Source organism: Xenopus laevis, chromosome 5L (genome assembly GCF_017654675.1).
Source record: "Xenopus laevis strain J_2021 chromosome 5L, Xenopus_laevis_v10.1, whole genome shotgun sequence".
NCBI classification, from domain to species: Eukaryota; Metazoa; Chordata; class Amphibia; order Anura; family Pipidae; genus Xenopus; species Xenopus laevis.
The window spans coordinates 91,502,436-91,620,350 of record NC_054379.1 but is presented as its reverse complement, the minus strand read 5'-3'; the positions used below and the strand labels follow the sequence as shown (position 1 = coordinate 91,620,350).

Genomic DNA, 117,915 nt, shown 5'->3' with positions numbered 1-117,915 from the left:
CCCGCAGAGCCCTTTGGTTGCGACACTGGCATGCCGATCCCCAGAGCAAGCACAACCTCTGCTCTCTTCCCTTCGAAGGGTCTTTATTATTTGGGGAGAAACTGGATAACATTATTTCCAAGGCATCTGCAGGCAAATCTGCCTTCCTTCCGCAAGATAAAAGGGACAAGAAACCCTTTCGGAAACCCTTCCAGGACTCCAAACAATACAGACCAGGCAAACCCTCCTTCAGACAACCTTGGAGGGCCAGAGGCCAGGGCCAACCCTGGACTAGAAGGAAGGACTTCAAATCTGACAAAAAGTCAGCATGAAGGTGCGCGAGCCCCCCTGTCTTGCCTTGGAGGAAGACTAAATCTTTTCAAGACAGTGTGGGCTCAAAACATATCGGATTCATGGGTACTGAAGATCCTCGACGAAGGGTACAAGCTAGACCTCCTCTCCTATCCAACAAGTACCTTTGTATCCTCAGAAAAACCCAGATCCTCAGAAGCAGAAAAGAACTTAAAGAGCATCCTCTCAGACCTATTGCTCAGAGGAATAATCTCAGAAGTTCCCCAACAAGATTCTTTCAAAGGAATCTACTCTCACCTCTTCCTGAAAAGAAAGACGAACGGAACCTTCAGGGTTATCCTCAACCTCAGACACCTCAACAAGTTTCTCAGAACAAAAAACTTCAAAATGGAGACTCTGAGGTCCATATGCCAACTTATCGACCACGGGGACTGGATGGCAAAGATAGACATCCAGGACGCATATCTCCACATCCCAATATAGGAAACTCACAAAAAATTCCTGAGGTTCACGATATTGGGCAAACACTACCAATACCAAGCCCTCCCGTTCGGTCTTGCATCCGCCCCAAGGGTCTTTACGAAGATACTAGCACCCATGATAGCCTTTCTGAGACTCAAAGGCATCCAAATCTTCTCTTACCTCGACGATATGCTCATAAAGGCACCATCACACAACAGGCTTATACTACATCTAGAGATCGTCTTAAATACCCTGAGACAATGGGGATGGATCATCAACTTGGAGAAATCCAATCTCCTTCCAACTCAAGAAATTCTATTCCTAGGAGTCCTAATCAACTCCAGAAAACTCCAAGTAAGACTCCCAGAAGACAGAGTCTCGGACATAATCCACCAAGTGAGACAACTATCTCTCCATCCCATCACAACGGCGAGGATATGTCAACAAGTCTTGGGGAAACTTACATCTACCATAGACTCAATAAAATGGGCCAGATTCCATACGAGGCCTCTCCAAGAGGACTTCCTAAAAAAATGGGACAGGAATCACGAGAGGGACTCGCAACTGATCCACTTAGACCCCAACACAATCTCTCAAATGTCCTGGTGGCTCAAAAGAGAAAACCTGGAAACTCCGGTATCCTTAGCCCCCCAGAAATGGGAAACAGTCACGACGGACGCAAGCCACATGGGCTGGGGAGCCCATTACAAACTAATCCAGATCCAAGGAAAATGGACCCATTCAGAGAGCAAGAAATCCTCCAACTGGAGAGAACTGAAGGCGGTTTCGTTAGCCATCTACCGCCTCCAAAAACACCTAAAGGACAAGTCCATCCTAATCAGATCAGACAACTTAACCACAGTAAGTTATATCAACAACCAGGGGGGGACCAGGTCCAGACAGTTGTCCTCCTTGACCACAGCTATTTTCGAATGGGCACAAAAGAACGTGATAACCATCAAAGCTTCCTACATCCCGGGCCCTTCGAACTCCCTAGCGGATCATCTCAGCAGGAAGTTCCCAGCTATAGGAGAATGGGAACTGAACCAGGATGTATACCACACGATCTGCAAGAAATGGGGCAACACATCCATCGACCTAATGGCAACTTTCAAGAACAAAAAGAACAAAGTGTTCTGCTCATGGCAGAGGGACCCCAGGACAACATACTGGGACGCGTTCTCCTTCCTATGGAACTTCCCCCTAGCATACATTTTTCCTCCAATATCCATGATAGCGAGAACTATCAAGAAAATACAAGAGGACAAAGCACATGTGATCCTCATCACACCCTGGTGGCCAAGGAGACCCTGGTTCCCTCTCCTCTTCCATCTATCCCTACAGAAGCCATTCCGTCTTCCCGTCACTCCAGACCTACTCCATCATGGACCAATACTACATCCAGATCCAGGGAACTGGGCCCTAACTGCCTGGAACCTGAAAGGATGAAACTGAAGGGACTGGGGCTCTCCGACGAGGCCATCAAGACCCTCACAGCATCCAGAAAAATATCAACATCCTCCAAATACTACAAAATTTGGGAAAATTCTCCAGCTGGGGACTGGGAAAATACGGAGAGGCCTTCTCCATTTCTGAAATCTCCATCATAGAGTTCTTACAGTCTGGGGTAGAGGCCAGCCTCAGCACCTCTACCCTAAAAGGGCAGATCTCTGCCATTTCTGCTTACACAGACAACCAATGGGCCTCCCGTCCACTCATCAAACAATTCTTCAAGGCTCTCTCCAGACTTCGCCCTCAAAACAGGGACTCGGTTCCCCCATGGGACCTATCTCTAGTCCTAGACGCTCTGACCAGAGCTCCCTTTGAACCTTTAGAGGATGTTCCCCTAGAAATCCTCTCATTGAAAACCACGTTCCTGCTGGCCATCTCCTCAGCCAGAAGAGTGGGCGAACTCCACTCTCTTTCCGCCAGGGAGAGCAAGATAACCTTCCTCCATGACAAAGTCATCCTGAAAACCAGGGACAACTTCATCCCCAAGGTAGTCTCAAAATTTCACATGTCCCAGGACATAATACTACCAACCTTCTTCGACAATCCCCAAAACGAAGAAGAAAACAGACTTCACCACCTAGACGTCACCAGATGCCTGAAAATCTATCTCCAGAGAGTCGCAGACTTCAGAAAGTCAGACAACCTCCTCTTAATTGATGAGGGTTCTAAGAAAGGCCTTGCAGCCTCCAAAAAAACCATCTCTACATGGATTAGAGACTGCATACAATCGGCTTACTCCTCTCAGACAGTACCTGGGCCTACTTCTCTAAGAGCACACTCTACCAGAGGAATCGCGGCTTCCTGGGCCTTCCATGCCCAAGTATCGGCTGATACCATATGCAGAGCAGCTACCTGGAAGAACCTCCACACCTTCTCCAAACACTACTGCTTTGACATTTTCTCCAACGATATAGCTGAATTTGGGCGCAGTGTCCTTTCAGCGGGCTACAATAAAAGCTCATAACTAATCCCTCCCTAATGTGTTGCTTTTGTACATCCCTTTACTGCCCACTGCCATGTGTAAGGACAGGAAAGCAGAAAATCTATACATACTTACCGTGATTTTCTTTTCCTGGACTGGAACATGGCAGTGGGCAGGGGTTCCCTCCCTAAAATGGGGGTATTATCTCCAGCCATTGAGATGGGCGTGGGTGGGACCCGGAAGGGCTTTTATTCTATTTCCTGTGCCTTCCTACGTCAGGGGGATTTAACCCTTTACTGCCCACTGCCATGTTCCAGTCCAGGAAAAGAAAATCACGGTAAGTATGTATAGATTTTCTGCTTTGTGAGTGAGCAGAGACTACTCGTGAATGAAGTTTTCCCATATGGATTAATCTGGTAAAACAGCTGAATGACCAACTGGCGGATGTAGTTCAGCAGCACAGTCTTGTTGAAAAATTCTGAACTCACTCTAAGTAAAATACTGTTTTTCTAATTCTATTATACCTCCTGGCCCACCCTGCAGCCGCAGGGTCTACTTCCTCTGTAGTTACCACCCTGCTTCTGGTACATTTATTACAACATGGCAGGTAGGTGTGGCCTGTCCCATTATTGCTCTCAGCTTAGACAGGAAGAGGGAAACAGGAACAGGAGTGAATCATAAGACAATGGCAAAACAGCAGGAATGCCCTTAACCAAAATGGCCACACAAGCAGGTTACTACAATAAGAATAGCTATATCACCTAAAATGATCATATTTTTATTTTGCATACTTTTCTTTCTCTACAATCATTATAAGTGCAGCATTATATTTCTCAGCCATTTGTAAAAACTTCCAATTAGGAACTTGTAGTGTTTAACAGCAGCCCTTTTAGGAAATGTTTGTTCATGTTTATTACTATACAGCACAGAGGACATTAGAGGGCGCCCTCTATAGCAGGCCACATACTATGCCTTAGGGATGATGCAGCCATGTGGAGCAGAGCTGGCAACTTTTCATCTTGTTTGTTATATAGCAATAAGCTTTGTTCTTATTGGTTCAGGAATGTGACTGACAGTGTTGCTTCACAGAATGGATATTTTATCTGTTTTGTGAAACAAAACTTTCATTTTGTGGAAAGAATAAATCCTGTACTATAAAATTTTGCTTTCTGTCACAAATATCTATTTTGTCAGTCAAATCTAGCTTGACATGCACTAGTTAGTTACAGTGTTATATATTATGTCCAAGTTTTTTTACATAATTCATTCTGTAAGTAACTTTGCACATAAGTGTGTCCGTTACATGGAGGTTATACATTTGTACGACAGATTGCTTGTTAAAATGTACAGAATAGAGTTTGTGATATAATGACATCCTTTTGTGCATTAACCAGATTTTGTTTTCATTCTTTAATAGAAATAAGTCTTTTGTATATTTTTTTATCTGTGTATGGTCACAAATACTTGAGAAACATTCATTCTGTGTATTAGAGATAGTTTTGTATACAGAATGTATTTGGGACAAATGGCACCCCATACAATATGTGAAGTGGAAAAAAAAGTCTAAGAAAAATAAACGAATATATGTTAAAATACGCCTTTTTCGATTTTTCCCTGTTCCACAAATTGGGACAGATTTGCCCGTCACCAGGGGTGTAACAACAAAGGGGGACTCAGGAGGTATAGGGGTTCCATGAGGCCCTAATACAGTACATATACAATTTCAATAAATATTGGTAAAAAAAGACTCTAGACATTTTGGTCGGCAGGAGATTTTTGCCCTAAAATTGTTTGAAATTGAAGAAAGTCACCAGAAAATGTGAGAGTGCTTAAAAGGAATATGAGACTGGGGTACAGATAAGGTTGCCACCTTTTCTGGAAAAAATACCAGGCTTCCTATAAATCTATGTTTTTCCCCCTTTTAATAACATTGGGATCAACCATCATTTTTACCGGCCAGGTCAGTAAAATACCGGCCAGGTGGCAACCCTAGGAACAGAGCCCAAAATCTGGTATTCTCGACTTCTACACAAGTCAGGCCCATTGCATGCTGGGTATTGTAGTCTTACATTAAACTTGGAATTTTGCAAATTGTTAAAAAAAACTACATTACCCTACATGCATTGGAGACTCAGGCTTGGCACATTTGGGCAAGAAAAAACTTTGGCCGGTTTCTAAAGTATAAACTAGCCAAAAAGTAGCCCAAATCAGTACCTTGGCTAGTATGTACTTTTAAAACCCGCCTGGGCTTTAAAATAGCAGCCCAATTTGGCTGGAAAACCGCCAACCTGGCAACCCTGAGCCATGTGTTTATACTCATTATATAACCTATGAACAGGAACTGGTCAAAAGATGACTGGGACAATTGCGAAAAACCTCTCTCCCATAGGCCATATGTGACAATATCTGGACTTCCTGAGCAGTAGCAGAAGTTAACCCTTAATGTCTCCTGTATGTACATAGCACTATTGCACATCTAGGGGTTCTGTAATAAAATACATTAGCTTTCCCCAGTAGCAGTAACCGATAGCAACCAAACAGAAGGTAGGATTTACTGGTTACCTGTTTAAAAGCAAACATCTTATCGGTTGCTATGGGTTACTGCTACTGGGCAAACTAAGTTCCTTTTATTTAATTTGGGGGCTAGTCTTCAAAGCACAAATTCTTCAACAATGTCCTCAATGAAAATGTAACATACTTTTTATACAAACCGGTCACCTATTAAACAATCCTATCAAATTGGCTACAGTAAATACTGTCCAGTAAATTCTTTTAAATTGAGCCAGCATTTTTTTTTTAAGAAATGTTTTTTTATTAGCACCAAAAAGAAACATACAATACAGATTGAAACATGCCATACAGTCATGAATGGGGTTACATATTTAAATTAGAGTAGGTCTGCACACATTCATCAACCTACCCCAATGGTTAAGGTCACACAGTAATCATCAAAACCCCCTAGAGAGCCAACATTTTTGTGATATTTTGTGTGTCACTCATTGACCACCTGACAAGAAATAATGTGAATCCTGTATCAGGAATACACAAGGACCCATGTCTGTCCATTCTTTAGCTCAAGTCACCTAACATATGTATGTTTGGCTTGTTTTGTGGGTGAGTACAGTGCTCCATATTAGCCACAGGGTCAGACTTTATTAAAGTTTTCACCATTATCCAGTAGTTCAGGTTCATGTTGGAGGCCATGCTACCCACCCCACCACATGATGACTTACAGAACAGGGGGAAGAAATTTGACTTGCATGCAATGGTTATTATACAAATAGATTTCTCATGAAAAGGCTTTATGTACTAGACATAAAACTCTTATAAAAGGCTGCAGTTAAAAGATTATGAATCAACAAAGAACTGGGTGCTCTGTAAAATTATCTCCCCTGTTGCACAACTGCTCCACCTATTCACTGTGTAGTAGCTATTTAGGAATAAGCTTAACTTGTAATAAGACAGCATTCCTTAAATGTATATTTTCCCAGCAACACTGGTTACTAACAAGTGAAGCAAAGCATGTGGGGACAAAAACAGGTCATATGTTTCTCTAAAATAATGTGATAAATGTTGATGGATATCGAGTAAATATATTCTATTTATGTGAATGATTATGTCTTGTTGCTGCTCTTAGCCTTTCTCTTCTAATTGAGTGTGAATGCGACCTGTGGTCGGCTGGGTTATGTGAACTGCTCACTAGAATTGCCAGAAACTTTGGAAAATTCCATCCAGTCGCCATTCTCACACAATTGGATTTTTTTTCAGCACCATTTGAACAGTGAAGTGTTATGAGGGTGCAACCATCCTTTGTGCAGCTATACAATGCACACATAAAGGCTTTGTGAAATACACTTACTTTCTGGATGACTGACTAACAGCCATATAGACAGAGGGGTTTAGCAGCAAGGAAATCATATAAAAGTAACAGCGCATAAAAGTGCCGGCAAATACCTTTTTCAAATCTCATGCAGCTGCCAAGAACACAAGTGGAACCGTAACAAATAAATTATGGCTTGTGACTTTAAAAAAACTAAAACACAAGACAGGATTTTGATATGACACATGCCTTCACAAGCCAATGCAAAAAGCAATGTTTATATTCACAAACACCAATTTATCCTTATTCGGCATTGATAATAAGAATGATAATTTTTCATGTCAAAGTAAGTAAACTATTATACTAGGGGATTTGCTGCACTAGAGAAAGCATGGGATAGATAGACTGCATAACTAACCCATTAATGAAATACAATAATAAAAAACACAGTACACTCCGAACCTATCCTGACTCCATCATAACTTAGCCAGAGCCATTTACTTATCTTCTTACTTATCTACTTATACTTAAAACACAAACTGCGACCACTAAAATGTTTTAATCTATTTAAATACCATAAAGTACTCACATAAAATACTCACATAAAATACTCACATCAGACCACTCCTGGCTGACAGCCGGAACTGTTCCCGGCTCTCCTGATGAAGCAACGACCATGGACCCCTGACTAACCTCTATATATACCCTTAGATTTTCTGACACTAGATTACAGTACCAATTAACTGCTGGAGTGCCAAACACTGCCTGGTAACATGCTGCTCCTACCTTCTACTTTCAGGTTGGACTGTACCATCTGCTTACACCATCCCATGTGCTCAATTGGAGCCATTATCAACCCCTTTTTCCATTCTATATGCTAGTGTATGGCTTTACTAAAGGCAAATGGATTGCAGGGTTTCCAGCAAAATGTTTCACAGAAGGTGGTATCAGATTAGGTACGGTAACTTCTGTAACCAAGAATAAAATGGGCAAACAAAGGAGCCTGTTTACTAAACCGTAGTAAATTTTTGTGCACAAAAACTCAAATAAATTATCGCAAAATATGCTACTTCTTCATTACTAAATGGCAAGAAATATAAACCTTTGTCGTAGAATTATTTGATCGCCACTTATCGCATTCGATGTAATTAATGCAATGTAATGACTTAGGTTTACTATTCAGCAAAGTAGGCCAAAGACAAAAATGTTGCTATAATATTCGCAATAATTTATCGCAACCTTTAGGGTAGGACTCCATGAACGATTTTGTCGCAATCCAACGCGCTGTGACTTGTCGCATGCGTTTTGAAAATAAGGTAAGTAATAGAATTGTCGCATGGTGTCGCAGTGTTGATCCGACGTGACACGACTGTCAGATGCAGACGCTGCACGCTACGTCTGCATCCGACAGTCGTGTCGCGTTGGATCAATGCTGCAACACCATGCGACAATTATATTACTTACCTTATTTTTGTCGCATGCAACAAGTCACATGCGGTTTTTCGCAGCGTGTTGGATCACGACAAAAACGCTCGTGGAGTCCTACCCTTAAAGTGGTTGTTAAATCCATTTTTGCCACAAAATTCTTAGGGTCAGGACATATCCAATCAATCAGTGGGCTGTCTTGTGTGAAATGACAGGTGTCTATTGGCTGTATATTTTTGACTTCTGTATATTTACAATTCTATTTTCAGGGGATTCCATTTCATTGTAATTGGCTAGATTAAACTGTGCATTTATATGATACAAACCGACTGATTGGCAAAACTTCTTTATGATTTTTTATTTATATGATTTTATTGGTAGGGGTAAGGCTTGTGACTGGATGGACTGAACTGTGGATTTATTTGATGCATACACGTTTGATTGGATAAAATGTGTTTATTATGTTGTTGATCTTCACAATCACTCAATAAAGTTTATCACTTTTGAAGATCTGGCCATAAATGTGTCAGTAAAAAATGCCATAAACAAGACTATTTTGTAGCATAAATATTTTGTCTACGGAAAATTTGAAACTTGCTGAAATTAACGCTAAAGAAAGCTGGTAAGTTAATGCCAGTGATTGCAATGATTTCCGAGCGCATTGCCGTTTAGTAAACTTCGTCATGGCGAATATTTTGGCAGGAAAATATTCACTGCGATGGACGAATTTACTGTGGTTTATTGCATGGACGACAAAGATCCATCTGTTTTGTTACTAAAGGTGGCCATACACGGATAGATCCGCTCGTTTGGCGATGTCGCCAAACGAGCGGATCTCCCTCCGATATGCCCACCTTGAGGTGGGCAATATCGGGCTGATCCGATCGTGGGCCCTAGGGCCCAACGATCGGATCCTAGCGTTCGCCAAACGGGCGGTCGGATCGCGGGACCGCATCAACGAACAGATGCGGCCGTGATCCGACGGGATTTTTAACCCCATCCGATCGAGATCTGGCCGACTTTCGGCCAGATCTCGATCGGGGAAGCCCGTCGGGGGCCCTAATACACGGGCCAATAAGCTGCCGACACGGTCTGTCGGCAGCTTTTATCGGCCCGTGTATGGCCACCTTTAGGCAATTGAGCCGATTTGTACCAGCTTTAGACTACATTTTTAACAAAGTTGCAATGGGTGCATAGAGAGGTTGGCGCTGAATCACATAATGCCCCTGTGTATGGTGAGAAGCCTCCTGCAAGGGCCCACTGAGTGTTAGGAAAGGAGAGGCTGTGTATTTATATGTAACAATTTGCTGAGCACTGAATATTTGCTTAACCCAAGTTTGGAAAGGGATGTAAGTGGCATATGGGCTGGAAGTTTATAGAGATTGTGAGGCTTCCCAGGTATAATTTTATAGGCACCTAAGATTTCAATCAAAATAAATGCATAATAGGGGGGAAAAATGGAAAACGCTATTAAACCAACAGTTGTTTAACATGAGCTCATTTATGTGGAGGAAACTAGCAAACAATTGAGCTCTTTATGTGCCTCACACTATGTGCCATTTTCCAGAGTTATTTGAAGTCATATATCATCTCAAATGCTACGGTACTCAGGCACCTGGAATATTCTAAAAGAACTACGTTTGGCAAGTTTTCCATGTGCTAAGTACCAGCCTGGCACCAAACGCAACACATCTATGCCCACCCTAATTTTTTTTATTTCCATTTATTCAGAACCTTTTCATTTTTTTCAGCATTTGAGAAAAGCACGGGTTCTTTTTACACCCAGTGCCAATAAATACGAAATTGCTAAATTATAGTAACCAGTTTCAACAAGATGATCATTGCTGTAAAAAGAACCTTTTTTAATGTTTTACTTAGTTTTGTTCGTCTCTATAGATTAAAAATCTGCTACTATGCTTTAAACCTCCGATATATATAAGCTAGGTGATTTAAAGGAGTGGTTCACCTTTTAATTAACTTTTAGTATGTTTTAGAATGGCCAATTCTAAGCAACTTTTCAATTGGTTTTCAATTGCTCCATTATTTATCTTTTTTTTATATAGTTTTTGAGTTATTTGTCTTCTTATCCTGTCTCTTTCCAGTTTTTGAATTATTTGCCTTCTTCTTCTGACTCTTTCCATCTTTCAAATGGGGGTCGCTGACCCCATCTAAAAACAAATGCTCTGTAAGGCTACATATTTATTGGTATTGCTACATTCATTCATTAAGGCTCATGGAGCCTCTTTTTCTTTAAAATAAAAGAATTAATTGGTTATGTAGCAAGTTTAGTGTAAATTAGAGATTCATTTTGCACTTAAATTATACTGACTGTGTAATGAGGCGTTAAACGTAAAGCTGACACTACTAGTGATTTTTTTTTTGGTAAATATTATTTAATTTTCAGATTCAGACATGTTTTTTTCATTGCATTTTGTCTTCTGCAAATAAGGTTGCCACCTTGCCAGTATTTTACTAGCCAGGCAAACGCTGGAGCGGTGCCTGGAAGATCAGAGAAGGTAGTCTGGGCTGGCGGGGGGGCCACCAGGTTTTTTCCCGGTGTCCCGCAGGCCCAGTCCGACCCTGTGTAAATGTTGTCTTGCAGTGTGCACAGAATTTTAAATTGTGCCACCAAGTTGTGGCATTTTTATCCAAATAAATGATTTCCAAATGCAATCCCATGCCATTATTGCAATATATATGTTTCTGTGTAAATCAACACAAAGCATTGTCAAGGAAGGGAAGGGTGGTTAAGGAAAGTGCAATGGACAGGAAATAAGAGAAAAGTATTCATTTGCTTGCTCCAAGGTCTCTGTTTTTCTGGTCTGTTCCTGACCCTGAGTTCCTGTCATCATCAGCAAATTTTCCCCAATTTTCACTGTTATAATTGGAAGGCCTTTTTCATTGAGGCATTTTAAAGGAAAACTAAACCCTAAACATGAATATGGCTAAAATGCCAAAAAAATGCTAAAATATTTTGTATACTGTACTTTTTGCACCAGCCTAAAGTTTCAGCTTCTTGATAGCAGCAATGATTCAGGACTTGTCACAAGGGGTCACCATCTTGGAAAGTGTCTGTGACACTCACATGCTCAGTGGGCTCTGAGCAGCTGTTGAGAAGCTAAGCTTAGGGGCCGTTGCAAATTATCAAGCAGAAAATGAGGTTGGCCTGTAATATAAGCTGATGCTACAAGGCTGATTATTCATTTCTGATTATAGTTATTAAATTCTGATGCTAGTTGCACTGGTTTCTGTGCTGCCACGTAGTAATTATCTGTATTAATTATTCATCAGTCATATTGTGACATTTATATTTTATGTGTACTATATTGTGAGCAGGTCCCTAAGCTCAGTAAGTGACAGTAGCACAGAGCAAGTGCATCAATCAGCGCAAAAGAAGATGGGGAGCTACTGGGGCATCTTTGGAGACACAGATCTTCACTGCTAAAGGGCTGTGGTTGCCTTGTCTCTCATCTCATCTACCTTATCTGTCACAATGTTTTGATCTTTTGTTTGTTCTAATCATATTAATACTATTCTTTGAATTTAAGTTAATGCAATACCTGATGTTAATTTCTCATTATTTTATATTATTGAACTTTTATTTCAAATAAAAACAATTTTGAAAAAAAAAAAAAAGACTTGTTATTCATAGTTAATTAGGAATCAATACACATACTGTGAGTCATTTGCTTGCTTTCATTGTTCAACGATAATCACTGACTGATTGTTATGGGTTACTGCCCAGGTGCAAATTTGCTCAGTGTTTGTAAATGACCCCCAATAATTATTTTATATTGTTCAGCACTCATTTTCCCAAAATTCTCAGGTGCCTCTGTTTTCTACCGCTAGCTCCAGTCCAGTCACTCAGTGATTATAACTATTGCCCTTACTTCCATGACATGTGTACTCATCAGAGTGGTAGGGCCGCTAGCAGTCAATGTGGTGTCTATTCTTAATCATATGGAGCTTTGCAACTGCCCTTACCAGCTAGGATGGAGTTTTTTCTGGTTCACCTTATTCATATGAGTGACGCAAATTCTAAAATGTCTGCATTATAACCGTCACCTAGATCTTCCAAGGTAAATTTTATAGCATGTACAGTATGCTACTCTTCAAATGACTAAACATGTCGGAATTTAAAGAACTAAACTGCCCAATAAGAAAAGCCCCTAGCTACTACCCTAGATATTCCCCCGCCCTCCATCACCCTGCATAGTTCATTACCCCTGAATGTGTCCCGAAAACATTGCTCATGTATCGGTGCAGAGTAAGCGCGGTGGAGCTCATGGGCACCATCTTCCAGATCTTCAATTCCTCTTCGGCAATTCACTGGACTTTTGGTGCATGCACAGTTGCTAAAAACTGGATGTCTGCTCCAATATGACAATCCCTTACGGAAGATGTAGCCCATGAGCTCTGCTGTGCTTACTCTGCAAAGATACGCGAGCAATGTATTCAATATACTTTCAGGGGTAATGAACTATGTGGAGGGAAGCAGGGAGGGGGACTATCTAGGGTAGTAAATAGGGGCTTTTCTTATTGGGGGTTTTGTTCTCCTTTAAGGTAAGCACAGGAGAGAAGCCATTGATACCTTTTGCCAAAATTCTCACATTCTCCATGCACGAATAAGCTACACATTATGGAGCAAGCAAACATTTCCTGTCCAGCATGAGCCAATATATCTCACAGTGTTCTAGAAATGGCTGTGCGGGAACTTACATTCTTAATACGTTTGCATTTGAAAAATCTGAAACAAAAAAAAAAAATGGAGGAAATCGTAAAAAAAAATCTCAAGCAGGCATTTTAATGCCAACGCTAAATAAACACGTGCATCAATATTGCCTATATAATGTTTCCTCTGGTGAGACATTAAGAAATCGGCATAAAAATTAGAAATGTAGATAGATCAGTGCCTGATTTTATAATGTAAGGGAACATTCCTGGCCATTTCTTCCTCTAGAGAAAATAAACATAACTCTCAGCAGTCATGTAGGACCTAATAGGGCAGGGCAAAAGTGCAAAATATGAGCAGAAACCAATTTTTTTTACCCCATGCACTTTTCTGAATTCCCTCTGGCACTAAGTGATTAAACCATGGGACTACTAAAACTGCTAGAATACTGAAAATCCAACAAGCTGCAGTATGTATGTACAGTAAATAATATTTTCTCAACATGTTTTCCTTTTAATACTCTGTTCCCTTAACCTGGCCTGCAGTGTACATGTGCTGTAACATTCAGGTGCAGCAAAATGGCAGTTGGTCACATGGTATTCGCACTTCCTGTTATATACCCATGATCCCTTGCAAAGTAACAGTTGGTTGCAACGACCCTGGTTGTCTTTGGTGCTGCACCAGCATTTGGAGATTTTGGAGACTTGAGCGACTTCCAAAGCGATTTTTTTTACAGTGAGAAGAAAAGAACTTATCCAGGATGGACTCTACAATCAATATGATCAAGCAAATAAGATCTCAGCTTGAGGAGGACAGCAGGATGGAAACACATGAGAGGGTTAAGAGAAAGAGGGAGCAAAGCCCAGAGATAAACAACAAAAGACCCCACCAAAAGACAGAGCGAGCAAGGGAGAGGAGAAGGAGGAAGAGGGAGAGGAGGAGACAGAGGCTCTTGTATGAGAAGAAGGAAGAGCAAAGAAGGAAAAGACCAAGAAGCAGCGACAGGGATGAAGCAGAAGGTAAAAAGGATCAGACTATCCCATAACATAGTGTAACTGTCTCTAACTGTCTCTTCAAGCTTGTTACCTATACCCTTGGCTATTAGCCACAGGACATCATATTTTGACCTCATTGGCAAAGGCAAATTCCCAGCCTGACTGTAACATGGTATTTAATGTATTAGATACAGTGACATTGGAGCACAATCACTCTAAGGGAAAGCTGTCACTGGTCCATAACTGACATAAAAAAAAAACAGTTGCAAATGCCTAGCATTAAACCTAGCATTAAACAGTTTTCCTCCTCCAGTTATCCACTTGTGTCTGTCTGACTATATATCTATCAATACCTATTTATCACTCTAGCCAAAACAAATCCTGATCCTTCCTATGAATCCCTCATTCAGTCTCACTACTGTGTTGTTCCCTAAAAAGCTGTGATGCCCATTTCAGTCCTTCTAATGGTTACCATAGTGTCTAGTATAATCCTATGTAAACACTGCCTCAAACCCATGCCTCTTCTATATTTTGTACTCTAACTTCGAGGTTGTAAGCTCTTGCCTGTTCCAACCTTTGCAATTAATAATGCTGTTTGGGTTTTCCTGCTGATATTTTGGTGCTGCCTTATATGTTGTTGTTTTATAAGTAAGTGATATCACTATATAACCTTAAGTTATGACCAGATCTTTAATAGTATATACCATATCCACCTGTTCCTTGGTGAGAAAAAAGAGGTGTTTGTGTATAGTTCCTCCAATTTAGTTTTCAGTTTCTTATTAATAGATCCTCAGTATTATTCCCATAATATATGTATTGTATATTTGCAATATATATTATTAACAGGATTTCTTTTCTAACAGAAGGAGAAAGTTCCTGGAAGAGACCACACATCGACGAAGAAAGATGTGATCCACTGGACATTTCCAGCTACAATTTCCATCACGAGCTGGGCAATGGATCATTTGGCAATGTGAGCAATATATGCATGTTTTACTTATCTGCCATTAAATAAAGTACCTATAGTTAACAGTCAAAAACAAGGGCCCTGGGTTTGAAGTGGTCATATGAAAAACAGGACCATCTATTTTTTCTACACATACAGGTGTAAAGGTCATACAGGGTTGTCACTAGAACTTACTTGGCCCCACACATCTAGGGAATTCAAATGGGAATGAGTCCCTGGCTCTCTGCCTGACTGGGACCCTTGTATGTGGGCTTGCCAAGCAGAACATCTTGCCTCTGTATAAGTTGTTAACAATTCAATGAAACAAGCCCTTTGTCCATCCATTCTTAGGTAAGCCCTACCTCTATAGTGGCCTGTGATTTTGGGAACTCTCCTGAGTGGACTCAATTCTACCCCCTTCATGGCTGCCCTGGGTCTTTACAGAAGTCAGATAGAGATGCTGATTGGTAGGAACTCAGGATGGCAGGCTTTACAGGCTTCCTAAAAATAAATAAATAAAATAAATAACTGTTCTAAAGCACTAATCAATGGTTTTTGTTTTATTTATTTATTTATTTATTTTTTTTTTATTATTTATGTAGAGCAAAGCAGTGGTCAAGGGGGATCTGTGCTGCTTATTGAATGAAATATTCTGTATATCTTTTTTTATGTCAGAATGTGAGAATCAAATACTTTCCATGAATGTTGCAATGCTAAATTTATTGTAGTGGTTTGATTAACTTTAAATATTTTTCTAGGTAGCATTTATATCATAGGTAATGTGCTCTACTGGGTATTAACTGACAAGCATGAAAACAATGAAAAACAAAACACACAGTGCATATTGTGGCGGTTATGTATCATTTATCCCTTCTCTTTTTTAGGTTATGTTAGCATCATTGCCCAACAGAAAGAAACCAGTGGCAATTAAAATCCTTAAGAAAGAAAACATCAAGCTTAAAGACAGATATGAGACAGAAGTGAAGGTGATGAAGCTGGCTTGGAAATGTCCTTTCCTGTGTAACATCCATGCAGCATTCCAAACACAGGTATAATTAAGTGTCATATTGCAGTGAGGTGTGTTGATGTAGTGGCCTCTTCCCGAGAGAATGTAGAATTTGTTGCAGTTGTTTCAAATTCCTGTTTTTATTTGAATGCATGAAAAAGTGTTTACCGGTACTGACTAGAAAATTCAATAGTTCATCTTGGCATTGTATCTACCCATCATTACAAATGAGGATTGGATCTCTTATCCAAAAACCTGTTTTCCAGAAAGCTCAAAATTGCAGGAAGGCCATCTCCAAATAATTCATTTTAATCAAATAATTGAAATATTTAAAAATAATTTCCCTTTTTGCTGTAATAATAAAACAGCACCTTGTACTTGATGGAAACTAAGCAACATGAATCCATATTGGTGGCAAAACAATCCAATTGGGTTTATTTAGTGTTCAAATTATTATTATTTAGTACAGATAAAGAATGGTGATCCAAATTACTGAAAGATTCCTTATCTGGGAAACTGTATTTGCATAATGCGTCACTCATCACACAGGGTTAGTTATAGAAACCAATAAGTAAGGAGTATTGGGGAGCACCTCCCATCAAATAATTAAACCAATATAGAAAAGAAAAAGAATTGACCTATTGCTTTGCACCTTCCCATCCCTCTTAGTCCAAAAACAGTCATATGTCTACCCCACAACATGTGTTAAAACATAACTTTTAATAAATATCATTAAGGAAGAGAAAGAAGTCCAGATTAAGACCATTAAAAATACGTTAGGTACAGGGAGGCGAGATGCCACAGGATAGTGGGTTTAAAACAAATCTCTGCGGCAATATATATGCCGAACAATCCCACAAAATAATATGGTGGCGTGTTGTTGTGTACTGGTATCAGCCTTATTTATATACATAAGTAAATAAAGAAACTGTTACACTCACGAAACTTGGTTACAATGTATGGTGGCTTTAACAGCTCAGCGTCTCCTCCAGTCACGTGACCCGACGTGATATATCCAAGTAGCAATAAAGATGAGGATGCGATGCTGTGTTGAAATGGTGTGCCAAACGGCACCTCCAAAATTTATTTGTGCGGAATATGGGCCATATTCCGCACAAATAAATTTTGGAGGTGCCGTTTGGCACACCATTTCAACACAGCATCGCATCCTCATCTTTATTGCTACTTATTTATATACATAGACAAAGGTAATCCACCATGCATAGCATCTTATACATTTAATTTGATATTACCGCAGCATTTAAATTCTAAAATATTAATATCATAGCAGACTGCTGCGTTTAGACAGAAAGAGGCACTATCTAGGTGCGACTCTTAGATTTATTGCGGCGGTAGCAGAAGTAGGTTCCGTTTCCCAACCATAACGAACCAACCCCTTCACCCACAGTATAAACCCTCCCAGGTACTGAAAGAGGTAATAAGTGAGTGCAGCTTAGAACCTACTTCTGCTACCGCCGCAATAAATCTAAGAGTCGCACCTAGATAGTGCCTCTTTCTGTCTAAACGCAGCAGTCTGCTATGATATTAATATTTTAGAATTGATATGCTGTGGTGATGTCAAATTTAATGTATAAGATGCTATGCATGGTGGATTACCTTTGTCTATGTACTGTATATAAGGCTGATACCAGTACACAACAACACGCCACCATATTATTTTGTGGGATTGTTCGGCATATATATTGCTGCAGAGATTTGTTTTAAACCCACTATCCTGTGGCATCTCGCCTCCCTGTACCTAACGAATTTTTAATGGTGTTAATCTGGACTTCTTTCTTAATGATATTTATTAAAAGTTATGTTTTAACACATGTTGTGGGGTAGACATATGACTGTGTTTTTTTGGACTAAGAGGGATGGGAAGGTGCAAAGCAATAGGTCAATTATTTTTCTTTTCTATATTAGTTATAAAAACACATGAAGTAGGTCCGACTTGTGGTTCCAAAGATAATTAGTTTGACTCTACTGTACCTGCCCTATTATGGCTGAGCTACACAGCGGGGTTGGAGGTTGATCTGGTCCTGGTTCCAGGGCAAATGCTCCTATTTGCTGATCAGCACTAGGGAGCAGAATTGAAGCTGAAGAATGTTTCAGTCACCATGGTACTCAGCTATGTATAGGAGTGCAGGCTACACTTGGAATATTGTTGTACAGTGGTACCTATGTAACATGTGCTTTCTTTTTCTAATTCTATCCAGCTGCATGCCTTCATTGTGATGGAATATGCAAGTGGAGGAAGCCTACAAGATCTTCTCAACAACAGAGGCTATCTGGACATGGACTCCGTACTGTAAGTGACATACAGCCTGGGGAGGTGCTTTTCTTAATGTAGCAGCCATACATTAAATGTGTAGTAAACACAGATTGGCAACAACATTTTTTTAGATTGTAGCAGCAACACAAACACTATACCAGCCCCTGACACACACCACCTTGTCACTAGTCCAGGGAATCATTTTGGATGCCTTGGCACATGCACATTCCAGAAGAGTTAAAACTAAACTTAGATGCTAAAAGCGAAACTTTTTTCACTAATGCACATGCAAACAGCACAGGGCAGCAGCAGGGATCCCCGGGACAGAAAGCAAGATGGCAACACGACACTCACTAGCATTGTCCCTTGGCTAATGTGATTTTTATTGTGATTATAATATGTGCATGTTTTACTCATTTTTTCAAAGGTTCTACGCAGCTGAGATGGTGTGCGGCCTGCAATTTCTGCACTCTGAAGGAATTATCCATCGGTAAGAAGTTACAGTTTTCTGTGTGATCTTTCTGTAATATGTTCAATAGCTGATATTATTGGGGTCCTTGTATTGCAAATCCATTGCAGGATGCAGAGTGCAAAAAATCTGGTGCAATCTACAATGTTTTTTGCACTTTGCATCCTGCCATAGGAGGGAGCTGTCATCCGTTTGCCCTCACACAGAACCTTTGTATATTTTGTTTGAACAAATGCCCATTAGATTTATTTTCTATGTAGAATTGAAACAAACAGAATTATGCAGTGACACCTGTACTTCACTTTACAGAGACTTCAAACCGGAAAACATTCTGTTCAGCAACAAGGGACACATCAAGATTGCTGACTTTGGATTGGCTGCTGAGAACGTATTTGGCAACAAAACCATCTCAGGATCAATTGGGACATTGCACAACATGGCCCCAGAGGTGAGAGACTTATTACTAATATATGTAAAGCACAGAATTTTACAGTATGGAAAGCAGTGGCACATTCCATATAATGTCCATATAATAAAAATAATAATAAATGCCCATATAATAATAATAAATAATAATTTTTTTCAGCTGTTATGTTTTTAAGAGCATCTTCTTGAATCCAAGCATCATTTTTAACCCTTAAATCCCTTGTGAAAACAAAGGCTTTTGATAGGCTCTTAGCTAGTTGTAGCACCTATATATTTCTAATTTTTTTTGCACACGGAGAACTGAGTTTCTTGGTAGAACTTGAACCACAGATTGATCGCAGCACCCTTGAAGCCTAAATTTCATCAAGGCATAAACACAAACAAATGTTTGTAAACTGGAATTTCTGTATTTGATGGGGAATGATCTGTTCTTTGTATTTCAGATGGTCCAGTGTCAAATCTACAATTCAGCAGTAGACTGGTGGGCTTTTGGGATTGTCTTGAGCAAAATGGCCACTGGAAGATCACCTTTTTATGAAGGCCGTAAAGCAGAGAAATGCATTAATTTCATCCTCAATTGTCAGCCCAGCTATTCAGAACAGCTCAGTACAGAACTGCAAGATCTTCTGGAAAAGGTGGGTGCCAGTGCATCTGATTAGGATATATATATGGCATTTATATGGACTGTAGTTTTGGTTTCTATTAGAAGCAGTAAGTAACTTTTTTTTGTTCCCTTAGCTCCTAAAGAAGAAGCCATACCAGCGGCTTGGGTTCAAGGGGGATATAAGGAGACACCACTTTTTTAAATCCATCAACTGGATCAAAGTAGAAAGTCAAAAGGTCGAACCACCTTTCCAGCCAGAACTTGTAAGTATATGACTGAAATAGATATTGTGAAACCATGGATTACAAGCTACACTCTTTAGTTTATCTAACAGTTCAGCACACTAAGGGGGTTAATTATCAAAGTCCGAATTTATCTCAATATTTTCTGAAAAAAAGTCAGACCACGGGTTTTTTGGGCTTATTTATTAATACACTTTCCCGAAAATTTTGTTTGCGGGGAAAACATTTTTTCAGATTTTTCACCCGAAAATTCAGAATTTTGGCCGAAAACTTCATTTTCAGATTCTGACTTTTCCATCCTATGGGTTTAATAAATTCTGAAAAATTTGTGATTTTTTTAAAAGTCTGATTTTATACAAAAAAATCACGAATTTTTTGTGTTTTTTGTATTCGGAGTTTAGTAAATAACCCCCTAGATATCCAAGAGACTTCATTTAACCCAACAAATACCACATTCATGGTCTTATCAACTGAAGTCAATGGCTGACTATGTATGTATAAGGAAAGTAACAGCTTTATGGTTTTTTTTCCAGAATTCTGATGTCAGCATTCCAGTAAGTGCCTTGGAGGTCTTGAAGAGTGACACCACCTCAACTTACAACTATCATCTTCAAGACTTCACATATCTGAGCCCCAGCTGGCAGGCATAAGCCCACTCACTACAACTGTGGGAGAGGATACACCAAGTCCAAGTTTCCATCAAAACTAGAAAACAGCATAATTTTTTTAAAATCCCACCAGTCTGCTGTATGAATTCACAGATCCATCTGAAGCTCTACCATCAGCTTCATCTAATGCATCGTTGCTACATAAAGCTCAGCAGCCAACTCAAAGTCTTCAGCTCCACTATCAAATCCATCTCTGGAACTACCATCAAGTCCATCTTGCATTTCCATCAAAGCTACTTCATCACCTTTACTTCCATCTCCATCTGTGAAAATCACCAAAACTACCATCAGCTTCACCAGTCCCTTCAACGGATTACTGGCTCTACTTCTTCAGGTGAAAACATTGGGTCTGGCCTATCATCAGTTGTATCTCTGTATGGACTTACTAAGCTACCCTCTCTAACCCTCATATAAATGTGTAAGAGGAGATGATGTAAGTACTTTTAAATGGTGGTAAGTATTTTAAAATGATTACAAGAGCTGGGATCCTTTGGTTATATAAGTTTTGGCTAAATGATATAACTAAAGGGCTCTTATAAAACAGATTAGAACTAGAATTAGGGTAATAGTAGAAATGTAAATGCAGAGGATAGTTACAAGCGGATAATAAGGTAAAAATAAGATAGGATATAAGATATGATGGAAATATAAATAATATCAAGGATAATATAAGGAATAACAGTAGCAAATATAAAAAAAAAAGCTACCAAGAAATAGATTACTTAAAAATAATAGCTAACAACATAAAATGACTTAGAAATATAAGTGCAGAGGATAGCTAAGATAATATGGTAAAATAATCTAGGCTAAGATAGAATGGAAATATATATAGAATAATATCAATTTATAAGCATAGCAAATATAAAATAATCTATCAGGAAATAGACTACTTAGAAATAAATTCAAACACCATAAAATGACAACAGTCATATAATATATGTGATAGGATATTAGAAGATTAAATATGATCGTTCACAATATAAAATAAAATGCTGGAAGATCATATAAAGTATGACATACATAATATAAAATACGGTAACATATTATAGGATAGTATAGCAACACATGATAGGATTGGATAAAAGCTAAAATGTTAGAAACCAAAGAAGAGAAGAGAAAATGTAGAATATTTAATAAGAAAGGCTAGCGTGATAAAATAAAAAGATGTTGGAAGAAGCCATAAGAGAATATGATCAATTACACATAGAATAATAGAGTTTAAAGTAGGACTAATCATTTAATACATTTATATTCAAAAGTTAGTGGAATACATAGGACATATAGATTGAGCAGAGTTTGTTCCAGGAATAATAGGAAGGATTTTGTTCCAGGAATAATAGGAAGGATTTTTTCCCTGACAGAAACAAACTATTGAGTTGTTTCCGTTGGGTTTTTTGCCTTCCCCTGGACCATATGTTACTAGAAGTCAGGTTAGCACAGCAGATAGTATAATAGGAAATAATAAGATGGTTAGAGTAGTTAGGGACCTGCTCAGTGAGCCTACCTTGACGTGGTGGCAGGCTTGATATCTTTTAGCCAAATCTAGTCTATGGGCTTCTTCTTCCAAACACTTTTTTAACTTCAGATAATTTCAGATAGTACACCAAAGTCCCTACATTTGTCTCACTGCTGCTAATTTCACCCTTACAGTTTTCACAGCTTTTATTTATTTCTTTTTCACACAAATTGGCATAAGAAATGCCAATTATTGTATAATAAAATGTTGCTCACCTTCTGTGAAAAAACAAGATCAAGATGTTTCACTGATAGCAAGAGGGCCACCTTCATATATATATTTTATAAAGGCAAATAAAATATTCCCTGTTTAAAGAGGTTCCTGCCAAGGGGAAAGGCGGGTGTAAATGCTCTTTGGCCCGTATCCTCTGGCATGTATCAGGAGCTGTCCCTCCAGCTGTCAGCCAATCAACAAGCTGAAGCCTTGGAAGCAGCCGGTGTAATTCTGCACCAGCTACAGTATGTGACCCTCCACAACTAAAGAAACATATTTTTTTGTTGTTATCCTCTGGCACATATCAAAATGTGTTCCTCCTGTTGCTATCAGCACACAACTGCCCACACCCTTGAAAGCATATATAGTAGAATAATTCTAAGTGCAATCCAAAAGCCAAAAGTGTGAATCAACTTAGATGCTTCTCCTCAGTACAGACCCCCGCCACAGGTGTAGCTGCATATACCACACATGTAAACTGCTTAGAAAGAGCCAAGAGGCAGAACTTGCTGCAAACAGTGTTTTATTACCACAACATGTTTTGGGCTATGCGCCCTTTATCAAGTGTAATGAATCATTCACCAAGTGCAAATAATATAGGTAGGTACAGGAAGGGACATCACCACCTCTTAATTGTGTAGCCACATACAAGTCATATATTATTTAATATGGCAAATAAAAATTGAAAATAAATTCCAAGTAATCCATATACTGTGTGACTTCACATTTCAGTTTGTGGGCAAAGTCCAAAGTGCATTGTTGTGTAGCATCCTTAAAATTCATACATATTAGAAGCAAAACAACTAATGATACTGCCATGAAGCGAGCCTACCAATAAGCTTGATATTCTAACCAATACAGAAGAAATGCCCAATACATTACCATTATTTGTAACTGTACAATTAACTTCAAGAAATATTCTGGTTTTCATAATTGGGCTCATATACTTATCTGTAACAGAAAGAATGCATAATTAATATCGAATTAGCCATTAGAGGGGAAATCACAGGAAACACTTAATGCTCCAACTATCATTTAGACCATTAGGTTGTAGCTTTGTAACCTAAACGTATTTGTCACCTCCTTTTAATAAAGTTTGTATTACTTCTAGTACTGTCCATTTTAACTGAGATTGGTTGTGATTAGCTGCATTGAAGTATCTGTGGCTGTCCCTTGTTTAAAGTTCTGTAGATTCCCCTCTATGTTCTTAATGCGTGTTTTTATGTCCCTTGAGGTCTGGCTCACATAACCCAAGCCACATGGGCACTTTAGTAGGTAAATCACGTTACTCGTGTCACATGGCAAAATGTCTCATTTTAATAGGGTTACCTTGTGTGGGATGTCGCAGTATTTCTCCTTTAATAATAGACGGGCAGCAGATACAATTCAAGCATGCAAAAGTACCAACCTTAGGTTTTCCTAAAAATCTTTGAGTGCAATGTAATGTAACCAGTAGACAAGGTTACGAAGCTCAAAAATGATCAAGAGATATTGTTATTACTATAGACTAAAATTCGAAAGTTAGTGCAGAGTTAAAATGTAGATATTGTGGTGATTATTTATAAGCAGAAGTGACTCTAGAATGTACGCATAGCATTAAATGAGCAAGCACCACCACAGAAAGAGGGGGCGAGAAGCAAAGTCAGTTAGAGGCAGGTCCGGACTGAGAATTAAAATAGGCCCTGGCATTTCAGGTACACAGAGGCCCAATCAGTCCACACAGAGGCTCAAACAGCCCCCACCAGCCCACTAAATACTGACTTTCTATGGCACCTTATAGCAGCCCCTCTGGTATTTGCCAGAACCCACAGATTGCTAGTCCGAGCCTGGTTAGAGGGCAGATCTTCAGCTCTTTTTGGACTTTTTTACTTAGGGGGTTATTTACTAAACTCCAAATGCAAAAATCCCGAAAAATTTGTAATCGTTTTTTTATAAAATCTGATTTTTTCTGAATTTATTAAACCCAGAGAATGTATAGGTCCGAATCTGAAAATCCGGCATCTCAGACCTGTCGAGGTTGCATATAAGTCAATGGGAGAAGTCCCAATGATTTTTTCATGTACACTTGGTTTTTGGCAATACGAAAAATCCGAAGAGAATCCGAAAAATTCATACAATTCGTTTGTAAAAATAAGGGAAAAAAAATCAATGCTGATTTGGTCAGAGTAGTTTTCAGAAAATATTGAGATAAATTCAGACTTTGATAAATGGGCCTCCCCGTGTATATATAATTGTTGGGAACAAACTGAAAATAGAAGGTTTATATCCCCTTTAATGTTCCTTTCTCTGGGGTTTCAGTCTGGCAGCTCAGTAGTCCAGGCACACAACTGTTACATTCGCACCATTATTTTATAGATTCATCTACGTTTTATTTGTGGAACATTAGCAACGATTGTATCAATTCTAACAGCTAGTTTTTATGTGCAAAGAGCTGATCCGGCAGAGTGTATGAAAGGCCCTGCTCACATGATGGTCCTGATTCCGTGTGAGAGAGAGGCTGGATCAGATTGTGTGTGTGAAAGAGACTGATGGAGGCTATGTGTGTCCGTGTGGCCTTTGAGTTTACCACTTTACAGTATCCTAATAAGTCTCACCATATAAAACCATTTATTATTAACCAATGTTATGTTGGCCAGCCTTCTACATACACTATAGGGCTCATTGCACATCAATAGGGGAGCAGGCGTGACCTATGGAATCTAAGTAAAATCGCATCTGATCCACAAAACGATTGCAACCTCAGTTGTCTTTGCTTTTTAACACATTTGTTCCGCAATTGTGCTGAACAACCCTGACTGCAATTATGATGGAATTGTGTGTGTGTGTGGGGGGGGGGGGTAGGATTTGAACAACTGTCATTTGCCAGTCATTTACTAAAGGCACCCACCTTACAAACATGTTTTACACCTGCCCATAAAAAGCAGTCAAAAACAAACTGCTGTGTTAATCGACTTGACCCCCTCAGACAGGGACTGATGTGAATAATGTAAGACTCTCTGGGGCCGATTCATGAAGCTCGAGTGAAGGATTCGAATTAAAAAAACTTCGAAGTGTTTTTTGGGCTACTTCGACCATCGAATGGGCTACTTCGACCTTCGACTACTACTTCGACTTCGAATCGAACGATTCGAACTAAAAATCGTTCGACTATTCGACCATTCGATAGTCGAAGTACTGTCTCTTTAAGAAAAACTTCGACCCCCTACTTCGGCAGCTAAAAGCTACCGAAGTCAATGTTAGCCTATGGGGAAGGTCCCCATAGGCTTGCCTGAGATTTTTTGATCGAAGGATATTCCTTCGATCGTTGGATTAAAATCCTTCGAATCGTTCGATTCGAAGGATTTAATCGTTCGATCGAACGAATAATCGTTCGATCGCAGGATTTGCGCTAAATCGTTCGACTTCGATATTCGAAGTCGAACGATTTTAGTTCCTAGTCGAATATCGAGGGTTAATTAACCCTCGATATTCGACCCTTCATACATCTGCCCCTCTGTGTTACACTGCAGAAGATATCAGAGAAATACGTAACATAATAACGGGTGCAGCTGCAAATGAATCATTCTATAGAGGCTATTCATGATGTGTCTATCTTATATAGTGCATTCAATGATCAGATATATCAAGATAAAAACCAGTGTCGGACTGGGATGCCAGGGGCCCACCAGAAAACCTTAAACTGAGGGCCCACTTTACAAACTATTATTCCTCCTCTCCTCACTCAATCTCTTTATTCTCCTAGTCTTTTATCTCTACATACTATTCTCTATTCTTCCATTATTAAGCCCCTTAAAGAAATACAGAAATGACCATGAAATAAGCCAAATGTTTAGCAACATGAGGGCCCACTGACACCTGGGCCTGCCGGGAGTTTTCCTGGTATCCCAGTGGGCCAGTCCGACACTGATAAGAACTGGCTGAAACTTACAAAAATGATGTTACAAAAAAAAGAGAAGAATTGTACAGCAGAAGTGGGCAAAAACTCTGGAATATATTGTAAAGGAACTGATGAAGGTACACGTGTTGTGTTTTGAGCAGCACGTCTATAAAGGATAGCTTTAAAGTAGCTCTTTCTACTGATGTCAAAGCAGCAGAGAGCAAATGATGGATTAGAAACAAGCTCAGTAAACAGATTCCAATGATCTGTGAGTAACTCACCATAGGCTTTTGTCTGTATCCACAGTGAAAATGTATGATGTATTCCCTACGGGTCAGATGTCAGGGAGCTCAATGCTCCAACTTGTTTTGTCTAAGGCAAACTGATGTGGCACAACTTCTTGGTCTTCTTTTTAATCTTGTTTTCAGAAACAGAGGCTATGGAGGTTTCCATTTCCTGGAGCACTCAGAGAGAGGATGAGAAACAAGCAGACAGTGGACTGGACTATTAGGCTGGACCTCCCAGGGCCCATTCTGATAACAATTACATGGAAACAGTAACAAAACATATAGGCATTATATAGGTTTATGGTGAAATAAAATAGGGTTAATGGGCCTGCTAGGAGATATTCTAGTATTCTGGCAGTCAAGTCTGTGGCTGCAGGGGGGGCCCAGGAGGTATAGGGGCCCCATAAGGCCCTAATTCATATACAGTTTCAATAAATATTGGTAAAACAGGTAAATCTCTAGATATTTGGGGGCCTGAAAAATTATTTGCTGTTACGCCGCTGATGGCAGGCTTACAGGTCTGTAATTACCTGTGGAAGAGCTGTATTACAGTCAATGCCCCTATCTTCCAGTAATGAAGTGCATCTCCCAGCAGTCTCATACAGCTCTAACATGTGTTTTCAACATACAAATTTATTTATGCAAACATAGCAAAACTGAACCATTCCGAAACACAGAACATTCCTCTGAAATCCTGGGCCAGAAAGCAGCCTTACAGGATTCAATTCCATTCGGGCAACTGGGCAGGCACGTTCTTGGAGATTGATCCAGTCCGGTTAGATCTGTCCAGCAATTTCCCTCCCCTCTGTACTTTTGGGCTAAAATTGTCTAGTTTCAGACATCGCTAAAAAGCACATGCCTGCAGTATCATCATGGTCTTCCTGGCTGCATGTTCTAAATGTTATCTACTAATACAGAGACTGTGCAGAGTGACCCTACACAGGGTTAATCAAACCATAACATATTTAAGGAAGTGTAATGAGTGGCCGCCCAGTAGAAAATAAAATCCTATTCCACGGTTGCTTGACTTCCATTGCAGTGTGCTTTTTTCTGTGCTCCTTTATACCTGGATTCTAGGAACAAGGCACATTACAAAAGCCTATTTAGAAATGATCTGCAAAGTAGGTCTACATGGAAGATGCTTATAATGAAGAATTAAAGTTTTTAAACTTCCCTTTGCTTATTTTTCAGATGGCTCTGAATAGTCAGCTTTGTGCTTGCCCAAAAGACTTGCATGCTGAGCCCTTAACCAAAGCCTTGGAAAGTTTCAGATAAATGTGCAGGCTGTCCTGTGAGTTATGAAAGACCCCTTGGGTCACTCACAAAAGCGCTTTTCTAAATTAGCCATGCTTTGATGCGAACTGAGAAAAATCAAATAATTTTACCAGCCTGCAGGTTCTAAAATGAATTCTTGGTAGAGCTCACTGGCCTGCAGTCTCCTCTGTAATTACAGAGAAACATACAATTTGCACATGAGGAGCTTGGTTGGAGCTGCACTGACCTTGATCTTTACACAGTTAAAGTGTTTAAGGAGAAGTAGAAATTATCATATAAATATAGAGACATAAAGGCCTGGCCGTCTAAAATTTTGGAAGCACATTGCAGAACGCATCCAAGGTTTCATCTGCAGTTCCTTTTGGAAACGAAGTGAACAAACACTAGGAAATATGCAAAAGAAATTAAGATTGTTGGCAGCCGGCAATGCAGTATGACAGCTCCAGTTTGTCTTGTCCATAACAAAGAATTAGTATGGGGGACAGAAAATACAAAGCAAAATTAACCCCAAATTTATTATCCTGAATCATACTTTTTTCTATCTGTATTTGAAAACGGAACTCTAAAAAATAGGAGGCAGAGCATATGGCAGATGTGAAATTGCTGGAAATAGGTGAGTGCAGGAAAAGAGCAAGAACATGGATTAAATACAGGGATTGGCCATTATAACTTCTGCACACTGCAGCAATTATGCCATACAGTAAGGGTTACCTATTGTTGGGTGAATGTAATGTACAAAATGAATCATCTGCTGATTAAAGCACTTGAGTTCACGTGAGGATATCATTCAAAACAAGTCTGTGTCACCTCATTGTACCCATCAGCTACACAGAAGAGCCCTGAGAAAAGAAACTAGAAGCATATACAGGTACGGGATCCATTAGCCGGAAACCCTTTATCCAGAAAGCTCATACTTACAGGAAGGCTGCCTCCATTAGACTCCATGTTGTCCAAATAATCCATATTTTTAAAAATGATTTCCTTTTCCTCTGTAATAATAAAACAGTACCTTGTATTGATCAAAACTAAGATATAATGAATCCTTGTTGGAAACAAAACCAGCCTATAGGCTGTATTTAATGTTTACATGATTTTCTAGTAAATCTAAGGTATGAAGATCCAAATTACAGAAAGATCCCTTTCCATCTAAATATTCAGAAAGGGTTTTTTTTACAGTGAGAGCTGTGAAGATGTGGAATTCTCTCCTTGAATCAATTGTACAGGCTGATACATTAGATAGCTTTAAGAAGGGGATGGATGGCTTTTTAGCAAGTGAGGGAATACAGGATTTTGGAAGATAGCTCATAGTACAAGTTGATCCACGGACTAATCTGATTGCCATTTTGGAGTCTTTGGAATTTTTTCCCCCTCTGACTCAAATTTGAGGCTTCAAATGGTTTTTTTTTGCCTCCCTCTTGATCATCTAGCAGTTAGGCAGGTTATATATATAGGGGCAAATTTACTAACACTGGCGAAAATTCGCTAGCGAAGGAGATAGACTGTAGCGCTACTTGGCGAATGGACGTAACTACGCTAATTAACTAAAATATGGATTTTACTGAACGTTACCTCTAGCGCCAGACTTGCCTTCGCCACCTCAGACCAGGTGAAGTGCAATAGAGTAGATAGGAGTTCCTCAAAAAAAAAAGTCCCGAAAAACGCTGGAGTCTTTTACTTTTTACAGGGTGATAGGCTGAAAAATAAATCTTTTAAATTTTTTTTATTAAGGTTCCCTGGCCTTGTGTAGTGTAATGTAGTTGCTGCAGCAGAAACGCCCATAGTACTTTAACTGCACGCCGTATGCTAATTAGCCAACGCTAGGATTACTTCGAACTGCTGAGCATATTTTCGTTAGCGCAACATCGCAATCGTTTGGTACCCTGTACGCAACTTCTGATCTTCGCGAATTATCGTTGACCAGGCGAATTTATCCCTGGCGAAGTGTTGCGATGTGCGCAAAGCCGGCGATTTTTTTAAAAGGTTGAATTTGATGGATGTATGTCTTTTTTCAACCTAACTTACTATGTTACTTTGAATCTGAAAACCCCCAGGTCCCGAACATTCTGGATAATAGATCTCGTACCTGTTCAAGTCTATACAAATTACAAAGTTGTGATTTTCAGCCATTTTCACAGGACTCATACGTAAAATAAGCTGCTTCAAAAAAAAAAAATATATATATATATACTATAGGGTTAAATGAAGTTAGTCCTCGCTATGTTGATTGGGATCATCCTGTCTCACATTAGGCATCACAATTCATCTCACTGGTGTTGTGTTTGGTTGAGATCAGGTCTCTGTGTTGGCCAGACAAGTTCTTCCACTCCCATCTCAGCAATCCTAATGTGTTTGGGCCATGCTTAGTTTACAATTGTGAAAGAGACCTTTTCTGTTTTACAGTGATTATACCAGCAGCCATAAATCATGCCTGTAACATACCTGTATTTTATGTCTTTTCTGTACGAATGTTGATTCTTACCTTGCCGTGTGCGCCACCATTTTCTTGCTCTAAAGAATGTTCAGTGATGAACTAGACAAGGCACACTCACCCTTAGGGCAAATTTACTAAACGTCGAATTGACTAATGTATTTTTGCCAGCGTGAGTTCATTTCGGTACTTCGCTGAATTACTAATGGGCGTTAGCGAAAGAGACTGACGCTGGTGCTCATTTGCACTCAATTGCCAGGTGAAGTTGCGCTCTGGTGAAGGGACGTAACTGCACAAATTCACTAAGATGCGCATTTTACTGAACGTTACCTCTTGCGCCAGACTTGTCTTCACCACCTCAGACCAGGCGAAGTGCAATAGAGTAGATAGGACTTCCTAAAAATTTAGTTGATAATTATTCTAAGTCCCAAAAAACACTGACGTCTTTTACTTTTTTCAGGGTGATAGGTTGCAAAAGAGCGTAAAACTTTTTTGGGGTAACCGGCTTCCCCCCTTACATTTCCTAACATATGGAACATAAACTATACACTGGGCTCATGTATAGGGCAATATAACAACTCTATTTTATTTATTAAGGTTTCCCAGGCTTGTGTAATGTAATGTATTTGCTACAACATATACGTCCATTCAACTTTAACTTCCCGCCGTATGCAAATTAGCCAACGCTAGCACAACTTTGCTCTGCTTGGCGAATTAACGCTAGCGCAACTTCATCAGAGCTCTGCGCCCTGGACGTAACTTCGCATGTTAGTGAATTAGCATTGTCTGAGCGAATTTTCGCCTGGCGAAGTGTTGCGCTGGCTGCGAAGCCTTGTGAATTTTCGCTGCTTAGTAGATTTTCCCCTTAGGGTTGCCACCTCAACCCTTTAAAACTGAACACATATGGAAATCTCCCTACCGCCTACACACCCACTATTACATTTTATAAAATGTTTCTGTTACTTGCTCCATCATACAGAGCTTTTGTGCTGAGCCCTTGCGAACCCTTAACCATACCTATTTATTTTCTTCTGGAACAGTGTGTGATTTTTCTTTTTTATTAGCTTTACAAAGTAGTGTTGTAGTTCAGTTATGTTAAGTATCTATCTGATTATACAGGGGAGTGTGTAAACACTTACTATATATTTATATGTATGTATATAAAATAAAAAGGATATGATGGTGCAATACCAGAGCAGATGGGAGACGTCTGTGCTCCACCCTGTGATGGGACTGTGTTTCGCTCTGGCTCTGACTCCAAAGCATGGAAATGTCACAGGGGCTACTTTTAGCTCAAATGTTTAATGTGAATGTTTCAGAGAACGGCAGTCTGTAATTAGAGCTGTTAGGTGCGAATGGAATTACAGGATGCACAAGGAAGAATGCTAACAAGCCTAGAGGAAAATGGCAATTCAGCCAAGTATGGCCCTGCTCTCAGGATTGGCAAATGATGACCAGCAATAAAGAAGGAATTGGAGGAAGCAAATATTTAGCACAAAAAGACTCTGCTGCCAAACTCCTAGATCACTACATACAGCTACCAGCTTCTTCTTTGTTGCTGTTTTTGCTTTTTCCATGCTAGTAGAGAGACGTGTAAGGAGTATTTAGAGCCGGAGTACGTCCTCTGCTGGTGATGGAGGAGACTGAGCAAAGCATACTCTGCATTCATTCTATCCCACAAAAGCAGTTTCATCATCCCACTTCTCTGAATGATGTGCTTTCTGCAGCCTGATCTATACTGCATTCTGCATACACCCCCTCCTTCTATTTTCCTTTGCTCAAATGTCAGTGCCCTGCCAGAGTAGGGAGACTCAGTATTGTCTTGTTTCTCCTCCTCTCTCTCTCTCACATTCCCTGCCCTCCTATTGCCCCCCTCCCATGCACGTCCCTCCTTTCCCTGCATCAGTTGGAGGTGCACTGAGCTCTGCTGCTACCTTCAGGGTAGGAGCTCATGTCTCTCCCTTCTACAAGGAGCTGTGATTTAAGACAGGGACTGCTTTAAGAAAAGTCATTCTTCAACAGGTAAGTCCTTCTCCTGTAACAATGAGTTAGTGCCAGTAGATGGAGCGCAGACCCATCACCTGTTGCTTGTAAAGCCACTTTATGCCAAGGCAGTAAGAAGCAGAAGGGTATGCACCTGATGGCCTCCAATGCAAGAGCAGGGTATCCTCTCATTTTAATAGAAGGATCTGACAAAGCCTTGGCTTTATAAGGGACATGTCATAAGTGTTAGTTAAATTTCCCATACAGGATAATCTGTTTAGGATTAAATAAAGACAATTTATTTATAAGATTTAGCAGTGTTTGTAGCCAAAAAGGGGCAGTTTGTAATGATTTGGGCTTTAGATAAGACATGGTAAAGAGTGTAGTAATTGAGAATGCTTTTATATGTAATAACTGACAGACTATTTTACCCTGCTCAGTGAGCTGTATGTACATCAGGTAGGTTGTTGTTTAATAGGCTATAAACCCATCATATGCAAATAGCTTCAAGTCTCATTTACAGTTTTTATTCTTTAAACGGGTTGTTCACCTTCCAGACACTTTTTTTCAGTTCAGCTGATTTCAGATTGTTCCCCAGAAATAAAGACTTGTTTCAATTACTTTCCATCTTTTATTTTTTACCATTTTTCCCAAATCCAAGTTTAAAGTTTGACGTTCGTGTCTCTGGTGTTTGAGTCTGGCAGCTCAGTAATTCAGGGGCAGACAATGAACTGTTACAATTTTGCAACATTTACTTGATACATTTAGTCGATACATTTAGTTGATACATTTTCAGCAGCATCTGTGGAGTATTTGCAATTATTGTATACATTCGACCAGCTGCCTTTAATGAAACACAGAGATTCTGCTCAGCAGGGACAAAGATAAGAAATGTATCAATTAAATGTATCAATTTAGAACATTTGAAGAGTCTGCGACCCCCCCTCCCAGAGCTGCTTTGGAAGGTGAAAACTCAAACTTTACACTTCAATATTAGAAAAACAGTCACACAGAAAATAATTGGAAAAAGTCTTTATTTCCAGCGAACAATCTGAAACCAACTGTACTGAAAGAAGTGTTGTAAGGTTAAGCATTTAAATAAAATTGCCTGTGAGTGTGCCGAATGGGCAATATGGCTCAAATATTTCTAAATGAGCCTTGTGTCTTTTGGCAACACCCCTGTTTGCTATTGTTTCTTCCTCTAACTCTATGGGCATGCACACACTAGCCTTTTGGGGGCACATCTGTTGCAGGGTATGTGACAGGGCCCATACATTATATGCCAGAGCTGGTTGGCTTATCAGGTGCTGCTAGATGCACTTGGTTCCAAATGTATGCCTGACATGGGCAACATGAGGCAGATACCTGCCTTTATGTATAGTTTATATGTATATTTTATAGCCCTTTGTTTGCTGTATACTGGCACCAAAAGACAACTGAAGCTCTGCATACCTTCCTTATGTCTGTCACTCTAGACAGTAAATATTGCAAGGGTGTATGACCCTAAAAGCCCATAAACTTCCCATTTAACATTAGAAATAAAATAGAAGGTGTCAGACATTATCAGCAATAGTGCATAAACCCTGTGTTTTACATAGTAGTAGATAAGCCCCCAGTAGGACAAGCACCATGCAGTGTGTGCCAGTGGAACCCAGCTGTTATAATACTATATCCTCTTATCTAGATCATACCAGTCAGATTCAGTCAGTTCTGCCAGACTGTACTGTCTGTGGACTTGCCTTAAAGGCAGAAAGATTAAATATATATATACATATATATATATATATACATATATATATATATATACATATATATATATATATACATATATATATATATATATATATATATATATATATATATATATATATATATATATATACTGTATATTTCCAAGCCTTTTCTGCCACCTGCTGGATTCACTGAACATGACTGTGCATATCTGCACTTAAGATTTCAGCAGCTATAACCCTTCATTCATAGACAAATCCAGCATTCCAAAAACTATTTTAGTAATGATCCTCTACTGAAATCTTTTAATGGGACAATATACTTATTTGTCATTAATACACAGGCAACAATCCCTGCATCTAGAAGATTGTTACTCCATTATCTGGTATATTTATTCTCTTTATTATGTGGAGTTTGGACATTAGAAGATTCATATAAAAAAAGGTGTAAGACAGAACTTTTCTGACCTACAAGTCAGATCGCAGTGCGAGATGGAATGTATCACTTAGTTTTGTAGCCCAAATCATGAATTACCAGCACTTGTCATTTTCAGCTTAGGGCATTATTGATGGTAGTTCTAAACTACATGTCACATCTGCCTCCCAGAAATGCAAATAAAAACGGGTATTTGGGCTAAGCAAAGCAATGTAAATCAAAATAAAATTGCTACTTTTTCCACGTGACATATTGCTCTTCAGGTGCATAGTGAGATCTTTTTACGAATATTCCCAGAACATTCTGCTACAGCTTAAGGGTAGTGTTGTTCATATCCAAAACATATTAATCAGTGTAAAAAAGCAGTGTAACATGTAATTTCTAGTCTGACCCATTGGTTGAGCATCTGAATGCATCTGATCTAACTGAAAACACAAGATCATGGTCAGATGAAGATGTAATAGATTTATATCCAGCAAACACTTTCCGGGTTGACTTCTGTTATGCCAAAACATAATTATTGTAAGACCTACTCTGATGACATTAGTCATTTTAACAGTGGATCAGCCTAAATGACACAGGTACACACTCAAGACCCAGATGTATGATTTTCTTAAACATACAACCTTAATTCTGGTTATTATTTGGATTTATGAAATACAATTTGTAACTTGTATCCATGGAATACAAAACTTGTAAATGTATTAGTGGTTCAAGATGTAGACCCTACTAAAATTTTCCTCTTTCATGTTCTAGGTAAAGACAGTTGGATGAAATGGATACCCTACAGCTTGTGCTCGTGTTCGTCTCCATTGTGGCATCGCCTATTTGTCAAGCAGATGAAATGGATCAGGACTATACGTGGCACATAAAGAAAATACCTCACATTGTTAGTTCCAATATTGTAAATCTCAAAAATCCCTCGTATGAAGCAGAACTTCAGCTGGAGCTGAATGGAACATGTGGAATTGAATGCCAGAGGAACTTACCCTCACCCAGCCTAGCTGACCTTGAGGAGTACCTTTCCTATGAGACAATATTTGACAATGGCACACGCACAATGACAAGAGTTAATGTCCAAGATTGGCACCCCGAAACGGAAACAGGAAACAATAAACCAAAGCACTCACGCAGAAAGAGACAGATATATGGCACTGACAGTAGGTTCAGTATATCTGATAAGCATTTCATGACCAATTACCCATTTAGCACAGCAGTGAAGTTGTCTTCAGGGTGTAGTGGCATTCTTATTTCACCCAAGCATGCTTTAACAGCTGCTCACTGCATCCACGACGGCAAGGACTACATCAAAACTGCCAAGAAGCTACGTGTTGGCCTTCTTAAGATCAGATCCAAGAGTGGTGGCAAACGCCGCAGGGGATCGAAAAGGGCAAGAGAAGATGCATCAGAAGACTCTCCAAAGAAAGACGGTAGAAAACAAAGGCGAAAGTCAGTTCAAAAACGATCAGCAGCAGAAGAGCAGACAAACAAACTTTCTGGGAAAGAAAGAGGGTCGGGAGCTGGGAAACCATCATTCCAGTGGACAAGGGTGAAGGCCATTCAGATCCCCAAAGGATGGTTCAGGGATGTGTCTCACAACATGAGCCTTGATTATGACTATGCTGTTCTAGAACTCAAGCGCCCACACAAAAAGAAATACATGGAGCTTGGCATTAGCCCAGAAGCGGAAAAAATGCCAGGAAGCATGATGCACTTTTCAGGTTTTGATGAAGATAGGCCAGGGCAGCTGGTGTACCGTTTCTGTAGTGTTTCAGAAGAGTCTAAAGACCTATTCTATCAGTATTGTGATGCAGATCCTGGTTCCAGTGGATCTGGCATTTACATCAGGCTTAAGGAAGCCAACAAAAAGAAATGGAGGAGGAAGATAATTGCCATCTATTCAGGACATCAGTGGGTAGATGTTAACAACCAACAGCTGGATTACAATGTAGCTGTCAGAATAACTCCCCTCAAATATGCTCAAATATGTTATTGGATACACGGCAACCATGAAAACTGCAAACAAGGCTGATCTAATTTGGAAGGAGGTCAACCCCCCACCCCCCTCCAATCAATCCAAAGAGAGCGGCTTAAAAAATATTCTGCAACGAGGACAGCCAATGGGAATATGATGCTGAAAAAACTCAACTACTGTCATCATATACAAACTGCTAGTTGGACCAGAAATAGATCATAATGGTATAAACAGTTCTTGAAGAAAGTGTTTACAATTCAATAAGGTAATTAAAGAAAACAGTTCAGGAAATGTGATTCCAAAGCAATATGGGGTTCCACGGCAACATGTCGTTCCAGAGGAGTTCTGAAAGTAAATTTATCATTTCCAACATGGCAATTCCACGCTATCAACTGAAGAGCAAGTAACCAATGTTATATGACATAACTGTTTAGCTGCAAAACATCAGTTAAGTCATGGGTAGAGGTAATACTGTATTTCAAATAATAATTACAAAGTATAGCAAATGAAAGGCTAATATGCTGTATGCTTGCTCACTTCTCCCAACTTTGTAGGGCACTGCAGCTTATGGGATGCACTGATTTCACTGTGCACTCTTGGGCAGGTGTACTGTTTGCCAGAGGCCTTAACATTGTAGCCTATAAAAGCATTGCTATATTGTACATTTCTTGTCATTCTTTTCTTAAAATACTTACCATGAAGTATCTGGCAGTGTTGGACTGGGCCTTTTAGGGGCCACCAGAGAAGCTGACATCAAGGGCCCCCTCTCATAAAAATTAGATGTTGACAATGTAATAGGTGTTATACTGTATAAACCTAGAGTAGAAATAAGAAAGGGCTGATGGGAATTGTCCTTGGCTAAAGGACTCTCTTTGCTGTAAAACATATATTATAGGGATGAAAATATTAGGAAGAAACAGACATAACAATACATTTATCTAGACTGAACTCCCCCACATAAATAAATAATACATTACCAATGCTAAAAGAGCAGAAATATTTTTAAGTTGCAGTTTGGATTTCTCTGAAAGAAAAAAGATGATCTCAAGTAAAAGATGGGTGATTATTGCATGTTATTCTTCTAGCTAATATATTTACTTTCCTTTTTCTTTGTCACATAGACTGTATAATAAAGACTGATGTTTTTAAGCAGAACCAACCTTTTTAATAGTGAAGAAGGACAATGCCAAGCTATGAGGTCTTGCAGGATTCAGCATGTGGCAGGTCCATTTTTATTCAGGAACCTTCAGCCTAGTTTTGTTTGGGCTGACACTGCTTGTATATCCCTGGCCCACAGGTCTTGGTATCTCTAGTTTCATTGCAGAGTGGGTGTCTCTCAGTGCTCATAAAGGCAAGCTTCACTTTTGCGACAGCATGAGATGAATAAGAATATTTATGGGATAACATCACAGTGCGGAAGAGGATCCTCATTAAGGTTTCAGACTACGAAAAGAATTGCTTCTACACTGTCTAACCATGCAGATTGGTGCTAGATCAACCACTGGGGCGGTCCCACCATGGGATTATCATCTAAACCCCAACATTGCCTTCCCATAGGCACATCAACAAAGGAAACTCAGGAAAAGACTCCCAAATCCAGTTTAATATAGAGCCTAGGTGACTTTGCTCCCAGGGCGGCTAATAGTGGCTGGACCCTTGAGTGTAGTTGTAGCTCTCCTTCCGAGTACTGTTTTGCACCACTGAAATCTCGTCTCAGATTAAGTTAAGTAGTATGTTAGCCGCCTCCCCCTTATTTATTTTGTTCTTTTTTTACTTTTATTTACGCTCTCATTTCATCTATGGATGCCACAAGGTTTCTTCAGGGATCGCAATACCTTTAAACTGCTTTAATGACAATTACTGATCAGAAAGCATTTGTTTCAGTACAATTAGCTGTGTTACATACACACTTATAGCTGCCATATTGCTTTTTTCTAAGTGTACTTACATATCTAGATCCAAAGACAATCAGTCTTTTGACCTTCTGCATGAAACAAATACCTAAAATGTGGCCGCTCTTCCATCCATTATTTCACTCGTATGATTTCTTTTATGAAAGGCTTTGTGTTTTATAATGTAAAATGTGCGAAAAGCAGACACATACAATTCTATAATCATTTTGTATCTATGAAAAGAAATGGTTACGGTGCTAACTAGGTATAACCATTTCAATGAACAGTTCCTCTTAATTGGTTAGACGATGTTAGATATCAGGAAACCTGGTCAGAAATAAATGGCTGAAGCCTTTGTGTATATGTTACATATGCTTGTCAATGGCACAAAGTCCAGTGCTCACTAACTGTTAATTAGTCATCGGGTTGTGTTCATTCGATATCTGATTGGTAATAATTGGTAATGACTTCAGATTTAATTTATTGTACTGTACAGCAGCCGTTAAATAATAAAGATGAGTGAACAAACTTGCTCCATTTTGTCTGTCTACTTTGAAGAAAGAACTGTAGTTTTATAACCAATTGTAATTTTATAGCTAATCTAATAATGACTTTACAGAGCCTATGGTAATATTTACTGGGGTTTATTGTTGTGTAAATATATATATATATATATATATATATTAATAAGGATAAGTCACAGAGAAGTTCCATGACCATAAAAGGTTGTGGAACTCCAAGGTGACATCTAATACCCTCATATTTTCCAACAGGGGGTACATTATTTATTACAGGTATAAGAACGGTTATCCGGAAACCCATTATCCAGAAAGCTCCAAATTACGGAAAGGTTGTCTCCCATAGACTCCATTATATTATTATTTTCTCTGTAATAATAAAACAGCACCTTGTACTTGATCCAAGCTAAGGTATAATTAATCCTTATTGGAAGCAAAACCAGGTTATTGGGTTTACTTAATATTTACATGATTTTCTGGTAGACTTGAGGTATGAAGATCCAAATTACAGAAAGATACGTTATCCAGAAACCCCCAGGTCCTGAGCATTCTGGATAACAAGACCCATACTTGTATAATATATAAGTTTCAGTGAGTCATGTGACACATCTTACATCCCTGAGCACAGATTATAACCGATGACATCACTAAGCATCATTTATAAGGATATCATTTACAGGATATTCATGGCTCTTGTGTATAATGGAGAGAGAGAGATGACTGCCTTGCCTTGTGATTTTGGATCAAAAGCTCAAGTAAATCATTACAGCTCACGTTTGTTGTATTTTCCTACAACAGATAGACAGACTCACTATATTCCCACTCATCTAAATACCTCTGTATAACAACCTTGGATTCCTTGAACAGTTACTTATAGCTCTGTGGGAACAAACTAATGTTTAAACTAAATTTCCTTGAACATTCCATATAAATGAAGATAATTCCAGGTTAGGAAATGTGTGTGGCTATAGAATGGACAAAGTTGAGACCAGATTTGCAAAAACTAGCAAGTTGTTCCCACTAAAACACTGTACAGAAGCTAGCAAATAAATGTTGCTGTGCTGATATCTTTAATAGACACCGGTCCTCAGCTGCCCTTTGCCATTCCACCATTTTTGATGATTATGTTTCTGTTTAATACATTTGCCCTTCACCTTCAAGGCAGCTATTGTTCATGCCTAGTTCTCCTCAGAAATCTAGGGCTAGAGAAGAAGCAAGGAAAAAACATGAGGCGTCAAGAGAAGAACTGTTATTGAAGTGGCTCCATGCCCCAAAGCCATGAAGGATTTTGTTCTACTTTAAAACCTTTAATCTTCCTTCTTATCCATCTGCTTAGCTTGACCACACACCATAATACTCCATGTTTCTTTGTTATAATTTAGGGAATAAGGGTTCTCCATTCATTTTTAATTCTTAAGTCACACATTGGGTTGATAAGTCGCAGCTGAATGTGCAAGTGTAGTTTTGCAATAGTAGATTTCCTTAATGACACAGGCTTCGGAAAGTTCCAAGGAACGAAGTTAGGGACATGATGTTTGGCACGCAGCAGGTAAAGGTTTAATCCTGTTCTACCATAGATTTCAGACTAGTGCATAAAACAATTACATATAGCAAACAGGCATTTATGGCATTTAATGGAATTCAGTTCACAGGTAGCTAAGTCTTTCTGGTCTCTAGAAAGTATTTCTAACTTTGGCTATGAAAGAACCTAAAGAGAAGATTATTCTTCACAGTAGCTGACCTCAAACAGATGTGTTATGAAAGCGCAGAGAGAGAAACATGGACAAATATAGACTCAAAGGCACCCAGGAATAGTTTCAAATGTCTTTTTATTGCACCATATATGTCTTTTCTGGGACAAATATAGTGCAAGAATAACCATCTCCTGCACCCATTAAATGATCTATTCCTTCTGAATATCCCATTATGCATTTCATTGCAAGCCCTTACCACGGGTCTAGTCTTCTCTCAAATTCACAAAACCCACAAACCTTTACTGATATTATTACTGCTTTTACGTAATGATTTTTGCACTCCAGCCTTTTTAAAGGAACAGTAACACCAAAATTAAAATATAATGCATTGTTGCAATACAATGGTAAATGTTATGCGTTTGCTTTAGAATGACAACAATAATTTATGTAAATAGGCTACTGTGGAACCATGGGGGCAGCCATTCAAGATAAAATTGAAGAAAAGACAGAGGCTACTTAGCAAATAAGAGATAAGCCCTGTAATAGAATACAATGGGACTCTACAGAGTACATCTGTTATCTTCTACGTAATCTGTGCTTTGAATTGCGGCCCCCATGGTTACACAACAGTTTGTTTATATAAACTATAATAGTCTTTCTGAAGCAAACACACCAGTTGTACCAGTGCAGGGAAACTCTGTACACTGTACTGTATCACTTTAAAACACTAATTTAATTTGATATTGTACGAACAGTTCCTCTTATTCCATGCATCCAGTTAAGGGCAGAGACATATGTGGAGATTCGGGGAGATAACTTGCCCAGCGACAAATCGCCTCTTCTTCAGGCGACTAATCTCCCGAAATCGCCGGCGGGATGGCACTCCTTGTGAGGCAACTTTGGAAAACTAAGTGCTCCGAGTGCCATTCTGGCAGCGATTTAGATTCTAGCCGGCGGGAAGGCAGTTCGGGGAGATTAGTCATCTGAAGAAGAGGTGATTTATCGCCAGGCGAACGAATCTCCCCGAATCTCCACGTGTCTCTGCCCTAATTGTGTAAGCTCTTTATGTTTCTTGCTAATGCAACTGTTTATCCATCATTAAACTAAGAATATATTACCTGTAATATATACTTGCAGTGGAACCTGACTGATGTTGATGCTCTCACTATATATGATGCTGATGATAGCTAAACATGAACTTTACTCTAAATATGGGTGCAATATTCTGTACATAGTACCATTCATACGTGAATAGAAGGGACATGTTGAAATGGACACTGCAATGAAACAGAATCTTTCTTGGAGTCATATTAACTTCTATCATCGGCCTGGGACAAATATTACATAATGTCTTGACATACCAACTGCAAACACATTGGCTTTTACATTCGACAGATAGAAGGCCTTTTTAGGCGTTTCAGCAGCATTCTATAGCCATTATTCACCTTATAACCAGTGAGGTTGGATGTAATTATAAGGTTGGTAGTAGCTGAGCAGACGCTACAAAAAAGATAGCAATGTGTAAATCTGATGTTTATTACTGTTGTTGAGTGCCCATAATTATTCATTTTTCTTCTGTTGGTTGATCAACTACTTATCACTTTTCCATAAAAGTCTTAAAAGAACAGTAACACCAAAAATTAAAGTGTTTAAAAGGAATGACAATATAATGTACTGTTGCTCTGCACTGATAAAACAGGCGTGTTTGCTTCAAAAACACAACTATAGTTTATATAAACAAGCTGCTGTGTAGACATAGGGGCAGCCATTCAAGCACAGGATACACAGTTGATAACAGATACATTCTGAAGAATCCCATTGTATACTACAAAGATTATCTGTTTTCTGCTATGTATCCTGTTCTCCTTTTCAGCTTGGCTGCCCCCATGGATTCACAAAAGCTTGTTTATATAAAGAATTGTTGAGTTTCTGAAGCAAATACACCCGTTGTACCAGTGCAGGGCAAAACTACATGATGTTGTCATTATTTTAAAACACTTTCATTTTGGTCTTACTGTTCCTTTAAATAAAACAGCTTAAATGTCACCTCTTCAGTTGAGCAGAACCAGAGAGACAGAACATGAGTGTGATTGCTTTAGTTCAGGTGTTTATTGCATCTCACAGGGCATACATGCACTGGGTCTTTAAACCAGGATACAAGGGAAAGCCATTTTGAAATTGATTTTAAATACTCCCCTCCCCCCATTTAGAGTTTATGTTTTCCCCACAGTAAATTCAGTTACAACCATTGATTAAATAGTTAATTTTGAAAGACAACAGGTGAACATCCTCCCTATCTGACATAATTCTACATAGAGCTGCCAAGCCACTTGTAACACTGATCAACAGTGACCTTTTTCTTTGCGCCGAAACCGGAAGCCAAGCCATCAGCACAAAATGGGATGAGAGTGTGTGTGAACAGAAAGCCAAGTTTGCACAATATGCACAGTAAAGGGCGCAACTCGCACTCACAAACAGTACAAAAATCAGAGAAGGACGGGGGATGGGGACATTATGAAAACAACACAAACCAAACACACAAATTAAGTGACTTTACAATAAAACTAATAATGATTAAAAAAAATAATAAAACAAATACTGCGGCTGACTACGGATACTACAAGCTGAATTACAAACGTAAAGTATGCCTGCTGCTGCTGCTTCATACTCCAGCGAGAGCACATTTAACCCATTAACTGCTTGATAGCCCAACAGGGAAGAGCAAAATGAACAAAAATTTGAAAAATATTAAAATATATATATAACTTTTTAAATAATAAATGATAATCCTGATTTTGTTCTGATATATCATTTCCTTTTAGATATGTTCACTTTCAGAGCTCTATATGGGGTCTATTTTGTAAATATATTACTTAAAACTATAAATATTTAAACATGTACAGTATTACAAAAGAAAAAACTATACCCCCCCAAATTGAAATTCCTGTGGGTAGGTCACAAGCAAACGCACACACACGCACACAAAACGGGTTTGTATTGGAGCGTTTTCCTGCATCACACAATATTTTATAACAGAGAGAATGATAGAGGGGTTGTTTAAACATTATGTACATTGTAACCTTCAATACACAGACACATTGCACCAGACAGCTCAGCATTCAATACAGTAGCTGCATATCCTGTTCCCAGCAGAGATAATTAAACTCACTAAAAGGAATGCGCAAGGTACATCCAGTGGTAGAAACGGGCAAACAGAGTGAACCCAAATGCACAAAAAATGATATTCAGCAGCAGAGAAGGACTTAGGTAATACAAATGACTAATGTTTACTTTCACGGCTGTGCTACACATTTCAGAAGAGAGAAAAATCTAAGCACTGGGTTTGGTACTGGTGGCTCATTTAGAAACCCTGAGCAGCAGTCGGTTCTTCATAGGCTCCAGACTCACATTTTCTTGTCACAAAAAAAAATAGCATCTGTGTGAGAAAAGGAAAAGAAAATATATTCAAAAAATGGTTGATTGACATTGCAAGAGAGATGGAGAGCGGTGGGGCAGCAAGGTTGGTATAAGGAATTTTTAGATTCTAAAAGAGGAATTTGTGGGCATAATGTGACTAAATTAAATACATTTTTGTACATTCTTTTTTTATTTTTAAATTGCAGTTCTTTATGGCTTGGGCTGTACTTTTACATGCTAAGTGCTTAGGATTGCCTCCAATAAGGATTCATTATATCTTAGCTGGCATCAAGTACAAGGTACGGTTTAATTATTACAGAAAAAAAGGGAAATCGTTTTTGAAATTTGAATTATTTAATTAAAATGGAGTCTATGGGAGATGCCCTTCCGTAATTCAGAGCTTTCAGGATAACAGGTTTCTGGACCCATAACTTTAATACACATTTCTGAGAATCATGTGACACCACAAAGAACTAATAACATCCCTAAGGACTATTTAGAAGGACATGTTTTACAGGTAATTCATGGCAGGTTATACAGGGAAACCCGTTGTCCTGAAAGTTCTAAATTACAAGAAGGCCATCTCCCACAGAGTCCATTTGAAGCAAATAATTCTAATGTTTAAAAATGATTTCCTTTTTGTCTGTAATAATAAACAGTACCTTGTACTTGATGGTAACTAAGATGCATGGAACCATATTGGTGGCAAAACAATCCTACTGGGTTTATGTCATGCTTAAATGATATTTAGCGACTTAAGGTATGGAAAGATCCCTTATCTGGAAACCCTCAGGCCATAAGCATTCCAGATAACACATCCTAAACGGATATGGAAGTTGAAAAAATTCTCAGAAAGTGTATATATGAGGGGATATATGCCACTATGTATACTGTATGTTGTACATACAGAACTACATTTTCTCCTGTTTGTTCCCATATGGATTTGATTAGGCTCATTATATATTCACAAATTATTTTCTCATTACATAAAAGAAATCCCTTATACACTAATTAAGGGCATTTTAGGGAAAGTTTTAGGGAAATATGTAATTGCCATTGTAGTCTCTTTGCCCATCGACGTGAAAATCTCAGACCTCAGGGGCTCTAATTATAATTTTCACCATCAAACTACCTGTGCAATGCTCAGTGAACCTAATATCTGCCACTGGCTGTCAAACCCTCTGTATACTGGTGAACAAGTGCATTGTTCTGTGGAAAAAAATTGTTCCCCCAGTTCTGTATAACATGTAACTCAAATACATTAGCCTACCTTAAATGATTACAAGAAATCTTTGATGTTGAGATCTGCTAATGGATCCTTTGATGGGGGTTTCTTGGGACTTTGAGAAGCAGGAGAAGGACTTGGTGAAAGCTAGAAGAGAGCACATAATTATGTATTTTATCTCACAGATCTAACACATTGAAGCATCACATGCACTGAATGGAAGAGTGAGAAACATACTGGTGCACCGGGAACAGCAGCTCCACCAAATGACGGTCTTATCATAGGCTGACCATACATCATTGGCTGCTGGGGCATCATTGGCGCCCCTGTTCCAGATGAAGCCTGAAGGCACAGAAAAAAAGGCACGTTGTGAAAAACATGCCTGAATACTTCCTTAGGAAGAGCTATGATTTAAAGGGGAACTAAAGTCTAAAATAGAATAATGCTAGAAATGCTGTATATTTTATACTACATATAAACATGAACTTACTGCACCAGAAGCCTAATTAAACAAATGATTTATGCTTTCAAAGTTGGCCACAGGAGGTCACCATCGTGTAACTTTGTTAACAATCTTTGCAAGTCCAAGACTACACACATGCTCAGTGTGGTCTGGGCTGCTGTTGGGAGTTTAAGCTTAGGGATCAAAACAGCACAAGTCAAATAATATCTGCCATAGTTAATAAGTTAATACAGCAAGACTGATTAATAATTAGAATATGCAGAATGCACTGGGTCTGCGGATACGAATCTCTACACGGCCGCCGGCTGCTCTACAGGGGAACAAACTAAGCTGCTCGAGTTCTGGGAAGTAAGGTGGAGGGAGGTCCCCTCTGCCGTTTGAAAGTATGATGGTTTCCCTGCAGAACAGTTAGGGACCGCCTGAAGTTTACTGTCCTCAGCAGTCAGAGCAAGTAAATCAAGGGGGAATTTCACTGCATACATTCAGGTTTTTAATAAAAACGTTGCAAGTATATTGGAGGTAGATTTCTTTTTCATTAAAGATATTAAAAATTGGATTTTATTTTTTTGCTTTTACATCCCCTTTAAAGCATTCCTTGTTGATTCATACAGCACATCCTTATGATAGGAAAATTGTTATGTTATAATGCACAGCTGGCTTTTAAGGCATAAATATAGATTTAGTAAAGAGATGTAGCACATAGACAAAAAACAATGGATAATTTGAACTTTAGACAAAGACTTATGACAAGGATAAGGGTACACGTACCAGACCAAGCCCTGCAACTGGCTGTGCACTGGGTGAAGCACTTGCTGCTGGGGGGACACCACTCACAGGAGGAGCAGATCCTTGCTAGAACCAGAAATGTAAAAAGTTGTTATATCATCTGGAAAACAGTTTGATCCAGAACACTTTTATTTTTAATTTGTAAATTTACATTTATTCATTTTCCCAATGCCCTTTTGTAATCCACACTAGGAACATCTAAATGACAGGGTTGCCCTGTTGTCATTACAAAGTAGCAGACGAGTCACATATATTATTTTTTATTGTAATGTTCCAAAAATTTGTCTCTTAGATCTTCTAACCAAACACTGACACTATAGCACAATCATAGTGTAACAATAGCTAATAATTTACTGCAGGTTTACGGTATGTCTGCCACATGGAGGAACATACTGGCAATGGCAAAAATAACACTGGGGGGGCAGATTTATCAAGGGTCGAATTTCAAAGTGATAAATACTTTGACCATCGAATGGCTTTACTTCGACTACGAAGTCAAGGTTTTTTTCACCGAATTTGACAGTTTTGCGGTCGAAGTAAAATCGTTCGATCGAATGATGAAATATATAAATAGAAAATTGCCATTTTAAAATATATGGGCCACCCTGGGATCATAAGATTCACAGTGCACACAAATTATCCAAACAAACCATACATGTTAGGTCACATGAACCAATTAACAGACAGAGTTCCACAAAGTAAATGACATACTGTTACATAATTCACAACTAAACCTTTTAGCTATTTAACAAGCTAATTACTTTTGCCAAATGAAAACATTCAGCATGGGCTAAATGACAAAGATTACTTACCATAGAGGAACTTGATGGGCTACCAGTTGACCATGTGGCTGGCGCTACCTTTGGTTGCCAATTGGCACCTCCAGTCAACTTCTTCTCTCCAGCATTCCACTGAAGATCACCTCTAGATAGGTCGCAGAATAAAAATCAATCAGCAAAAGAGAACTTTTGTACAGGGAATTGTCACCTTTAACATTCTATAAGAAAATTAATAGAGTTTGCATTTAAATAATATTTGTAATCGCACCAGCCAATCGGATCAGTGATATGCAAATGAAGGAGGCATGCACAGTAAAGAATGACACCTGCACTTCCTTTGGATGTGATTCCTCTAAGCAGGGTTTATTTAAATGGAAACATCTATTTATTTCAATATAATGTTTTAAAGGTGAACATCCCCTTTCAGTTTCAGATTCAGAATCGTGTAATCATTGAACAAATCTCTAACAAATGGTATAAAATTCAAATACTGTGAATGGATTGGTTGTCAAAACACACTATCATTAAAAACAATAATAAAATATTTACATTGAAGAATTGCAAAACAAGACAAGACTAGATTCATACAATGATACTGTATGATGCCCTCTGAAGCACTCTGAAGCACTGTATGAAGCACTCTGGCCAGGTTAGCCATAAGAAGATATAGAACAGCACAATGTGCAGCAATACATAAAACAATATACAATACAATATACTTGAAAAAAATTAAACAGGCAAACGGAGACAAACTATGTGTCTCAAACTGGGTGTGCACAGTCACAAATGTAGGCATAGTTAAAGACGAACAGTGGCCAAACAAGGTGTTTTGGCTTTTTAAACTGTCTGTGTGTGGGTCAGAATCAGAAGAAAAGCATGTGTTTTCAAGCTAAATTATTTGTTTACACCACAATTTATTGCAAAAGAAGACAATACATTGAATGGTCTAGAAATCACTTACTTTTTAACTGTGGTCCCAGAAATCCCAAGATCTGGAAAAGAAGTAAACCATAGTTACATTCTGTTGTGCTACGGCAGTAGAGAGGTTTTAGCCAAAAGACTGACAATGCCTCATCAGCTCCCAATATAATATCATGTATACTATAAAGAAACATAAGACAAAACAATAGACTGTAAATTGCTTATATCATGTATGTAACAGCAACTGGCATTAGATTTTCAGAAGGTATTTAGTAAACTGCAGTAGAAAATATGTAGCAAAGCACAAATGGAGCAATATTCTAGGTGTTTTTTCTGTACCATAAAATAAAATTGTCTCTAAATATTATTGTGCAAGCTGCTGCTATTCATTGCACTTACATTTATTATATTATCCTTATGCCTAAATATCAAGTGTGAAAATGGTCCATCCCCTTGCACTGCTCCAGCCATTGTAGAAACTTCTCTCACAGGACAATAGTTTCCAAACACACCGGTCCTATAGGCCAGCCAGGCAAACAACAAGCACCTGAGACAGTAATAGCCCCCAGCCCCAGATAAATGTATAGCTACATCCATAAAAACATACTGGAGCGTGTTATTCATTTACCAGTTGGTAACCATTGATGTACACTAGGGGGCACAAATAGCACTTGCTTTTGCTTGCCTCACTCAATAATTTCTCATGTTTCAAAAAAAATGCTGCGCTTTTATTAGAGGTGGAGAATGCCTTGTATTACACATAAGGTTGCCACCTGGACGGTATTTTACCGGCCTGGTCGGTAAAAATTATGGTTAATCCCAATGTTATTAATAGGGAAAAGAGATAAATATATAGGAAGGCCGGTATTTTTTTCCAGAAAAGGTGTCAACCCTAATTACAGAAGCAAAATAGTTGCTGGCTCCAAGCTGCACAGAAATTATATTCCATATACGCTCATAGTTAAAAGTCTACTGGATCAACACTAAATGGAATATAATCTATACATGGTTTCAGATCTGTTACTAGAGTAAGGCAGACGAGGCGCCTAGGGCACAAAGCTTGGGGGCGCCAGGCACGTACCTCATAAGCAGTCTACCCCTAGTCTGCCACTGAAAAAGTTAAGCGTGTGCAGTTCTCTGATGTCATGTGCAACGTGTCCTCGTTTGTGCACATGGCTGCTCAGGGGCACGACGTGGCCGGCCAGTCGCCTCAGGCCCGGCACTGTATGTTTTTTTTTCTTTCAACATAGCAGCATAGAAAGCAAAGGCAGACAACATATATTGAAGGCTCAGAACGAGGCCAGATTACTTACTGCCTACTAAACTTGCAAGAGAAGAATCCAGATCACTTCCAAGACCTTTGCCTGCTGCTGCAGAATTCCCTGCTGATGTGATTGAAGATGATAGTGGATGGGATGTGGGGGTCATGGTTGGTATGAGAAGGTCTTCTAAACCATCAAACACTTCAGAGCACAGGAGAGAACAAGAATTAAAGGACTGAATATTAACAACACAAGTGTACAGAATATGCAAAGTGTCACTACCTCATAGACTATCCTGACTTCATTTAATCTAATTGACTATAAGAAATATACAACAGAATTTTAAAGCTGCACAGTCCTATAATGGAATGTTTTAATAGAAATATATAAGTATAATCTAATTGGATGAGTGGAAAACCTCTCTCACCCTGTAACGGACTTGACCTGGGTGTAAAAACCCCAGGTCCGACACTTAAACGTAGAGTTCAAATGAAAGTCGCTGATGAACAATGGGAAAAACACTCACCCAAAGTCTTGAGTGGTCCAGGTGCATCGCCCCGAACCCGTAGCAGGGGGTGTGTGTACTTTCAAGTATAAGGAAATCGGCAAGCACTTCCGGACGCCACTTCAGATAGATAAAATTCAACTTTTATTTCAAATGCATTAAAACCATAATGTCCTGACGCGTTTCGTATCTATGGGATACGTAATCATAGGCGTAGCGCATAGATACGAAACGCGTCAGGACATTATGGTTTTAATGCATTTGAAATAAAAGTTGAATTTTATCTATCTGAAGTGGCGTCCGGAAGTGCTTGCCGATTTCCTTATACTTGAAACTATAAGAAATATATCATACCTCAAGGGATTTGTTTATGTACATCATCATAAAGGCAAAGGTGAGCTGATATACAGGTTGCTCTCACATAAAACATATTTGTTTAGATTAAAATCTGCTTGCAGTTTAGTGTGCAATTCCATGGCAGCTAGAGGGAGCCATTTAGCTCTTCATTTGTTTGTCAAGGGTCTTTATTCTGATAACAGGAGAAAAGTAATTACCAACTTATTGCTCATGTGTAATATTAAACCGGCATGATTTTCTCTCTTTACTAGAACTGGAATCTGTTTTATACTTGAAATTCTCCCTTCTGTACCTTGGGAAAAGCACTATTGCACAATTGCACTATTGCACAAGTGCACTATTGCAAAGCTTGCCTGGTACTGCAAAACCATCACAATTTGTAATAAAAGTTTGTATGTAAAAGAACTGTAAACCTAAAAATATCATTCTGACTGATGAAAGGAAATGTAATTCTTAGCAACTACCCAATATCCTGTACAGTAAACATGTTCAGTTGGTTTAAAGTTATTAGTAAATGGAATTTGAAATGGTTAACTCTTGAAACATTATACAAGAAAACAATTCTACTTCAGCCAAGACTACATTTTCTACACTGAACTGCATGCTACGGCATGCTACAACTGGCTTCTGCTATATTATTTCAATAGCCACAACCAGCAAGAATCAGAAAGGGAATATATTCTTAATAGATCTACCCTTATTATGTATTTTAGATTTGCTGCACCAACAAATAGAAAGTTCATGATACCTAACTGAGATTGGTAATTTGTGGTATGTCTTCACCTGCACTCATTACTTGAAACCACAAAAGTATATCCAAGAATACAAAAGTTCAGTTAAGTAATCTACTAATTTCCTTACAAGCTCATATTAGTCCTCTGGCAGTGAGATACAACTTGCAGCCCTCCAGCTGTTGTTGCATACAACTCCATGTATTTGAGAGCTGCACTTCAAGAACACATAAAAAATGCATAGTATGCTGGACATTATTGTTGTCCTATGCCAATATGTTATTAAAGGTATACTGTCACCAGAAAACATGTTTTTTTTCAAAACGCACCAGTTAATAGTGCTACTCCATCAGACCTCTGCACTGAAATCCATTTATCAAAAGAACAAACAGATTTTTCAATTTTGAAATCTGACATGGGGCTAGACATTTTGTCAATTTCCCAGCTGCCCCTGGTCATGTGACTTGTGCCTGCACTTTATGAGAGAAATGCTTTCTGGCAGGCTGCTGTTTTTCCTTCTCAATGTAACTGAAGAGTCTCAGTGGGACATGGGTTTTTACTATTGAGTGTTGTTCTTAGATCTACCAAGCAGTTGTTATCTTGTGTTAGGGAGCTGATATCTGGTTACCTTCCTATTGTTCTTTTGTTTAGCTGCTGGGGGGGGGAGGGAGGGGGTGATATCACTCCAACTTGCAGTACAGCAGTAAAGAGTGATTGAAGTTTATCAGAGCACAAGTCACATGACTTGGGGCCGCTGGGAAATTGACAATATGTCTAGCCCCATGTCAGATTTCAAAATTGAATATAAAAAAATCTGTTAGTGATCAATATAACATAGCAGCATGCAGTAACACAGCAAGTGAATCTGTACATAAAAATGAAAAGGTGCAGCTCCTTGTGCGGTTATCTATAGATCAGTGCAAGACTCACCATTTATACAGTAATATTGCAGTGCAGCCCCAGCATGGACAGTGCCAAAATGAAAGAAAATACAAACAAAATGATAGCATGGTAACATCTCATTCTTAAGAATAAGCAAGTAATCCATATGCTCTTCAATTTTAACATATTTCCATGCAGACATGCACAATTTTGCAGATATGGCGTAAACGAATTCACTTTGTTTTATGTGTGATAGAATAAAGGGAAAAGCTCATGCAAGTACATCAAGCAAAATAAAGGTAGGTGACCCTACAGTCTGAGGTTACACATTACACAATAAAAAGGCTTATAACACAATGAGTAGTGTCTTTTATAATCAAAACATACATCTCATTTTTCACTCAACAGGAATGTAGATAGATATACCCTTTCCAATTGCCTCCTCAGTTTTTATAATAAAATTACTGTGCATATTTTTAAGGTGCTTGATTCAAAACTCCATGCATTTTAAACATACACAGCATAAAATACGTGTCTCAAAGCAATATATGCCTAGAATTTTACTAAACTAGGATTTGGTTACGTATCCCCCATTCTGTCCACTAACGTGCACATCATTTAGTGCAAATGCGCCCTATCCTTACCATGTGGCCCTGCATTGTATTCACCAGCATTATGCTCTGCACCGTGCACCAGATTTTTGCTCAAACAAGACACGTAAAGTGTAGCTAGGCCACAGCACAGTTGCTGATTAAATGAGCTTCAATGGGCACAATTTTGCACCTGTTAGTACTCCTTGTACTTGTGTCTGGGGAATAAGTAAATGTCTCCTTATATTTCTGAAGGTATATATTGCCTGTAGTTTACTAAAGTTTGCAAAGGTGACATTTGCATGTACTGGACATAATCCTAAATCTGAGGTGTTGTTGCCACTACCCTATCCTAAAAAAAATATTCGCAATGGTTGTGCCAGTTTCAAAAATTGTTATGACTGACCTCTAATACAGCACATTCAGAAATACACATTTAACGTGGGCATTAATATTAGGCCATGCCTGGCATGGTACAAGTACTATAGATCAAAGCCCTGATCTCAATCCAAATAAAAATCGATGGCACTAAGTGGAGGTGCCCAAGTGTCATGTGACTAACTTAAACAGTCTGGAGCAAATACTCCTGGGAGAATGGACCAATGGAGCATCATGAAATGCATAGTTGTACTTGGTAGGGAAATAATTTGCAATTCCAGGTCAGCCACTACACATAAATATGATGCCCAATCAGATTTCCAACGGTAATGCCAACGTACCTGAAGCATCGAAAGAGCTGGCAGGAGCAGCAGGCTGGCTTGCACCAAAGGCTGCGTCAAAGCTTGGCTGAACAAGGTTATTCTGTGCTGGAGTAATCGGCGTAGGAGAGGGCGCCATGAATGAGCCTCCAAATCCTTTAAAATGAGTAAAACAATGTAAACAAAGCTATCGAGTTCAGGTAAATTTACTAAGCTGATCACAACTGATGGACTCCAATCTTGTAACCCAAATACAAGACAACAGGATACCTGGTTTACTGACAAACTTGTACTAAAGGGTACTTCAAGTCTTTTGCATCAACCACAGAAAAAAAATGACAATGACAGAATGACAATTTATAATTCACATTTTTCTGTTAGTACAAACTGTAGGAACAGAGGTTTCCCTATAAAGACATTTTAGGGATGAATCTGAAATATTAGGGTCTCCAAATGTAAAGTGATTACTCACCACAAAAGGAAAGAGGCCCAGGTGCTCCGCCCTGAGCCCTCAGCACGGGCAGCAGACAAACCGAAAAACCTTTTGGAGCAGGCACTCAATAAAGGCAAACTTCCACCAGGCAAATAGTTCTATAGAGTTTATTGTGTCCACAGCCTTACGCGTTTCGTGTCATAAACACTTAATCATAGCCTATGATTAAGTGTTTATGACACGAAACACGTAAGGCTGTGGACACAATAAACTATCTTCAACTATTTGAATGGTAAAAATTTGTCTTTATTGAGTGCCTGCTCCAAAAGGTTTTTTCGTTTTAAAGATCGAAACATATTGTTTACACAACAGGAAACAATCTGCACACACACAGAAAAGGAATTTGTGTAGAAACTGGGTTTATACCACTGTAACATATATCAGAAGAAAGGAAATAAAGGAACACATTTAGTAGGGCACACTGAACCTCTCTTACAATTCACCACAGTGGTTTCTTACAGTGTTTCTTACATCTGCCACTGGGGTGAATTGTAGGAGAGGTTCTGAGTGCCCTACAAAATTAGTTTATTTCACTTCTTTTGAGATAACTTGCTGGTTCAATATGTTTCCATATATTTCCATTCATTTATTTGGGTTTCCAAGTCTGGGAAAAAGGCTAGGCATTGGAACACCCATTGTAACCTCATGATATAACACTTCAGTCTTGGGATACTGCATTACCACAGTGATTTTGATGCATGAGTGTGTATGAGGAATGCCATTTTTTAAAGTGCGAAAAAGATACTCCAATGTATGTGTGTGCGTATGTGGAGATAGAGAATGACATAGAGAGAGAATGACATAAATAAGCAATTTACCAGCCAGTAGGTCTGCAGAAGATGACAAACTAGTAGGTGCCATAGCTGCTGGTTGTGGCTCAACAACTTCTCCAAAAGCATCTGCCATGTTATCCAGTTTGCAGCAAGGAAGTTAGAGAGAGGTTCAGAGTACATTTTATTTAGCCCTATGTTCATGGGTAATAAAGAAAAAATTCAAGTATCACAAAGCCTAGAAAGATAAAGACGAGGGGTACCCTAATATGTCACCATATATGTCACAACACTGTCCCATTTGATCCTTCTCTCATAACTGCCCCAAAATGTTCTGGTTATTTATCAATTGCGTTTTAAATTTGATTTAGTACAGTCTCTGTACTAAATTATATTAATTGAGCAGAGAGAAAAAAGAAGTATGATGAGAGCACGCTGGTGTGGACATCTTGCTTGACTGAAGTTTTGCTGTAGCATTCATAAGGAAGGTGTCGGTATATAGTTTTATATTATTTTGTGATCCTGTTCTAATGGGGTAATTAAAGGGAAAAGAAAAGGCACAGATGATTTTTTATAGTACTTTTCTGTAATCTACTCTATATCTATAAACATATTTTCTGATTTATAATAATAAAATAATATAAGGGAATGTATTATTTGTAAATAAATATATTATCCTAATATTTAGTTAACAGCAATATGGACAAGTGCATGAACATAAATTTAATTGGGCAAAATAACTAAAAAAATGGATGACAATAGGTATCACCCCATGGCAAGTGACACACTGGGGGTGCTGGAAGCTGTAGTCCAACAACATATGAAGGACTGGCTGTTGCTATAACTGATCTATATTCTATTCTTGCAAATGTATATTTTGTAATTAATATATTTACATATGACACACTTGATCATTAAATTAAAGAGAGTACTAATAATAAGATGTTTTGTGTTGAAGTTAATAATAAGCATACAGGTGAGATGAGGAAAGACACTATTTGATAAAAATATTGCACAGAAGAGTAAAGACAGTCATATACCAACCCCCAAATAAGTCGAGTACAGCTGAAGATTCCACCTTTGCAGGAGAAGCAGTGGGGGCAGCGGAAGAAGCTGCAAAAGTGTCCACTATAGCGGGTACAGAAGAATAGAGCATGACTCAAAAACTTAGCACAATTTTTAGCATCTGGCATTATAATTATATTTATGGACACAATGCTATAAACAGATCTTGGCAAATATATATCTGTAATAATAAGCATACATGTGAAAAGAGGAAAGACACTATTTGATAAAAACTTAAAACATAAGATATAAAGTCATATAACAACTCCCAAATCAGTCGAGTGCAGCTGAAGATTCTGCCTTTAGCATTATAATTCTAATATACTGTATATAGGAGCATGACGATGAACCTCCCAAATGAATGGCCGTCATGCAAGTGAGAGCTACAGAAAAATGCAAACAAGGCTTTGTTTAGAAAATGTTTTGTAGGCTCGCAAGTCTTGGAGTAAGATATTGTACAGAAGATCAGCATGCAACAACTGGGCAATACCGTACACTTTTGCGAAGGGTTTATAAAACCCAGTGCTGTAATATTACAAGGAAACAGAACATTTTTAACAGCATTTTATGTATCGCTCAAGTGCTTTGAATAAAAAGCACTCACCAGACAAGAGGTCTCCAGTGAGGGAACCCTCTGGCACAGGAGAGGCCCCATGCGGTGGGGATGAAAAAGCATCTACTCAAAGCAAAAGGAAATAAGAGCCAAATCAGTTTCTTCAGCAATAACACAAATCAAAAGTGCAGCAACATTTTATGGAGCAAAGGACATGAATGTAAAGGATACCATGCATTACCTGTGCCAAACAGGTCTATGCTAGGTGCAGCATCAGGCTTAGTTGCAGCAGGAGCCTCCGAAACAGAGTCAAATAAATCTAAGACCAAACACAGGCAATGTTATTTCTGCTCTGGTGAATGAATAAATGCTTCTGAGATTAAGCAAAAAGATAAAATCATGAAACAAGGTTGTGGATGTTAGCCACCTGATAATGCAGATTTCCTCTGGACATTAGAACATTCAGATGAATTTAGACAATTGCAATCCTATTTTTCCAGTTTATTACATGAAGGGGCCTGTAGTACAGTACAGTACTATTTGTTCCAAGTGTTAGCATACAAATGGCAGGAAAAAAATCAGATATTTTCTAAGATATTTTTTCAGTAAAGCTAGTCAGTTCCCTAGAATGACCACTATAGCTACAGTATATTAAAACAAGTCATTATGGAATCCTCTACTCATCCATATAGAGAGAGGGTACAGGTTGAAATAAGAGTAATATGTATCTAAAAGCATAGGGAAATTTATTTTAGCAAATTTCAGCAAGTTTTTCAATATATATATATATATATATATATATATATATATATATATATATACCGTATATCACTATAAATTCACTATAAATGTATTAGTTGGATAGATGAAAGCAGTACTTCCTGATAATTCCTGTCCTTCCAAGAGCACCCACAGGCACAGGTCCATATGCTCAACTTGCAGTTCCCTCATGAATGTTGTATTCATGTGGCATGGGTGAGGGTTATTCTTGCAACACTGGGTCATGGTAAATTACTGCTAAAGAGTTTTGGGATAACAGTATGCCCTTTCTCAAATGAGGAATGAAGGCAATGCTGTTCCAAAGCATTTGTTTGAACCTTTTGTATACAAAATGCCTTAATAAACTTGGAAATGACTTTGATAACATCATGGAAGTAATACCATTTTCTTCTTTATTCAACATATTGTTCACTGGCAGTGGAAGTGGTCAATATGGTACCCTGCTTAACCCAGAGACAATTATTTTGTCATTATTTAAAGGGCGCCTATCACATGAAAACTGTTTCTCCCAATAGAGATGTAGCCTAAGACAGCCTGCACTACATATATGGGGAAATAATGGTATTCTTTTAATAAAAAGCACCCTAGCAAGAGCTGTACCATAGCTCACTCATAATGCGTGTGCATGTGATTGGTGATGCCCCCTTCCATCCTATGTTGCATACAAAAATGCGGGAAGAGTCAAACCTACGCAATTATGTGATCCAGATGTTTTAGAGATTCATTTTGACTTCAATACCTGTACAAAGGTATTTTAGGACGTTTTTTGATCCTGTGATGGAGGAAATTTAACATGGGAGACAAATGTCCTGTGTGATTTTGTTAAGTACTGCCTGGGAAACAGCATGTACATTTCTACCATCTTTGCCTCACTATATCTATCTGGGTTAAAATGTATGGAACGTTAATTTGTCATTTATTATATCTCATATTAATGTAGCATACACAATAGTTATGTTTAGCCGTTTGACAGCCTTATGTAATATGCCAGAAGCTGGGATTTTAGTGTCAGCTTCATCAATATGTTCCCATAAGGAAATGATGGTGGAAGGTCTAATGAAAATTCTAACGTTGAAAAAATCTGTAGAGCAATGAAACTGGAGAATTTACCTAAATATAAACTTGGAAAAGAATAAAAAAAACACAAAAAACATTTACCACCAAATATATCTAGAGCAGGAGGAGCAGTAGTTGTAGTGGTGGTGCTGGCAAATGTGGTGGCAGCAGTGGTAGTAGCAGTTGTAGTAGTGGTAGAAGTAGTAGAAGCAGCAGCTACTGCAGCAGGAGGAGGAGGAGAAGGAGTAGTTGCAGGAGCTGTAGAGGCTGCACTAGTTGTGGGGGTAACTACAGGAGCACTGGTTTCTGTTGGCTTCAAAGCAAAAAGGTCCAGCTCAGGAGCAGCTTCTGCACTACCTTCAGATGGGGCAAAAGGGTCTTATAGGGAAGAAAGTGGAGAACAGACAGGATCAGTTAGGAAAGGAACTCAGTAATCAATTAATCTACAAACATAGAACACTCAAAACACAGGGTATACTAATCTAATATTCTTTGAGTAGGAAGTCCATACACCTTCATCCGTATAGTATAAAACCTCTAACACAGGTCTTTGCTACATAAAAACAGAAGGACACCTTAGCAAAGAAAGTACAGAAAAGTTGGCTGATAATTATATCTAATAGTGCACATAAGACACCAGTAACCCAAAAACAGTACAGAGCTAGTCTGGGTTAACCTACACAGATAAGTCTGAAATAAAACCCTTATGCATGACAGTCATGACAAGGCATAGTAAAGCTGGCCATAGACGCAAAGATCTGATCATACTAATTGAGGATTCGTACGATTTTCGAACCGTGTGTGGAGAGTCCCGACATTTTTCGTCCGGCGGAGATCGGTCGTTTGGTCGATCGGACAGGTTAGAAAATTTCTGTCGGCTGCCGATAATATCTCTGCGTGTATTGCCGATCGTACGATTTTCAGTGGGAGACTGTCACTAGCTTTGGTTGGACATAGATATCGTACGATTGCTGTCAGGGGCAGAACATTGCTGATCTGTTCTTTAACTAATCTGACTGGTAAGACTTTGATCTGAATGGTTAGTGGCGGGTCGGGAGATGGGAAAGTCCAATCGTACGATGATTCGTACGATCAGATCTTTGCATCTATGGCCAGCTTAAATGACCGAAACATTTAAAGTCCTTTACATCCAGCCAATATTTAGTAAGTCACTGAACAAAAACAATCCATGCACAAAATTAAAGAGAAAAGCGCACTCATGGGAAGAAAAGAATGAAGAAAGAAAGGTCACATGCCAAAAAATTCTCAGCAACTTATGTGAAACCCACCGTGTCCCGAACATGCATCAAGGGCAGCCGCAACAGGGGTTGGGGTGGGCGGAGCAGCAGCCCCATCTAGTGTTGCAGTGGCTTCACCTGGAGAAGCAGCAAAGGCATCTGGGATGCAGTTTTAATTAGTTTTCAGAAAACAAAAGAGGGGAAAGGAAAGAAAAAAAGGTTTCAGTTATTCTCTTGTGTTACCTTTTCTCAGTGCATATATCAGTGATTTCATTTTTAGTCAGGTGGCATCTTTATTGGATGAGCAGATAACAGAGAGCAAAATGGCAGCACTGAGAATCCAGTTTTGGACAAAATTTGGTAATTATGATCTTTTATTAGGTCAGTTGCCATGTTCATGTTTAGAGTGCCCCAATGTCTCAGCAATGGGAGTTTTACTTTTGATTTACAGATAGGGCATAACTATTTGGGTAATATAAGATATTCTGATACATTCTGTAAGATACTTCCAGATGTCTCATTATAATTACAGTAAGGCATAATTACAGTAAATGACCAATAGATGATTATGGGTCCATCTGTATTTATGTTTAGCCATGCTGCCCGAGCAATGAAGACATCTAGATTTCCATATAGACTGCAATAAATATATCTGTTAAATGCACCACCTAATGTACATTTTGCTCCACCAATAAATAAAACATTGCCACTCTATCGGTACACAAAAGATAAGAGGAGCTCGGTGAATAAGGGCTACGTGCATTTAGGCCCTAGAATGTAAGAAAGAAAATGCAAGCATATAAAAACAAGAAATAAAAGGGATATCAGGCAAGAGGAAAAAAATCCACGATTGCTACAGGTCACTCAGTGCTCAGGCTATGATTAAAATCGAAGAATTAGGTGGATTTTTACCTTTTGCCACTTACTGCCAAGACAATATGTTCCTATAATACTCAGGAGTAAGTGTTATACAAGCATAGTATAAGTATTATAGGGACAAAATCAACACACTGTATTAAAATTAACTGGATCGATATTCCTTCTCATTTTTTTCCTTTATTTTAGTACATTTAGTACAATTTTAGTGGTTTTAGAGGTTTTTGAAACCATGGCTAAACTCACTTTCTCTAAAACCAATGTCATGACGTATCTTAAAAGCTCTGAACTGAAAGCAGGAAAAGTCGCAAAAACTGCAACTTTTTCGTACTGTCACACAAAAGTCAGCGTCAAAAATATCCGAGAAACACTATCAAAGAAAGATCTTCTAATTGTTGTAAGGGACATCTGCCATTGACTTCTACGTATTTCCAACAGGTTTTAGCTGGAGTATCTTCGTATTTGGAATTAGGCATTTGGAATTGTCACATTTTGTTGCATAATAAAGTCACACTTTTTTCCGCAAATTTTTGGTGTCAAAAATCCTGATTCTTCATGTGCTTCCTGCAATTAAAATGCTAATCCCTCAGAGATAACAGAATTGGATCACAGAGTGCTTTTATTTGCAGCAAGTTCTAGATGCCTTAACAAAATATTGTAGCTATTTCCCAGAAAACTGCCTTGGAAATGCCCTGCCTACTGCACATATGGAATAAAGGAGCATATTCCATTCAAAAGAATGGTGGCAGGCTGCAGCAAAGACCTACTGGAATGGACCCTATTCTAATGCTGAGATCAGAATGGCCCCTGCCCTAATGCTGTGATTGCTAAAGTTACAAGTACAAAAATTCACCTCTTACATAGCATGAGAGCTTTGTGAGTGACATTGTAGTCATTGCAATGGAAATATACAGTATGTTACATTTCAACATAATAATGTACATATTCTATATTTTCTTTAGTCAAAACAATGGTTTTGGCTCTAAGTATATAATTATATATACAGTTGATCCAATTGGTAGACCAGAGCCAAAGGGGAGTTCTGACAACCTCATGCCACATATGTCTGAAGATGAAAATGCCTTTTGTTCTGTTTCTACTGCATATGATAAAATAAATCTAAAGTCTAATTATCAATTAACACTCTGCAATATACATTGGACTACCAGATTAGAAAATAAAATGGGGTCACTTTTGAAAGCATCACAACACAACCAATGAGGCTGGAATTTGACATGATACGTATGTTAAACCTGGACATAGTGTCCAAACAACAAACTTCTTAGAGAACAGACTTAAACAAAAGGATCCATGGAAATCAGAACATATGGGATGAAAACTCTGACCGTAATTTTTATCTGCAGTGGGTTTCAAAACACAAAAGCTTTTTCCTCTGCTGCAGTGTTAAAACTAGAGAGTCACAGGGCCACCAGCTTTCTAGCAAGAAGATCAGAGCGGCTCTCTGGTTTCATTCAACGATTAGCTCTTGTATTTTAAAACAGCCACAGAAAAAAATATCAAAATGCAACAGCAAAATAAGTGCAGTTTGTTTCTGACTTCAGCTCACCCCTTAAGCAGGATTATCCCAAGAATCTTATGGTTAAATTGATGTTGACTATAAACACTACCAGTCAGTTCACGTTACACATTTCATATGATGCAGACAGTAGTAATGTCAGACTATTTGCAATTAGTCTTCATTTTTTATATTCAGGTTAGAAATGGCTAATAATTCTAAAACCAATATGGATTTGCAAAATTTTGGTACTTCCAAATATGTTTGCGCTACAAAAAGATACAAATATCTTTATTTAGTAGAGATCTAAATAAAGGTCTAAAGAAGCAGAAGAGCTTTACCGAAACTACCCTCAAAAAAACAAAATTTTTTGGGAAAACACAACTCAACTTTTAATAAATATCCCCCCGCTGAGGTCTTATTGGACATTAATCTATCCCCATGGCAACACTTTCTTCTAAAATATTCCACACCTCTTTATCAGTTGTGTTGTGGATGGGAAGAAGGAATAATACATCTTACAACTCAGGTTCATGTCCTAGGCAATTTATGCAGAGTATTCACACAGCACAAGTTTTCATCAGCAAAGAGATTTATTAGTGAAGGGTAATGTGTGCCTCAGCAACATTTTCCGATGCCCTCTATCAAGTCATTTATCTAGTCAACTGATTCAGAGTTGCTCATCTGCTTGGTATTTATGTAAACCCCAACCAAATCCAAGCATTTTCTTACAGAATTTAACCAAATATGAGCACCTGGCTAAACCTACCCAAAACCTTAAAGGAGAACTAAAGCTTAACTAAAGAAGTAGGCTAGAAATGTTGTACATTATGTTTTGAGCTTCTGTACCAGCCCAAGGCAAACACAGCCATTTAACAGGGAAGACCAGTGTCTCCAAATATGCCCTAGTAGCTCACCATTTTCTTTTCTGCCGATTCACTGCACATGCTCTGTGCTGCTATTGGTTTCTGCTTGATAATTTGTGAGGACCCCTAAGCTTAGCTTCTCAACAGCTGCTCAGAGCCCACTGAGCATATGAGTGTCGCAGACACTTTCCAAAATGGTGACCCCCTGTGACAAGTTTGAAGTCCTGGATCATTGAGAAGCTGAAACATTAGGCTGGTGCAATAAGTGCAGTATATAGAATGTGCCATTTTTAGCCATATTCATTTTTAGGGTTTAGTTCTCCTATCTCCGATCCTATGACTTGAAGACTTGAAGTGGACATTTTTGGGGAGCTGACTTTTTTTCCCCATGATTTTTGAGTTCAGATTCAGTTTGGATGTTTCTTTTGTAATGGATCTGGTACTAGGACTAAACCTAAATCTGCAGATTTAGTATGTCCCTAACGGGTACATGGCCAAAGAACATGTTGCTTCAACTATAGTTGTACTGGGTTTAGTGCCTATTACTTATTCCTTTTTAAATTCAGCAAACTTAGAAGTTTTCTGGTCCATGCATTAATTTATCATCCATCTCATTTGATGTTACATCTCTCTGTTAACTGCCCTGAGACAGGTAAAATGTGCATAGATCTGTAAGGTAAGCAAATCAAGGCCAATATAAACTAAACCAGCCACAAAGAAAATAAATATCATGTGCAAACTGTTGTCAACTGAGTCCAAACATCCTTAGCCAGTCAAAGGCTGAGTATTTTACTTTAGTAACTGATAGAAAGTAATTGGTTGTCCTATCAAGTTATAAAGTCTTTCTATATAAAATATTTCCTTAGCAAAATTCTAGGTTTTGTGTTATAAGAATGTGAAACCTTACTATTCAGTCCAAAACAAACAAATGTTTTCTAGGCTGGCATACTAACCTCCGAAAAGGTCAACCTCAGCTTTGCTAATATTGATATTTGTAGCTGTTGCAGAAACTGAAGCAGTTGTAGTTTCACTGGGAGCATCACTAGATGAACTGGGTTCAGCTGAGAAAGGATCTGAAAGCTGAGGAGTCTCTGAGGTAACAGTAGGAGCAGAAGGTGCAGAAAGAGAGTCTGCATGTAACAAAGTATAGAGGTTAAAAAGGAGGCTCTGGGCCACAAAACAGAAAGTATAGAAAAACAGAGACAGAAAACGAGAATAGGTAAGACAAACGGAAAGGACTACTCACCCTCACCCAAAAGATCTGAGTTATGGTCCAGTAAGTAAGCAGTTAATAAAAAATATGAGTTAATGATGATCACAGCAATAACTGCATGCTGTAAATAACCAAATGCAGAAAATTATTCTTGCCCTTATATCTTCAGATATTAAATTATTGGTTGCAATAGTTGCAAAAGTATGAAGCCATTTTATTTCTGCTCTAAAAAATTATTGAAAACAGGAAATACATAAATGTGGATTTTTAAAGGAGAAGGAAAGGCTAAAACTAAGTAAGCCTTAACAGAAAGGTCCATCTAAATATACCAGTAAACCCCCAAAATAGTGCTGCTCTGAGTCCCCTGTCAATAGAAACACTGCATTTCTTTCCTTCTGTTGTGTACTCATGGGCTTCTGTATCAGACTTCCTGCCTTCAGCTTAACCTCATTGCCCTGGGCAAGAGCATGCTCAGTTTGCTCCTCTTCCCCCCCCCCTTCTCTACTGTAATCTGAGCCCAAAGCAGGGAGAGACTCAGGCAGGAAGTGATGTCACACCACATTAATACTGCAGCTACTATCCTAAACAAACAGAGAGTTTCTAGAGCTTTTTACTCAGGTATGGTAAAACATTCTACAGAATAAATATAGCATTCTAGCTTGCACTATTGCAGCTAATCTATTGGCAATAAAATGCCTCTGTAGCTTTCCTTTTCCTTTAACACCATCTCTGTGTTTTTCAGATACATGTATGCCTGCTCATTTGCTGTCCCTAGAATATCTAGAATAACATCCAGTCTGTTGTCAGAAAGAACAATGGTTTAAGGGCTCCTTATATCCATGTCCCTTTCACAATGTAATGTATAGCATGTTTCTTGTTTACCCAAATTCTTAATTCAGAACTTGGGAAAACTGAAAAGTAGAAACATAAAAAATGAAGAAGAAAACCTCATTGCCCTAGGAATAGTGATGGGCGAATTTATTCGCCAGGCGCGAATTCGAGGCGAATTTGCGCGATTCGCCGCCAGCGGATAAATTCGCGAAACACCCGCGAAAATTCACGGCAAAAATTTGCCGTTTCGCGAATTTCGCACGAAATTCGCACATTTTTCGGCGATACATCGCAAATTCGCCCATCACTACCTAGGAACACAAACTATAGGGGATACGCTGTTATAAAATACGTGCATACCAAAAATATTTTTGAATATTCATTCTTTCAGACACAATGTTTAAAAAGTACTTGGCATACCATAGGCACTACCCTCCTGTAAGTCCCATTTGCTAGTTGAGACTGGCATGTGCTCTCCTAAACAATAAGAACTAAACCTCTTGAAAGAAGGGAAGTTTGACATATTAAGTTAAAGAATCTCTGTGGGAGGGCATGTAACTGCTCCATTATTTATTCAATATAGCTGTTTTTGTTCTTCCCTGATGTCCGTGTCCTGTCCTCATTCTCACAGTTCTTCCCACCTTCTTCCCTCAAGCCTGATTCCCACGTCCTAATGCTCTCTCATTATCCCATCTACTCCTCCTCCTTATCTATTAACTTGCTACTTTAATGGGATACTGTCATCGGAAAACATGTTTTTTTTTCAAAACGCATCAGTCAATAGTGCTACTCCAGCAGAATTCTGCACTGAAATCCATTTCTCAAAAGAGCAAACAGATTTTTTTATATTCAATTTAGAAATCTGACATGGGGCTAGACATTTTGTCGATTTCCCAGCTGCCCCTGGTCATGTGACTTGTCTCTGCACTTTAGGAGAGAAATGCTTTCTGGCAGGCTGCTGTTTTTCCTTCTCAATGTACCTGAAGGAGTGCGACATGGGTTTTTACTATTGAGTGTTGTTCTTAGATCTACCAGGCAGCTGTTATCTTGTGTTAGGGAGCTGTTATCTGGTTACCTTCCCATTGTTCTTTTGTTTGGCTGCTGGGGGGAAAAAGGGAGGGGGGTGATATCACTCCAACTTGCAGTACAGCAGTAAAGAGTGATTGAAGTTTATCAGAGCACAAGTCACATGACTTGGGGCAGCTGGGAAATTGACAATATGTCTAGCTCCATGTCAGATTTCAAAATTGAATATGAAAAAATCTGTTTGCTCTTTTGAGAAATGGATTTCAGTGCAGAATTCTGCTGGAGCAGCACTATTAACTGATTCAATTTGAAAAAACATTTTTTCCCATGCCAGTATCCCTTTAAGTACGGTGTTGTCTACCTACTACCTAATAACGGCAACCATATACTGTAAACCATATCACCATGTCATGTAAAAAATCTTTATCAAGCCATGTATACACTGCTTGACAATGCTATGTAAAAAAAACCTCCAACAAAAATAATGGCTTTTTGTGTTGCATTTTAAAAACAGGAATTTTCTTGCCACCTAAACTATTCCCATTGACTTGAATTGGTTACGCAATAATATAACTTTATAGAAAACTTTATAAATGCACCATTTGTTTTATAGAGCTTTTTACACCATTTTCCCTGTGTAAATCCCTCATCATTATATTATAGGCCCCTAAATGTACAAAGCAGTTATTGTAATAACATGGTATAAAAGAATGGAAGCTCAGAAAAGAGGTCTCCCATTCAAGGCACAGGTAAATCTTGCCAGTTTATTGTAACATATGATCTGTGTCACCTCTTCTGTATTCGCAAGCCAACATAATCTGTTGCAGGAAATTTCCTTGAGATTCTGCTTAGTAGTTATATTGGTATCTATAGTTTATATATGTGAGTGTATATGAGTTTGTGTACTGTATACAGTATACTGGGGTTCGTTTGGAGGGATGACCTTGATGGACTTTTGTCAACCAAGCTTAACTATGTAAGTATGTTTGCTTTCACCTTTATATTGTTTTCTAGTTAATTTTCCCTCTGGTATTTTTTCTATACTGCTAATAACTGAAATAATTACTTCCCATCTTTACCAAGAAATCCAAAATCCTGCAATATGTTGAAACCCAACTTTCCTCTCCTACAAACACACACAGGCAATTCACTTACAGACATGTATGCACATCTGAGCAGGTGTTTCAGAGAATTCAGAATTCTCCATAACATTTACATCAAGTAGACTAGCACCCTTTTAGACATCTAGTTGAACAGAGTATATTTTTATTTTTGTTTTCAAGATATTAGCAGTTTTAACATACTGTAATGAATCTTAAACAATGCAACCCCCTGCTGCTTAGAATCAAACTTTAATCCATGTGTGGAGCTGTTGTAAAATTTGTATAAAGGTGGTGCTCTATTTGGTATCTATGCTGCTTGTGGTTGATACACTGCAATGTGTATATTGATCTCCTGTTGTTTACTTCTGTTGACTGCACACAGCCAAATAAAAGAAAAGTCTTCTGAGGCTGCTCTACTAAAAAAATTAAGTTTGTGAAACAGAGTTATCTGACATTTCTCTGGTCAGTTTTAACCAGAGAAACAGCATAAGATTTTCTTTTCTGTTATCTGCAATTAAAAGACTACTATAAGTTTGCTTGGTTTAGGGGCACTATTTGAATATGTGTTTTTAATTGTTCAACAACGGTGAAGGTTTGTTTAGACAGCAGATAAAATATAGATTTTAACGTTACAGGAGATAAAAAAAAAATGTCAAATATAAATATATCTGTGTATTATTGTGGGCAAAGGCATCCTGAGAAAACAAGTCTTTACCTCCCCATGCACTAGCACCTCCAGTTGCTGCTGAAGCAGATGCTGTAGCAGAGCTGAAGTCTGGTTGCAAGTCCAGAAGATCATTGGACAGTTTTGGAGAGCTGCACAGGGAAGCAGAAAAAGTATCTGTAAATAGTACTATAATCTTGATTGATTTGTTTCACTGACATCAGTGTGGCACAAAGAAGAAGCATGGTTCAAAGACACATATTTTAGAAGATTATGTCTCCTGTTATATAGGCTCACCTTATTGCAGCTCCTGCACATGCTGTTGCAAAAAGGTCAACAGGCGATGAGGCATCTACTGTTTTAGATGGGGTTGAGTTAGGCGATGTGACATTTGTAGGAGATGACTGAATAGATAAGCATAAAAGAAGACTATATTTATATATATTGTATACAGTCTTATTTCCTCATTGTTACCTAACATTTTTCTCAACAGTTAAGCTGAAGCCCAACAAATTCTGTTCATGAATTGTTTTCAAGGTGATGTAGCCCAAGAACCCAACTGTGCAGCTCTGCACAGTAAAGCTGGTCATAGACGCAAAGATCTAGTCGTACGAATCCTCGATTCGTACGCTTTTCGGATAGTGTGTGGAGTGTCCCGACATCTGTTGTTCCATGCTGATCGGTCGTTCAGTCGATTGGACAGGTTAGAAAATTTCTGTCGGCTGCCGATAATATCTCTGCGTGTATTGCTGATCTAACGATCTTCAGTGGGAGACTGTCACTAGCTTTAGTCAGACAAAACTTTCGTACGATTGCTGTAGGGGCAGAACATCGGCTGATCTGTTCTTTTTCTACTTTTTTTGATGTGAAAGGTTAGTGGCAGGTCGGGAGATGGGGAAGTCCAATAAGTCCGATCGTTCCAGGATTCGAACGATCGGATCTTTGCATCTATGGCCATCTTAAGGTTCTTGAGGTTCTCAAAAATGAGGTTACGGAAGTGGCCTAAGGGCCAGTGTAATGATGCTAAATGAAAAAAAAATTGGTGAGGCTTTAGTTCTGATTTCGAGTTAAACCCCTTAATCATCGGCATAGGCTACGGTTTTAACCTTCAATGCATCTGGCTTTAGTCTCCCAAAGATGCACTTATGTTTTTTAATTCACTTATAAACATTAGTCTCACTTTGGACAAGGAAGTAAAGGATTTTTTTCCCTTTTTGTATTGGATATTCAGCAAAGGATCACTGCTTTGGACTCAATCATGCCTAGGGGTCCTTAATTGTTCCTCAAGCTCAGATGCAGAAGCAGTGGGAGAATGAGTCATCTGTGTTTTTTTCTTTTATGCCCTAAAATACCTGAACTCCGCTTGTCTCACTACCTCTACATTTGACCTGCAGGCCTATCAGCCTCTATGTTCGTTCTGCTACTTTCTGTCTTACTGCACATTGCTTTTGGTTAGGCAAGCTTTGGCTCTTTATATACACCTATCTAGCCCAACATATATACTGATTTTAGGATACTTATTGCAATCGTTTTTTCCATATCTGTAAGTGCAAAGTCCAAATGCACAGCAGATAATTAATATTAATTATTATTTGTTAGCATGACTTTGTGGCTTTTAATATTTTTATTTGGTTGTTCTCTGAGTTTGGATTTATGGCTCTGAATTATTATTAGACCATGTCTATGCTATTAGACTAGTACTTCTGGATGCATAGTTGGCTACATGGTAGAGTAAATGATCTGCCCAATTTTTCAAGTGAGGGTTACAGCCTCTTGTTGCTGGTTTAAAGAAAGCATGTTACATACAAACAACTTTTTCAGAAGGCTTATTTATAAAAAAGGGTAAAAAAAAAAAGACTGTTTACTAGAGGGAAGATTTAAAAGTCGTATACATTGAATAGTGAATAAGGAGCTGTGGGTATACACTATGGGAACTCTCCTTTCACCCCTTGATAAATAAGTGTTTACTTTTGTCTGATTAAACAATTCTTAAATTTCCATAAAGTACTGCCAAGGCCAATGGCTAAAACTATTGAATATGACAGGAAGTGAGTACATATCCTCTGGTAGGAAAGAATTGTAATTTAATAGTAAGAAGTTATTATTATAAAATCCACACAATAAGGCAATTAATGTTTACCTTCCCAACTGGAGAACCAGATCTGAAACATGAAGAAACATAGAGAAAACATTAAAAAAATAAATTAGATTACCTTTTATTACATACATTTATGTTCACATGCATATTTAACTGTTAACATGTTACCTTTAAAAAAAAAATGCTGATATGATGTAAAATGAGGAATGAGACTACAAACCTACAACATAGCCCACATTTAGGCTATATAATATAGATACTGGCATAACTACTGGTGGGGCAAGTGAAGTGACCCTGACCTCCCATCATTGGTGTCTGCGGGAAACACAATGTGTGCAGTGGTTGAATTTGGCAGTTACCAGTGTGCCTGTCCCGGGTGGTGGGCCCAGGTGCAAATTATACACACTATAACTGTGGGGTAGTGTGTACAGTAATCAGCACACTGGGTTTTTCTACGTTGGAAATCAAATGGATTTAATTGGGATTTTTAGCATTTGATGTGCTGAATATTTTTTCAAGATACCAACATTAAAACAAAAATGCAGACACTAGCTTTAGTTTTACCATTATTATTATTATTATAATTTTTATTATTAACCATTCGATTGTAAATGTAATTATTTACATTTTATTTTACATTGTTTACATTGCATTCCCAGTCAGGCAGCAAAGTCAAAATCAGACAGATTGCTGGTATGCAAACATGGCTAAAGTTTAGATATTTAGGTCAATTGTGCATTTTCTTATGCATTTATAAGGGCAGCTAAGCCCATAGTACTGAATTATTTAATCAAAGTGAAGAAAAATGTAGGCTACAACCCTAGTCTTTGCCAACCCTTGATAATATTGTGTCTAAGTACTTTATTTTGCAGTAAGCTTCTTCTGCTTTCCTCTGACCTGCTACCTGCACTGCCTTTAATTATAGATACAGAGAGTATCTTCCTATGAGACTGGAAAACACTGCATGTTCTGACCCCATGACTTGTATGTATTTGCTTAGAAATGCACAGATTTAACAGATTTTATCAATGAAATGAATCCAAGTGCATCATGGTGTACTGCTTACAATATTATAACAGGTATGGAATCTACATAAATATTTTTCTCTGTACAGGTATGGGACCTATTATCCAGAATGCTCGGGACCTGGGGTCCTCCAGATAACAGATCTTTCCGTAATTTGGATCTTCATACTTTAAGTCTATTAGAAAATCTTGTAAACATTAAAAAAAACCTAAAAAGCTGATTTTGCTTCCAATAAGGATTTATGTCTTAGTTTGGATCAAGTACAAGGTACTGTTTTTTATTACAGAGAAAAGGGAAATCATTTTTAAATATTTGGATTATTTCATTATAATGGAGTCTATGGGAGACATTCCGTAATTCGTAGCTTTCTGGATAACAAGTTTCCGGATAACGGATCCCATACCTGTAGTAATAATATAGTAGCTTGTACTTGATCCCAACTAAGATATAATTAACCCTGATTGGAAGCAAAACAATCCTATTGGGTTTATTTAATGTTTTGATCATTTTCAGCAGACTTAAGGTATGAAGATCAAATTGGAGGAAGATCCCTTACCCGGAAAACCCCAGGTCACATGCATTCTGGATAACAGGTCCCATACCTGTTTTATTATTATCATATATATATAGAATAGCAACATTGTACAATAAATGGGTGTATACATGATACATACAAAAAACGCCAATATGAAAGGTAAAAAGGGCGTTGCTCAAAAGAGCTTATGATCTAAAAGATATAACAAGGTTATTATGGGATAGGACGATTCACTTTCTACATCATCATCATCACATGGTGAGAATACTATGTCATATCAGCATCATTGATGCCAGTACCATTGTCCTGTTTTTGTGCACCAGGCACCATGCAGGGAAGTTAAGAGACATCACAGATATTATTTTTTTGTTTTGTTAAAAGAAATAAAATATAATGTAAACTGCAGTGTTTTACAAGATATATGCTTAGAAGAGAAGACATTTTGAATATTTTACTGTAGAATCATTTTGCTCTAAGATACTATGTATGGTGAGCCATTATCATTCCTGAAACAAAATAGGTTTCTTCTTCCAGGCATAGCTATAGCAAATGTAAAATAGGTCATATTGTTTTCTATATAAAGAGATAATTGTACTGTATCACCTGGAAAGCATGTGGACAGTAAAGTAAAATTAGATTAGCTACGTCAGTAACTAATTGGTACAAGTCACCAATTGTTCAACGCTTTACAGAACACAGAAGTATAATTTGTCTGTCAGGAAGTTATCTGCACATCACCAGACTTCACTAATCCATTGTTTCCTTATACTCCCTTAGAAATTGTTTCCTTATACAAGATTAAAGGGTCACTAAACCAAATACTAAGGGTAGGGACACACTGGGCGATTTGGGGAGATTTAGTCGCCTGGCGACTAAACGCAGCGACTTTTCACCCCGAATGCTTCCCCTCGCTCTGCGCCTGGCTAAAATGAAAAATCGCCTGCGCTAATCACACGCGGCGATTCGTTTTCCGAAGTCGCCCGAAGTTGCCTCACGAGGAAACTTCGGGCGACTTCGGAAAACGAATCGCCGCGTGTGATTAGCGCAGGCGATTTTTCATTTTAGCCAGGCGCAGAGCGAGGGGAAGCATTAGGGGAAGATTGGTCGTGGAAAGTCGCGGCGATTAGTCGCCAGGCGACTAAATCTCCCCAAATCGCCCAGTGTGTCCCAGCCCTAAGATTAACATTTGAATGCATAATTCCATCTATGCCTTTTCCACATATTTCATAAAGATGTTATTCACTCGGCCTGCAGTTTCAGCATGGCATATGAATCTTGTCAAACCCTTTCTTATCACCTTCAATGTTTCTCCAGCACTTTGAACGGTATGTAAATCCAAGCAACAGACTAGAGGTGGGCAATACTGTAAACTGGTGTTCTAATTGGTCATTAACTGTGGTATGAACAGAGTTTAATAATCAAACGCTTGGACTAAAGACTTTGATGTGGATGCTATGGTCAACCATTAGCAACAGGAATGTGAAAGTCTGTATTGCATAATATGTCAAATACATAATGAAAAATAGACATAATGCATGTTTCTGTGGGATGGGACTTGCATTCAAGGGCCTACATAACAAATTATGAATCCCTACCTAACCAATCTGTTCTGTCCACCGTAATGTCACTGTATGCCCTGAAAGACCACATTCTGCAATGAACACAAGAATGTCCCTACCACTATTTATTTGTTGAGCAAGCTTAGAAGTGTGCTTATATAATATATTTTAGCTGGTCATCTTCTGCAATGTCATTATGGTCCAGTGGTCACATACAGTAACAGAAATTGGACATCTCAACAGATGCATGAATATATCTTGTGCTACAATTGTCTAATGTCAGCATTATCCCATTTTGTGTTTCCTAATAGTCTTGGCTAAAAGATATTTACCCCAAAGCCCTCATTTTGAAACCCTTATTTAAGCTTTTTTATTTCTTTCCAGAATACTTTGATGATTTTTTTGCATTTGTTTATAGTTTCTGTATGTGCTGAATATGGACAAGCTTAGTTGCCATTAGTTGTAGCAATATGAAATTATGACAGAAAATGCTTAATAGAATACATTTTGGGTGCTTACCCATCACTGAAGCATCCAAAGAAGCAGGGCAATAAAAAAGAATGAATAAGGTTTGAGATCTATATTAACACAGGGTATTTATAGCAAAATAAAAGCACAGGAAGTTTGAAAAATGATATTAAAAATTATAAAACTGTATGTGGTACTCACCTTCAATAAATCTAGGGTTATTTATAGAATTTAGTTGCCAGAATGATTCTAAAGCTGGCCACACATGGCCAGATTTTGTTCTGTGAAACAACCGATTTTAGGACGATCTGATAAAATTGTCTACTCATCGTTACATTGATGTGGTCAAAACGATCAAATCGTTCCGAGAAAATCATTCCAACTATCAATCAGACATGTTTAAAAATTTCATTCATGAATGATGAAATCTGTCATTGTATGGACCAAACAGATAATAATTGTTAAACGATTGTTCACTGCACATGCCTGTATTTTGAGGGGCAGGGCCAAATGCTGAAGTAAACAAACCAACTGTCATGCCCATGCTGTCAAGAAATGATAGCAGTCAATACAAAAAATACAAAAACCAAACCCAACAGATTTATTTGGCCAAAAAAAGCACACAAAAGTGCAGTGGCATATTGAAAATGTACTATGTTCTATAGTACTATACACGGTATATGAAAAAACTTTCGGCCAAATGCCCAACGATGGTGACTGTGTAACCAAAATATACATCACTTCCTTTCTCCTGTACCAGTAGCTACATCACTTCCTACTCCAAGAGTAGACATTGCATCGTTGATGTATAATCTTTCGTACCAGTCGACAACGCACAATGAGATCTTTTCGGCAGAAGTTTGTGTACAATACAACCGTTTACGCCGCAGCGAGCACAATCTGACCATGTATGTCCACTTTAAAGGTTAAGTGCAATGACATGAGGAGATTAGTCCCCCATGATTAATCTCCTCTAGAGAGGAAACATATGAAGCGTGAAGGTGCCAGACGTTTCCTTGCGAGGAAACTTTTGGCTACTGTGGAAAGTAGCCTTGCTGCATTTGTTTCTCCAGGTGCAATTTGCATGTTAGCCACCGGAAAAGCATTTGGAGGAGATTAGTTCCCCATATTAGAGTAGAATAATCGCTAAGTGACTAATCGCCTCACGTGTCATTGCCCTAACAGAAGTGAGCAGCAGCTTCATCAGTATTTTGAGGCATCACTACAAGAATGTAATTAGGCCTATGGAAGAGTACAAATGATGAGATGTTAAGACTACTGTATTTGTATGCTTGTATGCTTGTAAGCTGCACATTTACTTGGAGAAAAACTTCCATAGAACATGATATAAAATTTCAATCAGGCAGTATTCATTGCTTAATGGCTGCCGGAAATTACATTCACATTCAAGAGCTACTACAACTCAGGAGAAGAATACTATTGTGTTGCCACACCCAGAGAGGCCAACAAGTGACCAAAGCATTCACAAATAGTCGAAACAGACATATTCAAATAAACCGGACACCAGGGTGCTGTAAATTTGTTGAACTATATGCATACATATATGCACACACACATAGTAATAAGCTTATTTAAACATACCTTCCAGGTTTCTTGCCTTCCAGTGTATTTAAATGCTGCTCTAGAGTTTCCAATAAGCTGTTTGGGGCCTAAAGACATTAAACAAAAATGACAACATTAAAGCTGTACTATTAACAAATATTAGAAGATTATGAAAAGGCTTCTTTCTGACAGCATAAACCAGTGTGCTTGATGCTCTCCAGAACTGAAATAAAAAGCCAACCACACAGGTGAAGAGGAAGTGACAGGAGTGAGATCCCACTGCATAAAGGAGTTAGTGAATGCATGTTAGCTATCATAGGAAAAGTTCCCAAATAGAATGCAAGAATTAATACAGCTGCATGGACAGAATTATAGTAATATATTACTGTACTACATTGTATTCTAAAAGAGACACCCTGATAAACAGGGCTGTGGAGTCAGTACATAAATCCTTTTGCATCATATAGTAAGAGGAGAGCACTCAATAAAAAGTAATATGCAGTAGTTGTGTTTATTTAAGACTACTCAGATACCCGACATGTTTCCCATTCTCAATTGTAACAAAAAACAGAACGTGACAACTTAATAAACTCTCCCTTCAATCACCCCCAACTCCAAGTGGATAATTAACTAAAATAAAGGTGTGACAAAAATTATTCAAGTCCCTAACATAGTGAGATAGTCCAGTCAAATTGAAGAAAGTTTTAAGTCCATGAAATAGCTTCCATTCAAAAAATGCCCATAGTGTCCATATAAAACCAATTATTCACATTAATATAAATGTGCCATAAACCATCAGTGTCCACATAAGTGCTACATAGTAATACATATTGATACAATCAAGAAGTACTTTCATATCTGATCCACTGGAAAAAGGATATCTACTCAGATACACGAGTCGTGTATCTGAGTCGTCTTAAATAAACACAACAGCATATTACTATTTATTGAGTGCTCTCCTCTTACTATATGATACAAAAGGATTGATGCATTCTTATTAAGCTAAAGCAGTGAAGAGAACTTTGTGTATTTTCAGTACATAAATCCTTAGACTCTGGGAAATAACTCAAAATCAATTTCAAGGCGATACTTAAAAGTAAGCAGATTTCAGAAAAGAACCAGGACAGAGATGAAGCTGGAAGCAAAACAATAAGTCAAAATTAAATTAAAAATTACCGGTTCATCGATGAAACCATCCTTTAAAGAAGAAGAATTCTATTATTTACAGTTTCAAGGTTAACTACCAATTCTATTTTGTTATTCCCATAGTATCACAAATAATGGAAACTGAACATTCTGTGGACAATTTATTTGGAAGTGGCATCATCATAAAACCAAAAGTGATACCATCCGAGGGTGGGAAGATGGAAGGAAGGGAGGCAGAGGAGACTATTTTGCAAGTGATCGAGTAAAACACTCTACCATTCATGACCATTGGCCTACCAACCTGCACCTCTACTGGTATATATACCTTTACTAACTGCTAAATGCCCACATTTTTCTGTGGATACCTAATGGTATCTAACCAGCTGCAGGGCTCTCAGCTATAGCTATCCTTATGCCCAATCACACCTATACTAATCATCGACTCTGTTACGCTTTCACTTTTCAGATAAAAATACCAGACCTATTATCTAGAACGCTCAGGACCTGGTGTTTTCCGGATAAAGGGTCTTTCCGTTATTTGGATCTAGTAAACTAAGTCAACTAAAATATAATATAAACATGGGTCTATGGAAGATGGTCTTCCCATAATTCTGAGGTTTCTGGATAACAGATTTCCAGATAATGGATCCTATACCTGTAACAGCACAGTTCTCTTATCTTTTTGGCCAAAAAACACTCTGTATGACTACTACTGCAATTACATCAGGTATCTATGCATCATATCTGGCAAAGCATTGGGTGACTCACAGGGGAGAGATGCACAAAGCTGGAAAAATTCCCCTTTATCTCTATAAGGCTGGAACAATACATCTCAAATTCCACATTTTATTCAGACTTTGAAGTCACACAGCATGACTGAATTTCTAACATGTTTTTGGAATATTACAGTGTCTATTTATAGTTGCACAGCAGAGGTGTTATGTGAAGTTTTATTTTTGAGCTGTAAGGAAGCAAAGGGCCTGTACAAAGGAAACTAGTGAAATACCATTGTTGATGCTACTGAAATAACATCAAACCTTCAAAATACTCTTTCAGTTGCATCAGTCCCACTGGTGCTCAAGCCAGATGATCAAATGTGATATGTGGGCAAAAAAATCTGTATGCTATTTCCTATGAGTTTTATTTTAGAAGCGGAAATGCCAACAGTCAAAGGTGCATTACATTCAATGGTAACCATTAGGGGCTGATTTTTTAGGCAAGATTACTATTTAGTTCTATAAATTGCACAGCTTAATTTAATACCATAAAGCTTTTGCATGTTATATGTATATTTATTGCACTTTCAGACATAAACCATAATCTCTTTTCAGTTATAAAACATATATAACTATAAAAAGGGTTTACATGATTAAATCACTCACTTGGGTAAGGTCTGGAATATCTCCTTTGTCAATGCCAACTTGCTGTAAACAAGAAAGACAAAAATCATTATTTCATTTTACAAATAATCTCTATGAGTGTTTGGCATAGGCCTTTGTAACAGCTTCCCATTAAGCAGCAAACTTATATTTATTTCCTGGTTTGCTGCATCACCAGACATTTTGCACTCATGACCGCAGCCTTGAATATCAGCAATTATTACCAGTCTCTAGAGAGTCCTTCAAGGTACAGGCACACTTCCCATTGTCTAGGTAGATGCGAGACACAGTGTAGAATATTGAAATTTTTTTAAATATAGACTTGGTCTTTTTATATTGGGTCTTTCTGAAAAATTATTTTTAGGATTTTGGCATGAATATTCTAGCATTCTTGCATTGAAATCTGCTCCATGTGTCTGCACCCAGACCAACACGTGCCTGCACGTGTGGAAACAACATGGAGTGGAGGTAAGTGTTCTAGCTGTTTGTCAGTCTGCATTTATCTGTAGCAGTAACCAGCACAGGTGACAAAATAACAAAAGTACAAATTTAAAGGGGCAGTATACCCCCTCTCTTGTATAACATGAACTTACCTCTGCCACTTTCATGAATTCAGACACCCGGGTCATTCTTGTTAAAAATCGCTTATAGATTTCTAGAGCGTCTTTGCACTGACCCTTCTTCATTTCAAAAAATTTTTCTAAGAAAATAAAAAAGAGGAAAAGTGACTATTAATTGAATAAAACAAAGTTTAATACATTCATGTATACAGAGATCAGTGCAGTCTGTTTTAGAAGATAAGTACCAAATAAAGATACGTGTAGAACTTATTCCCATGCACCAGGCATTGCTTTGATATTTGAGATAATATAAATACAAATGCCCTCACGATTTTTAGACTTGTAGTAGTGTCAGACTACTGTTGGAGAATTCTCTAAAAAAAATTAGACAGAGTGAAAATGGAGGTTACAGTAGGGTAGGAACACACCCGAGTGTTTTAGCTGTAGCTTAAGAGAAAAAGTGATGAATCTTGGCAATGTAGTGAGGGGAAACGTGTCAAAGGTTACTCCCAGAAACAAGGTTATTGTTTTGTGATGTTCAAATTGCTTCTCAGTAGGGATGCACCGAATCCACTATTTAGAATTCGGCCAAATCCCCGAATCCTTGGTGAAAGATTCGGCCGAATACTGAACCGAATCCTAATTTGCATATGCAAATTAGGGGCAAGAAAGGTAAAAGTGGGAAAAAAATCTTCTTTTGCGACGAAAAGTCACATGATTTCCCTACCCGCCCCTAATTTAGATATGCAAATTAGGATTTGGTTCAGCCAGGCACAAGGTTTCGGCCGAATCCGAATCCTGCTGAAAAAGGCCTAATCCTGGCCGAATCCCGAACCGAATTTTGGATTCGTTGCATCCCTAATTCTCAGACTACTGTTAGAGAATTCTCTAAAAAAAAGTGAGTGAAAATGGAGGTTACAGTAGGGTAGGAGCACACCAAGTGTTTTAGCAGTAGCTTAAGAGAAAAAGTGATGAATCTTGGCAATGTTGTGAGGGGAAAAGTGATTACTCCCAGAAACAAGGTTATTGTTTTGTTATGTTCAAATTGTTTCAAACTGGTTCATTCAGAAGAGCTAGGATTTTTTTATTCCTGGGGATGTGTTTTAGCATAATGTGTTGAGGCCAGAATACTCTTTTTTTTTTTTGCCCAGAATATACTTTTAGTAGGAAAGGTCAACAAATATCAAACTGAAATGCTCCGGTTATTGTTCAATTAGAACTCTCAACATCCCAGAATAAGAGTGGGCTTATTTTTCACCAGCACTTGGGTTTAATATCTGCCATAGTATTATAAATTCCAGATTTGGCAGTTTATTTGAAAGACTTCACATAATTTATTAATCATTACTTAAAATATGTTGGTTCTCTTTCAAATAAACTGTGAATATGCTCTTAAAATTACTATTTAATACTAGTTTTGACTAGTGATTTACCCCAATAATATTGCAGCAAGCTAAAATAACAGCACATTTGCTGTAATATTAGCCAATTACTAAACTTTATTAAACCAAAACCAGCCAGCCAGTGTAGGACCTGCCAATGTAGGACAGATGCTATACTAAGGGTAGGCAATTTGGTACAGGTATAAGACCTGTTAGCCAGCATGTCAGGAACCTGGGGATTTCAAGATAAAAAATCTTTCCATAAGTCAGACCAAATAAATAAAAAAATAATTTAAACATTAAATAAACCCAATATTATTATTTTTTAAAGATTATTTATATCTCAGCTGTGAATCTTGGATGATCTTTTGTGTTTGAAAATGTCACCTGCTGATGCACATTGGCGGTTGAAGCATGTACCGGTACTTGTGTGTAGAGTACATTGATATATAAGAAAGTAAAGAGGAACTTCTCTTCATTCAGTGCAGTTCCCAACATTTGGGCTATCTAATAGGACAATGGATCAGTGTAAGCTGGCCTTGCATGGGTATGACCATTTGTATGATGTCCCTCTATTCAGCCTACAGGCCCATCAGTTGGACACCATGGATGATTGCCCAGTGTATGGCCACCTATTTGCAAAACATTTGTCATTCTTTAAGTAAATAAGTGCTGCCAATGTATATAAATATATATTTGTATGTTATAGTTTGATTGAAATAGAGCTATACAATGTAAACATATAATCAAAACCGTTACTCACCTAATAAATTAATTATCCCATCATTATAACAAGCAAATAACTTGATAAGATCTTTAAAAAGAAGTGTAAAAGCAGCAGTTATAACACCATTTGTTAGTTCATTTGGATGCACCTGCAAAACAGAGAAAACAAAATGGAACAAATACACTGAAGTCCCCATTATACATAGAGACCACTGGAATCTTTAAAGTAACATTGCTACTAAATCTTATGCATGGAAGTCATTTTTGGTCTCAACGTGACTGAAACACCTGAAAACATGATCAATAGACTTTGCCTATAAGCTTTGCTATAGTTTTGTTTGTGGCTTTAGTAAAGCATTGTGTTGCCTTTCATCTGAGCTACAGGGACCTTCTTCACACTGAGCTTCATAAAGGGAAGGGAGAGTAATGGCATAGCTGGTACAGTAAACAACTTGCTTTGCATCTGACACCCTTAAAGACTGATAAGAATATCTTTAAAAATAATTAAATTTTTCAGCACTCCACCACCAATCACTCTAACCTGTGAGTAAGTTCTAATGAGTTGCATTAGAAAGTTTTGTCTTTAAATCAGTAACTTTAACCAAATTAATGATAGAGAAAAATGAATGAACTCTGCCTAATGTAGGGTGGCATATATTTTACCAAAACCCCCGCACAGCTTATTTTTTCCTAAAGGGGAACATTTGCATACTTTGCAAACACCACATCTCAAAAAATTAACAAGGTTATATAAATTTAAGCCTAACCCTATTTGGAACATTTTTCCTAGCTAAAGGCGATTGTTGGAGTTGCTATAAAATACATTTGTGAAATTGCTACATAATGATTAAATAAGTTCCAGTGTATGATAGCAGAGCCTATAAACTCAGCACACATCATCTCTGGTGATTACTATGTACAGTAGGTCTTCAGTGCATGTATTTTTTAGAGCTGGGTTGCCAGCTCATCTCTTTAATTACCATCACATGGTTTTCTGGTATCTGTATATTCTTATTGTATACTGGACCAGTGATCCAGAATGCTTGAGATTTGGGATTTTCCGGATAAGGGGTCTTTCTGTAATTTGGATTCCCATACTTTAAGTCTACTAAAAAATCATTTAAACATTAAATAAACCCGATAGGATTGTTTGGCCTCCAATAAGGATTTATTATATCTTAGGTGGGTCAAGTACAAGGTATTTTATTATTACAGAGTAAAGGAAATTTGTTTTAAAATTTGGCCTTCCCCTAATTCGAAGCTTTTTGGATAACAGGTTTTCAAATAATGGATCCCATACCTGTAGTTTCTAAATCATTTAGCCTTGCCTACATGTTGGAGTTGGGGGAGAAGTGAAACCTCTAAATAGCTTTAAAATAAATTCATATCAATCATATATAAGAAGGAGAACAAACTATTTTTTTCAGCAACTTTATTGCTGGCGTCATAATTCTGCCCTTGCATCAGCAGACTAACTGAAACCAAGCGCAAGATGGTCCCTGTAGCTTAGGTTAAACGAAAAACCCTGCTTTACAAAAGACATACTAAAAACCAATAACACAAAACTAAGATTATTATCTAAGAGCTATATGATGGTGGTAAATGTTCACAGACATCAGGGTCACTTTAAGTGCAATAATAGAACCTTCCATGCATTATGGTTTGTTTACATGTCTCTAAAATTAGGTTGGGGTAAAAAAAAAGAAATGCCTCTGTTTATTTCTGTGAAACATGAAACGTCTCTGATGCGGTTGCCTAAAACTGATTGCGTTATGTTTTACCTTAGTAACCAAGCCCTTTGTCTAAGGATTACTGAAAACTGCCTACTCTGCTTTTTTTATGTTCCATTTGGGCTCGGATATGAATTTCTACATTTCAATTTCCTGGTTGTGTGTGTTTGAGAAACGCCACAATGTTTCCACTGATATTGCATAGAAGTGTTCACAGCTTGTGGGCGTTTTAGCAACTGCCACTGAGCCTTAATGACAATTGACAGCTACACCATTTATTCGTTTGTGCGCCCTAGCATACATGCCGCATGACATCAGCATCACTGGGATACAGTTGCCAGTGCAATGGGCTTATTTAAGCACACGTCTTATCGCAGATTTTGCTCTGGCACATTGCAGTTCAAACATATAGAGGCATATTGAGTGGTGTTACCCTTATCAAATAAATTACATACAAAAGAACAAATCTTTATCTACTTTCAGCGGCTAGAAAGTCATAAGAAGAAAGGGTGGATCCATTTAAGTGCCAAAGAGGATTTTTTTAAACCATTCTGCTGATCTGGGTCAACCATGTCCATCTACACCCAGCCACACCACTGATCCATCAAACCCCCACCTTCTTCCTTCCTATTGGGACTTCCTGTTTACAAAAGCATTAAATGTGAAGTATACTGAAGCACATAAGAAAATAATACCTAGTGCTGTGGGCAGAAAATGACATACCGTATATACTCGCGTATAAGCCGAGTTTTTCAGCACCCAAAATGTGCTGAAAAACTCAAACTCGGCTTATACGCGGGTCATACCTCTGCTCTTCCCTCTGTCCTTCCCTCTGTCACCTCTGCCCCAGCCGGACTGCCTGTGACTGCCTGTGTCGCCGCCCGGAGCAGGTCCAGGAGCTCCGGGCGGCGCGTCCTTCCCTGCCGGCGTTCGCTTTCAAAATGGCGGCGCCCATGGCCGCCACGTGGGGCCGCTACCCACGTGGCGGCCATGGGCGCCGCCATTTTGAAAGCGAACGCCGGCAGGGAAGGACGCGCCGCCCGGAGCTCCTGGACCTGCTCCGGGCGGCGACACAGGCAGTCACAGGCAGTCCGGCTGGGGCAGAGGTGACAGAGGGAAGGACAGAGGGAAGAGCAGAGGTGACAGAGGGAAGGACAGAGGGAAGAGCAGAGGTGACAGAGGGAAGGACAGAGGGAAGAGCAGCCAGGGTGGGGAGAGCGACAGATGGGGGGGGAAGTGGCAGAGGGAAGCAAACATGAAATAGGGGTGGCAGAGGGAAGCAAACATGAAATCCGGTCGGCGACACAGTCAGTCACAGACAGTAACAGGTACCTGCCCAGTGTCCCCCAATTGTTGCGGCTGGGTCACATTCACATTTTGAAATCTGACATGGGGCCCCTAGGCTTATACACGAGTCAATACATTTTTCCAGTTTTCTTAGGTAAATTAGGTACCTCGGCTTATACACGGGTCGGCTTATACACGAGTATATACGGTAGTAAATACTACATAGGTCTACAAAAAATAGGTCTATCGGCTCATACTTATGAAATCAGTGCTCAAAGCATTACTGTATGCAAAGGTGTCGCTAACTAATTCATACTCTCTTCTGTTCTTGGAGACAAACTATTTTCACGAGTGACACTTTAAAAAAAAGTAGATTACATGCCACAAGCTAGGACATAAAATAAAATATTGCAGTTACCCTTACAGACAGTAACAATATATAGACTGACGAGGGCTGCATAAACCCTAATCCATTAAGGAGTGGATTATTTTCTAAATGAAATTTTGTCCCAAACCAAACAAGTCGCTTGGCATCTAATTACTGGAGCGCTGTCTCTGATGGATGGGAATTAATTACATTTTCTCCAGGAAGACACATGACTCATTCACCTCATGAGGCACGACAAGAGAAAATGATTGATTGGCCATTTCATTTACACAGTTGATAAAATAATTGAATAAATTGATAAAATAAGGAAATATATAGAAATGCTATTTGGTAGTAAAATGATAACCAGGGGTGTCAAAATTTGAAATGTATCAAATATTTTGTCCCAAGAAAAATATGTACATATGTTGGGGCTTGGTGCAAATTGTTTTCTTTTATTATATTGAATGGCTTACTGCAATTGGAGAGAAAACACCTGTATCTTTCACCTCTTCGTCCGCCTAAAGACTTGCATGGTATTCAATTTATCACCAGGGTGCTTTCACCATGAGGCATGTTAGCAGAATTGCCAGTTTTTATAAATGTTGCTAGTGATACTGCGCCACTGGTTTTACAGGCCAAATAGGTAAATTATGTTAAGAGGAAGGGGGGGGGTAGAGGGTTGCCAACAGGTCAGCTGCCACAGGCAATAGAATAAGTCAGAAACATATCGGTTTATCATCTACACACTTGCTCATTAAGGTTTATGGAAAATAGAATACAAAATTGGGTAAAGAGTGAAAGAAAATAAATGTATACATTTGGCTAGGGAAAGGCAGGTGAGAGAGAAGGGGAAACAGAGAGTTTCATATGGGCAGAGGGGGGGAAGGTAAAAAAATGTATCATAGAGAAAGAAGACAAAAGAGAATGGTAGATTGGAAATGGAGAAAGAGAAGCAACAAGCTCAGTGTAAAACAGAAAAAGCAGATACACTATATGCAAATCAAGGACACAAGACATAATAGGAAAAAACTAACAAAAGGAGATCAGAAGAAAGAATGGAGGTATAATAATATAATAGAGTTTCCTTAATAAATAGAAAATAATATTGTTTATACAAATTAATATATCACATGGAGTGAACTCATTGGTGGGCAGGGGTGACCATTTACTTGGTTCCCCTTACATACTAGAGCTAGAGCCAGTTAATCTTCTTGTGACTTAAGGTGGCTATACATGGGCAGATCTGCTTGTTTGGAGAAGTAGCCAAATGACTGGGTCACAAAACCTGGGAATACTGGCAGTCAAGGTGAGGATCAAATCAACGAATCAATACAGTCTTCGATCCGACAGGATTTTTAAACCTGCCAGATCGACTTTTGGCTGATTTTCAGTCGGATATCTTTTGGGGCAGCCCCATACACTGACCAATAAGCTGTTTTTTTCAGCCTGTGCCACCTTAAGGCAACAAATGTTTTTTTGAGTAGCTGGTAGTACCAGTGGCGGAACTACCGGGGGATTAGGGGGTGCGATTGGGCCAGGGCCCCCCGGCAGCTTGCGCACTGGTGTTATCCGCCCACAGTGGGCGATTTCTGGCCAGATAATCTTGTACGGAGGGGGGCGGGGGGCCCAGCTGAACGTCCCGCACCAGGACCCACCCCCTCCAGTTACGTTACTGGAAGTTACCCTTACGAATTCACTTCTAACATCTACAGGCTATCATGCAGGCCATAGCGATATTTGCTTGCTGAGCATCGACAGTCATGGAAACAAGAATGCAAATAGAACCCATCAAATCTCACACATGTGAGAGAATGCAAGAAAGCAGTTTGGCATTATTTCGTTCGTTCAGTGGGTTATGTGCTTTGAAATGCCAATTAAAATGGTTTTAGAAAAGATTAAGGTAAGCAGGGGATTACAAAGAATGTAACTCAAACTGATTCAAATTTCTCTCAAGGTAATTTTAACATTACCTAAAAAATAATAATTCCAAAACACAAACATTTACACTTTGCACAGGCATTAAAGGAGAAGGAAAGGTTAAAACTAAGTAAGCCTTATCAGAAAGGTCCATCTAAATATACCAGTAAACCCTCAAAGTAATGCTGCTCTGAGTCCCCTGTCAAAAGAATAACTGCATTTCTTTCCTTCTATTGTGTACACATGGGCTTCTGTATCAGACTTCCTGCCTTCAGCTAAAACCTCATTGCCCTGGGCAAGAGCATGCTCAGTTTGCTCCTCTCCCCCTGTCCCCTCCCTTCTCTACTGTAATCTGAGCCCAGAGCAGGGAGAGACTCAGGCAGGAAGTGATGTCACACCATGTTAATACTGCAGCTCCTATCCTAAACAAACAGAGAGTTTCTAGAGCTTTTTACTCAGGTATGGTAAAACATTCTACAGAATAAATATAGCATTCTAGCTTGCACTATTGCAGCTAATCTATTGGCAATAAAATGCCTCCGTAGCTTTCCTTCTCCTTTAAGGGCATTCCATATACAAATTCACTAATACACTGCACCAAGGATTACACAAACAGTATATTATACATGTAGTGCTACATTGACTAAGGAGCTTGGAACAATGACAAACGGGCTCAGACCAAATATTATTTAGGGTACAATTTAGGGACAATATCCATTTACTCTCAAGTCAAGCTTGATGGTCAGTTAGGATGAGATTTGGGTAAAAACACATTTGCTTTCATAGATATTCTCAGAACCATGGATATGGCATAAATAAAATATACATAAATATCTTTCTAATAAAGTAACATTCTTTTGAGTTAAATGGGGCCCTGACCAAAGTTTTGACATCCAAGGAGAGCTTCAACTGAAAAAGCCAACCATTACACTAGGCATAGCAAGCCTCCATAAATACTGTTTTAGACCTAGGGTAATGACACATAGTAAGATCTGTAGTCCATGGTTAAATCAGCACGTATTATCTCCCGAAAATGACTTGCCATAGCATAACATTAGGATTGCCACAAGTAAAACATATCACTTGAGGCTGAATTGTGGGAATTTGCCTCCCATTTTCCCATGATTAAGCCAGGTTGCAGCAAGTAATATATTTCACTTGCATCAGTCCTAATGTTATGCTATGGCATGTGATATTTAAGAGATTTGTTGCCTGCAGTACCGCAGATTTAAATGCGGGCATCTAATCGATTAAAGCGATTTTCAAGTGAATCACAACTTGTAGAGTCAGATGTTAAAACATGGCTCGCTTACTTACATCGAACTCAAGCAAGGCATCAATTTGCCCTTGTAGTATTGGCATGCCCTTTAGCAACTTCTCTGGAAGCATTGTCCTCATGACACCTTCAGCCCTGGAAACAGAGCACATGTTAAACTCATAGCATGATACAGTCTACTGCTGCAGTTAATAAGGATACAAACATACTGCATACCCCTTTTTTACTCTTGCAAAGTCAAATGCCATTTGTCTGTAGGAAAAGGCTTTTTCGTTGAGGTACCTACTGTACCGCCGTATAAATGTTGACATATCATAACCTAGAGGGAAACACAAACACAAAGTGGTAAAAATTGCATGGCCCCGGGTTGCCCAGAGACATTCAAGGTTTTGGAGGTGGTTGAGGTCATGGCTCAGGGGTTCCTTAACCACATACTTTTTTCCCCCTTCTTTATTTTCCTCTTCCCTACATCTCTGTACTTTGGAAGTAGAGAGTAAAATAAGACACTTCGTAAAAAAACAGGTATAGAATCTAGTATCTGAAAGTTTTATGTAACATTTAATAAACTTTGTTTACAAAATCTTTGTTTTAGTAAACTGTTCAGCTAGAGAAATATCTGAATGATCTGGTGTGGAGGGACAAGTAAAAAAAAAAGACTGTTTCTTACCGTGTGAGCCACTTTTATCCAAGAAATTACTAAGGTTAAAGAGTGTGTTCCGAGATGCCAGATATTGTATAAACCTCTGTAAAATAAAAATAAAAATAAAACACATTGAAATTTCAAACTGATATATCATTTCACAAGGCATGTAATATAAGGGATCATAAAACTGAGGGCACATTGGGTGTCTTCTAGGATAGTCTCCTGTGACAACCATTTGCCTCATTTTCAATAGAGACTTGGAATTGCTTGGAATTCTACCGTATTTTTTTTGTTTACACTGTAATGTAAATAGTGTATTAAAATCATATAATCAGATTAAAAGTTTTAAGCACTGTGACAAACCACAGCACAGTTAAAGATGGCATACACTATAAAATCTGCTTGTGTGGTGCTGTTGCAATAAGCTGATTGTTACCTGATTTGGCCACCTATATATATATATATATATATATATATATATATATATATATATAGAAGTTCAAAGAAAACACTCACGCCATTGACCATCAGATGTATTTCAAAGTGTTTTTATTTGTGCATGGTGCATGGTGTAACTATTATCGATTAATTGGTCAGCACCCGGCGAGAATATTTCTGAATGGTGAGTGCCGTTTGATCCTGCTTATATATATATATATATATATATATATATATATATATATATATATATATATATATATAAATATATTTCTCCAATGAGTGTCCGCACTCCAAGGCAATATAGATAAAGAGAGGGGAGCACAGTAATTTTGCATACACCAATATATATATATATATATATATATATATATATATATATATATATATATATATATATATATATATATATATATATATATATATATATATATATATATATATATATATATATATACACCAATAGTTTCCAAACCAGCACTCCCTTTAGTGAGTGCATGGGACCCTCTAAATGGCCTGCAGAACTGGTCTAGAGGGGCACAGATGGCATATTTTATTAGCTTGGTTAAAGCCAACTTTACACCATTTTTGGTGCCAACAGGAAAAATTCAGCCCTTAAAGTTAATACGCAGATATTGACAACCACAGATTAGTATGCTTCCCCACAACTTTCCTTTGGGCAAGCTACACCCTTGTACTTATCGTTGCTGTCTGGCAGGAGAAATAGACACTTGTCTCCCCATATCTTTTGAACAGTTTATTTAGCAATTTATAGAAGAGCGAACAACAAGACATTACTACTGTTGTTGTCCATGGTGCCTATGAAATGATACAGCGAAAGTTTTAAGAGATAAAACTGATTGAGCTTCTTTTTCACCTGCTCAGATTCATGCTATTCAATGCTCTTACCTCATTACCATGAACCATTAGGTGATGAGTTGTGATTAATGCTTTGAAAACAACGACCCAGCTGCTATTTGTAGCTCGTTCAAACAGTGTGTCTGCCATCTGAGGAATATTGACATTTGTCTCATTGGTGGCTTGAATTAAGTCTGTAAGAAAAAAACAAATCAGTGAAATCAGGCTACAGTTAGCAATCCTATTTAGAGCTTTTAATACCTTGGACATGTCATTGAGACCATTAACTAATGCTGGACTGCAGTTGCCATTGGGCTGCATATGAGGCAACATGTGGCACCTCTCTGAGAAAGTGTCACAATTACAGTAGTAGTAAGCGTTACATTTTTGGCACGTTAAAGAACATATGGTATTATTTCTACACATATTTCAGTAAATAAAGAAGACTTTAAACTGCACTACTGCCTTCCACTGACTTCATTAAGACCCACCTGATATCATTAGTACATGCCTAAAACAGGGGCAAGAGTTATCTGGGCAAGAACTGTTGGCACTAGCATAGTGGTTGAAATACACCAATCAAGAAAATGCCATATATTCATCTATTCCCAGGAGGCAACACAATATGCAACAATAAAATAAGTATAAAATAATACATTTCAGCTATTCTCTCTGCCAAAGAGAATACACACCACAACCCTTATGCTCTGGGGAGAAGCATTCTCTCGTGTTATTTACTATAGGGCACACAGGCAGATTCAGGGAGATTAGTCGCCCGGTGACAAATCTGCTCTTCTTTGGGGCAACTAATCTCCCCGAACTGCCTTCCTCCAGCTGTAGTGAAAATCTCTGATGGGAAGGCACTCGTTTCCTCGTGAGGCAACTTCGGGTGACTTCGGAAAACGAATAGATCCGAGTGCCTTCCCGCCAGCGATTTGAAGATCCAAATTTACGAAAAGATCAGTTATCCAGAAAACCCCAGGTCCCGAACATTCTGGAAACAGCTCCCATACCAGGATTATGTATGTGCAAAGCACTATTGCCTTCCTTAATGTATTAATTTAAACAATAAATATATTTGCAAATAACTTTTAAAACAATTTACTCTGAGATGCATATTTGCCTACCACTAGGGTTGCCACCTTTTCCAGAAAAAAATACCAGTCTTCCTATATATTTATATTTTTTCCCTATTAATAACATTGGGATCAACTATTATTTTTACCGGCCAGACCAGTAAAATACCGGCCAGGTGGCATCCCTACCTACCACACACAGTGGTCTTTTTTGCATAATGAAAGAACTCACAATACAGAATTGTTAACTGTTGATCTTTGTAACTACAATGTTTAATGAAAGCAGTATTTGTTTACTCATTTTTATTAATTGCACTGGTGGTTCTGAAATAACGTTGCACGTGTGGACAAGCATGGAAGACAGTGAATTGAACTCTTGGCTAAGAGGAGACCTGGCCTCTGCTACATTGTTTCAAGAGTTAGGTTCAGCAGCATGGAAAGGGTGGTCAGCAGCATGGAAAGGGTGGGGGGGGGGAAATAATGCTTTTAACTTCAATTACAACTGACTTTAAAAACTGAATAGTGTTTATGAATGTATCACCTTTATGAAACCTTAACCCTCCATTTGTTTGTGAAAATTTCACTTGTAGTCAGGGCAGGCCAGTTGGAAAAGAGGCCCATGAGGAGTTAAATGTGCCCTATGGAGAGAGAATGCAGCACAGGTATGGCTTTGTTAGTATATAATGCTCATCAGATCTTTTTTTTTGTAAAACTAATTGGCTTCCACGTCTTGCTTCAGTTTAGTGAGAAAAAGTTATGACTGAAAGATTCAGCAATTACACCCACACTAAAAAGTCCTTCTATAAAAAGGTTGAAAATAAAATGTGCAAACATTTCAACAAGTAACTGATATTTTCACAGCGTGGATCTATGTCTGGAACTAAATTCCAGGGAACAAACTTACAGACTGAAAAAAATAATATGCAACAGTATGCCCTATTCATAGGTACACAAATTGAACAAGTTCTGCTACAATCTAATCTAATTACCCAGTTTTTATTTTTAAATGTACTGTTCCTTTTGGACAGGCATTTCCAAAGTCAGGCCCGCGGGCCAATTGCGGCGCATTTTCAAATTTACAGCGGCCCTCAGCCTCCATCATGAAATTAATAATAATGTGCCCCCCCAGCACAGTGTGAACAAGAATTGTGTAGCCGTACCAGTAATATTTGGGCACATTAGTGAAATGATCTGCCACTTGGTCTATACTGCTGCCTGTGTGCTGAAGGTGTTAGCAATAGACACATACTGGCACGTAGTGATGCGCCGCTTCATATACTTCTTTATGGCTGAAGGTGCAATAGACGTACTGATGTGCCAGTACAGTAAAATAAAGAAGTATGCGAGAGCAGAGCGTCACTACGTGCCAGTATGTGTATATTAGTGATGTGCGGGTCAGGGTTTCCCTGACCTGCACCCGACCCTAACCTGCCCTGCTACGACCCGCGCCTGCCTGCACTCGCTTCAGGGGGTCTTTTATAGACCCGCGCCGCCGATGACGGCACAATGACGTCACAAAAGGGGCGGGGCAAGCAGACTCGAGACTTTAAAACCGGAAGTCGGATGCCGGCATTTGAAGGTGGCAAGGAGCACTGCGAGGTCTACCCGAACCGCCCGTCCCGCGGGTATCGGGTCGGCCCGCACATCACTAATGTCTATTGCCAAAACCTTCAGCACACAGGCAGCAGTATAGACCAAGTGGCAGATCATTTCACTAATGTGCCCAAATATTACTGCTACGGCTACGTGATTCCTTGTTTAAATGAGTTAAATTATGTTAATGGTTCAAAGAATGTCAGGCTGAATGTTTGGCCCCCACACATTTTCACCTCACCAAATCTGGCCCTCGTTGCAAAAAGTTTGGACACCCCTGCTTTTGGGTAAGGTCACACCTGGAGATTCAGGGAGATTTAGTCACCTGGCAACTAATCTCCTCTTCTTTGGAGGCGGCTAATCTCCCCGAACGATTTCTCCCTGATATTGGGACAGCTCCATCCACTATATATTTTCCTTTTCCTAACTTTTATTCTACAGAAATTTGAGCACTTTAATTAATTATTTTTTTCTTTTTATTTAATCAATTAGGAAAGAAGTTGATTAGCACTGACACTTTATTTAAATATTTCTGTGGTATTCAATTCAAGTATAAACACCAACATATAGGAGGTCAAATTGAGTTGATGAATTTAATTTATTATATATTGTAATGTTTTAAAATCATATATTGATTTAGCACAATTTACGCAATTGCACTTTATTTTTAACTAATTTGCCTGGAATAGAGGTTAGGAATTGCAGGGTACTCTATTTCTTATCTAGTGAAAATAATTGTACCTGCAAGGGAATCACTTTTTCTAGTAGGGAGAAGTCAGGCAGGAGTAAACAGCAACAAACATTTTGAATATGGCCTAGTTCCAATACAAAATACAAGACCTCCTTATTTAAATATCTATTCCCTTTGGGAACTTTTCTCTGAGCAAGATTAATACTGGACTAATATCCACAGTGCATAAACAGCCATTTGACACTAAATGTTTCCCCCTTCAATCCTACTCACTTGATAAATGAGATATTTTGGTACAGGTTTAGATATGTAGATGTAAACTGCAAATTTACAGGCAATTGCCATACTGATAAACTTTACAGAAACCTTTTTGACTTTGGAACAAAAGATTGTTAAATTATGCCTCTGTCGATTGTATCCTTGTTCTATGTATACTTTTCTGCAAATTAAAGAACTGCCTCCTATTATGTACTTAGAGGGGCCAAGCAGTACTGATGCTCACTGGTCTTTGTTCCTATCAAGGTTGATATGTTTACATCTGGGATTCAAAAACATGCAGGTCAATTATACACTTATATACAGTACAGTATCAAAGGTTCAAATTGTAAAGTTTGTAAGGTTTTCTATACCTCTAATAAACTCACAACCAGGGGCACTCCGCCAATGAGGCGAGCTGAGCTGCTGGCCTCAGGCAGCAGCACCAGAGAGGATTCCAGGGGTGGCAAAAAGACGCTCCTGCACCTTTAAGAGCCGAATTTCTGGTTTTTAAACCGGAAATTTGGCTGTACTATTGCGAGAGCGCAATAGTGTTCCTGCCTCCCCTCCCGACAGGTAAATCGGCGAGGGGGGGTGGCATTGCAGGAGCCACCTCAGGCGGCTCCTTCGTCAGAAACGGCGCTGCTCACAACTCAAATGTTTCTTTATTTATGTAAAAAACAGTGTAATCGGGGTGAAAAACTTGAATTCTCAAATTGATAGAGTTTTCGGGAAAAAAAACTCGAATCACTCAAATTTATCTACTTTTGAGCGAAACAAAACAAATAAAAAGAAAATCATGAAGGCTACAAACGTGTCATTGACTTCTACATGACCTTGACAGGTTTTAGCTGTAGTATTTTCTGATTCTTATTCTGTATTTTCTGACTATACAGTAGTCCAGTGCTTCACTAGCAGATCCCTTCAACAAGCATGAGAGAGCATATGATGAGATTAGAAGTAAGAAGGCCCCATCTTAAAGCAATAGAAACAGCAAAAACATAAAAGTGTAATTAAAATATAATGTACTAAGAGGTGATCCGTATTCTCCTGATTTAAGAGGGAGGTATTCTCTTGGTGCTTTCTCCACCACCTAATAACGCTTCTGCCTCACATTTCTGATTTCATGGCAAAGCCCAATCAATGCGCACATGGCTAGATTTCAGGCTGAAAAGATAAATGCATTTTTGGCTGAAATCTGCACTAAGTTTTAATATGATCTTATCCAAAGTCAGATCTGCCCAGGAATTCACTGCTACCTTTGAAATGCTCTATTTTTCACATCTATGTAAAATGTTGTTGTAACCTCAAAATGGGTTTGCCACAAAACTGATGAATCTTGAAAACCCACATAAAGTTAAGCAAACAACAGCCATGCTATATTTCGACCTTAGAAAAATGTCCTGAAGTCCATACCTGGAAGACATTATAACTAATCTACACTTTGATCTGCATAGTGAAATGAAATTAGATGGATTAGTATATCTTTAAGTAAGAAAGATTATAAAAGTAACCAGCTACATAATGGCTTCCATTCATCGGGGCAAATTCACTATGCGCCGAAGTGCCTAACGCTAGCGTCAATTCGCTAGCGTTGGGCATTTTCGTTACTTCGCAAATTCACTAACGGACGCTGGCGTAACTTCGCTGGTGTAACTTCGCACCCTTACGCCTGGCGAATTTGCGCAACGGACGTAACTACGCAAATTCACTAACGCGCGCATTGTTCTGAACGCTACCTTTTACACTAGACTTCCTTCGTCACCTCAGACCAGGCGAAGCGAAATAGAGTAGATAGGGATTTCTTCAAAAAAAGTTTACATTTTTTCTAAGTCCCAAAAAACGCTGGCGTTTTTTCTATATTATGGGTGATAGGCTGAAAAAGATCGAAAACATTTTTGGGGCTCCCCTCCTTCCCCCCTACATTTCCTAACTCATGGCAACTTAACTATACAGTGGACACATGTGTAGGGCAAAATAAAAATGTTATTTGATGTATTGAAGGTTTCCCAGGCATTTGTAGTGCTGCTACATATTCCTCCATTGAAATTTGAATTTCGCGCCGTATGCAAATTAACCATCGCTAGCGTAACTTCGCTTCGCTTAGCAAATCAACGCTAGCGCAACTTCGCAACGTTACTCTACCCCTGAGCGCAACTTCGGATTTTAGTGAATTTGCGAAGCGCTGGCGCAACTACGAATCTTAGTGAATGTCCCACATTGTCTTTGAGTTTTCTTATGAGTGACAACTTTTGTCCTCAATAGTGTGAAGACACATTTACTGAAACATAAAGTGAATGTGGCATTTCTTGTTTTATGAAAATACCTAAAAAAGAATCTGACATTGATCAAATAATATCTTTAATATTACAAAAAGAGAAGTTAGGGCAGATGTATCAAAATGTGAGTATAGAGCTTAATAAATAAAAACTCCCCACCCCCCATGTTCTATTCATTCCTATGAGATTTTTGGAATTTAATTTTTCAATGGGTGAAAATTAGAACTCGCCCTTTGTTACAAACGGTTCTAAAAATCCCGTAGGAATGAATAGAACGTGATAGTTATTAAGCTCTATACTACATTTTGATAAATCTGCCCCTTAATATCCTAATTGGAGAGTTGCCTATTCCAATTAGAGTTATGGAAAACTGTATACTTTATTGAAACTATTTAAATGCAGAATTCATCTATTTATGCGTTTTCTTGCCATCATTTTGTCATTTAGAAGTGACCATGTAGACACACACACACACACACGCAAAAACATGAAGATAACAATATATGGGATACAAGGTTCTTTGGAACTTAATGATATTAACATCATCTCCAATATATTCACAGGAATTTGAGTTACATTATCTACTGTATATTCTCTGAGATTTAAGTTTTGTATCCATGCTTGAGATTGCAACTGGTTTCTACAATTATGTGTGTGTAAAATACCAGGATCTTAAAGGAAAACTATACCCCCAAAACAAATACTTATAGATAGTTTATAGCAAATTAAGTGGCATATTAAAGAATCTCACCAAACTTCTATATATATTTAAGTAAATATTGCCATTTTACATCTCTTGCCTTGAACCACCATTTATCCATTGAACCACCATTTTGTGATGGTCTGTGTGCTGCCTCATAGATCATCTGACCAGAAATGCTACAACTGTAACAGGAAGAAATGTGGAAGCAAAAGACAGAACTCTGTCTTTTAACTGGCTCGTGTGACCTAACATGTATGATTTATTTATGTTCACCGTCAGTCCTACAATCCCAGGGGGCGGCCCTTATTTTTCAAAATTTTTCTATCCATGATTACCCAATGGCACATCCTACTAAAAAAGTATATTATTATGAAAATGGTTTGTTTACATGAAGCAGGGTTTTACATATGTTTTATTCAATATATATTTATTGAGACATACATTGTTCAGGGGGTACAGTTTTCAAATACAGTGATTCTTTTATAGCCCACAATAATTTAAAACTCATTTGCACTAGGGGGATCATATGTAGTTACTTCAAACATCACAGAGAAGTACACACACTGTGTGGGTTGTATTCTTGTTGAAGAAATTGATTGCACACAGCGGCAAACATTCAAGCAATTGCCATGTCATAGTCATGCCTCCAGCCATTGTCTATCCCATTATGCGACAACAGCAAACTCTTTCTGTAAATACAGCAAACAATCAGTAGTGGATTATCATAGGATCTATCAGCTGGATCCTATATACTATCATCAGGTAGAAAGGAGGTTCAAAGTTTGCTGTGCTTTCAGTAATTATAGGGGGTTGTTCTCCTTTAAATTACCTTTTAGTATGATGCAGAAAGTCAATTTGACATTGGTTTTCATTATTTATTGTTTGCAGTTTCCATGATATTTAACTTGTTATTCAGCAGCTCTCCAGTTTTCAATTTCAGCAATCTGGTTGGTAGGGTCCATTACCCTATCAACCATGCACTGATCTGAATTAGAGACTGGAAAATCAATAGGAAATGGCCTGAACAGAAAGATTAGTAGTGACAAGTAGCAACAACAACATACAGATACTGTATGTTGTACTGATGGCCATCCCATAATTTGGAGCTTTCTGGATAACGGGTTTCCAGATAACATATCCTATAGTAGTATTTATAGCCTTACAGAGAATTTGTTTGTAGATGGGGTCAGTGATCCCATTTGAAAGGTGCAAAAAGTCAGGACAAGAAGGCCTATAAAAGAAAAGAATGAAGGTCAAACAATAGGTTACCAGAATTTGCCATTCTATAACATACTAAAAGTTAACCTAAAGGGGAACCATAACAGCATGTTCATTCAAATACAGCGTTATTACAAAATAACTGTAATAAAAATTGCACATACCACTTAATTTTAAAGGTGAACATACACTTTGAAAAACAAAGAAGATACATTAGGTTCAGAAAAGCCGTACACAGACACCATTTTAATACTTTCACCCGAATGATTAGGTCTAGCTTTAATACAAAACATATCACCATCAAAAGAACTTGTTTTAGTTCTACAATGTATCTACAAAATTATTGTTATAAAACCATATAAATACACATTGCCTGAGCATCAAGTTTACCAGCAAGGAAACAAGACTACAACAAATAGAAGTAACATGGATAAGGTGTCTAGATTCAATATACCCTAATTGGCTGAATGAGTATTTAAGCTTTCAGTGTTTTCTATAAAGTTCAACTATGCAATTTACTCTTTGCAAATATAATTGAATGCAGCAGACTCATTGAAGCAGATCTCTTGCTGTTAGTTATTTTTATCATTGTGTACACATAAAAGTAGTACATATGTTCACTGTAAAACACTATTGCAACATTACTACTAATTGACAGAACAATAGCGGAAGCAATGCTCATGACTGTTAGGGGAATAACAAACATGCATCATCCAGAACAGAGAGACTTGGAAGAGGTGAACTCTCTCCTCGTATGTGCAGGGTTAAAATATTAGTACTACAGGTATGGGACCTGTTATGCAGAATGTTTAGGACCTGGGGTTTTCCTGCTAAGGCGTACTTCAGTAATTTAGACAATCATTCCTAAAGTTGGCAGATTTATTAAGAGTCAAGTTGTGTTTTCCACCAAAACATTTAAGTTTTTGAGTCAAAAAAAAAAAGTTTCGGTTTAAAAAAAACCCCAGAATTTTTAAGATTTATTATACCCCGAACCAAATAGTTTGAATGCGAAAATACACCATCTAAAACATGTCGAGGTCATGTAAAAGTCAATGGCAGAGGTCCCTTGAACCAATTGAAGTTGTTAATAGCTTTTTCTGCGGAAAAGTCGATTAACTAACCCCTAATTTGCTGATTCAAATTTTTCCCATTCTGATTTTTTCTTAAATTAGAAACCATCCGAGTTGTGAGTTAATTCAAATTCATTTGAGGTCTAAAAAAGCTCACATAACTCTAAAATGTGACCATTGATAAATAACCCCCTTAAACATTAATTAAACCCAATAGGATAGGATAGCTTTCTGGTTATGGGTTTTTGGATAACTTATCCCATACCTGGATTTTGCATTAGGTTATCTTTCTCCCCTATTAAAATACTAATTGATTGATTTTTAACATTAAACCGACTGTTTGATATTTCTGAGACTTTTCTGAGTTGTGTCTAGGCTTATACGCGAGTCAATACGTTTTTCTGGGTTTCATAGGTAAAATTAGGTACCTCGGCTTATACGCGGGTCGGCTTATACACGAGTATATACGGTAATTGCATCAGTAGTAATTTTACATGCCTGGTGGCAAACAAATTCAATTTCTGGTTGTAGAAGTCAGAACTGATCTCTTCTAATTCAGTGATGAGGCTCAGTCAAATGCTATGTCCGTGCACCCTGCAAAACCCCACCAATCTCACACACAGGAATCTCACTAACATCACCTCACCAACAAATCTTGAGATGAACTAGGAAGCCAACCTAGTGACTGAATTTACTGGGGGATGCCTAACATATTAGAACCCCCCAGTTAATTATTTTTCAAGATTTTTAATATATAACACTCACAGGACTATCCAAAATTTTGCTAAATAGATCAAACCACAGGAACACAAAAATGTTTTTCATAATACCAAAATACAAAATGTATAAATCAGTTTTTTCTAAACTTTAACCTAATAATCTGTGAACCTTTGCTAAAGTTAGACAACTATATTCATAAAAATAAAAGCCACAGGTCTTTTGAATACTTAAAACAACATTTACCTTTGATTACCCAAACTGTGTGTAAAATGTGGAGACCAAAATCTGAATTCTACATACATATTCTCACGACTAATGCTTCAGCAGACAAAATAAATTGTTTGCATTTTATAAGTAATAAAAGCCCCAATAAAGGAATCCCCCAAACAGGGTTGCCACCTTTCCCCCATGGTAACTCCTAATTTGGAAAACCGGGCAGGCAGTGTTGACCCGGAGAGCCCTTTAAAAAAAATGGGCTGTCTGGGTCAAAACCGGACAGGTGGCAAACCTACCCCCATACAATTTATATGTTGAAAGCAAACATTCAAAATGGATATTTTTTTAAGACAAAAGTAGTAGTAGACCTCATAGCTATCCTAAATTCATGCAACATTATTTTGGAAGTGCAATTTAATTGTACCTGTTGCAAACAGACCAAATGTGGAACCTATAAAGAAAGTGCAAAGATGTGTGTATGTGTACAAAAAAGGGCTCAATGAAGCGATGCTTTATACAGTAGTACCTGTACAGCAAGTGGGTTGTATGATGAGTATGGATGAGTATTAAACTTGTTTATTAAATGTGTTCGCCCATCACTAATATCTATATTGAAGACTCTGGGTTAGCCATATTTTTGGAAAAGAATTGGTGAGTCAATAAAAGTAATACAATTCGCAAAGTGCATAACTTTGCATGTCGCAATCTAATATTTCATTGCATTGCAAATCTTACCTTTAACACCTGCTCTGGAGTTTCGTTAAATATTTTGTCGCAAAAAATAGTTTGCAATTGTGAAATTTTACTACATACTCTGCGCACTATCGCAAACTATAAAATTCGCAATCGCTATCCAACTGTCACAACAGTTTTGGCAAAGGCAAACAATTTTCACTTTGCGAAAATGTATTTGCATTTGCAAACTAATTGAGAACAATTTTTTACTTTAGCGACCGATATTACATTCCTCCATTACTAGCAACAGTTTTTGAGCTTTCTTGAAAATTGCTTCTTTTAGGCTACCCATCCATACAGTATTTGCTTTGTTTTATTTTATTGCATCTAAAGAATACTCCTAGGTAATTGTTGGTGTTCTGCTTTAGAAGCCTTAGCATACACTTTTCATATTTTATCCCCACTTGCTAAGAGCAGCCATGATGACTCCTCAGGAATTTTGCGGGAGTCACCCTGATTAGTGCTTCTAAAGTAAATACACAGTTTTTAATAGTGTAGGGTTACAATGTATTATAATTAAATACATACAAATCATATGGATATTCTGCAGAAAAAAAATTTAAATCACAATTCCATTTCCAAATAGTCTGCATCTGGCCAGTGCCGGAGTGCTCAAGTATGCCCTTTGCCCATCAGGCAGGAGTATTCACAGTATATATAAACTCACCAAAAGTACTATACTCATGTGCCTGTCAATCCTACATGACATTGTGCCACTCTTCAGTAAAGTACCCCTGAATGGTGCAACATTTATTAAGATGCATATAGCAAATTGCAGCATGTTTGAAACTTTGTTTCAAAGTGATACAACTGCTGTTCCACTAAATACTGCACCCACCACTAGGTGCCAGCTATGCAGGGGCGATCCTGGCCCCTCGGCCGCCTGAGGCAGCAGCAGTTGCTGCTGCCCTCCCCTGGAAATTCGCTCTTAAAGTACCAGGAGCAGCATTTTTGCTGCCCCTGGCACCTAGTGGGGCGCTGCCGTCTGAGGCGATAGCCTCAACTCGCCTCATTGGCCAAGCAACCCTGCAGCTATGCAGCAATACTGGGGCAAATCATAAATGGGGAAATGTGCGCTTCATGACATGATCTGTGTGCTCTCTTACAAAGGCTTTGAGGAAGTCAGGAGTGACAAAATGCGTCAGGCGGGGCTTGGTTCACCCAGAGAGAAACATGCTGCAAGGAGAGAGATATGCTGGCATAAGTAACTGAACTCTAAATGCAGCAAACTGGGAAAACACAAGAGAACCTGGAAGACCAACAAGCACCTGCTTTGTTTTATGTGAGTGCCATTTTTAAATCTATTGATGTATATTACATTTTTTTTTATATATCTTATATATCTTTCCTAGTATATCTAGAATGGAATCTTGATACAAGAATTGAGGTGAAATATCTGAAAGGGACATAACCACTTGTGAGTACCCATTTTCCCTTGGTGTTACTTGGTTCCCTTGGTTTACTAAAGGTTAAAGAAAAGTGTGTCCAGCAACAGCCTGTAGGTTAAAGCTTGTCATGCATGGGCATGACAAGCTGCAGACTTGGTCCCTCCAGACTGGGTAGACAGCATATTTGCCCATGTTTGGGCCCCACCGCAAGGCATGTCCAACCAATACATCTTGAATTAGTTGAGCAGGTCCAAAAGCCCATTCGACAGGGAGCACATCAGCTCACTGAGCTGTCAAGCCTTCACAGCTTTATTGGATCTGTCCAATTTGGCCCTGCTTATGGGTGAGGTTGCAAGGTTGCCAAATGTGGCCATTTGGCAGTGTATTGTTTTAATCAAAAAAAATCTATTATTACCAGTATAGAACCCCCTACCTTTTCCCCTTGTTGTTACTGTTTTGTTAGCAAGAAAATTATCTACGCCCTGCTAATCAGGCTCAGCAAAGGGGAAGGTTGAGTGGTTGTATACTAGTAATCTAATCACTTACCTTGCAAGGAGCAAACATGGAGAAGCTTCTTGCCGTTTAGCTCAAGAAATAACAAAAAACATAAATTTTTCAGAACAAGCCCTATTAATTGGCCTGAAAGGGGAGTATACTGCCACTTTAAGTTCTAATTGTGGGTGCTGAATGATTCCCAACACTCCACACTTATATCTGCATATTTCCTGCACGCTGAGAGAAGAGGATCCGCTCTCTATAGCTGCACTGATAATTACAGCTTCTGCCTGATTGTTGCTACTGTATATGAAGAGGAAACCAGACTGAAAATGCAAAAGTGAGCTACAAGGTGGAAGCTGTGATTGTCACTACAGCTACAGGAAGATGCAGAAAGGAGCAAATACGCAGACCGAGAGTAGCAGAGCCAATGCTCTGTGTACCCAGGAGTTAAGGGTAATGTCAGACTGGTAAATTCAGTTAGTTTTGTCACCACAGTCATTAAGATCTCATGCGAGGGCAACAAAATGCTCCAAGTTCCTCCATTACTAGAAACTACCAGACCCCATGGTGTACTCTCATCAGTGGCAGAACTACCGGGGAGCACTGGGTGCGATTGCACCAGGGGCCGCACCTCCTTGGGCCCGCCAGTGGTTTGCGTGCCCTCGTATCCGCTCAGAAGATCGCTTTTGGAGGGGGGGGCTGCATGGCACCCGGGCCCAACGCCACATAGTTACATTAATGACTCTCATGTAAGTCTATTCTTGCTAGAAATGTAGTCAGTGTTTTAGAGCAAGAATTCCCTGACCCTTAAGTACACCTGCAGGTCCAGGCAACTGCCATAGAAAAGAATGGAGAGAGAATTGGAGTTTTTGGCACCCACCTGCCAAGCTAGAAACAAAACGCCATGAATTGCTCCACCTGCAATTACCCTAACCCCCTGTTAACTAGTCTCAGTGAATTATCTGGAATAGAGTTTTTAAGCACACCTAATTCAGTTTACTAAACATATACTGTATATGGTGCAAAGTTGCTATATATGCCTGCAGGTAGAATAGCCATTATTGAATACTTAATACAGGGATCCCCAACCTTTTCAACCCGTGAGCAACATTCAGAAGTAAAAGGAGTTGGGGAGCAACATTAACATTACAAATGTTATTGGGGTGCCAAATAAGTGCTGTGATTGGCCATTTTGCAGCCCCTATGTGTATTGTCAACCTACATTGAGGCTCTTTTTGGCATTACACCTGGATTTTATGCAACCAGAACTTGCCTCCAAGTCAGGAATTTAAAAATAAGCACCTGCTCTGAGGCCACCGAGAGCAACATCCAAGGGGGTGGAGAGCAACATGTTGCTCACGAGCTACTGGTTGGGGATCACTGACTTAATATGTGCTTGGCCTGCCTAATGTCATTGGCAAAGGCCATGCTTTGTGGCTGCTGGAGCAGCACAAAGGCAAGGACAATGATTTTGGAAGTACTCTGAGCTGATAGCAAAAACAATGGGTAAACAAGAACATGGAGAAGATAAACGTCATAAAAACTTTCATTGCACGCCTGCTTTGTCGGACAGATCCAAACAGCAGTTAAATGGGTGGCCATTGTTTTACATTTTCTCTTGGGATTTTAACAGGCAGTTTGTATTAAACAAAAACTGCAACAAAGATATAGTAATAAATGGCATACCAGAATACATAATGCTGTGTACAGGAATCCCAAAACGTCTCAGAAACAAGGGTATAATTGCAATATGCATCTTTTTAACCTTTCCTAATGCAGTACTTTTCAGTTGCATGGAATCTGGTACATTATAGAATTTAGCAAACCATAGCCTGAAAACTGAAGCAACTGTAGCAAGGTTATAAGGCAGAATGTTCCCCTAAACTCAGGACAAAGAAAAGATAAAGATTTATAAAGCTGTAATGCAGATTCCTATTGGCTGCTGTGATGCCAAAACATTATGCCTGGCTCAGGAAATTGGGGTTTAATAGCGACAGCTGGGCTTCATTGTGTTGGACAATCCCATGGGAAAATTTATAGAGGTAAATGATTTACAGGGCTGCACATGGGAATCACTAGCCTCATCTAAATAAACTAATCAGCAGGCAGAGATAAAATGCACCTGTTCTCACTGCACATAGGAGAAAGGACACCAGAAAGAAAGACACACCCATTGACCTCAGTGGAATAAAAGGTACTGACACTAACTGGCCTCCACATTTGGATATGTAAGCAGTTGCCTGCTGATGGGCACTGATGTCATGATTCCACACTTGCACAAATGATTTATTGGACTTTAACCCCCCCCCCCTTTAATTAACAAAAACATTGTGCTGCTTTTACATTTTGAGTACACGTGCAAAGAATGCAAATATATTTAGAGGAAAATGTTCTTTATTACGAACTAAGGGACAAAAGATGACAAATGAAATGAACCTGGGGTGCGGCGATAAAAATAATAAATAGCTATATGCTTTTGTCCAATCAGCATTTTATCAGTGCAACAAAGGTTGAAGGAAGGTCAGTGAAGGAGACTTTGGAAAAACCAGGCCCATGAGAAGTCTGTTCACATGCTAGTATTATTTCTTAATTACTTTTACTTCTCTGATTCCCTGCTAGGAATGGCCCTGGAGAAAAATTCATTGTGAGATTATGACTTCAGTGATGCAGAATAGAAGAATACACGCCACATCATCCTCACTGCTACTCTGCTTTAAATACAACCGCAACCTAACTGAGGTTAATAAAATTCATAAAACCATGAAGATGTCATTTGGATTTTAATAATACACAAGTCAGAAGGTACCAGGCAATTTACTTGGTAAGATACAGTTACATGATTCAATACTGTCAAACCAGATTACACAAAAGGTCACTGAGGCCCAAATACATACTGGTAAAGGGTATGTTCTCTAATCAGATAAACCCTTTCAGTCATCATCAATAAACTGAGGTTATCAATCTAACAGGCCTTTAATTGCTCTACAATACAGCTCAGAAAATTTCCCAGAAGCTTAGAGCTGATGAGGAATGATGGGAGAAATAGAACCCTACATCTGCAGAATCAGACTCCACTGGTTCATAACCATATTTGATGCTTAAATGCCAGCTAAATGATTGGAATATATCAATGCTAACATGTCTTTGGAAACTAACCAAGGGCAAAAAAACGCCTCAATTGCCCTTTACCTTGCAGTGAAGATTTAATTTCTACAAAATTAAGGACTAGATCGTTATCAATCTAAAGATATGGGGTTAGTTGGGATCCTTGAAGGGTGAATCAAGTCAGGCTTTAGGTGATAAAGGGGTGAATCATGTCAAGTATCATACGTTAAAGGGAAGAATCAAGTCAGGTTGTAGGAAGGCACTAAGAATTGAATCAAGGCCTCGGCTAGGCACTGAGTCTGAAGAGTCACTAAAGGAGTAAATATTGTCCGGTTTCTTGGAGGCACAGAAATATCAAACTAATCCCAGCTCCACAAGGTTGGAGAGGTAAAGAATACATGTACATAGCCTATAAAGGGTTCAAACTTTACAAAGTTGCTAAGGGGATGCATTGTTTTTCTACTCAGGACCTACACAAGGAAATCTCCAGAGAGGAAATAAGTGGTTATTCTAGACAGATGCAAGAGGATGTATTTTAGTCAGGATCTACTCCATCATTAAATGGCTGAATCTTGGTGTCATATGAGAAGACTGGTGCAGAACCAGTGAATTTAGCTAGGCTCCATCTCCATAATGGCTAAAGTGATGGGGTTTAACCAGTGTCGGACTGGGACATCAGGGGCCCACCGAAAAACTTTAGACCAGGGCCCACTCTCAATGCTATTATTCTTCCTCTCCTCACTCAACCTCTATTCTCCTTGTCTCTTTTCTTTACATACTATAATCCATTATTTCATCTATTTAGCCTCTAGCACTAAGGAATGGCCATGAAATAGGCCACACTTTAACATCATGAAGGCCCACTGCCACCTGGGCCCACCGGGAGTTTTCCTCGTATTCCTGTGGGCCAGTCCGACACTGGTTTTAACTAATCTTTGGATAGATGGTATCTGCCTATCAGCATAATTAAGTGATTACACTGGCATTTTCATGCAATAGGACAGTTTTACATGTGGCAGTTCACATAAGCAGCAATACTGTATAGAGGTACTTTCTTTCATGTAACTGCCTGCAGCAAATTGTTCTCCCCCCAGGCTACAAAATGACCCTGTGCCATGGCACTACATGGTACAATAAAATGAGGTTACAAACATGCCCACTATGGATTGCAAACCTACTGATGTGGTTAGTTGACATCTGTGCCTCAGCATCTAAGGACTGGCTAGATTCACCCCTTCAGCACCAAGCTGAGACCCGATATCATTCACCCCTTGTGCACATATCTAAGGTCTAGCTGTATCACCTACTTAAGGACTGAATTCAACCCTTCAACCCTTCTGACTAGATTCACCCCTTTTGGCAGCACCCTGTGTACCAGCCTAATGTGACCCCATCCCCCATTTAATGCACAGATAAAGCAAATACCATTTTAACCCATCAGTGCCGGTGATTGAGCCCAAGAATGCATTACAATTGCACGAGCAGAGATATAAAGGCCACATCAAACCGGGAAGCACATAATGAATTGGCCACAGCAGATAGTGAAAAGATAAGGATTGCTTACATTCAAGGTGCTTTTTCTTGGGCCCCATCACTTCATGAGTGGTCGCCTTGCAGACTGCCCTGGCCACTGCTGAGCCTGTCACGCTGTACTGTGCAGCTGCGATCCGATCTGTCAGCGTCTGGCCCGACATCTTTTCTTTATCTGTCACAAACAAGAGACAATACGGTAATACCCGGTGTTAAGGAGCCATTGGAACGTTCCGAGATAAGGCCGCTCGGTAACAGACGTCAGCTTGTCACACACGCGGGGTTTAGATCCACAGTGAGCAATGCAGAAAGCGACTGTCACATCCTATAATAACTGCCGTCTGCCTTCCCCATCCCTGATCATGTATCGTAGTGACAGCTAGCCTAGCAGCCTCCCCTGCACCTGACACACAGGCATGTAGCAATGGTTAAACATGGCCACTGCACATCTTGCACCTGATCACACCCTTACCCTCCCAAACCTCAAACAGCACAAATAAAGAATCCACCTTCGCAGCCCTGGAACTGAGCAAAGCCCTTTAGAACGGCAGCCTTGATCGCTTCTCACTCACACACTCACACACACACAATACAACATATCATCCTCCCCCTCCCCTCCTGCCTGCCAGGGGATTAGAATATCACTGCCCCACCCCCCGCCTCGCATCTCACTCCAGGTTTCTGCCTTTTAATTATTAAAGGGACAAAATGCCACACGAACTCTCTATAGTCCCACGTTACAACCCAGGGATGTTGTCATATTATAATCCACCCATTTTAATTATGTGTCTTCAGGCGACCAACTGCTGCCCTGCAGCCTCCATTAAACTACAAGTCCCAGCATGCGTGGGGTGGAACATTGGGAATTGTCTAGGTTGGACTTTGCTGCGCTGTAGAAAGCATCATAGAGCCATGTAGCGGCCTTTATTGCACGGTGATGCTCGAGGGAGTTTGATCCATTCATCGTGTGAGGTGGAGGGTGACTGTAACCCTGTGAGTGCCTAAATGCACATGTCGCTGCCTCACAGTCACTAGGGACATGGGGAGGATGCAGGAAGGATGTAGTCAGACCTGTTTCGGGCTCTGCGTGTTATCCTCCCTTTATATTCTTCACCGTTCTCCGCCGTGCAAACTGATGCTACAGTGATGGCCAAGGCCGTATGTGATCCCTCCCCTAGCCCAGCACTCAGGGAGGTGTAATATATTCTTCATCCTTCTGTTCCACTAAGCACACAGGGCTCACAATGTATGGAGCAGCATGGATCTGCATTTGTGGCAAATAACCTTCCAAATTCCAACAAGTACATTTAATAAGGAGGAAGGGGTTCCTAAACCCAATAAACTTAATGATGGAGATGGTGTGGGGGTAGGATATGTTGGAATAAGCCAGGCCCCTAGCCTTAAGGTGGCCATAGACGCAGGTCTGGATTTGTGCAGAGGACACCAAGGCCCGGGCCTAGGGCAGCAGTATTTTAAGGGGTGGCATGCTGTTCAACTAAACCCACATTGGTTCAGAAACACTGGGGATGTGCAGGTAGGGTTGCCACCGGGCTAGTATTTTACCGGCCTGTCCAGTAAAAATGATGGCTGATCCCAATGTTATTAATTATTTTATTAATAAAAAGATAAATATATAGGAAGGCCGGTATTTTTTTCCAGAAAAGGTGGCACCCTGTGTGCAGGAAATACAATAGTTTGTTTAATTTCCCATGCGCCAATCCCCATTGCTCTGGTCCTGATGAAAGTTTGAGCAAATAAAATGGAGGGGACAGGGGCGCCGAATGAAAACGGGCCTAGCGGTGTCCGCTATGTAAATCTGGCCCTGCATAGACGTGCTGGTTTACCTGCAATATCGGACGAACGAACAGACGTCCCCAACTCCCAATCTGCCACTAACCTTCAGTTTAAATAAAGTAGTAATAAAGAACAGATCAGACAATGTTCTGCCCTGACAGCAATCGTACAAGCGTTTATGTCTGACAAAAGCTTGTGACAGTTTCCCACTGAAAATCGTCAGATCGGCAATACATGCAGAGAAATTATCGGCAACCGACAGAAATTTTCCAACCTGTTCCGATCAACTGAACGTCTGATCGCTATGGCATGAAAAATGTGGGGACACTCCACACACGGTCCAAAAATCGTACAAATCGAGAATTCGTATGGTTATATCTAGGTCTATGGCCAGCTTTATATTGGTTTCTTTTTAGTGCTGTTATCTACTGCATCAAATATATACCAGTTCTTGTCTAAGGAGAAGAGCAAAAAACAATGTGTAATGCTAGCTTCTTAAAAGGGTTGTTTACCTTTAAATTAACTTTTGGAATAATGTAGAGAGTGATATTCTGAGACAATTTGCAATTGTTTTTCATTTTTTATTATTTGTGGTTTCTAGATTTTTATTTGGCAGCTCTGTAGTTTGCAATTTCTGGTTGCTAGGGTCCAGATTGCCCTAGCAACCTTACATTGATTTGAATAATAGACTGGATATGAATAGACCTGAATAGAAAGATCAGTAATAAAAGTAGCAGGGGATTATTTATTAAACTCCAAATGGCAAAACCCCGAAAAATTTGTGTTTTCTTACTATAAAAATCCGAATTTAGGGAAAAAATGCACCGAATCCACTATTTTGGATTTGGCTGAATCCTCTGTGAAAGATTTGGCCGAGTACTGAACTGAATCCGCACCCTTATTTGCATATGAAAATCAGGAAGGGTGCACGTTGCTAAAATATTTTTACTTCCTTGTTTTTTGAAGAGAAGTCACGTGATTTTAAGAATTCGGATTTGGTTTGGCCAGGCACAAGGATTCCGCTGAACCCGAATCCTGCTGAAATAGGCTGAATCCTGGCCGAATACTGAAACAAATGTTTCTAACTTAATTGGCTTTTGGCAGAGAGCCCAGAACAGCCACAGCTGGTCCCTTGGGAGACGTTAGAGTCACAGCTTAAAGGGCAATTCACCTTCATTAGCAAAACTGTAAAAAAAACACAGAAATATGTTCAAACTTTCATAACCTGACAAATTTTGTAAAATGGACATGGTAATTAGGGGATGTGGCCAAAAAATGGGCGTGGTCAAAGAAAATTTTCCACGCTACGTGGAGCAACTTTTTTGTCCCTCTTTTTATTTCTATAATGTTGGGAGGTATGCATATTTTTAGACCATTGTTCCGTAATCAAAACTGAAACGGGGTAATACATTAGGAGGGCCACAATCTCCTATGTTGCTAGTCTATGTCTAGCATATGTCTATGTTGCTAGTCTAAGTAAACAGCCAGTTCAATAAAATGGTTCCTCAGTGGAGCACAGTTAACATATACAGTAGATCTTTGTGCAGCTTACAGACACATCATTCTGAAGATTTAGTTCTGTTTTTGATTACACTGTAAATCTACAATAATTATGTTCTAGCAGTTTTATACAAAACTGGTGTGAATGGCTTTGCTTGACATGGACAAATATTGTATTTGATTTATGCTTTGTTAAAAAATGGTATTGTTTGGTAAGGGCTCTTACACACATCAAGTTGCAACTGATGGGGCTAGACATATTGTCAGATTCCCAGCTGCCCCAGTCATGTGACTTGTGCCTATACTTTAGGATGGAACTACTTTCTGGCAGGCTGTTATTTCTCCTACTTAAAGGACCAGTAACATCAAAAAAATTTTTACAAAAATTAGTTAGAATACAACAAAAAAAAACCACCAAGACAAATTAAATTTTAAAATAGCAAAGCATTTATTAAGAAATAACTTACCGAAACTCCATTTCCTGTCCTCTACAGAAAAGGCGACACGGCAACCATCCATACTGCAGTGCTCGATTTCTTCTCCCTGGCTATTCACTGACAGTGTGTCCTGCAGCCGGTCCCTGATCTTCACGCAAATATCCCCAGGTCCCTGTGTTTGTCTGTATGTGTATCAGCGCGATGTATGACCCCGCCGTGCTCCTGCCGACCCCGCCGCCTTGTATGTGTCTTTGGTGGAGGATCAGCGTGGGAAGCGGGGCATCAGCAGGCCCTATGCGATGCGCTTGGGAGCCGAACCGGTGCCGATACCAATTCCTGCGCAGGGTTAGTAACTCCATGCGATGCACTTGGTTTCTAGTGATCCCCAACACAGCAGCTCCCCAGGGCTTTTTCTCTGCCTGCCTTTTCTCCCAAAGCTACCGGAGAGCTGAATGAATGAGCAGCCAGAGAAGTGGCATGGGGAGCAAACGCTCGTCCACTTCTGCTGATCCATAACTTAGCAGCGACTGCAGCAATCCAGCTGGACAGCTGTTTGTGCAAACCCTGCGCTCTCGCAGGAATTGGTATCGGCACCGGTTCGGCTCTCAAGCGCATCGCATAGGGCTCTCGCACAGCAGAGGAGATCATGCAGGACGAACGGCGGGCAGAGGAAGAAGAGGATGGGTACCTGCTGATGCCCCGCTTCCCGCGCTGATCCTCCACCAAAGACACATACAAGGCGGTGGGGTCGGCAGGAGCACGGCGGGGTCGTACATCGCGCTGATACACATACAGACAAACACAGGGACCTGGGGATATTCGCGTGAAGATCAGGGACCGGCTGCAGGACACACTGTCAGTGAATAGCCAGGGAGAAGAAATCGAGCGCTGCAGTATGGATGGTCGCCGTGTCGCCTTTTCTGTAGAGGACAGGAAGTGGAGTTTCGGTGAGTTATTTCTTAATAAATGCTTTGCTGTTTTAAAATTTAATTTGTCTTGGTGGGTTTTTTTTGTTGTATTCTAACTAATTTTTGTAAAAAAATTTTTGATGTTACTGGTCCTTTAATGTAACTGAATCAGTCTCAGTGGGACTTGGCTTTTACTATTGAGTGTTGTTTTTAGATCTCCCAGGCAGTTGTTATCTTGTGTTAGGGAGCTGCTATCTGGTTACCTTCCCATTGTTCGTTTGTTAGGCTGCTGGGGGGGGGGAAGGGGGTGATATCACTCCAACTTGCAGTACAGCAGTAAAGAGTGACTGAAGTTTATCAGAGCACAAGTCACATGACTGGGGGCAGATGGGAAACTGACAATATGTCTAGCCCCATGTCAGATTTCAAAATTGAGTAAAAAAAATCTGTTTTCTCTTTTGAAAAATGGATTGCAGTGCAGAATTCTGCTGGAGCAGCACTATTAACTGATGTGTTTTGAAAAAAACATGTTTTCCCATGACAGTATCCCTTTAAATTTGTGCCTAGTTAAATAAATCTGCAGCGTATCCCTATCTTAATCACATTTCGGCCATATAAAATGTATATTGATATAGAACAGTGCTCTCTGTCAGCTGTGCATTCCTGCATGCACTTTATGATTCCAGCATCTCTGCGTGTGTGTGTATGTACAGTATATATATATATAGTCAAATACAAGAGTCCTCTGCACTCAACCCATTATCAATATATTTAAGACAGCGACATTTTGTGCATACTGCTACTAAAAAATGCCTTACCCTTTAAACAAAACAGGGATTGTTTGTCCATATATTGCAATATATTTAAGCTGGCCAACTACGTCAAAGTCATCCCATATCTGGCCAGTCCTATGCTCAATTTTATCTGATTCATTAAGAATTCTGTTGCTTCATTATACATTTTACAAAGGGACTTGGTTTTACCTGCAACTTAACTTGCTGCTTTCAAAGTAAACCTCCATACTTGGCTGCCCTTTTATTAGACACCAGTGGGATCACCTGACTATAGCTGGGAAGGGTGGGAGCTACAACATGGAGCTGGTCACTGCTCCTGTATAAACTATAACAAACAAGGGAAAGTTGTGCTCACCACTATTTTTTAAAACCATTAGGCGGGGGTGCAATGAGGCTGTGACCACAAAATACATATAGTCAAATACAAAGTAAACCTCCATACTTGGCTGCTATACCCTTCCCAGCTATAGTCAGGTGATCCCACTGGTGTCTAATAAAAGGGCAGCCAAGTATGGAGGTTTACTTTGAAAGCAGCAAGTTAAGTTGCAGGTAAAACCAAGTCCCTTTGTAAAATGTATAATGAAGCAACAGAATTCTTAATGAATCTGATAAAATTGAGCATAGGACTGGCCAGATATGGGATGACTTTGACGTAGTTGGCCAGCTTAAATATATTGCAATATATGGACAAACAATCCCTGTTTTGTTTAAAGGGTAAGGCATTTTTTAGTAGCAGTATGCACAAAATGTCGCTGTCTTAAATATATTGATAATGGGTTGAGTGCAGAGGACTCTTGTATTTGACTATATGTATTTTGTGGTCAAAGTCTCATTGCACCCCCGCCTAATGGTTTTAAAAAATAGTGGTGAGCACAACTTTCCCTTGTTTTTTATATATATATATATAGATATATACACGTGGAGCCAATGCTCCAAGTGGCCCTAAAGGAGCACCCTGGTGAGGTGCTTGTAGTGAAATGTGATTGTCACATATATGAATTAATTAAAACCCAGTGTGTATGTTCCAGACCAATAAAACTCTCTATTTCCCATAACTAGAGGCTTTAATTCACAGCTCAAGGCAGGTACTGGAAACCAGCAATAGGTTAACAGCACATCTTAGGCAATAGTGAGTAGTATAACTTGCTGATGTAACAAATCTCCTTACATTCGCTTATCACTGGATGCTAAAAAATATAACGAACAGGAACACACCTAATCAAATTTCTTTACATCTGGGCCAGAATCTATACAGAACCCAACTCACTGTTATGAGCAGATCTCCCAAGGCGCGCCCGAAGGGGCTTTCGAAATGCCACCCCAATTTACCTTAACCTCGCCGACAGGGGTCCGGAGGGGGGGGGGCATCGCTAGCGCAGAGAGTGAAATTGTGTTCTCTGTGCTAGAAAAGCAGATTTTCCAGTTTAATAACCTGACATTTGGCTCTTAAAGTTACCAGGAGGGGCTCTTTGCTGCCTCTGGTAACTTCTGGGGAGCTGCAGTCTGAGGCAAGGAACTCACCTTGCCTCATTGCAGAAATGCCCCTGGGTCTCCCCCAACAGCTGAACTCCACTGGAATGACATAAATATGCAGATTGGAAAGAAAATATTCCATATACAGTATTAATCCATATTTTTTAAGCATATAAAATAGCTGCTACCAATAGTGATAAAGAGGTGAGGGGTTGAAGGTCACAGTAGCTTCTGTAGGTGAAGGACAGAATACTGTATAAAAATATAGCACACAACATAAAATAAGTACAAATGCTTTTGATATCCAAATACACTATATTCTGTATGCGTGTTTCATGACCAATTCCTGACTACTCATGTAGTCTAAGTCCTGCCAGTTCCTCCTGTATTTTGTTTATAAGCATTCTTCTCTTTCTGCTACCTTCTAGTTTGATTATCTGGTGTGGCCTTGATCTTCTCCAGCAGGCAATATTTGGACCAGGGTTGGACTATGCCACTGCCATCATGAGCCCCACAGACCCAGGTCCACTCCCTACAAAGAATTCTTGCACCCTGGCCAATAGCAGTGCCAAGAAGGAAGGTATGTGGTGCTTATCCATGCGGGAAAGGGGGTTGATTGAATCGGGGTCAGCATGGAGGAGGCTGTGACTGGGGTGGGTGGGAGGCTCCTAAAGTTGCAGCCTGATGGACCTTGGACACCCTAGTCTGACACTGTTAGGCACCAATGCATGCAGGTATGGACTCTAAAAGAACCTCATTCACTATAACCTGGTGGCAGATGAGTAGCTGAGAGTCAGACAGTGACCAAAGGAGACAATGATGCAGAAAAGCATGCTGAAGTGACACCCGGGACAGTTTATATGCACTAAGTTCATTTTGGCTTCTCTAAACACCAGATACTTTGTTAATCATATGCATAATTGAACTGACATTCATATTTAGGATGTTTTTTTCTAGGTACTTAATGCTATGTGGGAGATATGAACTTGTGAAGTGAAAGTTTTGAGGTGATTTTTTTAGAATTTTCATACGTTTTTATAGAAACCGCTAAGTTCAGAAAAGCTTTGATGTTTGGAAAGACATAGTTACCATTTTGGATTCAGCAGAACGTGTACTTTTCAAAATATAAGGGGGCAGATTTATCAAAGGTCGAAGTTAAAAAAACTTCGAACTTCGAATTCAAAAAGACCAACAGAATGGAGGTCGAAGTTTTTTTGGGGTCGAAGTGGCCCAGATTCGGCCTACTTCGAATCGTACGATTCAAAGTAGCGCTACTCCGATCTACTACAATTAGAAGTTTTTTTAACTTCAAACTTCGATCTCCCAGACTCCCCCAATTGCCTCCATAAAGGTTTTAGGAGGTCCCCCATAGGCTAAAACAGCACCACGGCAGCTTTTAGGTGGCGAATGGTCGAAGTCGAAAGTTTTAAAGAGACAGTATTTAAAAAAATTTCAATGTTTTTTCGAATTCGAAGTTGGAATATTCGATGGTCGAAGTACCCAAAAATTACTTCAAAATTATTGTTTTTTGTTTCGAAAATTCACTTCGACCTTTGATAAATCTGCCCCACGGTGTTCTGGGGTAAACCTACTGTAAGGGGCAGATTTATCAAAGGTCGAATTGAATTTTCGAAGTAAAAAACTTCGAATTTCGAAATTATTTTTTAGTACTTCGACCATCAAATCGTATCAATTCGAAGTAGGTCGAATATGGACCACTTCCACCCCCAAAAACCTTCGACTTCTATTCGGTTGGTCTTTTTGAATTCAAAGTTCGAAGTTTTTTTAACTTCGACCCTTGATAAATATGCCCCTAAGTATGCACTATTAGCTGTAGTGCTTTGGGTAATTTACTCCTGGGTGTTTTTGATCTATAGCAGTCTCCATAAAACTATACATATCTGGTATTGGCATGTTCGACATGAGGCTTTCCAAATCAGTTGAATATTTTGCATAAAATAAAATATTTTTCTGGTACAATCTCTATTTCATGAAAAATAGCAATTTCTATTTTTTTTTCTTTGTATTTAGAATTTTTTATCCAGAAGTGGAAATACACAAAAAGTCAAGCAGAGCTCAAGCGATGTATAGTTTTCCTAGGTAAACTAAAAATCCCCCCAAGGAAATGCCACTGTGAAATGTCAAGTGAGAGAGCACAAAATGTTCAAAAACATCTGGCACTGAGCACAAATAAAATGCTAAATTCTGATGGCACTTAAGGGGATAACATCATTCTCCTTTAAAATATAACTATGTAGTGTATTTTTGTACATTTTTATAATGCTACTTATGTAAGCGGCGCTGCACAGCAGACAGAAACCTGAATGTATCCTAAATCATTTAGTATAGGATCAATTTGTAGAATTACTAGATATTTGATAATCATTTGTTTTTCTGATTAAATTGTGGGTTGTATGTAAAGGCATAGGGTAAAATATCTGATCTTTTTCCATTTCATGGATGAGCTGCCAATAAGTAGACCAGGGAGATCATGAAGGTATTCTCAATCCTCATTTTATACTTATTAAAAAGATTAGCTTTTGCAGTATGTAAAACATTAATAAGACTTTTCTTATGAAACCTTTGGCAAATAATCTATCCCTTTTTTGTTATGATAAAATCTTCCTCTTTAATGTATATGTGTCATCAAAACTGGCTGAAGGGTATGTTTCTTATTAAACAAGAGGGATGATTAGAATTTGCATTTAACATGTTAGCCAAACAATCCTTGGAATGTAATAAATATTTGTTTTTCTCTACATTAAGGAGCCAATTTACTTTTTGATGAATCAATTTACTTTTTCATGAATCATATTTTTGCTCTAAAATGTTTCTATATGTCTAAAACTGAAAAAGTTTGAAATTTAAGTAAAAAAACATTAAAAAAACTGTCCTCAAAAAAAGTCCTCAAAGTGTGACATCTAGAAAGTGCATAGCGAGTAATAGGGATTTTTATTAAAATAAATGCTTACAATAAAGAAACAAACCATAATACAATTCTTAAACTAACATAAAATTAATGGCAGGTTAAATAAGTCCACTTAAGATACCCACTACCAGAAGACTCCCTCCCCATTCCACCCATATGAGGACGGCCAACTATCAAAGTCCACCCCTTTGTCCATACTGACTGCCTCCTCTCCCCACACCCTCACCAATCCCAACAACACCCAATGGATAGCCAGTTTCAAAGTCTTGTCTCTGTCCAATCTGACTTCCATTCCCCTCCACCAAACCAAAAATATCCAGAGCCCACCACCTCCCTAACCCCGTCCCCCTCCCAAAAGATAAAGAAGACGCCCAAAACAAGGCATCCGCCATAATAATAAATAGCGAGTAATAGGAGGATGAAAGTGTGTAAATTTCTAGTTTGATGTGATAATATTTATGTAGATAGAAAAATAATGAAATCACTGGTAAGTGGCAGAACAGATGACTGTAAATAACTGTGTCCTCCCACCAGCCAAGATATAAATCAGATAAAGGAGTACATTTTTGCCCCCATTTGTGTTCTGCACCATTGTACATAATGGTTGAGTAAATGTTAACTAATTGTGTGTAAGAAGGAATTCAGTAGCTTTCAAAATGAAATTACATCTGTTAGTATCATGTAGACACTTGACTGATGAAGGATAAACGAATATATGTTGTAAAGATGACACATCTATTGTTTTTTCAGTTGCATGTTTTATCCCATTCAAAGTCTTCAAGAGCAAAAGCTACAGTACAGATGTTCCTTGTCTATTTAAAGGAGAACGAATACCATTTCACAATTACAATTCCAAAACGTAGGCACCCCCTAGTGACTACTTTAATTTACCTGACACCACGGGCCGGTGCTCCTATCAGCAGAAAACCGCCCCGGCTAGTGGTTCTTCTAGCAAACACCACAGAGCGATCCTATTCCTGCTTCTTCAGTTTTTAAATTTCCCGGGGCAGACGCATGTGCAATAGAGCGAAAAAGGTGGCTTTTTCGTTTAAGTTCGGCTTTTCGCTCTACTGCGCATGAGCAGCCTTGAGAAGACCTAAAGAAAGGAAGAGGATGGCTTTGTGGTGCTCCTAGAAGAACCCCTGGCAGGTGCGTTTCTTTTGCTGATAGGAGCAGAAGGTAAGTAAAAGAAGTCACTAGGTAGTGCCTTAATTTTGGAACCTCAATTGTAAAATGGTATTTGTTCTCCTTTAAAGTCTTATGCCACCTGGCATACATACATCTATGGAAACTTACATTACATGGATAACTATTTTAAACCTATTTTATTCCATGCAGAAAGCCTTACAAACCTGGAAACAAATACAGCGCACTACAGTAGAGTCTGACAAGTTCCCTGAAGAGCCACAACTAATAAATCTGTGTTCATCCTGTGACAGGAAAGCAGGTAAATCCCCCATGGAGTGAAAGATCTAGCTTCTGTAAATAAAATGCCAGTGCTTTGCAAGATTTGTTGTTCGAACAGAATTTCACAGATACATTCTTTTACTGAGGAAGATTAACAATATTTCTTTTTTGTTTGCAATGCTAGTGCGTCATCAATCTGGATATGAATCGCTTTGGAGGAGAGTTTGGCGGAGAACTAGGATAAGGCTTCTGCTTTAAGCATCTGGTGTTGATCAGTAGGCTCCACCTGTGATGCCCCCCAGCCTGCCACAACAACACCAGCTGCTGTAACCACACACAACTCCACCAGTGGTGCCCCCCAAAAATGCAACAGCTATACCAGTGACTCTCCCCATACAGCAGCTACACTTGCGGTGCAACAACAGCTAACCTCCCTGCACCACAGCTCCACCAGCATTGCCTGAGCACTAAAACAGTAAAAATTATTTTGTCCAAAGGATCATTAAGCCTGCCACCATATCAAGGTAGACTCTTTAAGCAAGTACCTACTCTAACTTAAATTACACTTAGTTATAGAATTTGCCAGCATTTCTAAAGTACAAATAAGAGCCATTTGATTGAATCCTTTGATTCAAATTCAATCCAGCATTTTCTTGACCAGAGCCCTCAACACAAGTAATATAACATTGCTGGCCAGGGCTCCCTTCAGAAGTAATAAATTATCATTGGTTGTTGGTGCATAAAAAAAAACATTGCTGGCTCAGACCCACCAGACAAGTTCAAAATAAAATAGGTTGCCAGTATATCCTACATAAGTTAAAAAAAACATTGGTGGTCAACCCCACATAAAAGAATCCAGGGTCCCCCCTACAAGTTAAAAAAACATGGGTAGTCTGACGCCATTGCGATCGGTCTTCTTCTTCATTCTCCTCAATGATGATGGCTTCTTCGACTTATGTCCGAAATAATCACAAATAAATAATAACTGAATTGAAATCTGTAACAAGTAGTGATGATTTCTATATTTTGTGTAATTTGTAATGCATTATTTATTATAATTAATTAAACAGATATCCAGAAAAGGTGATTGGTCATATAGGAAAGAAAAAGAAAGGGCTCAGGGCAATACACTACCTTGTCCAGTGGCTTTTAAAGGATAACTAAACCCTAAAAATTAATAAGGCTGAAAATGCCATATTTTATATACTGAACTCATTGCATTGGCCTAAAGTTTCAGCTTGTCAATAGCAGCAATGATCCAGGACTTCAAACTTGTCACAGGGGGTCACTCACATGCTCAGTGGGCTCTGAGCAGATGTTGATAAACTAAGCTTGTAAGAGAGTGAATTGTGTTGTGGGTGGGTGAAAGAGTTAAAATGTTGTTTGTGAATTATGTGATGTTAATGAGAA

General features: G+C 38.9%; 4 protein-coding genes and 1 long non-coding RNA gene across 21 annotated transcripts in view; 4 read left to right on the top strand and 1 right to left on the bottom strand.

Annotated features, from left to right (window-relative positions):
• Nucleotides 1-311, top strand: part of LOC121393717 — a 1,890-nt gene extending 1,579 nt beyond the window's left edge. The window contains exon 2 of the mRNA XM_041563052.1: nucleotides 1-311. This exon is cut by the window's left edge and continues 971 nt beyond it. Within this exon, the coding sequence (XP_041418986.1) occupies nucleotides 1-311 (311 nt within the window).
• Nucleotides 312-18,231: 17,920 nt separating this feature from the next.
• On the top strand, nucleotides 18,232-19,698 carry LOC108716346 (protein kinase C delta type-like). The gene is made up of 4 exons (XM_041563757.1): nucleotides 18,232-18,362; nucleotides 18,754-18,816; nucleotides 19,105-19,287; nucleotides 19,665-19,698. Exons 1-4 carry the CDS (start codon nucleotides 18,289-18,291, stop codon nucleotides 19,696-19,698), a joined length of 354 nt encoding a protein of 117 aa, XP_041419691.1. The 5' UTR covers nucleotides 18,232-18,288.
• A 12,333-nt stretch (nucleotides 19,699-32,031) lies between these two features.
• Nucleotides 32,032-38,870, top strand: prss35.L (serine protease 35 L homeolog). The gene is made up of 2 exons (XM_018263438.2): nucleotides 32,032-32,353; nucleotides 35,237-38,870. Exon 2 carries the CDS (start codon nucleotides 35,256-35,258, stop codon nucleotides 36,510-36,512), a length of 1,257 nt encoding a protein of 418 aa, XP_018118927.1. The 5' UTR covers nucleotides 32,032-32,353; nucleotides 35,237-35,255; the 3' UTR covers nucleotides 36,513-38,870.
• A 3,779-nt stretch (nucleotides 38,871-42,649) lies between these two features.
• On the bottom strand, nucleotides 42,650-106,413 carry snap91.L (synaptosome associated protein 91kDa L homeolog). Of its 15 annotated transcripts, none has more exons than XM_041563045.1 (31): nucleotides 106,335-106,413; nucleotides 105,298-105,438; nucleotides 88,238-88,380; nucleotides 86,915-86,990; nucleotides 86,464-86,566; nucleotides 86,289-86,382; nucleotides 79,705-79,816; nucleotides 77,593-77,699; nucleotides 77,003-77,044; nucleotides 75,651-75,671; nucleotides 74,514-74,581; nucleotides 72,963-72,968; nucleotides 69,366-69,387; nucleotides 67,523-67,629; nucleotides 67,277-67,377; nucleotides 63,635-63,649; nucleotides 63,342-63,518; nucleotides 59,182-59,289; nucleotides 57,995-58,270; nucleotides 56,298-56,375; nucleotides 56,108-56,179; nucleotides 55,483-55,566; nucleotides 54,487-54,567; nucleotides 53,197-53,331; nucleotides 49,464-49,613; nucleotides 48,191-48,221; nucleotides 47,263-47,374; nucleotides 46,433-46,516; nucleotides 45,439-45,543; nucleotides 45,247-45,348; nucleotides 42,650-43,995 (listed from the first exon to the last, which is right to left on the bottom strand). In XM_041563045.1, exons 2-30 carry the CDS (start codon nucleotides 105,425-105,427, stop codon nucleotides 45,256-45,258), a joined length of 2,733 nt encoding a protein of 910 aa, XP_041418979.1. In that variant the 5' UTR covers nucleotides 105,428-105,438; nucleotides 106,335-106,413; the 3' UTR covers nucleotides 42,650-43,995; nucleotides 45,247-45,255. The 15 variants fall into 15 exon arrangements, with proteins under 15 accessions (XP_041418979.1, XP_018118917.1, XP_018118920.1 ...); XM_018263428.2 differs by lacking the exon at nucleotides 106,335-106,413 and adding an exon at nucleotides 105,773-105,897; XM_018263431.2 differs by lacking the exon at nucleotides 106,335-106,413 and adding an exon at nucleotides 105,773-105,897 and having other exon boundaries at nucleotides 49,464-49,598.
• LOC108716891 lies at nucleotides 106,147-117,492 on the top strand. Of its 3 annotated transcripts, none has more exons than XR_005961291.1 (4): nucleotides 106,147-106,256; nucleotides 112,598-112,749; nucleotides 116,437-116,545; nucleotides 116,690-117,492. It is a non-coding gene; the product is annotated as an uncharacterized LOC108716891 (long non-coding RNA). The 3 variants fall into 3 exon arrangements; XR_005961292.1 differs by lacking the exon at nucleotides 106,147-106,256 and adding an exon at nucleotides 106,759-106,797; XR_001935787.2 differs by lacking the exon at nucleotides 106,147-106,256 and adding an exon at nucleotides 111,202-111,245.
• The last annotated feature ends 423 nt before the right edge of the window (nucleotides 117,493-117,915 follow it).

Coding starts and splice junctions, on each gene's coding strand:
- prss35.L (XM_018263438.2), top strand. CDS start 35,256: ATGGATACCCTACAGCTTGTGCTCGTGTTCGTCTCCATTGTGGCATCG.
- snap91.L (XM_041563045.1), bottom strand. CDS start 105,427: ATGTCGGGCCAGACGCTGACAGATCGGATCGCAGCTGCACAGTACAGC. Junction 77,700..79,704: donor TGGGATAATTAATTTATTAG/GTGAGTAACGGT, acceptor TTATTTTCTTAG/AAAAATTTTTTGAAATGAAG. Junction 56,180..56,297: donor CATAGACCTGTTTGGCACAG/GTAATGCATGGT, acceptor TGCTTTGAGTAG/ATGCTTTTTCATCCCCACCG.
- LOC108716346 (XM_041563757.1), top strand. CDS start 18,289: ATGGAATATGCAAGTGGAGGAAGCCTACAAGATCTTCTCAACAACAGA. Junction 18,363..18,753: donor CTGGACATGGACTCCGTACT/GTAAGTGACATA, acceptor ATTTTTTCAAAG/GTTCTACGCAGCTGAGATGG. Junction 19,288..19,664: donor GTAAAGCACAGAATTTTACA/GTATGGAAAGCA, acceptor TTTGTATTTCAG/ATGGTCCAGTGTCAAATCTA.